This window comes from Blennius ocellaris (genome assembly GCF_963422515.1).
Source record: "Blennius ocellaris genome assembly, chromosome: 23".
NCBI lineage: Eukaryota > Metazoa > Chordata > Actinopteri > Blenniiformes > Blenniidae > Blennius > Blennius ocellaris.
Genome location: NC_137672.1, coordinates 12,034,820 through 12,178,998, shown reverse-complemented (window position 1 = coordinate 12,178,998; position 144,179 = coordinate 12,034,820). Strand labels below are relative to the sequence as shown.

The window sequence follows — 144,179 nt, the reverse complement described above, 5'->3', positions numbered from 1 at the left end:
CCCATGTGGAAGATACTGGTCATATGTTGCGTATGTGTTACAGAGTCATGAGCATCTTGCATTGCAACTGTCACCACTGGTAAGGTCTGCATTAGTAGGTTAATTTGTGATTTCTTGATCATTTTTTTCCTCACGAGAACTTCATCTGGTTTTAAGTCAGCTGTCTTAACAACTGAATGGTAAACCATGAACGTAGGTTGAATATAGGCGAGTTGTTAATGATCAACCTTCTACACATTTAAAGACCTTTCTGATGTAATTACTTTGTGTACATTCTGCTCTCTGCTGATTAGGGCATGCTGACCCTATTGCGTTGCGAAAGTTATTGCCGCTATCAATCGGCATGTTCGCACTCTGTGTTCAGCTCAAAACATCACTGCCTGACGGGGCTGTGACGTGAACCGTGGATTGTGAACTAAACTCATTTCATAGATGTCATGAAACAATCTTCTTTTTCGACATAATTTTCTTCTTAGTGGCAAAAATGCATACATGTAAATTGAACAGAAATAGGTTTACAAATATTGAACAAGAAACAAGTTATGGATGTCAAAATACAGATTTAACTTACCAAGTCAATATTTTCCAGGTATTTCTATCTTTTATCTTATTATTTCTACTTGCAAATCATTAGCCTATTGGCAAATGACTTCTGTAGCAAGGAGAGGAGGACAATCAACTACAGTTCAGGGCCCCTATGAAAGCAGAGATGTGTTCATTTAGGAAATTGCTCATGCACCACTTGAGAATCAGGCTGCCTTTGCCAGCCAAGCCTCCTCACAGCAGATTTGACTGCTCGCTTATTGTGTCTAATTTCTTTCGTTGGCTAAGGAGCTGCACAGAAAATATTGAGACCCTCGAGGACCCAGAAGGAGTTTCCCTTAAGCCACTGATGACGGTTTTGTCAAGTAAGGAGGCCACTCCTCTGCTGTCACTGAGGGGGAGTGTGAATGAGTCACTTAAGCTTCAACCCCCCACCCCCCCCCCCCCCCCTTTTTATTTTTGTTTTGTTTTTTTGTTTTTTGCCTTGGATCATTACTTGAATGGAAGTGAGGTAACACGTCTGACGCAAACACGATCCTTGGAGTCAGATGTCACTGTCAGATCTTGTTTTGTGCTACAATCACTCTGGCAGCCACATATTCATAAATATGCCATCAGTATCTGTTGCAATTTTTAGCAGCTACAGGGAGTGGTGACGAACATCGCCCTAATATACTGCAGTGTAGCACAAAAAAGTTTGCAGAAGTATGCTGTTCTTACTTTTAATAATGTTTAGCTCGTTGTCATACAGGACAAGTCTCACGGTGGCAGAAAAGTACAAGTAAATAGGGATGAGTCAGAAATGTAAAAATAACACTATTTCTCACTAATAACTTCCCTGCTGACTTTCACACATTCTCACTTGGATTTTGTTCTTTTGGGGTCCCAAAACACTTGAACATTACACATGGCGAATTCTGTATGAGGTAACTTAGAAATAAATTAAGTTATGGGAGCTATTTATTATAAGCAAAAGTGTTGATGTTAAGTTTAAGGAGCTATGGTTCATATATTCGCATTATAACATCATTAGTTGGCTGTTGGTATGTAGTTAATTAAATGCTACCGACCTTCCTAAGAGCCACAGCAAATGAATCCATAAAAAGGAGACCATTTATATTATGTTCCAAATTGATTCACCTTTAGGTCATGGGGGTTGGAGCTTATCCCAGCAATGGGTGAAAATGATGCCAGGGCATGGCATCGCACACACAGACATTCATATATGCAAACATGCAAACAATTTCAAACAGAGATGGGCAGATTTTACTATTGTGAAGGCCATAAAATGTTCTTGTTCACAACCAGTATAACCACATTGGACTTATGGATGCTACTTTTAGGAAATGATTCTAATGTTCAAATTCAATACTGTAATAATATCTAAAATGGTGTTCTAATGAAATGAAAATCACTTACATCTCACAACATGTGAAACCAACCATTCTTGTTTGGCATTTGGCTTGGGGGTGGATGTGGCCCGTGGCCATGAGACTCTACATACTGACCACCGTACATTTCTGAGATGTGTTTTGCCATGTATATACCTTCATGTGAACTCTATTTCAACCTCATCCTCAGGAGAGTTCTGCTGTAATTGTAATAGGGATACTGTCCCCTAAGCCCGACACATCACCTCATTCCCCATATACATATGGGTTCTTAAACGGACAAGCAAAAACTGCTTGAGTTGATTTTTGTCACCCACAATCTGTCAGGGTGAGCATTCGTCAGTGGACATATTGATTTAACAATATGTGCGAGATTGGCTAGGAGCTAGGAAGTGGTATATCACTCCACAAACCAAGAGATGAGAATACTCAAGAACATGGATGTGCTGGAAAATGCATGTGGCAGTGGCAGTATTAGTCATTCAAAAAATAATCAAGCCTCCTACTGTGAGTTTTCAAAGCAACATGATACAACAGCAGAGCTCCAATGAGGCCAACTCATCTGTATCCAAACTGAATGTGCACTGGTCAAAAACTGCTAAATTAATTAAAATGTCAGGGCACACAGTGTGGAAAATTATAGTGAGTTGACATTTCTACTAATGTCATGTGAGTGAACATGAATGAAATTGTGGTGCCAAAGTAGATGAGATTCCACAGATTTTTTTTCTCAAGCAAAAATAAAAAATAAATGAAGAAATAATTCATGGGATTTTTCTTATTACGATCAGTAAGATACAAAATATTAGATTTTGATGTGGATTGTATAGTTTCATAATTGCCCACTTATGGCCATAAGACTGTTTGAGATCTCTGAGCAAACTGACTTCAATCACAGCAAATGAAGCAGAATTATACATGTTGTTTTGCCTTTTGTCAGTCAAGCAGTACAATAATAAAATACTGTTTTATAATAAGTCAGAAGCTGCATCTACTTGTATTCATGGGTTCTAAATGGGAATACAATTTTCTGGTTTTAATTGGGTCGTTTTGCCTTTGAACCCGTCGCAGTGCTGTAGGCTGCACCTTCTTTGGATATATTCAAATCAAAGTCAACATCTACAAAGCGCGTGCACTCGCCTACGCAATGAGCAAAACTGACATACAAACACACTCATTGCATATAAAGAATACCCAAATTCCTTGATTTACACACACACACGCACGCACGCACGCACGCATGCACGCACGCACGCATGCACGCACGCATGCACGCACAACTCTCATCTGAAGAGTTTGAGCAGATTGTCAGCCTTTGCAGACAGAGACACGTCAACATCACAGGGCCCCCTCCCACCCTTGACAGGCGTCTCTGTGGCACCCCTTAGATCACTGTGGCGCCACCGCGGCATCTCCTTACATTTCAATCTCCCTTCTCTTCTTCCCCCACAACCCAAGCACCAGGGTCTGGAAATATGTTTCAGAACAGAGCAAAGCTTTGCCCACACTGACACACACACACACACACACACACACACACACACACACACACACACACACACACACACACACACACACACACACCTGCACCTGCGCTGACAAACTTTGAGAAAAAGGGAATGTCACCATCCCTGTCTCCTTGGAATGATAAAATGGGACATATGCAGGATAAAGGTACATGTCAAATCAATGTGAGTATCATATATTACTTCAGACAAGGTCACTCCACCACAGCACATCCTGTTGATAAGCAAAACCTAAATATCTATACTGTCTTTTCCATCCATATACTTTGTATTTTTTTTTTGCAGCAGCAAATGGTGGCAAACAGTTATTCCTTTTTTACTGAAATACAAGGCAGGATTAAATTAGAAAAAATGTCAGTACTTTACAAATTTCTGAATGGTCACATTCCACAGATCAAAAATAAAGATGGTTGTTTCACGGGATGGCTTAAAAAGCTTGCAGGTATGAGTAAGTGTGAGTGATGGGTCCAATTCCAGTGTCCACCTTCTCTATGTTGGACACTTTAAAGCCTGTTTTCGATATCCTCCAAAACAGCCCACGGCTGCCTGAGTGTGGAAATATCAAATGTGTGGAGTCAGTTTAGAGAAGAGCCTTTTAAGCACACCTCAAATAAGTTATAAGAATTTATTGAATGGGTTGTGCTGCTCATTCCAGCATGGAAAATGTCCTGAGAAACATCTGAAGTTGCAAAATGCTGTCTCTTTCTTAAAAATCGAGGACCTTCCAACACTCGTCTGGCACACATTGAGTATTTATTGTCAGAGGGTTTGAGGGATTGGGGCTGCAAAGATTTCAGATTCGTCTATAACAGTTGTTACCCATGCTGGACATTACATGTCTAAAGACAAGCTATATATTGTTTTATAGTGTTTACAATATTCACAGTACAACTATGGCTGGATCCTAACTGTTGGTCTCTGTGTATTAGCGTCCTTACAGGTTGACAACTGGTATTTTGTTCCTTATGTATAACAGCTCTAAAGGTGACTTTCTCAAAGAAACTAATCCTTTACGAGTCCAGTTTTGCAAACCCACACACTCCTGCCCCCATAAACCCGAAACCCAAACCATTACCTGCCATTACCCTCATGTGGCATCCTCCCATACTATAAATATGGGCCTGACAACCCAACACCTGTGGGTACTCGACCCTGTGCAGTATTCTGTACCAGATTATCACGGTCGCTCTCAGAAGCTTTTAAAAAAATTAATTTTGATGTTGTAGGAAAGTTATTCATTAATCACATCAGCTAGAGCAAGAGAACTAGACACTCCAGTCACATAATCTTTTTCCATTACCATAAAAAAATAGAAATGAAGGTGATTCAATCAAGATATCTTCGAGTTTGTTGTCTTTTCTGTGTCACAGCCATGGAGCTCTGCACCAAGCTCTCTAGAGGTATAAAAACATGGTATTGATTTTACAGTGGCTGTTCCACACAGCATGGTCGTGACCGACTTCTGAGAGCACTTGTGACTGAAGGCCATCAACATGGCCTGTTGAGTCGGTAGGAAATGAACCCAAGAAAGTAGCTGCTGAGCACCAGTTTACATTCCCCCTGAGGTACGTAGTTCACATGCTGTGACCCTAAATATGCCACTGCATTCATGCCTGCCTGGGCACATATCATACAATTTGCTTGCAATGTCACTTAGTTTTCAACAGGACACAGATCATAGATTGAAGAAAAATGAAGAATTAAGGACTTTTCAGGATTTTGACTCTCTTCGCTCAGTTTGCCGTGAGTCTTCTTGGGGTTTGCACAGGTTGACTCTTCCCAAAGATCTGTGCAGTCGCACACTGGAGCACGTTTCCAACTTAGAGACAAACAACGATGCAGAAACAGAATCTGTGTACACCTTGCTCACTAAGCTTTATTCATTCCTGCCTAGGGGAGCAGTGATCTCACTTTCAGCGTGTTTGGCTGCTTTCAGTATTAGTTTTATTTATTGGCATTCTCAAGAGCTGTTCAGATGGTGACACTGGTGGGATATGCTGTCTTACCACTCATCCTCTTTATCTCCTCACCAACCTGAAGTTGGATTGTTTGTCTTTCTCTAATGCCTTATGAAAATCCTGCCAACACACATACTGCCTGGTGTGTTATCTTTATCCTAAGATACAACATCAGTTGGCCTCCAAACTTGTGGCATCTTGTCAATGATGTCTCATCTAAAATGTTTACATACTTTCCTTGCGATTGTGTGGGATCTTCATCCTCTTATCCGGGATGTGTATGTCTGAATGTGTTTGCACGGGTTTACCCGGCGTGTAATGCCACTGAACTGTCCCTCAGAGTAATTAAAAGCTTACCCAGTGATCCACTCAGGCAACACAGGGGATTGGCTCCACTCAATACCTCCAGGCCTGCACCACTATACGAGCAAACGAGTGAAAACATTGTGTGTTGTGCAATAAACAATCAATTTCTTCATATTATTGTCCTGTAATCACATGCACAATAGTCTCTTATGAATGGAATTGGTGAGACACAACAGAAGCCAGCGGAACGTGTTGATCTATTCAGCCACTCAGCCATAATGATTTGCACTATGTGAGAGGAAATTGAGTATGAAAATCAAAAAAATAACAATGTGAATAAACGACATAGGCTGCACCGGTCTCAATTCCCCACTCTGAATTCTCTGCCCGCTCGGGTTTTGAATTCTCATCATCTGGTATTGCACTTACATCTTTATTTAGCTAACAAGACTCAAACCACTACCTCGGAGACAGTTTATCACAACCCATTCACATGAAAAGTACTGTACATTTCATGGTGTCTTCAGTGGACGGTGATTGTCAGTCACTTGTTTCAATGAGCACCTGCCATATATCCAGTTGCTGGAACAGAAATCCACTCATTGGTTCTGTCACTGCATTTCACAGACTCCTCTGGTAGCTGACTGGGATCCTCAACGTGCCGTAAGGGTGCACTCCATTAGACAAATGGTTGCCTTGATAGCCATCTTCATTGGAAAACTGGGTGATCAAGATTTGACAACATCTTGATCTTACATATTGCTGTGTGTGCTTTTAATAATTTTTTTTTTTTTTTACAATTTTCAGTCAGTTTGCAGTCATGCTTCTGGATATAATAGATGAGCAGATGGGCTCACACATACCCCTCTATTTTTTAAGATGCTTGAATGACTTTATTATACCTGTAAAATTACTAGTTTTGTCTTCCCTGCACAAATTAATTTGGTGGTGGTTACTATCCCCTCCAAGTTCACAATGATAGTTGCTTTTTATAGTGTCATTACCTTTGCAACTTGAGTTTTAAGGAGGTCAGAAGTCTTTTTTGCAGTATAGTAAAGTGGCTCACAGTAGGATTGGACCACAAAAACATAAGATGTGCTTCTTGTGTTTGTGTTTCTTAAAACAACAAAAACAAAACTCTAATCTTGTTTACCTTCAGAGTCAATGTTGTTTCTCCTGGCTTCTTGTCATTACAAAAAAGATATTTTTCTTGTGCTATTAAAGCAATCAGAAACAATTAGCTCACATTTGTTCTCCTGTTTTGTGACGTTCCAGACTTTTCATGTCCTGATGTCCTGGTAATTGTTATGTCTGTCGATAGCTGTAGCTGTTTCAATTTACCTTCATAAATCTGTTATCAGGTTGAGAGTTTAATGTAATGAGGTGTGAGAGGTGCTTTAAACAATACGTTTATCTGTGGGTGTTTAAATCTGATCTTGAGGTTCACCATAAAGCACATTAGACTTAATATAAACTGTTTTATTTTTTGAATAATTCTTATCGAAAGAGTATCTAGCAAAATGTGTAATATACAAACCACTGGGAGTCTTAAAGGATAGTGGGTTATTATTTGAGAAGGTACATTAAAGAGATTGATGGGTCTTTAACTTTATGCAGCTCTTACTATTGCTATATGAGTACACATCTTCTTAGTAGAAAGAGTAAAGAACTCGAGAGAAACATGCTTTTGGCTACAGATGGATTGGTGTGTGTATCCAGACAACACATACATCCAAACCCCCCCCGAGCTCACACCAATTTGAAACGGGCAAGGTTATTCATAAAGAGATAGATGTTGCTTTTTCTTCCTGCTGTCATTTGACAATCCATCTTAATGCATGATAATACTTGCCTGTTGGGGTTTTTTTTTCTCCACTGTGCCGCCACCAGTGCATCCAGTTTGTCTGTTACAGGAAGCTGATGATAAAGACAAATTACAATTCAGATGGTTTACTGTACTTCCCTGTGGCCAGGGAGGTTATGGCAGGCCATACTATTTTAGACAAAAGGGTTGAAGCCAAACCAAGCTCTTTGTGTATGTGCATGTTATTTTGTTCCAGATTTGTTCCAAGATTCCAGATTTGTGGTTTTTGTTATTTTATTGATTACAGTTAATGTATCTAAATGTTGCCCACTAAAGCCAGAGGATTTATGGGATGCAACATAATTGAACATTTATTGCCAGTTCCATCCTGAGCCAGTGCTTGTCTCCCTCCACTGTTTAGTGAGGGCAATATATGAGACACTAATGGAAAAGGCAAGTGTAGCATGTCAACTATCTTGCGCCTCATCAACAATGAGTGTGACTGGTATATGGTCAGGTGTTACAACACCCCCCACCCCTCGATGTTAAATCCATACTGTGACATGTCCAACCCAACATGGCTTGACCGTAATGTCCTCCTAATTAAATGTGATATAGTATCTGCTGAAATTGCAGTTGTGTACTATGAGCTTTACTTCACCCCTGGAGGTATTGATGGTCTATCTATACCGTGTCACAGTATCCAGAACATCTCTGTGTACTGTGTGACTTCTATTAGGTTTGTTGACAAGGACAAATGGTTTCAAAGGAGAAATCTCTGGCCACCTTTGCTGCACGGACATATAAGCTCAGACAAATGTGTAGAAACCTTTGAAAACCATATTTGATGGCTGACTATATCCCTGTATTCTCCTTGGACATGAAGAGATACAGTATTTGCTTTGTGCCACCAGCTATGCAGTGATCCACCTATGTGGCTATAATATCGCCTATGACACATTTTTTTAACATGATCATCTTGAATTGAGATGTAAAGCAGGCAGTTGTCCAGATGCCAGGTGTGCTTTTCATTTTTTTTTTCAGCAATCTAATAAAAAGTGACACATTATTGCAGGTTTGTAAAACCTGTATTGTCAGATAAGGGAGACATTGTTACTGTCTATGTATCGCCACAAAATCTGCTTGTTGACAGGAGATGGGGGACTTTGCAGTATCATTCTGTTTGAGTGTCATGTTCACCACTCCAGAAATGCAGAATTAAGCATGCTCGGATGGAACTAATTCAATAATGGACTTCTCCCCCATAAGCAACATTTGCAAAATAGTGACGTATGTGGATAATTGTTCGACATGACTAATTGTTAAGCCAATATTACTCAGCGTGAACACTGGAGGCTCTGGATTATGATTTTGCATTGCTCAGCGTGGCTTTAATAGTAAGTTCCAACAATCAAAATTGGATTTAGGCAGTATGAAAACAATATTTCACTTTTAGATTAGTTTTCTTTTTGTGTGTGTCTGTGTATGCGTGTAGATACTGGCAACAATACATAATTATAGTTTTCACTTGTGTTGCCTTTGCTGTTTACCTTTCGGCTCCCCTATTATATGTTTGTCCAAATACCTTGTTGGCTGAGCAGGGCCATCATCCTCCCTCCACCCTGATCTCATTTGTCTTTTAGAATCTGCTCTCACACATGTCAGGTCATCAGCCTGCTTGTCCTCCCCCCTATTGTTCAGCTGGGATCAGTCTAACAGGCTACTGTGGCGTAGGATAAATGCAATTCCAATTGGGATTTAGTACAATTTGTGAATGAGGCAAATGGAGATTGGAGGGAAGTTGTTGATGTACATTCTCCTCCATTTAAGCCAAAATTAATTCAAACTGTCTATGTGTGGTGTACTATATAAGATAAATGTGTTATTCAAGACTTTAGACATATAGACATTTGTTATTTACAAAACTTTTTGCTTCTGACAATCTGAGCTAATATTGGCCGATGTGATTTGAAAGGGATTTTCTTTAAGGATAAAATCAAGTTGTTCTTCAAGGCTTTCAAAATATTAATAAATGAGTGAGGTTTTCTGGATGGCATGGTGGGAAACATCATTTTTGTTTTGTTTTTTCTCATTGCCTCAAAGGTCATGATCAAACTGTCTCACATCCAGTGCAGTTTGAGTGGATGCTGGACTTTCTGTGTTTTACATTCATGATAATTATTCCCTTAATTTTTCACTAACAGACAAAGTTTTGAAATATTTGTATTCCAACTGAGTTGCAATATTTATGTTGTACAACAATACTTATGTGGTTTGCTTTCTAGCAGAAGGGAGTGGAAAAAGTTCCAGACTTCAGGTGTAAAAATATGCTCAGCTACTGTAATTACAATTGTGTCAATAATTTACAAGTTACAAGAGTTATTTTAATTGTCCTTCATAGCAATGTTTTTTGATCGGGTGGGTCAGCTGCGTTTGGTTTCTTTTTCTACTTTATTGCATAACACATCTTCAAAAATCTATTTGACCCAAAAATAAATAAATAAATAAATAAACAAAGGGAAATGTTTTATTTGAACAAAGGACAGTATTTTTTGTTCTTGTAACTTGTGTTTCTTTATTTGCCATTGTCATCAATGGCTTGTTTTAATGCTTAATATTGTTAGAATATATTGTCTTTTTTATCTATACTCTAGAATCTGCGTGTTCCACAGCTGTGGCTGGCTATGGAAACAACAGCTCTGAGATAGTTAGGAAAGATAGATAGCAATTAACACGATTATTTATTAAACAAAGCCCACAAGGGTCAGCTGGTACAGGAATGGACGTGCTCCCTCATCAGCTTAAGGCTGAGAAAGAGAGATTCTAAAGAGACACACTAATTTATCAACTCTGGGGGCTTCTAGTCTTTCTGGGAACCGCCTCCAGTGACCTCGTCCTGGTCACTTTCTGTCCTTGAGGCGGCTCCAGTTTGTCAGACTGCAATGGGTACTTGTTTACATATTAAAAACCTATTGTCTCTGAGTACCAGTGAAACCAACATGGAGGAAAAAAACACATGGAAGGATGCAATACAATTGTCTCTAACAGTGAAGCCAAAATAGCAGACGACATAGAAGAATTCAAGTTGGTATAATCTAACAATATAATACTACACTAAGATGCTCCATAACACCCACAGTATTTCTGAATTGCCTTGAGGGCGAATGATGTAAGAAAATCTACCAGTGAATAATTTGCACCTCTTCCAGTCTGTTACGCACTACATCCTGTTTCACAGCTACCTCCGTGTCCATTGTCAATCATGTCACAAAAACCAGTCAAAACAAACCTTATTCTGACCATTTACTCCATGGCTTTGAGAGAAGGATGGAGAAATTGACCCCCAGGAGTAGTTGCTCAATGTCAAGGTCACAGGCGAGTTGTCAGAGCGACAAAGAAAAATCCATTACTGAGGCGAGGGAAAGGTGTAATATTTGTCATTCTCAAATGAACAGCAGCTATTTCTTCCCCGATAGTTGGGTTTTCAGCCTTTGGGAGTTTGACCTAACCATGACAAACATTATGACCTTCCACTTCAGGAAAAATCATCTTGAAGCCCTTCTTTTGCATGTTAAATATGCCTCGAGGGAACATGGACTGGAAGTTAGTTATATAAATATACACTATAAAAACATTTGGACAGTGTTTCAAATCAAGAAAAGCATCCAAAGATTTGTTGTCACAAACCGTTATTTCATACCAAAACCCAAATATTATTTTTAACTAGATTTTAGCATTGCAGCTTCTCGTGCACCTCTCAAGCAAGTTGGGACAATGGGCAACAAAGTACTGGAGAAATAAAATGAACTAGGTAAATTAAACCCTAATTTTGCAACCCATTATGCTAATGGTTAATGGAGCATTACCGTGTATGAAAAAGACACAAAGCAAAAGTTAAAATGAACTCCAAAACTCAAATTATTCATGAAGTTTGAAATGAGATGCATTTTGTACTATTCAGTACCCTTCCAATAATTCCAATACCACTTTAAGTTTGGATTCTCATACACATATATAAGACTACGGTTGTAGTTATCTTTTGTGAACATGTCTTTCCCCACCAAAGGAAAGCTCCTCAAGTCTGGAATAAAATGGTACATATTCTCACTTTTAGGTGAAAGTAGTAACCGGCATATTACCAAAACTATTCTGGTCATCAGGGGAAGTCCTGCAATACACATCTGGAAATGCACCATACTGAAAATATGTACAGAACTCCTGCTCACATCCAGACGTCTTTTTCCAGTGAAAGCCTTGTATATTTCAACAACATGATGCTCGAGTACAGACTGTATCCATCATCATAGCATCTCGCAGTCCAAACGTTTCACAAAGCGAGAATCTCCTGAAACTATTGAACATAAAAATCAGACACAATTTCAACAGCATTTCCTTATCTCGATCTATCTACTGTCTGTATTTCATGTTGTATTTTCAAAGAAAAAGGATTTCATGAGAATTGTGAATCAATTAGTTCCTGGTTTTATATACATTTATATATTGCCACAATTTCTGGGGTTGCCTAGATGGACAGTATTTTCTACTCTTCCCTAATCAGTGGTTTCCATAATGTTTTTACTATTTTGACATTTGTGTTGTGTTAAGTCAAATGTATGTGTCAACAAGATATATTGCATGCACAAGCATTCTTGAAACTAGTGTTGTCAATGCATTGTAACTGAGAAATGCTCCTTTTAATGTTTTTTCAAAAACTAAATGCTCAAAAGTGAAGGAAATCAACAAACCCACCAAAACAAAAGCATTTCAGGGTTTAGAGAAACAAGTGGATTTCATGAATTATTCCTGTTTAAAACTGCTGTAGGTTAAATTACCTGTTAATATGCTGATTATGTGTGAATGGGGCCAAATACTAATGAAAACTCAACTGACAAATGGAGATAATCTCAAAATAATAATGAAAGGATTTAGTGAATAGTCCATGACCCCTTTTTTTGTTGTTGCGGGTTTATTGTGTAATGAGATGAAATGATTGCACAAGAGAGAAATTTAAAACTGGGTTACACTGACAGTTCCCTCTGAGAACTGCTTTGACAAATATTCAAAATTTAATCTGTTTATATTTAGCTCCTTCATGATTGAATAATGAATCCCTTTTACATGCAAAAACAACTGCAGGGTGTCAGCGATAATGAAAAATGGATACATTCAACATAGTTCCACCACAAAGAAACAAAGTTTTCTCCTCTGTATTTCTCTTTTGCAAATCCATCATTAAGTTCCATCAGCTGTGATTTTAAGCGAAATGATTAGGTTGATAAACATATTATCAATATCACTGTTGTCATCCACAGAAGAGAAGATTTCCATAATGAAGCAAAGTTGCTGTTGCTTGAATGTCAATTCTAAGAAAAATAAACTCCAAAACTAAAGCTAATGGTGATAACTGATAGCAGCTACTACGTTTACACAGAAGAGTAATTCAACTATGACAAAAACGTGACAGAATGGTAGCCTGGTTCATTGCTAATAACTTGGAATCGAGTGGAAGGTGAAAGTGATTCACATGTCCTGCTCCCTCAGCACACCCACACACTGCTGCTGTCAGTCAGAATAAGCATGGACCTAACCAGGGGTGTCTAACGGGAGGCCAGCGGGTCGAAAGCAGCATTCAAGGTTTAATCAAACTTGCAACATGACTTTAGAAAGTGTGAAAATACCAAAAAAGGACAGCCGTCAGATGTCAACCTGTTTGATTCCTGCCGTTTTCCTAACATTTTCTCTCTTTCTATCCTTTAACCCCAACCACAACATCAGAAAGCCTCCACTTCTGAGCTCAGTTCAGGTTTCTTCCTGTTAAAAGGGAACTTTTCCTTTCCTTACAATTCGGAATAGTTGGGTTTTGCTCTGTATGCTGACTAAGTTGTGATTGGTGCCATATAAATAAAATCAGATTGGTTTACATACAATTTCACAGTAAAAGAAATCGCAACTCTGAGGCCCGGTTTTCTTTTGTAGCATTTTGGCCAAGGCTACTGATCACACAACGTTTTGAAAACTACTCCCAAGGTGTAACTTTTTGAAAATGCTCCATCTCTGTGTATGCATCAGAAACGTCTGTCCATGTGCACCACGGTCGTAGTAAATAGTTATGCACATGCGTGGGTAGATGGGCAGTAACAATATTGACGGCCTCCAGAGTGTCATGACTCCCATTTGGTGTCAAAACAACACATTTGTCCTTCTTCATGTTGTTACAATAAATACATAAATACAAGCAGTCCAAATACACTTTCTTTAATACTCCTAAAAATTTTATTTTTAGGCTATATGACAATGTCTGTATAATTGATCAACTTTAGCTCATTCTATCTAATACTCGCTCGAATTAAAAAATAGCAAAACATTGTAAAAATGGTCAAAATTCAATTAAAGTGAGGCTGTATGTATTGAAACCGGCCAATATAAGTCTCTGCTTCTGTAAATACATATAACCTCATTTGAAAAAAGTATTGGACACAGTCAGAAACCCTTTTATACTGTAGTTAAAACCCAAGTTAAAAAAAATTGATATTGAAATAAAACGGCCTGCAGTTGTTTTTACTTTTCCACCAATAGGTTAATTGTTTGTGGATGGTGTCAAAAAATGACTGCAAATCTCCTCAAATCCCCTTTTAAACTCGTCTACAACCGACCAAAACTCTGTTGAAAACCATATAAATGATTAGACTCAAAATGAAGAACTGGTGAAAAACCCAAGAATTCATCTGAAAAGTGCAAAAATAATAAACACAACATTCAGCATATTGAAAATGACTTAAAGAGTACCATTCAGTATTTAATATCATCTGGTTTTAATTTATGATCTCCCCAATCAGAATCAGACTCTGAAAACAATATGTTCAGGAGTAAAATTGTCCAAGAAAGAGAGGCGTCAGACCCATCAGGGAAATAACAACAATAAATCCATAAAACATCAGCCAACCTGAAGAGGAATGATGGGCAAAGCGAATGATTAATTTCTTCGCAGAGAAAATCCCATTGCAAAGATTTATGGAATAGCGATTAGCATAAACACGAAGGAGATCGATAATGACGACATTATCTTTGCTGAACTAATCAGTTTACTCGCACGTCAAAACCGAGCAGTGTGAATCTTTTGTTTGAAGATGTATCACCTCTGCCCTGGATCTGAGTGTCATTTTTTGACAGCGAAGCGCAACTACAGCGAGAACCTGCACAGACTCAGGATGTGCATATCTCTACATGAATCAAGGAAGTGGCTGATATCGATCTGCTATCAAATGTATTTGAGTATGAAGGACGAAGCTTCACATCGTCAGGGCATTCGCCTCATTTAAAATGCATGTTTAGCCACAATCGTTTTGCAGTCTCTGTCTGGCGAGTCCCCTGCACTGATTAGACAGAACCGCACAAAAGAGGATCTATGGTGCAGCTATTTGGCTGTACTTAGGCTCCCTCGAATGGTGAGGAGTCGAACAACGTGCAGCTTCAGGGACAATCTCTGCACCATCTCATGATTGACATGATGTCACCTCCCTGTCAAGCACATGGAGCTCGAGGGGCGGACTCCCTGACGGCTCGCAGCCTGCAGAGAAATGCCAGGGAGCCGGCAGGCAAACCAGGACCCCAAAAGGAAAAATATCTGTCATATCCTCATTCACTATTTGGATGACTTTTAGAGGCTATTAAGAGCAACTTTTCTCTCCCTTAACGTGCTAACATGAAACTATCCGAGGCATCAGTGCACCTGCTTCACAGGAGAGCTGTTTTCAAATTGTCGTTCATTTTCAAGGAATGACTTGCAAATGTAATGCAGGAGCATCTGTCCACATTTACATATCACCGTGTGTGTGTGTGTGTGTGTGTGTGTGTGTGTGTGTGTGTGTGTGTGTGTGTGTGTGTGTGTGTGTGTACAGGTAGGCACACGCAGTGTGCACGAGGGACCAGAAGAACCATGTCTGCGGACTGTTGATTAATGAGCACGCTACGCTAAAGCGTTTTCACCTACTTTTCATATATTTGTTTAAACTACCTGACGAGCGGCGCAGGTGAAACGTATAGCATCTGTGCCTGTCTATGCTTGAGATGAAAGTTGTCACAGAAAGTGGGAGTGGAAGAGAGAAAGTGAGGAAAAAAGATCGAGCGAGTGAGAAAATGAGACCCTTGATCATGAAGTACAGTATGTGTAGGTATAGTATTTCATCTCCAAATGAGAGCCACTCCATCTCTACCTCAGCTCTATAATAGTCTATTTCACCACATAATTTGTGCAATTAAGTCTTGGACATGAATAATGTTTCATTTATCACAGCAGCTGTCAGACTTTGAATTTGTCGAGCAGCTCATGTAAAGAGAGCAATGTGTCTTGGGTGGATTGTGGCTCCTACGTGACTGTTTAAATGTTTTGCTATTCACAGAAATTGAGTGTCTTGTGATATAACCAGGCAGAAAATGTAAGTGTTTTTAGAGAATCACCAGGCTGCATCTTAACCACGGCTTTCTTTTACCTCCATCTTTTACCTCGCTGTAATGACATACATTTTCCCACTTTCAGTGTAATCTGAGCATCTAAGTTCAAGTTACTTTATCTGTACTTAAAGACACATTTAGATAGTAGGCCAAACAGTCAACATGAAAAAAAAAAAAAAACCTAAATCAAAAGAGCCTCAAGCTAAGTGAACCCTTTATCGGGCTGCTGACCATATTTGGTAAATTGTTCAGTTGTTTATGATTTATTGTAAACTCACACAGGTAAATTGAAATATTATGTTGGAAATACTAATATATTGAAAAAATATATTTGTCCTAATTATTGAGATAGGTTTAGATATTATTCGGTCATTCTGATAAAAAGTAGAAACAACGCTGTGTTTGGTTCGATTACTTTAGCAATCTTTCTGAATTACCAATAGGTGCACCTGAAAATATGAAGAAAACACCGTTTATCAAAAGTGTTATTTTTACACAAAAGGCCAGGTTCATAAATAACAGTGTTCCATTTTTACTCTACTTTGGAAGCAATATGATCATATAATGAGATTATATGGATTATTATTACACTGGATTTAAAGTAACAAATATCATAACATTATTGGTTGCAGTGATTACAATTCCAAAGGATCTTTATGCAACATCAATCATTATAACAATACAAAATGTTATAATGAAAATGCGATCAAATATCTTATCACTTTATTGTCAAGTTGTTACATTACATTTATTACATTGAAAAAAGGCCAAAATTGAAGTATTATTGGCAGGGAATACATTATTAGTAGTTTTTACATTATTGGCATAACAGGAGTTCAAGGTATGCTTTGTAATTTATTCAATCACATATCAAACCAAAAATGGTGAAATACTATAAGGAAAAACTACTGGTCAGCAAATCCATATTTGCAGACGACAATGTAATCATGATAATTGTCACTTTATTAAGCGCAGCTTCTATTGCTTTTATCCATTGTGTTTGCTTTGGCACACTCTCTTCTTCTGCTGTTAAAATGACTGCGGGATCATCTTCCACTACTCTCGTCAGGATGAGAACTCATTCAGAATCTGGTGCCCAGTCGAGGTATTACAAATCCATCTGTCCCTACATTTCTTCTCTCAGCAGTAACACACAAGCTTCCGACGCCCATCATCACACACAATACTTCTACACATTAAATCAGCTAATTCACAAGTAAAACTTTTACATGTTGTACCTTTAAGCCACAACTCCCACAAAGATCTATTCACCCCAGACAGTGAAACTATTTAACAAAGAGAAGAAAATAAGCTTAAGAATCTCAAAACTTAATGTCTCAAAAAAATAGATTGTTTCAATCCACAAATAGAAAAAAAAATGTGCAAAATGTTCATTGCCTACTTCATCTGAACAATAACAGCTGGAAAAACAAATGATGTTTGACATTTTGGGAGGACAAACTACCAATTCGGTTAAAGTGATCACTGATGAAACAACTCTTCGTCTTCTGTCACTGCTGCAAGAGTTTCAAGGTTAAGCTCTGGTTCCCCTTCCTGATTGTCTCACAAACCCTTTTTTTTTGGGAGGAATTTAGTTTTGTAATTACCCATTTTATTTCATGGTGGCAGTATAATCTAATTCCCCAAAAGCCTGAGCACAAATGCGGCGATAAAGAAGCGAGTCTGTTTGGGTTGTTGTCAGCATTACACAATGACGCTGCAGGTGTGCTTTAGAGCGTTAGTGTTGTCTTTGATATTGGCAGATTTTGACAGGTCTCCAAATGAAAACATACCTGAGGCTGCGGGTGGCGAGCTGTTCGTTCAGATGACTTGTGGTGGCAGTCAAAATACATCAACATCCAGAAGAGGAGCCTCTGCTGATGAGTGGATGGTAAAAGTTGCCTCAACTACCACTGGGTTGCTGCTGAATGCTGGTCTATTGCGAGTCATTTATCTGGACAAATTTCCAATTTTGGAAGCAACAAGCTTTCATCAGAGTTGACACTGCTGGAAAAAGTTGGAATTCAGCTGCCTGTGGCCACAGATAGAGGAAAATCTATCATGAATTCCAAGAGTGGATGGATGCTTTAAAAGCAGCTGGTTTTTAAATATTTCTGATATTGAAGATGTTATTTTCACATATTGATTTGAATAACCACAAGCAATTTAGTTGAGACAATGCCAAGTAACTTGTTTCCGACGCTACTACAGTGTGATATGTAGCTAAGTGTGGCAAGATGAAAATCTTTTTTCCTTACCGATGTACTGATTATGTTCTTGGGTTAGGAATTTGAATTACATGCAATATTATGTTTCTTAAGTTTCTTTGTTTTCTTGCCTTAAACCCTAAACTAACTAAATTCCTTATTGTACTTTACTTCAGTAAAGACATTGAATTTGTTTTGGTTTTTCTTTTCTTTTACAACTTGTTTTTATCCTGAAACCAAAGGTGACTGACTTTTAAATGCTATGCCAAACATAGCTGCAGGAATGTAAGAAATGTAAAAACTGAAAGGACCTATATTCCTCCTCACCTCTCCAAATCTTATTCTTGAATAAACCCCCTGTCGATTTGCAGCGCTCCCTCTTGCAAGCGTGTGCAAAAAATTATTTCAAGCAAAGCAAAAACTCACTTGGTGATGACTCTTCCTCGATTTGTTGGAGGGGACGACTCACCGTGGAGCTGTGGCGGCTGGCCATGAACTTGGCTGCACTTGCTGACTCAGTAACGGACATTAGCATACAGATGCCATTAGTAGGGGTGCAGCTGCTTGGGATGTCTTCCTTAGATTGCCAAAAGGAAAAGATAATGTGTAAGTCTGACACATGTGGGTGTGATGGACGGTTTCGAAGGCATTCACTCACAATCCACAGCAACTTTTGCATGTGCACTGCTTATAAACCGAGCAAGCTTTAGCATTGTCTTGTTTACCGTTGACGTATGATATAAACACAATGTGAGTACTGTACGGTAAATCAGGATCTTCTTTGTGCACATACTCCAACGTGAGCATACACACATTTTCAGTGCATTTGCTGTGAACAAATAGTTTCTCTTTATCAGTTTCAAATTGATTTCTGCTCATTCCCAATCCAGTCTGAGAGAGCCATCTTTTCATGTCTTGTTGAAGCTGAATCACATTCTGTCAGGGCTGAGGTGATGTTGCAGGCAGATTGCTTATCTGTCAGGATCACGGCAGACACAAACAGGTTGCTGATGCTGCTGCTTAAACCTGTCTCGGTCAGGCCGCGATCATCAAATCTGTCCCTGTCTCCCATGATATATTGACAGCTTGCATTTGTCTCCCCCTCTCCCCCTTCGAGCTGAATTCCTGGCCAATCCCGCGCCTGGTTATCGAACCATCATAAAGAATGTATGACAGGACCTTAGAGCAGTGAGGGATGGCTTCAGTAAAGCCGGTAGGGCCGGTGAAGATGGAATAACGCAGGTATGGCGGCACATGGCAGCTTGACTTACAGCCTTGATTCCTTTCACAGCCACCTTGAAATCACATATCTTGGACACTATTTGAGAATTTTGTCAAACAGACATGAATTGGACGGAAATAGTGTGATCTGGTGTTATTTGAACGAGTTAGATTGTGGGCTAATCGACTTCAGCTTCACCCAAACCAGTCAGGTTAAATATATTAAGCATAGATAAGTGAATGCTTCGTTGAACTCATGAAACCTCCTTCTTCTCGCAAAAGCCTAGAACAGGTTCACAAAATATACTACTTCTCCTAAAAATCAACGTATTAGGGGGATTTGACGTTATTTAATGTTTTTATTGTGTAGTTTGGTTTGGTGCAAGAGGCTGAAACAGGTTACATACTGTACAAGTTATCCATTTACAAGAGGAGAATTCCTAGGAATCGTTGATTGGTCACGGTTGGCCAACCTCGAAGCGCAAGTTCTCCTCACAAATTGTGATCTCTGGAGATAAACCACATACCCAGATCAATGCAATCAGCAGGATAGTGACGTCAAATCTAATTAAGATTGCCTGTGTGGCACAATGGTACCAATCTGTGCTGGGTGGGCCCAGTGTCAGCATGACCGACTGTGAGGTTATTTTTCTTCCATTGTTTGAGGCTTAGAAACTCCTCCAGAGGGATCCCTACAGCCAAGACACTATTATCTGGGTAAGGCTTGGGACAATCACACTGTCCCTCTCTCATTTCGTGTAAAGGTCCCTCTTCAATTAATCTCAGAGCCAAATCTTTTTTATGTTCTCCTGTACAGAACCCATGAAAAGAGACAGTTTGAAAGAGGCTTGTGAACAGGTTGGCTTTCTGTGTCGAAAGTGAACAAAGGAGGATAATGTCATATAGAGTAAACTGGGGAAGAGGGGATGTAGCTGGGTGACTCTGATTATATCCTGATAAAACTCTGTTGTTGTGTCTGATAGAAAATGTTGTGGCTGAAAAAGTGAACATTTACAGACCTGCCTTTACTTTTCTCTTCAGGCAACTTTTTCAATCAATTCAGCCAAAATCAATGATCCATAGGGCTCCGATATGCATATTATATGAAGTGTACTGTCAATATGAGGAAAATGTGGCTGCAAACTTTAAATGATGTGGAGGCAGTGGTGGTCTCGAGGTTAGATTTAGGATCAAGAGCGCTTGTGGTAGCATCTTTCCATCTGAGAAATAAGATGGGTCATTGTGGGAAACAATTATTTTCCCAAGAGGCTTAATAAAGTATGATTAGTTTAGTAAGTTTAGTTTATTCAAATGATTCCAAAAAATACATGATCTCCCACTGGCCTTTGCCAATGCCAAAGCTGTCTTGCTCATGCTTAATATTCTTTATAAAATTGCAAACATATACACTCATCTCCCTATCCTTCCATGACATGAGTATAGAATAGTTCATAAAGAAATAATGTCTAACTTGTAGACTAAAGTAATGGTGATTTCTGTTTCTCTGATATATCAACTGTTTATACTTACATTACATTTCTCTTTTATAAACTTCACTGCAGCAAGTGGGGATTCATTAATACATTTGCTTTATTTCATTTCTTTTTGTATATCTTGTTGATATTGCAACATTTTAAAATGTAAATTATTTATATTTAACATATTTTTATTTGGTTGTTCATAGTTTACATTTGGAAAACACTGGATTTTATCACAAGAAGCATTTTCATTTCCAACCCACTACATTTATCAAGGTTTCATGTATATAAAGGAAAACTTTGACATTGTGCATGCTCACTACTTATTTTTTTCCTAAAATATTGTCCATTTGTGTTTCAATCTTTTCTAAATCTCAACTGTTGCTCAGTTTGCTCTCATGAGTTTGATAACTTCCAACTCTATGGTCTCACTTTTTTTCCTTTGGGGGTTCAGTGATCCATCAAATCACTACATGGCAAACACAGAAAAAAAATACAGTTTTTAGTAGATCATTCTGGTGTAAACAGAACCTAATGCACCCGAAACCCTCATTTGAACACCCCTGTTTGCACATGATGTCAGTTTGTGTTATTCTGAACTGTCACCCACAAATTGCATGCAAACTGAAAGCATGACTTATTTGTTTGAGCATGCAAATATGTTGCTTTTTAAACAATTTTAGTTAGTCAGGTCCTATGTTTTGCACAGCTCCAACATCACTTCCAACAAACCTTTCAAATAAACATAAATAAATATACAGTGGAGGCCGTTATCAAATCACAGAATGCCTCTTCTGGCAAGCTGCAACCAAAATAAATTTGACTGATTAAACTTTATCATCGAGCAGAAAATATACAAATTTCCAAATCAGTCACCTGCTGAGTCAAAACAATGAAATAAATTGAAATTCATTTGGATTCAGTTTATGGGCTGTGTTACCAACTCAAGTTTTCACCTTAAAAAGCCCCAGTTCAGAAAACTAGAACAAAACAAAACCAATAAAACGTGTTGTGTTGATTTCTTGCTAATGACAAATATTCTTTCCTTAACCAACCTTGCTTACATGTAATCAGTTCAATATAACCTTGGAAAATGCAAACAAGGCAATTGTGCAAGGGTGATTAATTCATTTCTGAGTGGCTGTGCCTGAATGCATGCGGAACACAGTAAGATTAATTTAGCAAATTTATATATTTTTGCTAAAGTGTCTTTTGAGTGCAAAGATGAATGTTTATTTGGATAAAACATCCAAGATACAGTGCTACTCTCAGGCCTGAGCAGTGTACGCTGCCACACACATTCCTGGACACGTACTCACAGTCAAAGTTGTTTTAAAGTCAAATGGATTGTAATAGGAACCCAAGCTGCACTCTGTTCCTCACTCCAAGGATTGGGTAATGTGTAGAACAAAAGAGATATGAATAATTTATTGGCCCACTGCATGCATTGCGGTCATACACATACAAGTGTTAGTTTCTGAGTTGGTGTGTGAACATCAAACACACTGTGGAAACATTAGGAAGAGTCTTTTATGGACTCTGCAAGTATATAAAAGACCATTCCATTCGTAGAACTGTATCTGAAAAGATTTAGATTTTAGATGAATTTCCCCCTCCCTATTAATAATTACAGAATACATTTTTAATAGGGTGGTTTTTTTTTTTTTTGCAGCACACTGGAAAAATGCAACTGTCCGCATTCGGTCAGGCTTGCAGAGCCATGAAAAATTTCAGGTGTTTCATGTGATTAATTTTTTCATTTGATCTGACGAAACACTTTTTCTGGGTGGAGAAAAGCTACCTTATGCTTTGACTCCAGATCCTCGGGCCACATTGATGCTGTTTTTTTTTTTTTTTTTTTTTTCTGTACTGTAATGGGGACTTCATCTTTTTTCTTTAGGGGCTATTCTATAAAAAGGTGCCAGTGTCTCAGGTCCCAGTGGTACCTATTACGGCAGCCTAGTAGTCATTAATCACAGACGAGTAAGCATTTCAACGCAGTGTCCGCCCAGAGTTTCCAATAGCCATTCATTAACAGTTTCCAGCGCCATCTCTTTTCTTAGCATCTGCCCCCTCCTTTTCTTCGCTCCCACCTGGACTCCATGGAGTTGGTCTTTTTCTTGCTGACACGCCTGCTTTTTATTTCTTGTGTTGTGTAGAAAGTGTGGATGAGTGTGTGCGTGTGCCTTTTTATACCGTATGAGAAAGCTAACCTTTGCAAAAGTTCTCCTTTTTCTCTGCTTTTACTTTCTCCTGGCATCTTTTTGAGAAGTTGCTTCTTTAAAAAGCTTAAGGATGCAAGAGAAACCTGGGGTGTTTACGTGAAGAGCTTTGTCTACTTGAAACTGACAACCCGCTGTCTTTAATTGCATTCATCTATCTCAGATTGTAACCAGGTCTACTTGCAAGCAGAGACTTAGACTTGGAAATATCTGTTTTTGAATTAAAGACACACGGATGCTTTGAGGCTGTCAATAGCACCACCAAGATAATAACCAAACTTGTCATTCCAATGCAATTCAGCTGTTACTCTGATAAAAAGAAGAGGTATCTCTTCTGCCCATCTGTAATAAAACATCTGTTTTCATACTGTGGCTGCTTTGTTTCATTTGACATGGGAAAATAGTCTGTCAACCATCATGCAATAGAGTGGCCAATGGGGAAATTATGCTCATTATTAATGGTCTCCAAGATCTCTTAAGGGCTTTCCATTAAAATTATTGACTTTTTTTCTTTCTTGCTGTGTTTTTTTTTTAAACACTAAATTAGAGCCAGGTCAGCATCCCGTGAAGTAGCTGCGAAACGGGAAGCAAAGAATAAATAATTGTGTGGTTGGAAGAGGTTTTCTGTGTCACATAAATACCCATCACAAACAAAGAAGTATATTGAGTTTTTTTCTTTAGTTTTTTTCTCTGAAGGTATGTTCTAATCTTCAAAAAAAAGTAGTGAATAAGTGATGAATAAATGATAAATCTTTTCCAGGACCTTCAATATTGCTTCTGTCTTTGCCAGTGTTTGTTTTGATAAACAGTCCAAACAAAGCCATTCAGAGAAATAGGAATGTCTCATTTAAATTTAGAACAGTTTTTTAATTTTTTTTTAAAGTCCAGCATTGGCAGGTGTTTTATATCTATCTCATTGCTAAAGAAGATCAATGTAATCCTCGATTCAAAAACACATTTTCAATGACTAAAATCACAACTATCAGATGAAAACATTACCTGGCTTATTTCATATTTCTGATCAAATAATCTCAGTAATTTGAGTAAGGCCACATTAATCTAAATGCAGGTATCTTGAGCATCAGAGTAATAAATCCCTGAATGTTGGTGAAGTGGCTGTCGGTATTAGTCTTAGTAAGGAGATTCAGCTTCTTTTCAGAGCTCTATATTTGTCTTTTTGGTTTGCATATTCGTCCTGCATGTATTTGGGATTTCTCTGGGCACGTTCTGTCTGAAATTGTCTTGATAGGTTAATTGGTGACTAAATTGCCCATAAGGGTGAATGTGTGGGATTATCTGTATTTCTGTGTTGCATCTAGATTGTACTGTTGTTTTCACCCATAGTCAGCTGTGACCAGTTTGAGCCTCCAGTGATTGCTCAATTGATTTAATATGGGATGGATAGTTGGATGGATGGAGGGATGGATGGACTTTGAAACACTTTACATACTCGGCACCCTGGTATTTTACCATTTTCCTTTCAAATAAATAGGTTATGGGTCATGTTTACAATGGCCAAAAATGTGATTTGGCTTTTAGCACTGAGTGATTCGGTAGTGCGTTCAGTCTGTCTACTGACAGGCAATAGAGAATAGGGTAACTTTCTATCTGTGATTTGGTTATGACTACAGTGAACCTACCACCTCTGCACCACTTCCCTTAATATCAATGACCTGAAAGCGGCAAACCCAAAGTGCTGATCAGCAGTTAAACTGGGAGATCCCTCCTCCTCAGCTTACCTCGTGTCATAGACGCCATTAACCCGGAGAGTTAGATTTCCCCTGGCAGCCGCCTCAACAAAATGATGGCTAATCATTTGTCATGTGCATCCCCGGAAGAGTGTAAGTCTGCGTTGATTAAATAGCAAATGAGAGAGCGGGAGAGAGAGGAGGAACAGCCTTCATCTGTGGACTGATGAGGCTGATGGGGTGGGGGGTGGGGGGTGACAGCAGAAACCTGCTACTGCTATAAGGTCATCTGAGGATGAAGCTACATTACCAACATTCATAGCTTATGTGCTGAACTTGCGAGTTAGGCTTTGAGGGAGGCAAAATTCCATTTATAGCTGAATTTCAAAAGGAAAGACACTTTGGGAGCTCAATCCATAGACATCCAGGCATGCTGTTAAGATACTACTAACATTAGCATTATATCAGAGTCCAGACAAAGTCACCACAGATGTACATTTTTTAACTTTCTGGATGATGAAGAAATCCAAAGTAAATACCCTTTTGGCCACAGGAAGAATGGCAGAGCCATTACTCATATCCTGGAACAAAATGAATAGGCCAAAGTCTACCATACTGTGGGTGCATGAGTAATGTAGGGTCTTGGCTGTGGGTACGTTTTAGAACAGAAGCTAACAGCACTTGCCAATTCTGCAATAAATATCAGATAGTCTGGCAGCACATTTTGGAGAGTGAGCTCCATGATGGAGAGGAAATTGCCATCAGGCTGATGCATTGTTAAAGACAAGCGGGAACAGCTGGTGGCCTTTTCCAAGATAATCCAGCTCTTGATGTTTTTGGACTCCTTGCTTTTGGTAAGAGCCTATCCCCTTATCTGTTCCTCTCCAAAATAACTCCCCTCTCTTTAGTTTCTTCATTCAACATAGACACTTTACAGTCATACTTGGTGCAAGATGCAAAACCTGCAATAATTTCGACAGTCAAAGAATGTGCAGGATTTCTAACCGTTAATCTATTACCTCCCAGTAATGACGTGTGCCGTCGCTCTCTTTGCCTGGAGGTGATGTTGAGATGGCACGCTGTTACATACGATGCCCACTCTAATTCTTGACCCAATAGGAAGCCATTTCCATTTGGAACAGAAAAGCCAAAAATATCCAAGGTGCATGTAAGCTGCAGCCATGTTGTCACAGTTCACAGTTTATGAGTGAGAGAGTGAACTTTTTTTTAATGGAATCACGGAGTGTATTTCACTGCAGCCTCTACGGAGGGCTCACAAAGTACTGTGACGACTGAAGACATGTTTTCTCTATGTGAGGATCAGCCTCGGTGATACGTGGAGAAACTGCTGTTTTCTACCCCCAGCTGTTGTTTATGGGGGAAAAAAGGTGTCAGAGAAATGACTCGAGTCTCCAAAGTGAATTTGATAAAAGTAATGATATGAAAAGTGCATGCTCTTATTTTCGATCACTCCACGCTGGATGAGAATTCAAAATTTGCTTGTGCGATTCTGGAAGTCAACTTTCTCCTTTGAAGTGTGAATGTGTGAAATGTATGCAAGTCTCAACACAAGAAAGCAGATGGATTTCTCGACTGAATATGCCTATTATTAAATTATATCAGAGCACAGAGATGCGAGGTGTACAGCCTAATTACTATTCTTTTGAAAGATACTGCTGTTATTCTAGGCTCATACAAAATGGAGGATGGTGTCAAGAATAAATGTGTTTCCTAAACTCTGACTGCGGTGGTATACATAATGCATGGCAGCAAAACTTTGCAAGATTTGTAGCTCTGTGCTAAGTATATTCCTTCAATTATGACATTGAACTGTTGGCACCGACATAAACGTTTGTAACAAACAGCCCTGCTTAAGAGACAAGGAAGGAAAAGTTCTCTTAAGAGCAAAATTCAAATGATGTTTCCTCTTAAAAAAAAACCTGGCTATTAGCATTTCCATGTCACATTTTCTGTACCATTATCCTATGTAATGAATGTCCCCTGAGAATCTGAACAGTGGTACTAACCTCCTTGTACAAACTCAGACCCTCATCAGATACAGTCTCTGCTGTTTGGCTTTGTCTTTGAGCTCTGTGGACCTCTGCAGCAATTTGTGCGTCCTCTATCTCTTGTGTGAGCGCTCCAAATACAGTTTTCTCTGCAAAGATAAGAGGCGGATAATACGTTTCTCGTGTCAGTTCCTGGAATTACCTGACTCTCCGATTTGTCTCTGACTCCACTTTCTGGATTTTCGGGATGGTGCTCAGTATCTCCCACAATGTAATTAATCACCAGCAGTGGTGGTGTCCCATCAACCTTGCCTGCCCTTATCTGGATGTTTAGCCTAATGTGGACAAAGGAATTACATTTTGGCCTTGTGGTGCCAAGTGGTTAATATGTACCTTTACAATATAGACGAGAACTACTTCATCTTATTTCTTTCAAGGATTTTCCACGCAGATGATTGTTTTTCACAAATAATTAAAGGGTTCTAGCATTGCCACATTAAATCATCTCTGAAAAGTGACACACAGATAAGTTATCACTCCAGCTCCTTATTTCTTTCCATCATGAGTTTTTCACGAAAATGGGGGGGCGAAGTCTTCCCCTGTCTTCGACATTTCCTGCACCTCCGCCCCTCTAAAAACTCTCAGGAGAATGCATTTGCTGACATTGTTGAGATATATTGTTTAATACTTCGCTGGTCCTTTCTTAGTTTTCACTGAATCCATTCACTGTTCCGTCACCTAACTTTACTTGTTTCTTCAGCCAGTAATCCTTACAGACCACACCTCAATGAACACAATCTTGGGATGCATCTGCCATGACAGCATGCCATTTGGATAAGCAACAGTAGAAGATCTAAGAAGTTTACCTGAGAGCTACACATTTGAGAGCAAAAAAAGCATTCAGCACCACTGAGCTATAACCTCTAATTATCAGCATCCTCTCGAAGTGCATTGAATTTGTCAATCCACTGGAAAATGCTGCATCCAATGGTCCGCGTTTGGTCGATCCTCAAACAAGATTCGTCCACATCAAGAGGAAAGCAAACTTCACTGAAGCTTTCCAGTTGTTCCGCCCTCGGGGCCTGTATTTCTTCCTGTGCTTGGGAGTTATTTCAACAAAATGTGCCATGAGCCTCCGGTCCTCCATTCCCACTTTGCAAGCTATTTTTAAGTGTTACTTCACTAAACTTCCCCATTATCTTCAGATATATTATTCACAAATGGATGTGTAATGTAGTGACTGGAGACAGATTAACCCTCCCCCTGACCTAACACCCAAGAAATCAACCTCAAGTGCCATTGTCTGTAGCCTGAGGTAACACTCGTGACACAGTGTTGTAACATTATTAGAACTTCCTGGAGTCGGTCACAGCTGCTTTCTGCTTAACTGTCTCCTTTGCTGCGTTTGATGCGCGACTTGTCAGTCTGAACCAGAAGACATTCGAAGCTCGTGGAGATAGGAAATGGGGAAGCTGCTTCTCAGCCAGCGTATTCAAAACCTTCGAGGGCGCGATCACAAAGATTAGGTAGCTAACTTAGCACTCCATCTGAGGGTTGAGAATAACGTGCCACGAGGCAAGGCAGACGCTGCATCAGGGACCAATTTACATCATGACACCGTCAAGATCGAGCCTCCGAGGTGTTACATCTGGAGGTGATTTGCGCTGAAGTTTCACATATATTTGAATATTATCAAGTTCATTCTGTCGTGAGCTTAGATAGCATGCAAGTCCTGGGAACATGCACATGATTCAGCATCGAGGAAGAGCTACTCTCTTACCTGTTCTGATGATAACTTCTTTGAAACACAGTGGTAGTCTTTTGTTCAAACACTTGGACATCATTGAGCTCAGGGAGCGTAGTTTTAGCATCACACTCCAAGATGTGAGACTATTTTACACCTGACGAACCAGCTCAATCTGCTTTTGAATTAGGAATCAGTTCATGTCATTAAAATGCTGCAAAAATGCTGAGACCGTCATACCCTTTTTTTTTTCCTCAAACATCAAGCCTCCTTTTGAGGTATTCCTGCTCTGTTCTTGATTCAACAGCCGATTTAACATTCGACCCAGTTTCAACGAGGTTCTCTACTGGGACGCAACCCAGAAGTGTCATCCAGAAGAACCAGAATAATAAGGCCCTCTACTCTGGAAAAGAAGCAAACGATATCCTGTTTATGCTCTGCAGATTAATATACGAGCACCAAATAGTTCAGTGTGTGTGATCAGCTTCTTTTTTTTTTTCCTTCTAAAGAGGGTACACGCAATATTCAGCTTCCATGATTGGACTGGATGTGAATGGGAAACGGAGGCACAGAGAAAGAGACAGGATAAATACAGTGTAGCCCAGAAAGTGAACATCTTATTTCGAAAGCTAATCATGCACACCCAGCGCCTTGGATGTTATTTTACTGTGAAAATGACAGGCAACAATTTTATGTGACCCTCAGGAATGTAATTAGTATTATAATATAATGTAATTAGTCTTACCATGCCATGTAATCGCACGCAGCTTGGAATATCAATAGTTAATGCCAGAACTGGATCACAAACAACCTGATTACATTTTCCAACTTACTTTAAAAGAGCAAGCAGCAGCCTGCCAGCAGATCTCACAGGGAATTTTATGTTTTTACAGGCGTTACTGAAGTACATATTGTCTCTAAGGTGGGCTCGGACGAACACAAATACCGTTAGTCTAATTATAGGCATTTTCATATTGGCGATGGAGTCTTCAGTATATCTTTAACCTATAGAAAATTAATTAATCTGAAAATGTACTGCACTGTCCTGCCCAATGGCTCCAGCTGCCTGGAAAGTTGAACCACACCCAATACACCCTGAAGGCATCACCAGTTGTTCAGAGAGCTAACACAGAGTAACACAATCACACTTAAGGGCAATCAAAAGTCATCAAGTACCATCTTTTTTTTTTATTCTGAGAGGAGGATAGATTATCCTGAGCTAATCTATGGTAGCACAGCAAAACCATTCAAACTCACATCGAAACAAGAAAGTAATGTGCATGTTAAGTTTTAGCGTGACATATTTTTACCATACTTTTATTTATATTGTTAATAATACACCAATCCTCTCTTTATGTGTGTCTTGTATTTATGTCTGCTGCTGTCTCATTAAATTTAAAAATGACAAGAAAATCCAGTGTTGTAAAATATATTTATTTAATATAGACAATAAATTTGCACCACAACCTGTGGCATAGTCCCTTAGTCAATATGGATGTCTTATATGGTGCACAATATTTTATCAGCTCATTTTGATTTGCAGATTAATTTAATATGCGTGTAAGTAATTGATCACATCTCTGCTTTTCATGCTCACCGTGTTTTAATCATCAATCGAGAGCTCTCATTTAAAGTATAACATCACACTGTAATGATTACAGTAGCTTAAGTTCGCTTTTTGTGAAAATGTCAATGATGAAGCATAGGAACACCTGACTTGCACTTAAACTTAAGCAGAAAGTGCAAAGTAAATGCTTTACATAACCTTTGTATGTGAATACAAACAGGGCTGGCTGCTATCTGGGGCAGTTCAGTGTAAATGACTGCCTTGGTAGCTGTGCTGCGTATGTTTATGAGAGCTCTCCAATCATATTCCCGCTATCCACACTCCAAAGTGTTACAGCCATAATTAGCCTAGATTAATGAGGAGGCTACTTGAAAATGAAACATATGAATAATAAAGGTGTTGTTATACAAACACCGTTTCATCTCGTATTGTAATCTCAAGCAGCATTCTTGTGGGATGGTTAAAAAAAAAGCATGTTATTGAATGTATTAAGGCCACACTGACAATTTGCAGCCATAAATATTGATGAAGGGGGACCCACACTTTTTTTCTTTCTTGTCTCTTTGAAAAGAAAATAAACTATAAACTGCATTTATACATGACATTTAGGAAGCCTCATGAATCAATCAAGCTGAAATTTCTCTTTTCATTACTTGGACTTGGAGAGAACAGGGAAACTTACATAATCCACACAGCATGAGGCATTGCTTTTTCATCTCTGCATGACTGGCAGTGTGAACAGTATTCACAGTGGTCAGAATGCATTAAGACTGCCCCCTTTCTACTACTCTCAATACCTACACATAATTAAGCCCATGGGGAAAGGTTGTGTTTCTACTGAGAATTCCTGATGTGCTTTTTTTGGGGGGGTGGGGGTGGGGGGGGGGGGGGGGGGGGGGGGGGGGGTATTGGCTCAATGGGATGAAAATTGTGCAAACACTGGTTTCCATTCACTCAGACAGTAAAGCTTAATTGCCACCCGTATAAACTATGTATGCAGTTTCATATGGTATTTATGAGCAATGTTTGGATGTTCTTGCTTGGTTTTGTTCTCTACACTGTTGGAGTGGCTGCCCTCTAACGTAAAGTTTCACAACCCGAATGTATACAAATATAAACTTTATGATGGATTAGCAAAGAAAGAAAAAATGCTCCTCTAATTAGTCTCTTTGGATTTTGTGTTTACATCAACTTTTTACAAACATTCCCGTGCGCATTAATAAATGAAGACGCAGTGTTGTCTTGTGGTTCGTGGAGCTGATTTGCAGCTAATAAGACATCTACACCAAATGGGATGAATGAGTTGCGGTCGCTTAAAGTATTTTTTCCCTCATTTTTCAGATAGTTTCCTTGACAGTCCAATGCTACAGACCTGACTGCACCAGAAAAAGAGAATTCAATATGTCTTGTTTGTAATGTTATGTTCTCCCTGTGAAGATTCCTAAAACGAGAAAACCACCATTCAGCCCCCCTCCAAAGAAAAAAAAAAGCCTTTGCTTTGTACTATGATAAATTTAGCATGACAGGATGAAAGTTAATTTCCACATTAAACAATTGTGCTGATCTCTGATTTTGGAGCAACAAACACAAAGATCTGGGAGACCAGCGGAAAGTGGAGAGAAAGTGGAGCAAACTTTTCCTTAGAATCCAGGCCAACGCTTTCCCCTTTGCCAGGCACTGTTTTTTTATTTTTTGAATTTTAAATGCCAGTGATGCTCTATGATTAGGTCTTTGTTTGAACTGAGTAGAGGCCCACACACAAATAGTTTTCTCTTAATTGGGGTTTTTAAAGGATGAGAGTGGGTAGGAGGAAGACTGAGGGAAGAAAGCTAAATTTGATCTCCAGCAAAAGTGCGGAGTGCATTTTCAAACCAATCGGGGGCATATTTTGCAGGAGATCAAGTTCAGCTTTGCAACTTGCAACTTCATCTGAGTGTGATGCTTTAGTGGCGTGGCATGTCCTAGAAGAATAATTAAAATCCCTGGAGAAGGACTCCACAGTTATCTGGCAGGCATTTGCGGAGACAGCCCATGCGTGTGGTTGCGTGGGTCCTCACGGCCTTGGCAATTCACCACCAGGCCTGTTTGATCTATAGACAACACACTGTGGATGTCAGCTCCGGGAATGGTTATTTCCCTGGGGGAGCAGCCAGTGGGGACGGCAGAATCCAAGAGGCTAAAAATATATTTGTGAGGAGGAGATTACAGGTATAAAGTCTGATGTGTGCAGTGGAAAAGCTTTGAAATGCTAAATGAGTGTCCGCTCCCTCGCCTGTCACAGTGCCACTCTCATAAAGGGTGATTGTCATCCTCTGCGATTTGCTCCATTTGCTTAACACACACACACACACACACACACACACACACACACACACACACACACACACACACACACACACACACACACACACACACACACACACACACACACACACACACGGTGCTCGTTATTTGATGTGTCCATTACTCAGTGGAGGCCTAATTATCTGCCAATGAGTTTGTTAATGAAAGATTCTAGAAGTTTCAGATGCTGGACTGTATGGCCCTAGCATTGTCTGCAGTACGCAAGTAGAATATATCTGCATCCATGTGCCATAGACCTTTTATCTGCATCTCCTATGGCTAAATTGTCTATTGTTTGTAACCCTGCATGTAAAAGAAAAAAAAAGTGTCAAAGAGATACTCTCCTTATCAGCAGGCCCACCAAGTTCTTTCTATGTCCCACCTTCTCTTGATTAAGAGTAGCCTCAGCCACAAAAAGAGCAAACACGGCTATCAGACAGGGATCAGGGAAGAAAAATAACCCTGGTAGTGAAGGCGCCTCTTCTCCCCCTTTCCTTTGACTTCCTCAGCCAGCAGAAGGAGGGGACATGCGGTCGAGGAGAACGTATAAGTGTGGGGATGAGGAACAACTTGTCAAGATGGTGGATGATAAACAGAACACTGCATGTGGGTGGAGGAACTAAGCGATACTGTTTGCCTCCTGGGTGGCTTTGCCCACGTTTGTAACGAATGTGGTTTGTGTCGCTTAGGCATTCATCATTCAAACCTTTTTGGCAAGGCTTCCCCTCACATCAGTCACAGCTTGTGGAGGGTATCGTGCAAGGACACCACTATAAGGTCTTCAAGGAGCCAAAGTGTATTCAATAATTATGTTAACTACCTCACCACGAGCTTTCCCCTATACTTGTTGACTTCAGAGTGCCTCTTTGTGGAGCTGAGCTGCAAGCTGCAAATATCTGGGAGGGGTTTTTATTGAAAACGAAGGAAAAAAAATCCCTGGCAGGAAGACAGAAGCTGCCTGTATTCTTCACAGTCTCTCAGTAAACTTTAAAAAGGGTGAGGTGAAGTGGCATAAATGCAACTGGCAAGATGCGATGTGATTTCACAGATCTAAGAATAAACCAAACTGTTGCCTCACGGCGCTCGCAAGTGGAGTTGTATTGAATTTTCACTAATGAAGTGTCGAGGCCAGAAATCCTGTTGCATATCACCACATGACATCCATTTTTATCTGCTTGTTTGCAGCTCTGCCGTGTCGTTATTGAGGAAATACATTGAAGTTGATACAAGTGATCAGTTTCAGAATGGTGCACTGAGATTGCAAGCATCAGAAATGACTGCGAGACTGATCATGTAACTTAGAATGAATTGTTATTTAAATGTATGAGGGCACAAAGCACTTAGTGTATTAATTATATGTTTTGGACAAAAAAAACTCACATAATTCAAGGCCACATAATAAAGAATTAATGAACTATTTGCCAGGGTGATGCATAATAAGCTATGTTTAACAATCTGTCAGGCAAGCGCTCGACAGCTACTTGGTCGGGGTGATAGATTTCAAAGCTGGATGAGACATCAATCACTGTCCCATGGTGATTGGTTGCTTGTGTGTGCGGCTGTGGCCCTCCATCTCTGCGAGGCGAAGGTTGGCTGATTGCTCTCTCTGCCTCTCTACATTCATTGTAGCTACCTGACACCATGTTATACACCCAATGCTGAGTGTGGAAATGCTTATTTACACTTGGCTGGGCCAAGCCTCCACATATGCAATATCATTTGGGTGTCTTGGAGCTGAATTGGCTGGTTTGCCGGTGTGAGCGGAGCGGGTTTAGTAGTCTGGTTATTGCCTCCCTTGCTGCTTTTGTCCATTTATTCCAAGATAGGTTAGATGGAAGAGTGTTGGTTGTTTGTTTTGCCGGCCTGCCTGTCTTCTGGCCCCTCTGCTACGATAGCTGACTGACAAGTGGTTAAGATGTCTCTTTGTGCTTATCAAAAAGTCGGCACATAAGGGCGAAAAGCTTTGCTCTCGCTGCTTTGAAGCTGCAGCAGAATTCACGTTTTGGAGACACAATAACAGCTAAAAGCTCACAAAGACAAAATCACAGTAGTGTGAAAGACAATTTGTATTAACATTTATTCATTTCAAATTCAACCTCTCGTTTAGTCCCATACCACATTACGTCATTGAATATCCATACAACCTTATGGCTGTGGTCTTCGTCATGCTTTGCTTCACTTTCCCCCCTCTCTTGCTATTATCATTACCGCTTGTGCTGTTAATTGGAGTCTTTTTTTAAACATTTCTCTGCCACCTCTTTGCTTGCTTTCCGAAAATGGAAACAAGCATTTTCCGAATGAGAAGAAAATGTTGTTGTACGACAGCACTCTATGGTTATTTTATTCTCCTTGACAGAAATAGAGCAGCAGACACAGGAGACAAGAGATTGAACAGTCATCTTGAAGAAGCAGACTTTTTTTGATACGTCTAATGCCTTTTTTTGCCATTAGATGTTCAAATTTGACCGTAGCTGGACAAGTCTCATGGAGAGGAGCATGGTTTTATTCTTTGTTTCCAAAAACCCAAGAGATAGCAATCGGCTCATAAGAAAGGTCGACACCAGAGCACAATGCTGAATGACAGCTTCTGACAGCCTGAAAGCACACCCTCACATTGTCCTATTGAGTTTTCAGCCAAAGTTTTCCATTAAAACCAACAGGATTCAATGTTGCGCTGGATGTTCTCCAATTGCAGTATTCTACCTGGCTTTTCATAAAAATATTTACTCTACTCTCATTGCCTCTATTAAAGATTATTCACTAATGATGAAAGTAGGTAAAGTTCATAAATCAGACAAAGTAGTTATGATGAAGCATGTCCTATGACATTGTCTAAAGAAAAAGATTTTGCTCTCACAAGCAATACTAGATTGTTGCAGTACTCAAGATGGATGAATTTCTTCTTATTTTCCCAAAAAAAATATGTCACTGCCATTTCATAGTGATGAATGAATTTGTTATGTCCAGGAGTGACTATTTTTCATATAACCAATCCTGCTCACTCAGGTACACGCCTATGTATTGACAGCTGAGCATCGACGGGATTGACGGGGAGAGAAAAATGCAGTCAGATCAGGAATTCCAAACATACTCATCTCCATGTGATCCCTGCTTCCATATCAATCCTAAGCGTGAAGCTCTGGCCCAGATTTCTGCCATCCACAGTAGGAAGTTCTCTTAAAAATACTTTGCAGTTGATGTATTAGGAATCATCCAGTAAAAAATGTGTAGGGAGTAAATATACTCAAAGTGCATGGGAATAAGCTTAAAAGCATGTCAGTATGCGTCAGTAAGTTGGAACATCATCTCCCTAATGGGCACATGTGCCAGATCTCATTCTTCAGACAAATTTACTTCTTTTCAGAAAAAAATAAATAAATTCATCTCCTTTACTTGCACAATTGTATCACTGTAATAGAGATGCTGTGGACATTATTAAGTTAAATTAGTTGCCGCTCATCTTGCCTGACCTTATAGTCACTTCCCATCTCTGCCGTCACCTCTGATGATGAATGATGAAGAAAAGTAACATCAGCATGAACCAACACTAATGTAATTTGACCTAAAACAGGTTATATTTCATAGTCTAAACATCAAAAAACTTGAAAATTGTGATAATATGCCCAAGGCAAGTTCCTTCTCAATCCTGGAACCAGATAATCTCTGACATTAAATCATATTGGTGTGCTCTGTTGTTATTGGTATGGCCTTAACAGTAATGTCTCCTCCAGATGGCCCTCCTCAATTGAGCTATTTTATATCCAGGAAAAGCTATGTGGACGCATGGACTATTGGCAGTTATGTATATTTTCGCTGTGTTGCTGTGCCCTTCACAGAATTAGTCATAGGGGTCTGAGTGTTATTAGAGTTAAATTAGAATCCCGCTGAGTTTGAAACCACATGAATAACTCTGGGATTTTTAATTATTGTTCACAAACACTGAGGAGAGGTCGAATTAACCTCTTAAGCTTGAAAATGTAAGAAAGACCGCAGGTACTTATAAGAGTGCCCTTTCTCTGCTTTCATTTTGCTATTATGGCCAACCCTTTTTTGTTGTTGTTGCCATTTTTACTTGAAATTATTGTTTATGTTATGTCAGCGAGCCACAACCGAAACATGGGGATGTAATCTTGAGTGAAGTATTTGAAAGGTGTTTTTTGGAAACCAGTACACCAACAAGACTTTCCCTCAGTACGTTGACATATATGACATCTGAAGGACAATTTTAAGGTGTTTTGGAGTACAGATATGCCATTCCTCCATAAACAGAGGGTTCCATAAGTGAAAATAAAGGACTGCCACTTCCTGGGTGGTGAGGCATCTCACTGTGCACAGCATGACATGACCAATAGATTCATTTCAGTTTTCCTATTGTTTGCAGTATTAACGATCCACTACAATTAAATCTCAGCAGGGTGCCTGCCTGATGACAATGTCCTCACATTCTTGCAGAGGTCAATGATTACGTCAAGATTAGCTGATTGCAGTCTGGGTCAAGCTTTTAGTATCACACAGTAGCACTCAAACTGAAGCAGTCCTCTGATTATGTTTTAAATGAGTCTCCTTTATGTTGTCCGCCCTGACTATAGAGCCCTTAAGTGTATGACTCACTGTAATGCTATAAGAATTTATCAGAAGTACAATGGTTGGGGGAGTTTTGAACTAATGAATTTTTTACATTATTATTGGAACCAAAACATTTTTAGAGTTCGAAGAGAAAAAAAAAGATTGTCTCAACATCATCACATTAATAATTGGCATAGTAATTACCTTGAACAAGAATATAAAGGAGAGAAAATACGATAATAAAATTAATATTTGTGTAATAATAATAATAGCTATTTGTTTCATTATTCTTATTCTTATTCTTATTATTCTTATAACTTTATCAGCTTGTCAGAGCATATATTTTATTTATTTATTTATTTATTTATTTATTTATTTATTTATTTATTTATTTATTTATTTATTTATTTATTTATTTATTTATTTATTTATTTATTACTCACTTATTAGTTTTTGTTTTTATTTTCAAACAATCAAAATGTTGAAGTGTGTAAAAAGTGCCTACAAAGGAGTTTTCAAAATGGAATGTCATGATTGCGGAATCCAGCAAATTGTCTCATCAGACATTTTTTGAAGATGCCATGTAACATCCATAAAGCTCCTTTAATGTATGATTTATTCAGTCTAGGGATATTCCTAATCTGATGGCACACATAGATATTACTTAATGTAATGAATATGAGCAGAGATCAAGTGCATATTATACAATTAATCATAATTGTGATCATTATCACAGCGGAAACATGTGATGGCTACATTTCAGGATAGTACACATCTCTTTAACTTGCCCAAAGCAGCCAGTGCTTTCATCTACTGAACTATCACCTTTCAGGTTGCCTCATTATACGCCTTGATCTTTTATGCAGTCGAGTAAAAACAGAAGCCTTGCAACACTTTGATCTCCCACATAAAAGCTCCCCAAGACCTGACAGGGATTCAAGATGGAAACGGCCTTAGATAGTCCACATTAGAGTAAAATGCTGTTTGATATTTTGATGCATTATTGACCATGAAACAAAAAGAAAATATTGACCTCATCAAATATTGAAAGGGATATAGGAAAAGTGTTGTAGAGCAATACGGGCGCCCAAAGCGTCATTTTGTACATGAAGCCATGGCATCCGAGTCAGGCACCATGCAGACACTTGTATGTTCCACTGCCACATTTCAACACATTTGACTATCTTCAAAAACTATATTCCTTTTTTATTTTTGGGGAAACATGAAATAATTTGATCAAAGCCACAAATAGCTGTAGGAGGATTGCTTTTTATGTGTGCTTTGCTGATATTTGCTCCCTCTTCATCCTCGTGTTCCGACTGCTGTTTGAACAGTTAAACATCAACTCAAACTGTCTTCAATTTGGGAATTACAAACCTCCTAAGTGACTTCAAAAGCCCTGCCTTCATTTGTACCAACCACGAAGAGAAAGTGATGACTCATTCACTCCTCTTTTTACCACTCTTTCTTTTTTCCCCCTTAGGACACCATTCCCACCTGTTCCTCATCACTGTGTTTGCCTGTCACATATCCAATGAGGCACCTTTAAATATGGACAGAAACAACACAACTTTTTATTGTCTCTTAAACAGTGTCAAAGATTCTAGTCAGACATCCATCTTTTATAACATTACCTTCCAATGTTGTTTTTTTTTTTTTTTTCCTGTGGTCCATCAGAGTTCATCAAATAAAGGCAAGTGACCCCATGTTAATATCTGATTTGGCACAGCACTGCAGTGAAGCCAAATACAAGCGAACAGCCTTACTCTTGTCAACAGAAACAAACAGGAGGTTTGAAAAGTAGTTTCACAGGTCTTCTGTAGATTTAGGAACATGTCTCTTTAGGGTTTTCTTTGACTTGTGCAAATTGAATCTTGGGTGGAATTTGCATTTTTCCCCTGTGATTTTATGGGGATTTTTTTGCGGCTTGTTGTTTTTTATTATTATTCCAAGTACTCATAGGATAACAGAATGTAAGAGTGTGCTGCCTTTGCTCATCATAGTCAACTGGAATCGGCTCCAGCTCCCTGCGACCCTAAATGGGATTAAGCGGTATAGAAGATGGATGAGGAGATGTCATCTTTTGAGGTCAATTTTGAAGCAAGTTTGTCTTGAAAGGGTCTAGTAGTTATGATAACTGATCATTTTCTCCACAGAATATAATTTAAAATACTTTGTTCAAGTCATTTGAAAGTCTTTTTTGAGACCCTTGCTGTGCTCGGTGACTTCTTAAAACAATCTTGTCAAAGATGTGGGGGGGCTCTTAAGAACTTGGCAGCCAATACTTCAATAGCAGAGGGAAGATGGGGACATTAATGTCAGGAGTTTTCTTTTGTTCACAGATTATGATCATTTGCATGAATCCTGGAACACCCTGTGGTTTTTCATGCCTGATCATTACTTTATTCCATCTGAAACATGATTTACTGTATTTGTCATTTTTCGAGAGGATCAAACCCCAATTTTTACGATGTCCTCCCTTGAAAAACAACATTCTATAACAATAACTTGATTTACGTATTGATAGAAACCTCTTCTGACTTTTTAAAAGAAAACATTTGTCAATATCAGCTCCTTAATAATTGATTTGTCCTTTTGTTCCCACTTGTGACAGATTTGTATTTCTCATAGCGAACAGGTCACACGGCTGGTATTAAATGTGTGATGCCTAATTGTGTTGACTATTTTATTAGCTCTTACAAATAATAATCAACAATGTCAGAAAAAAGACATAGAAAAAAAGACGAAGAAAAAATCCATAGTAGCCCCAAATCGAAGATGTAAATTTCACAAATGTGAAATGTTGTATGGGTATAAACTCCCTCAGAGGATTTTTATTATTTCAATTTTTTTGTGCTGCAGATTATTTCATTTCAGTTTGCCCAGCAGATCGCACTGCGGTGATGACATTATTGAATTAATTCTCACTCTAAGGCAACAAATTAAATCTTGCATTGAACTGTGAGCAACACCAAACTTTCTCCACACCGAACGCGACCTCCCAGACAGTGACGCTAATGACCTGCAGCCAGGAGCAGCAGTTTGTCATGACATAATCAGCTTAGCTCTGGTTTAATTTCCGAGAAGAAGAATATGGAAAACACTACGAAAGTAATACATGTGGAAGTACTCGCGCTGGCTCCACTAGACAATGAAAACTTCATTAGTTCTGATATAATTGTGAATCCATATCATTTCGACATTGCTTGTATTCTGAAAAGGTGTAGGACAAGGCCTTGTGGGTCCGGTTATATGCTCATCTCTATGTTTGCATGCAAGTGTAGTGCTCATATAGAATGTTATTGCTTTTAATCCCTGTCCATCAAAAGTGTTTTGCTCCAGATTCAGGAGTACACACAGTGTCTCTTTAATTGTTTACCCTCTTTCTTCTCTATGCTATTTGAATATGCATGCAAAGGAAAATGAGCTCTTGCAATCCCAGGGATATATACAGTAAGAGAGTTTGGCTCAAAACAGAACTGGGTGAAGTGGGATGACGCTCAAAGAGGAGGTAACCTCGTTTTCTGCCTTGATCTGATTCAAAGTTTTGGAAAGGAGGTAAAGATTGTAAAATGATTCCATGCAATAAATCGACTTTAATGATGTGATTGAATCCCACCTGTGGGATCATTAGTTTCTTTTTTTGCCACCTTTCAGTGATTGTGTAGGTTCTTTTTCATCCCACCAAAAACAACTGTCACACATTCAGGCATGGAGGATTTGATTTGTGGAATCAAACACCAATATGTTCGTTGCAGAGTGTTTACATCATAAAAGTTCGTGAGGGACAGTCTTAGATCGAGCGTGAGTTTGCCTGTGCATTCTGCAGGTACTCAATGACATCACCATCTGAACAATTTTCAGTCAGTCAGTTGGGTCGGTCTATCGATCGTGTGGCACATTTCATGCAGTTCAGTCCAATTATAGATATTGTCTACAGTAGACAATTGACAACACCATAAGTGTAACAGCAAATACAAGACAAACATTAAAAAGAAGCATTTAATGCATTCTGGGTGTGAAAAAATATTTTGGAAGACTAATCAAGAAATACATTTTGAAAATGACGAAGATAAGGAACTACTGATCTTGAAGGTCATATACATTTGAATTCAAAACTAAATATACAATGAAAGATAAAATGAAAATGACGTAAAATATATTTGAAGAAATTAAGATTAAGAGTTACTGAAAGCATTGACTAAATATTCAGCACATCAAATCTGGAAGTGATGTCAGTAAGTTTCTGCCACGTCACTCAAAACCATTTCTGTCCCATTTTTATGGCATAACATGGTCCATTTTAAGTAAATGGAGTAAGTACTCTGCAATTATATAAGTTTAAAGCTACTTGTTTAACAGTTTAAATGAGATGAAGACTCAGAAGTGAACACATCATACATGAAACGGCATCAGCATGAAATCATCAGTATGAAGACGAATTGGTGAGAACACATACGTTTTATGCTGGACAATGTCTCTGACCTTCAGAGAAACTGTCTGGTCAGATTAAACTTTTTTTTACACTTTTCAGTAACTTGCCACGCACACATGACTTCTACCATAGTGGCCCTTGTCAAACACACTCAGGTGCAGATACTTGTGTGACTCCATGTATTGATTACCTCCTTTATTTAAGTAAGGCTGTAGAAGTTCTGAAATTCATACAAGTACCAAAGAAAACCACAAAAAGGATTCCTTCAGACCATTGAAAGCAATAATCAACAGGAAGTTTATTCATAGTAAAGTGTATATTTGTGAAAAAAATATATTAAATAATAATTCAATAGCAAGAATATAATAAGGTTTTTGCAGTTTGTCACTACTGTCATGCTTGCTCAGTTCTTCCACCTCGTCTACATCACTTTGTCTGTCCCATCCATTCAAATATTTCATTTTGGGGAATTAATAAGTGCTCTTTACTCGTGAGTTCCTGGAGAGCAGCTGGAAGGAATTCACTGGACTGAAGGATGATGCAGAGATTTCAATGCAGATTAAGTTAAGCTATATCTTAGAGAATTCACAGAGACAACTATGACAACTTCCTATTCTAAATTTGACAAATCGACTTATTCACGAAGAGATCTGAGGCCTATGAAATAGGTAGAAATGAAATAAGGACAAGTATAACTGTGTGGGGATGCTTTGTCTCAGTTACTATATGATGACCCATCTCTAGGGAAAGAGTTGACGGCCTTCAGACTGCATGATTCCTCTCATTGTTACTTTCCTTTGATGGACTAGACGTAAGAGCTGATAGAGGTCAGACCAAGTCACTGTGGTCATTTTTTCTTTATCAATAAGTGAGTGTTTGCTTTATGTGTGTATACACAAAAGAGTCATCCCTTCCTTGCATTTTGTTTTCTACCCATCCTCCTTGGCAGAACTTTATTTCTCATGCAGCGTGAGTCAACTACATGTGTTCCTGCGGCCAGAAATTTGAAGGTTAATGCAGAAAAACCGGCAGTCGTTCTTCTTTTCCATCTCTTCCCAGGAGTTCTCATGAATCGTCCTGACCAGAAGTAACTTTGTTCTTGTTCTCGACACCTTGACGGAACAAACAAACGTCTCTGTTCTGCAAAAGTGTGTTTCCACCTTCCTATGTATGAAACATTTCAGGAGATCATAAGGAGTGGCGCTGATTGATGTTGGTTTTGTGTGCAGCATCATGGAATAACTCTCTGCCCATATGAAATTAAAAGGAAATGAGCTAAAAAAAAAAATGCCTCTGTTGTAATGGAAATGCTGTGCAACATTGGTCGTGCATTAAACACAAAGATGAGTTTTGGCACAGCACTGGGGAATGTTGAAGTATACGAGGAACTCAAGCTGCGTATGCTTTTAGTGTCTCTTTCTTCGAAATACGATGTGACTGACATGATCTGCCTTTGTGGCTCTTCAAGCCCTTCTCTCTTTAATTTGCTCTGCAGTTTAAAAGCAATGTTTTAATAGCATAGTTATATAATGTGGTGACTCAAAGCAAAAATCCACCACATGAAATAATTTGCATTTCTCCATTCGGTTTGAACTTTAACACAAATACAATTTTCTCTTTTTCTGGAAGGAACAACAGGCACAGCTGAGGCACATTTTGCAGGTGTTAGGGTTAGTAGAAGAAGAAGAAGAAGAAGGGGAAAAAAACCACCCCTGTGAAGACAAAAACACTGGCAAGGCTGATTCCTACAGAAAAAAGAAGCATTTTATGTGGAAGTGTTTTTGTGATAATAGTGTGTTCGATCTAGAGAGATTTATTTCCTAGTAATGTTGAATCAGTGCACAGTCAAAAGCACCATGAATTCTTTTCTTAGGGTGGATTTTCTCCAAGTCACTAAATCCATTGAAGTGCTTCCTGGCAGGAGTCCAATTTATTTTAAAAATAAACCAACAGCAGGCCTAAAATCAGATAATTGTTGCTTCCACTTGGCATGTCTGCCGCCCAAGGTATAAGATGACATTTAGTTCAGTGAAACACTGCCGAACCAAGACAGGCACGATGAGGAAAAAGTGAAGAAAAGCTTGAACTTAATTTAGAACAAATTCTCAAAGAAATATATGATACCCCTCCTTTCTCCACACATTACCAAATCCATCCTCTGATGACTCTTAAGACAGAGGGAAAATAATGGATTAAACTCTGCTCATTCAGGTATTTCAGGACCTCTGAACGGAGGAAATCGATGCTCGGCACTCCTATCTTCAATATGTAGCGTAAAAATGCTATTGAACAAGGTATTCAGTGCCCAGCTGTTCTGGTGGAACTGCACAGTGCCTGAATCAAGCACCTCCTGAGCGCAAACGTAGGTAACTGTGAGACCTTGTCATGCTTAACTTTCATTCTTTCCAGTCATCTTTGATTGAAAGACTGCTTTGAAATAAATTTCAAAAAGAACACTGTGCACATGACTTGGATATGGTGGTTTAAGTGGCTGTATGAGAAAATGTAAAAATCAACACTATGACAATATATTGGCGAATGTGCCCTCAATATTATTTAACAACAAACTGCTTGCTCTCTTCACTTTGAGCAAAGTCAATTAAAATGAGGAATTCTCCTACAAAAGATGGTAAATACGAACAAATTTGCAGACTCTCACATGATAATTCTTAGAGACCATACATTACGTTGAATGCGATTTAACAAATCTATTTTATATTTATATATACACATTGTATGTATTGTATGCATCTTATTTAAAAAAAAAAAATACTGATTATCATGTTGTTCCAATGATTTTTGTGGATAGAATTGTTTCCACTAATGACCTTGAATCAAATTCATTTGATCAGGCATGTTGTACAGTAGTGAAACTGTTGCCTTCAGTATCAAGTTAGAGTGTATTCAAAGAGACAGGCTGCTAACTGAATGTTTTTTTTTGAAGGCTCTTCATCCTGTCTCCACATTACCTTAATATTAATGTTCCTCTCGCTCACCCCCAACACTTCCATTTTCTTTTTATTCCCGTCTGGCTTTTTGAAGATAACTGCACCTTAAAGGGACTGAGCGTGTCTATCAATTCACATCAAAGACGGATGTCCGAGACATCCGGAAATTTCCTCTGTCAATAACTAGTAGAAACTCTGAATTTTCTGATTATCATTATCTGCTGGGTCTTTGTTCTGTGGGCAAATGTGCCTGGAATGCTTCAAAGGCATGTTAATCAAGCCGTGTGTGAAGATGCCAGGAGACCAATTACACTTGTGAGCCGCACTTCAGCTTTCTCATTTCCCTGAATCCTGCTGCTCAAACATGGTTATAGCCCAGATTTTCATTCCATTCCGATGAAATAGTTGACCTTGACAAATAGCAGAATGCAGAGTGGAATTGGTAACATGGACACAGCATGGGAGTACTTCAACTTCTCTGCAGCTCCTGTGTTAAGCAGCAGTATCCGCTGCTCGGATTTTTTTTTTCTCAACAGAAGATAGAGCCGCATTGTTACTCAAAGATTGTGTGAATGCAGTGGCAGATTGAAATTCCAGAACATTTTAAAGTGACTGCAAGCTCTGCGTTATATTTTCACAGATTGAACCGGGACTTGATAAAACTTAATAGATGTCGTCCAAGCTTTATATAGTAGGTTTTGCCTCCAGCTTTAAACAGTGGGGCTCATCTTAACTGTCATGGCTGTCTGAGGTCACTTTAATTTCCAAGCACCATAAATCTGTTTTCCAGGATGTTCAGTCAAAAAGCCACTCTTCCTTCAGAGGCACAGTTTGGAGAGAACAGATGCAGGTTACACAATGAGCTCTCCGTCCCTCCAGCTGTTTCTCATTTTGCTGGAGGGTGGACTGATGAGAACAAGAATCTGTCACCAGTGGTAGCTGCATCCAAGTTGGCCCCAAAAAGCCACAGACTCGTCTCAATCATCGCACATCCATCCATCTGCCACATGATTGATGCCCCCCCCCCCCCCAATATGTCGTGAAAGCCCCGCCATGCCCCTCGCGCCCGCCAGCCAGCATGGACCTGTCGCTCCTCGACTGGCATCACGTTCCACTCACACCAGGACAAACTTGATTTGACCAGAGGGAGGCTCAGCTGATTGATGATTCCACCACATCTCTCCAACCTCTGCAATCTGGTTTAAACGCTGTGTTGTTTATTGGTGAATGTGCAGATATTCCTGTGTGCACAACTGTGACCATGAATATAAAAAAAAAAAAAAAAAAAAAAAAAAAACAATGTATTTGTATGTGAGCATACTCAGGACAAACGGTTTGAATTGGACATCTTGGGAGTCACATGAGCAGGTCCTTAGCTGTTTGCTTGTCTGCACCATTTCCCAAGCATGTGACAAGAAGCCACAAGCTCACATCGTCGAGGGTTTGTTAAAGGAAGTCACAATGTCAACGGGCTCCCTCCTCGCACTTACAGGTTTCCTCAGCTGTAGCAGTAATCAGCGCGGTGAAAGGCCTTCAATGCCTCGCCGCCCAAGCCAGAAGCTTTCCACACTGCTTCTTCTCTTGCTCCTCCCCCCTCTAAATGTCACCTCTCATCGTGTTCATCTCCCATGGTGTTCCTCGGGCTAACAAACATCACGGCACCAGTGTTCTGTCAGTGTTACATTGAAGATTGAATCAACCCTTCCCCTTACAGTAAGGTGTAGGGTTACAAATTGATAATTGATGGGTGCATATGCCGAGCTCATACATGCAACCACCAAATTACGTCAATGAAAAAGGCTTGAGCTCTGCACCAACCTGTAATTGAATACAGAGGGAGAAAAGGTGGATAATATTAGGAGGAATGTCAATTACCTGCTCAGTCAGCCTACACAGGTAGGAGTGACCTGCATATTAATTCAGCTGTGAACCTTCAAAGCAGTGTCAGTCCCAATTATCTGTGCTCGGAGAGGAAATAAGTATAATTATGTAATCGCTCAAAGAAAGCAGTCAGGAAAAAAATCATGCCAACATGTGCCTGAAACAAGGCAAAGATGAGCAAGCTAAACAAAAGTGATCCTCTGGAAATATACAGGCCATAGGTCTGGAATATAAACACAATTAATTATCATGCAACGCATGATGATTCATTTTCTAGTCTCATGTTGAATTATTATTATTTTTGCTGTTTTTGACTGTAAATTTCCCTCTCATTGCATCCTCATGTGCTGCGACCACTTTGCATCTTCCCCACTCAGAGAATAAAAATGGAGCGCTCTTACACTCAGAGCCACACAAACACATGCCAACCTTAATGACATAAATGGCATGTAATGATGATGATATGGAGCTGGAGGGAAAAATAAATCACTGATGTAATGTTTCCGGTGAGAGGCTCTCTTCTTCATGCACATGAAGCTAATGTGAGGGGCTCCATCTACTGTTTGGTTGTGTTCACTTCAGCCTGCACTATGTGACAGGACTCCGGCTGACTCACTGCACCCCCACCTCTACCCTGCCTGGAAATGAAGAGGATCAGCCATACTCAGCAGTGGGGCGGTGTAATTTATGCCTGTGAATTATGGATATACCAACCCGGTGAAGGCCAGTATATGCTTTATCCCACGCCTCCCTCCATTTATTTTGGCTGGGGTTATGACTTAATCGCTTGCAGTTCTATTGATGATGGACTTGGATGATTTATCTACTCAAGCCAGGCAAGACAATCAGTTATAAGACGCTTTGTTGGGACAGACGTGCCGAATGTACTGTCAGCCGAGGTTTATGACTGACTGAGCGCGGCTCTTGTAAGTTGGCGTCCTGCAGAACGGGGTGTTCTCCATCCATTCAGCTCCACTGTGATTACTCTGAGCACAGGAGGCAGTAAAACAATGGGCATCATCCAGGTGCCTCCGTTTATCTAGAAGTATCTCCACCTCCATTAAAAAAAATAGAGATCTTTTTCATCTGATAATCAGAATTACAATGACTGTAAACTGGCAGACAGCCCTATATATAGCATTGGTTTATAACCTCATTTTATAACCTCGTAGAAGTCGGGAACATATAATTTCTCAGAGATAGACTGAGATGTATATACTATCCATTCCCCTGGATGCCATCGGCAGCAATTTCTTTCCTCTTTCATCATTCTAAATGCGCCTAAATGGTTTGGGTGGGTTGGAGGGGGTTGTGTTAGGTTGGGTTGAGCAGCAATAACTGCAACTTTGTGTCAGGAGGGGGATTTGGAATCTTTGATGCTCTCCCTGGCATGAAATGTATTTACAAATACCTTTGTGGGAGCCAATAAAAGGTTTAATATTTAATTAGGCCTAAGGGCATCTCACAATAACGGGCACAGCTCTGATCAATGGAGTGATGGAGGAGTCCTTCCTCACTGTCAGTCTGTGTGAAGGGGAAGCCTGGCTTCCTCCTGTAAAACGTTACTACTGTTACTTACATGTACGCTACACTTTGGAGGGAACAGTTAATCATTGAGCATTTACGATGCATCTCCTCGAGGCCTGGGCTGGAGGGCTGTCAGATTCATGTCTGTGTATCTGTAGCGTTTGTGAATTTTAAAGCATCTGGCTTCACGTGACTACCATGAATGATGGATTCACAAATGATGATAAAAAATGTATCCAGTCGCTCTTTGTGCCAGTGCTGATGAAACTTTGATGATCCCCCATGGGAGGAACCAGGCATGTCACAGTGTACTGTGAGACTGAATCGTATAATAGAGGGTCTCAACCTGCCCTAACCTGGAGGTGGTTTTCAAAGATCCCCTTTTGTTCACTGTTTCTCTAGAGTCTGATAACAAATTCCCCCATGGTCAGATTAGCAAACATGTTGTTGACTCCTGAAATCACTTTTATGTTTCATATGTTGTTTAGGCGGCTTGATCTACTGTCTTTTTGTCTGAATTAGAGTTCTTTTTTTAATTTTTAATTCTAGTGCTTTTATCACAAAGGAACTGGAAACAGTTAATTAAGTCCATGTAGGTTGCGTGTGGAAATATATATGTAGGTATGTATACATGTAAAAAAAATCAAGACATTACCGAGATGTTTTGGGGGGAAATTAACAGTTATGTAACACAACAGCTAACTATTAATGGAGTATGTAAACGCCATGCTGTGGGGATGAGTTCTGAAAATATGTATGCATGCAAGCTATGTGCAATACCACTGACCTTCTTTCTGATGCTAATTAAAGACACAGCTGGAATCTCTGAAACAAGTACAATGCCAAAAGCATATGTGTGAAAGTAACCTTAACCTTATGTGGTAAGACATTAAATGTAATTTTTTTCCAAATATAGACTGTTCCCGCATGACGTCAGGGGTTCAGTGTTTGGAAATTGTCTCCCATACCAAAATGATAATAAACTGTCACTATCAACCCATTTAATATATCTACATCACTGATGAAGCAAGTGATAATTACTCACACACTCTCTCTGACCTCTGTTTGTCTTCCAATATGGTAGCGTTTTTGTTTTTGTTTTTACTTCTAGTAGTGATGAAATGCACAAAAGTAAACAGAATTAATTCTTTTTTTTTTCTATCACAGCTCTGTCTCAGCCTATGGCATTATCGTCCTACACTCCAGCATGTTTGGGACATTTATGGATCTGTATTAACATTACTAGTCATACAGTGGAAGTTGAATAATAATAATAAGTTACGTAATTCAGTAGGGGGGGAAAAGGACCTGAATAACACAATAACTTTTAGCTTCAATTGAAAAACATCAGTTCATCTGATGTTCATCTCACACTAACAGCATGGAATCAGAAAAACCAATGTCAGTTTCAATCTGAACATTACCAACACATGATGTAGGCTGCCAGTAATATGTAGCTAAAAAAGCAATAGGGCTTTTCCAAGATTAGTTTTAAAGACAACAATGTGGCTTTGAATGGATGATGGATGATGGATTTCATATATCCATCTTGGGTTTTTCTTTAAAAAAAAAAAGAAAACGTACTCAGACTATTTTGCACTGAAAATAAAGGAAAAAAACTAATAATTGTCTTTATTTGTAGGTTAATACAATTTTACTGGTCTGGTCCAACTGAGATTAAATTGGGTTGTACGTAACCAAAGCAGTAAAATGAGTTTGTCACCTGCCCTCGGTAGTTACTGTATTTTTCCAATCTTCTCATGGAGGGAACTGCAGTGTCACTGAGCTGGATTACATTATTTCACTCTTCTTAAAAGACTGTTTATACCATCTGGCTTCTTCACGATGGTCTCTCTTCGTTTCTCCTTCTAATAAAACGGAAAAGTGATTACTGGCTGTATATCACTCCACTCCACTGCTTACTTGTAATGAGAACGTTAATCAAGAGATTTAGTGTCATGACAATGGCTCTGCAAATGACCTTACATTTTGCTAATGTGTTTGCAAAGTCTCCTCTTCACTTTCCGGGGCAACATTTTGAGAAGCGTCGACTAATACGGCGGTGACGTGATGTCAAAGCGCAGCAGCTCGCATCAGAAGAACATTACAGGGTGAATTTCACTGTTGTGTAAATTAGCACACCTGCTCTGTGGCGCCAAAGCCTTGGATGTAGCGCTATCGAAATACACAGGGCTTAACAACAGCTGAGAAAGCTCGGTGACAGCTGTCACAGAGTCAACACACTTCACACATACACGTCTAAAAAGAATTTATTTTTTTCTTTTTGGTGGTGTTTTTGTGAAACTTTCCACGAGTTTAAATAGACAAAATAAAAAACAACAACAACAAAAACCCAAAAGCAAGGCATGTCACATTTTTATTCCCCGTGACAGGATGAAACTTCATCTGCTTTAGTTTTAATCAGAAAGATCTGGTCTGTAACTTTTTAGCTATGGAGCAATGAGGCAAAATGTGAGCGCTGCTTTAGAGACTTTGGCTCTGAACTCACGTCAGCGAGCGTCAATACCTCAGAGACGAGGCACAAAACATATAAATGCCCAATTATAGTTGCGTCAAAGAGAGTTGTATTTAAAAATTAATATTCGGAGGGAGCATTACATAATTTATGACAGTTAGTTATGTAAGCGGCCCAAATATGAAGAACAGACAGGGTATTGTTTCTTTTGCAAATGGCAGTGGGTGTGTCTCTGTGTCTTTTTTTTAATTCCTTTGAACCCACTTGCATAATTTGGTGCACTTGCTTGCCTCTGTGTGCATTTAACTATTCATATGTACACACTTAAGCGTGATTATTTCTCCTGAAAGGTGCATGTGGAATGAGGACGAGACTTTGTTAAAGGGAGCGAGAAGTCAGTTTTAAAAAATTCAGAGTTTTTCCTATGTCAAGGTGCCTTCAGTCCCCTGCCCTCCCTGAAGAGGTCGACATGTCCTGTTCAGTCTGTTTTGCCTCCATTCAGCATCAAGGCTCCGTCTGACGTATGAACAGCAACTTTACCGTAGTTCCAAGAGAAGAAATGCAAATAAGCAGAAGATCCCAAGGCTCTATAAGTCTCTGTGGGCTACATTTATGTTGATATCAGCCTTCACTAAAGTGTGCTTGTTCGTCTACTTCTAGTTAAACAAACAACATTTGTTTCACTGAAAAATCACACTCACCCCCCAAAAAATCTGTATCCTGCTTTGTCTACAGGCTTTCAGATGTAGGATTTTGATGCGGTAAAATTGCAGACAGCAGTTACTGTGAGACGAGTAACAGTCTGCAACTGAGATAAATTGCTCTCAGTACCAAAACAGAAACACACTAAAGTCCAATTGCTGCGTATCCTTGGGCAGTATTTTCCAAGTGGACTTGAAGTGCATTATGGGTCATGTTTGGGGTTCAGTTTCATACTCCCGCAAATAATTGAATTAATCACGAGCCAAGGCTCTTCACAAATCACACTCGATGAATTTTTGAAACAATTTGTATTAGGACAAGGACAGATGGGGGTTAGTTGGCTTTGGGGATCTGAAGTGGGTTCATGTACTTGGAAGCTATTCAGAACCTGTCGTGCTAAGGCACTTCAGCTTTGTAACTATAGTCGGACCCAAAGGACAGGTTCTGGGCAGCTTGTTCCTAACAAAAGCAATGAGTCCTGACAATAACCTAAATCCCAGTCCTACTACTGGCAAAGATTTTGGCCTTGAAAAATGACCTAAATATTTCCCTTAATTGAGGGAAAAGACTCATTAATGTATAATACAGTTCATAATAAATGCTTTGTTGGAGATTAAATTAGGGTGAAGAGGATCTGCACAAAATCTTTAATTGATTCCATGCGATTTCAAGGTTGTTTTTTTTTTTTTTATTGATCAACTTTTAAAAATCTCATTCTGATCTTTGATATCTTTGTGCAGCTATTGGTGTTTTGTCCGATTGTTTTTTTTTTTGTTTGTTTTTTGTAACTTCTTTCCATTTTATTACGATTCGGACCAGTTATTTTTGAGGTCTGTGCATGTTTCAGCCTGCCTGCACAGCTGCTTGAAGTTCAGTAATTTTCTAAAGAGTCCTTAATTCCCCCAGAAACCTGCATTTAACTCATGAGCCCTCTCACTCTGTATAGTCTGCTGCGGGTTTCTTTCTTCTTTATTACTTGGTCAGACAGCTCAGGTCTAACCTAAATCCATCCAGTGACAGTACTTAAGCTCCTGTCTACCTAGAAAGGTAAGAAAGCAGCTTGATCTTTTGACTAAGGATTACAGAATGGATGAAAGAAGGGGTAAAAAAAACACACAGAATGGTTTGTGCTCCTCTTATTTGGGTAAATTCTCTGTGGATTGCGGGAATGTTCTTGGTAGTTTGCTGCAAATCTGTGAAGTTGAGAAAACCCAGCACACAACTTACAATATGCTTTTGAAAGCTATATTACAGCATGTATCACATTTTCCTAATATTAGGATTGTTCCTGTTTGCAACTAAACCTTCAAATCAAAACAGTCAGCGCAAGTATCATACTTTTTTTGTCCATATAGTGTAATTTCTTTAACATATTAAATAAAGTACATAATATATTTAAACAGCATTGAACATGCAAGACATAACTGCATTTTTCTAAAACCAAAACATTGTTGAACACACGATCCTCCAAAGTGTATTTTTGTGGCTTGAACACTCCCTGTATTTATTCCTCTTTCAAAATGTTGTAGTATGCCTCTACTTGTTTATTCTGTAGAGATGACTGAGTGGTGAAAGAAGCCCTTATCTATGCTCAGGACACGTGATAACAGTCATTTAATGGCTGATAACACCAGAAACAGGAGAACCAAACTTAAAAATGTGGAAACTTGCAGAGCCATTCAAAATTAAACTGAACTCATCAGACTACAGAGAGAGAGGCAACAATACTCGGCACATCATGGTAATATATGCTTGTTTCATACTTTGCAACACATAGCGAAGTCATAAACCACTCCAGCATGGTGGTGTACTGAAACGTTGGTTGAATTTCCTGCAGGTCTCACTGTGCATGTCTGTCTGTTTGTCCTGTGATGGAGTGGCGACTTGGCCAGGGTGTATTCTGCCTTCGCCCACAGTCGGCTGGGATTGGCTCCAGCCCTGGCGACCTTAAGGTGGATGAAGCAATGTTGAGGGGAGCTGGATCAATGAATCACTCTCTCTATCACTCTGTCCTTGGTCCAACAGACGAGGTGGAAGCAGCACATACCAGCACTGGTAAATTGAACTATACACACAGCATTAGTTACAAACAAATGACAAGCCAGTCTCGAGTCAGTCACACAATAGTAGCATCACCTTAATCAGAAACTATTTTCTATCAGTGGACCACACAGTTAATGAGCTGTTCTGTGAACACTTCACATAGATCATTGTTTTCACACTTCTGTTACTGTAAGAATAAAGTTGGTGTTGCGTTCATTACAGAATCCTGACGTTCACCTGCTTAGTTTTTTTGTTGTGTTTTTTCTTTTTTTCCAAACATATAAACCTGACAGAAGAATAAAAGTGACGAACTGAGGCCCCCATGGTGGAACACCGTTTTGTTTTGTATTGCTGCCGTTTGAAATGATTCACCGCTGTAACTGTAGAGGAGCACCCAGCAGAATGAAAAGAAGTGCACCTGTCCTGAATCTCAAAGTCTGATCGCTTGTTACGGTTTGGTTTTTATTCATGCTGTGCCAGCATATTAAATAATATAGATTCTGTGCGCGTTTCATGCTGTTAAGTATGCATAAGACGTCACGACAGCTAAACACTTGACTGTCACTGTCTTGGATCCTTGTGCAGCTGATCTTTGTCTTGAAATACGAGCTTTGCTCCAGTGTTGGAGAAGGAGAGGACTCGTCTTTTGTCGTCCTTCAGTCCGCTATACAATTGCAAGTCATTTATGTCATCCAGCTTGGAGAAATGAGATATCCTAGTTCTCATATTCCAAGGTTTCAGACTGCTCTTTTTTCTTTTTTCTTTTTAAGACACAATCTGCGTCTCCTTAGTGCTCACCTCAGCAAATCCCTCACTGTTCCCTGAAACATCCCAGAAACCTCTCCCTCCTCTGGAGACTGACTGAGATTCCAATTATGAAGAAATATGTACAGGAGATGGGCGACTGTCACAGGTCCCATGGAAATTTCATTTTAATTAATCTTGGGCAGAAATTGGCAGCTCTGGCATCCCGACACTCATCACGGCTCCCTGAAGTAGATCCAATTTTCTGTCTCAATAGGCATTAAATTAGCAAGAACATTTCAACCTTCGTCACCCCTGCACGCATAACAAATGAAATACATTTGCCTACGTGACATAATGGAGTGCTAATAAATGACTCACCACCCAAGCGTGGTACTGGAAGAGGATGGCAGGTGAATCGCACCTCATCACATCTGTGGAGTGTTAAAGAGAGGTGGAATGTGCAAGGAGGCACTTTTGGGATGTGGGAGGTTGCAGACATTTCTGCTTTCTCCATGAAATTTTCAGATCACCAGAAAGTAAAGGCTTTCATAAAGATCAGTATAAAATGTCATGGCTTGCTCGTTTCACAGGTTAAAAAAAATGCCAGGCTTGACCGACCATATGATTCCTGTAAAAACCTGCGGTTTATGATCATGAGGATTATAGATCCTGATGTCTATTTGCGTTCTGTCTCATTAAAAAGTAGCGTTGTTGAATTTATCTGCACCACCTTTGAGACTCGCCTCTGAAATTTAACAAGGGTTGGTTTCATGAGAAATGGCCGATGCCGTGGTGGTATCATTACCGCAGAGGAGCTCTGCTTCGTTTGTGTTTGGAGTTTGGATTGTTATCAGAGTTTCCATCAAACCGCCAACATGCTGCAGAAACAGATCAATGAGGGTCTATATTGAGAAGTTCCGCTGAATTAATTTTCCTGAGGAAAACTCTGGTGCGCACTCGTAAGAGAAAGTTTATTCAGTGCGAGTACGGATTAACATGTTGCCAATGCATTCTGAGCGAGTTTGTGAGGAGTTGGCATCAGTCGCAGAACTTTTCACTCCCCACATGTGACAAGCACAAAGAGAATGTGACATTTTTATCAAGACGTACAGACCTCAGTGACAACTGTAATCAGTCAGAAAAGAGGAGCGAGAAGCTCATTTCACATTTATTATATCATTCATGCAGTCACTACACTTACAAAGTGCTCTTTCTCTTACCACATCTGTGTCTGACTCCTATTAACCCACAGGCTGAGGTGATTGTACTCCAAAAAAAGACATCTCCATATTATAATAAACATCACCAAACTCGAAACTGGAAAAACTCCAAAGTGGACTTTAAAAGCACATTTTCCATATATTGTGCACATCGTGACGGTCACGGTGCATTCAAAAAAAGGGTCACAGCAGAAGCAAGATCTGGGAATTTACAAATCCTTATCCTCTGCCTTAGATCTTCTGTCTCTTTCTTCAAATCCCCTGATTCACAGTGGCTGTGAGCTTTATCTGGCTGCTTTGGGAAGTGACATGTGAGGGGATACCCGATGAGGGCTTCAGCAAGGCCAGCATTCAAAGGGAAAAGTGGAACAACGCGACAACGGTTTGTTGTACAACTCGGTATGGGATCCGAGAAAAGTATAACAAAAGGCAGCCACCTGCAGGAATGATGAGAGGTTTGCTCAAAGTAAGGGTGGTTATTATTTTATCGATCCCAACTGGTAAATCAGTGATTTCAGTGGAAGAAATCTGCGGATTAATTTCAGTAGAGTGGCTCACACCAGTGACTTCGCCAGAATTTGATTACAAATTATTTAATAAAGTGGAATAGACTGGATAGAGATGGGGGGGGGGGGGGGGGGGGGGCAGATATGATCCATGCCTTGAAATTTATGTTGCACATTTCAATATGTATAATATTCTCTTTTTTGACATTCACAGCTTTGTTTCTTTAAAAAAAAAGTAGTCTTTCTTTATTAACGACGAGCAGGCTCTCAACCTTCCTCCTTGTCATCATCCGCTATAGTGCAACCCTTTTTAATTGGCCATGGCTGGCGCTCCCCTCCACCCCAGCTGTTTCCTCGCCACATCCCGGAGCAAGACTAGTGTTCTTTCACTAATTACCGCTGCTGTCTTCGATGATCTGTGACACAGCCAGCTCCCACTGAGTTATCCTCACCTCTCCAATTTACACAACCTGTCAATAACCGTCCTCATTTTCCTACATCTGTGAGATTTCTGCGAAGGAGAGCGACAGATTGACCAAAAAATGATGCCCTTTCAAGAGGCTCCCGCAAGACAAATGACTGTTAAAAAGCAATCAAGTGCTAGCAGCAGTCTGGGTGGTAGATCTCTGTATTTTATTGCTAACGCCCGGTCACAGCACCTCTGCTGTTTAAATTATTGCTATGTAAATCACCTGAAGTGCTTTGGTATTGGAAAGCAGCAGATTTAAGATGCTGGTGCATGTGCTAAGTAGACAAGTATCCCGATATTCGCAGAGGCCTCCATTTGAGGGACTAACTCCTGCTATTCATCAGCGTGTCAGTCTACTTCGAGTTGGCACTACATTCTAAGAATTTCGCTGGCGGAACAAATGAAGTTCCCTCTGACTCACTCATTAAATGCTTATTCTGTATTTCTGCAAAACTGATGTGAAGTTCAGCACCTTGGAGTTGTGAAGTGGCTCATATGATTGCAGCACTTTCACCCTCCCTGTGAATCATCTCTCTGTCACATATTTGTCTTCAACCTAAACTCTTTGCATACTTTTAAGGCACTTTCTATAGGTTTTTGCAACATGACAACTTTAAAAGCACTATTGCAATATATGTAAAAAAAAAAAAAAATAGAATTATGTTTAGAATTGTTTAGCAATCATTAAGGTCAAGAAATGGTCTTGGGACAGAAAGTTGTCAAAAGCCTTACAGCCAAGGCTATTCTTGGCAAAAATCAATGACTAGTAAAATGTATTTTGTGTGCATGACATAAAGCATGTCTGTAAGGGATGGAGCCCCACCCTGAATAACTAAACACAGATCGGATCACTAACATGGTGCAGCTCTTTCCATGAGATATCACTGTCCTCTGCTGGTTTCTGAACTGTATTACACCGACAGCATGGGGATCCACGTCGGATAGGTTTCTCTATCAATTGTCAGGCAGCTTCCGTCCACGAAGTGTGATTAAAGCGTCTCCTTGACTTCACCATGCCCTACCCACTTCAGCTATACCCCGGCCTCTGAGCACGATTCCTTTCTGCCAGAATCTGAGCTTGTGACTGTTAATGTGCTTATCACTGCAAACTCTATTGTGAGGATTAATTGTTTAATTGTTGATAAGTCTCTGTTGCCTTTTCCGCGCACAGAGGCTTTTTGCAATAGGAAAGCATTATTCCCTTATTCCCCAGCTTATTTGTATTCTGGCACCAGACATGGTGTGAAGCTTAATGGCGAGTGCCCCCCCCCCCCCCCCCCCCCCTCACGCTCTGAATTCAAGGACCCAGATTGATTTCTCCTCTCCAGAAACATATATTGTTTATGACCACCTCAGATCTAAGAAAAGAAGAAATCTTCAGTACAATGTAATAGAGTAATGACTGTGTCAAGCAGTATCGGCCTTTGCATCAAGTTTAAAGTTTCTTTATGGTACAAGGCAGCAAAAAGGCATGTTCTTCCTTCAGGGTAGTTTTACAGTTACTGCTGCTCATGTGTTGCACATGCACTTCAAGATGTGAATCAAGCGGGTGATAAGAACCCTCCCACCACCTTCTGAGCATTCCTCTTCCTGCACCCCCCAGGACTAGTCATGAGTTTGTCTCTTTCTTTACACAGATAGTGGCACAATGCAGAACTCTTTCCTTTTCTCCCTGAATCAATAGGTCCAACACACTGGTCATAATAGATGAATAACTATCGATTATTTGGTCAGAAACAGTAAACCGACATGCCCCAAAGACTCCTTTTCAATGATAAAATAATCATAACTGCGAAATATTTTACTTCGGCATTAGTTTTCTTTCGCCTACTTTTAACATTGATTCAGACGGCATGTTTGTTAACTTATTGGATTGATTGCCATGAAGCTGTGAAATAATAAAGAAATAATACTTGGCCTCTGATTTGGTTCAGCTCAGCTTCTCCAGAACTGCCACGTCAGTTTTATACAGACACCCGTGCTCCTCTGAGGCGTGTCCACTTTGGGAGTATACAGATTGTGTTTCTGAGTGAAATGTCTCAACAAGACTTGTCATAATTACTCCGTAATTGCCTGATCACAGTGATTTCAGCTGACTGCTATTATTCTGCACCATCGCTGCAACTGAACCCATTCATCTGTAGGAAAACAGCTTGCAGGATCTAACAGAGATGTCATGTTTCAGCATTGATTTCCACAGTTCGAGATTTGACTGGGGATCGCTTCATTCTGTTGAAGCCTATGCCTCAGCTCTGATCTCATGACAAGAGCCAAGAATTAACCCTTCTAACTGTTAATCTGGTGTGATAAACACAGAGCACAGTTTTGGTGAATGGATATCATAAAGAAGAGTTCATATGTTTAAGGCTCCATCAGTATTATAAATAGCAATTCAGGTGTATTTGCTCTTTGTAGGCCTGCAACTCTATAGAACCAGTTACAATACAGTTTTGCATTTACCCATTGTAATACATGTTCCTTCCATAAAGGGCTTGACATGTATGTTTTCATTCTCAAACTTTGCCGAATGTGGAAACGATATCTGCAAATACGTTTTTCTGCAGATTGTTCTCATGCAAATTGACCTGAAGCAAACAATTTGGCATGTTTTCTACAGGATCATAAATCTAAGCAACATTTTGGTTTTGGGGTTACTGTAAGCATGACGAGTTTTATATTGATTCCTTAAACTGGGAGTTCTCCTTTTGAGGCAGAGTACAATTATTTTATTTTCCCCTTAATTACTGAGAATGAATTGAAAATGAAGCACAACGGCTAAGATGAACCAAAGAGCATGAAGGCAGCCTGTGATGTTAAAAAGAAGGGGGGAAAGAGAATGATGAGCTGTAGCAGGCATGGCCCGATCGGGGAAGAACAGGGGGAGGAGGAAGACAGTCAGACAGTCATATGAACAACGAGTATAGAGCTGCCTCCTAATGACTCCCACTGTGCCATTTTTACCAAAGGCAGGGATTACCATTAAGCCTGAGTCACATCTTCTCACATGATCCTCCATACTGCCCAAGGTCTGATCGCACACAGGCACAGATGAATGGGAGCTGGGGAGGGCGGAGGGTGGATGAAAGGGAGGTCAGCTGAGTAGCGGTCACGGGACTCACAGACGAGATATTCACACATGTAGCGCCCGCAGTGCATCAATGGAGTACATTTCATGAGAAATTCAATCTGTAATCTCAGTTGTCGCAACAGTTTACATATGATTCTGCTTTTATACTTACATCCTAAAGAGATCATATGACTCTACATTTCAATTACACTGCGGGGTAGTTGTATCTATTGTGCAAATACAGAAAGGGTAATTGATTGTTATACAGTGTAAATTTGCTGACAAATTGGCTAAGAAGTTTTAAGTGTTGCTCCATGTTTTATGGCTCAAAGTAAACTACCTCGAAGTTTGGGAGGAGGATGATAAAGATAAAAGCTTCTTCTAGACTTAATCAAAAGACAGTCAGCAAATCAGGGGCTCTGAAATGTGACCTTAAGACACTGCAGTGCAATTTCAGGTCAATAGCACTTTGAATTATTTAATACCAGGATGTCTGTTATGATAATAAATCATCGAAAATTCATTTAGAGCCCCGGTACGACTTTAAGGTCAAAATAATTTATAATCATAGCTATTACCGTATTCATCTTAATATAAAAAAAGAAGACATAAAAGATGAGGACTCCTGAAAAATAAGTTCTAAATGGCTCTAACAACCTTGCCGCGCTAACAGGCCTCTCTGTGGTTCTCCAGGGGGAACATGGGAACTACGCACGCACACATTAGGAATGTGGACATATTTTAAAATTTCCTACATGAGAATGAGCTTAGTGGTAGCTTTGTGTAATCCGCCCCCTGTCCCGCCCCAATTATAAAACGATACATCCCGGCTGGCATTTAAGAAGCCAATGTGAAACGCATGTGACTGGGTTAAGAATCTTTGCCTCTCGTTGTGTGGAGTCCCACTGCAGAGAGGTTTCTCCGCTCAGAAAACGGCTGCATTGTTATGACATTGTTCCCCATGCCCGAGGACTGCATTTAAATGATTAATTACTCCACAGGAAAATTATTTACGCCAGCGGCATGTCTTACCAAGCATAAAGTAATGGTGGAAACTTTGTGCCACATGAACGCACATTACTTTTATATCAAACCCAATGAATCACGTTGTATGTTGGTTGTATATTGGTTGTATATTTGTTGAATCTGTGGATGAATAGCTTTTTTTTCACTTAATTAACAACATGAAGCTTTACAGGTATTGGTCCTGCAGTCATCTACAACGTTACTCCCAACAGTATCCAAAATAAGCTTCTTTAAGCCTTCTTTCAGGAAATTTAAAAGTTATATGTTGATGACTTTTCAAAAAAATATGTTCAATAAAACACACAGTTTTTCAGTGATGTATGTGTCACAAAATATCAATTTAACTCATGTAATGAAGACATCAAAATTGTAATGAAGTTTTAGATCCAAAAAGCAAATGATGTTTCAGTTGCAGTCAATACACCTGCAGACACTACAGCTGTTAAAATCGAAAATCTTTAGCAAACATCAAACAAATGTCACTTGCTGCCTGTGGATATGAAACATCCATTAACTGGTTCAAGCACTTAAGAAATCCACCATGTGTTTCCAGAAGGAGTGTTAGAGTTTTACACCCAATGCCCTTTGGAGCTCTGTTTTCTAAGAATTTTAAATGAATTGATCTGATGAGTTTTTGGTGTGAAAAAGCACTGATTACTATGATGTGGGGATAAACGACTAAACCTGTTTTAGCATTAGAAATCAACTCGCATCCAGTGTCAAACTGGATGTGACACTGGACTTCATTGGGTTTTTTTTTTTTTTACAAACAATGAAGAGATTGAGGTGTTGAAGAAAAAAGTATGTTAATGATGCCTCTTGGTTTGATATGGAGTGAAATGTCCCCCTGAAATGTATTTGGCTCTTTTAATCTGCTGAAAGATCTTTAATCCCCACAGTGTTTCCCTTCACCCCAATGTTGGCAAAAGCCTGTCACTTCTCATGGCACAAGATTTGTGTAGCCTTCATCATGCATGTTTGAGGCTCGTGGGGTTTTGCCAGCAAGGTTTTTACCGTTGCAACACCAATCTTTCTCAGGTTTCAGGAATCAGAACAAAACCCTTGGGCAGGCTGGCTTCGGCCCACAAGTCATATGTTTGCCACACCGTTTGAAAATTGTATGGCCTTTCAAATGGGCCTGAAAATCAACTATTTGAACTGGAAATAATTTTAAGAGTAGTGAAGACCAACTTGAGCTGTGTGATTTACTTATACCTTCATCACTTTTCTCATCTTTTATGTTTTGGTGAAATGTGTGCTACTCTTACCCCTGGGCTTCAGAAGGTTTTACAAATCAAAACTCTCTTAGAAGTTAAGTAGAGAGAAAAAAAAATCTATCTCTGGTGGAAATGTGAACAACTGCAGACATCTGATACATGACAAGTGGTGTCTCTGAAGTAAATGTGTGAAGTAGCATAAAGTGGATGAGCTTAAATGAAATACAAATAGCTCAAGGTTTTACGTCAGTGCTGCACCACTGCTCCACATCACCACTGCCATCTCATGTGGCAGTTTAACTGCATTATTGACAGCTTCTTCTTATTTATTCATTCATTTTTTTCAGAATTACAGCTTATTAACTGCCTATTTTTCTTGAAGTAAAAACAAACATAGCTAATTAGGCTAAAATTGTCAAAAGTTGAATATGAGAAATAATGAATTGTCACTTAATTAAAGGAGGTTGAAGCCCAGGAGGAATGTTGTTCTATATGTTGTTGCTTCTTAATAAAATCCAGTTTCCTCTATCAAATCCATGATGCAGGATGCAGTGCATCATGGGAAGAGACTTGTGATCTTATTGAAAAAGTCTGCCTGATGCTGCCCTAGATTCTTCTTCCTGAGGGTTATCACTGTAGGTTTTGTCAACAAAAATAAAAACGATCCTTTCACTTTTTGCCTCGAGGTTAGCAGCACCCCAAACCCATCAGGATTGTGAAACTTATGTCATGGGCTTATTTAGAGTAATCAAAGGTTTTTGTTCTTGCCCGGCCTCCTTCACCTGCAGAACAGTAAACACACGGTGCACACGCAGGAAGGGGAGAATTCAAAGGCATAAAGGGCTTCACAGGCGAGGCAAATGGGGAAAATGTCACTTTTGAAGTGAAGTGGCTCTGCATATTTCTCAATAATCAGTCGCATTCATGGCACATCATAATTATCGTAATTCCTCTATCTCCAGGAAAACCAACCCACCGGCAGCACGCACACACACGCTGCCTCAGAAATGTGCCGCCTGCTTGATCTCTCAGGCGTCACAGAGCCATCACACACACACACACACGCACACACACACACACGCCTCGCACTAATTATGGCAAATGACACTGATCACCCCCTCGGTCCACACTCCAACCACCTGGTCAGAGATAAAAGGGCTTTAAAGTGGAAAAGGGCCCACTTTCATTCTGCTTTAGTTTCCTTGCCTGTGTGGAACTATTAAAACAAATCCCTGTGGGGTTTTACGTATTATCAAGTTTACTCTGCAAAGGAAAATAAACAATAATGAATCCTGCACTCCACTCAAAATTGTTGCATAAAGGCATTTAAGCCAGTGAGAAATGTGTTTACTATGGCTACATTTTATTAGTATACATGTATTCTGTTGATATTGGTTTTTACAATTCAGGGTGCAAGCATGCCATTGCCCCATAAGTGGGATAAGGATGGATGGATGGATGGATGGATGGATGGATGGATGGATGGATGGATGGATAGATGATGGATTTTTTTTTCCACCTCTGGGTACTTCAGTTTCCTCTTGAGATCACAAAAATGTGCCTCTCTCTCTCGCTCTCTCTCTCTCTGCCCTGTGATGGACTGCTGACCTGTCCATAAAAGATGGATTGATGCCAAGAGTAGTTAATATTATCCTACAATATAAAAAAACATTGAGATGTCTGGCTTTCAACCAAAAATATACTACTTATCATGAAACAAAGCGGAACTACAGTGAGAATTGTAGTCAAAACTTTGTCAAGTGGGGCTTGTTCCACCACCCAGTACAAACCTGTTATTTTGCACATAAAATGCATGAAATTAAACCTTTTCCCTGTTCAGTCAGTTCGATTTGAATGGTAGAGTACAAACACAAAGACCTCCTCTGGATTAGGGATTTTTTCTTTCTTTTTGTGGAATAAATTCCAGTCATGCTTCTCTGTCTCACATGCTTCTGACATCCAAAGCAAGCTTTGGATTGGGGGAAGGAGGAGAAGGAGAGAGGCCTTCCTCAAAAGTCAAATGACTGGAAATATGATCACTTTAATAAAGACATGAACCTTTAAGGCATTTTCAGATTGTATCCAGTAAGGGGAGGGGCTCTGTTTTATTTGGCCAAGAAATATTTTAGGTTATTATGTGTTGATTATTTTTGATTCAACAAACATCTGCATCTTTGCCAAAGGCTGGATAAGCAGATTGAAATTTACAAAAACACTTCACAGCATATTAATTTTCATAAACTGCTTGTAATAGCGAGCTGAAACGTTGCAGGGCGTGGGTGGCTGTACTCATTCATCATCATTTCTTTTTTGCCTCTCAGATTGGTGATTAATTAGACTTTCACATATTCTGTATTACAGCCATTCAAGCAACTGCAGACAACCAATGGTTGTTTTTTTTCTCCCGAAGAATAGCACTGTGCATGACCGGATCACACAACCTTCTCCCTCCATCCCAGGAGGACCTATGATGTTATGTGATGGGATCACGCGGGAGTCTGAAAAGCCGGGTAGTCATGCGCTAATCCTCTATTTAAGGTCGCCGCTTCAGTGGTTTGGGGGGGAAATAGAAAGTGGGGCCTGCCTGGGCGCATGGAAGGGAACGTTCCACGCTGATTTGGCAGCAGTTGTGATTTCTGACGTGTTGAAGTGATGCACATTTATTCTCGGATCAAGGTTTAGTTGAAAGTGAACATTTGCAGGTGAATATCCAGTGACTCGATATCAACCCCCGCCGTGCGTAAAATATCTATTTTGGGACAATGCTGCAGCTCTGCTTTTTGGTGCTTGTGGGCGCGGTGGCCGTGAGTGCCCAGTTCCCGAGAGAGTGTGCCACACCGGAGGTGCTCAGGACCGGACAGTGCTGTCCGTCGCCCCCTGGACTGAATAACGACCCCTGTGGCTCCAGCACCGGGCGCGGACAGTGCGTGTCCCTCGCGGTGGACGCGCGCCCGCACGGGCCTCAGTACCCGCACGATGGACGGGATGACCGAGAGCGATGGCCCGCTCGTTACTTCAGTCGCGCATGCCAATGCAACGGGAACTTCAGCGGTTATAACTGCGGTCGCTGCAGACACGGATGGACAGGAGCCAACTGTGACCAGCGCGTTTCTGTTGGTAAGTGAGTTCCTGGGGATATTGGGGTGGGTTTGATGATAAAATCCACTATGAAATAGATGTATTGTTGAATTTTATAGGGATTCGTGAAGTATTTGATAAATCTGATACGGATTGCTCAGCGTTGGCATTGCGTTTGGCTCCACGAGAGCTCCCCCAAGGATCAGACAAGTGGGAGTGTTCCAACTAAATCAATCCAAATTAGAACCAATAAATATTATAAAAGAGCGCAGATACTTATAGAAAGTATTTTAATTACAGAATAAAACGACGACAACTGTCAAAAAATGTGCCTGTTACGCATATTCTTTGTTTTTTTCCACTTTTCTCTCGCTCATTAAAACTGATCCCCAATTAACGCATGACTGATTGCGCTAATCCAATTATTTCCCTCTGCTGTATAATCCTCCTCCAGTAAGGAGAAACGTGATGCAGCTCAGCGCGGACGAGAAGCGTGCGTTCGTGAACGCGCTGGATCAGGCCAAGCGCACCATGCACCCCGACCTGGTGATCGCCACGCGTCACTTCTCCGATATTTTCGGTCCCGACGGGAACAGCACGCAGTTCGAAAACATCACCATCTACAACCTGTTCGTGTGGACCCACTATTACTCCGTCAGTAAGACGTTCCTCGGGGCCGGGCAGCCCAGTTTCGGAGGAGTAGACTTCTCCCATGAGGGCCCCGGGTTCGTGACCTGGCACAGGTACCACTTGCTGCAGCTGGAGATGGACATGCAGGTAAGAGTCAGGCGCCCACACACTCAAAGAGCAGTTTTGTCCAATCTGATTATGTTTCTAGTCGCGTTGGAATAATTTTCTTATCGACGATTTAAATTTTCCAATACATCACCGCCTAATCGCCCCCATTCTCCGTTTCCTTTGCTTGTTTGTTTTGCGTAAAGAGGCTGTATTGGTGTGGAAATCATAATTGACGAAGCAATGTCACGCCTTAATAAGCGAGCAGAAGCTCAGAAGGCGACTTTAAGCATTTTATCGGCTGAGATTAGATTTGATCAGCACACAAGCACGATTTTAGGCACAAAACAAAACAGCAGCAGGTTTGAAAGGAGTCTTGGTGAGACTTGGCGCAGATCACTAAAGTGATGTGTAGAGAATTGTAACAATCCCAGTCCAGTGCAGCGGGTTGAGTATAATGGATCACAATTAGGGGGTGAAAACGAGGCCGAGTCCCTGTCAAATTGCTGAACTCCTGCAGAGACTCCATGCTCATGACGTTTGTTATATTTTCTCCTTTTCCAAGCCTGATATTGGTATAATATAAGATATTGCCACTTAGTCTGACCTCGAGCTTAAAAATATATGTTGCCAATATAATAAATACAAAGATGAATGGAAAATGTGTCCGTTTATTTCCCTTTTAGACATAAGTCACATCTAGCAGAAGTAGAAGCACTTTATTACTACTCTACTCTACTTCTACATCTCATGAGTTCAGACCAGTATTTCAAACGTCCAAAGGATGATTAAAATATGACTTTTTGAAGTGTTTGCTAACATTCAGGGTGAGATTGTATAACTTTGGTCTCTTTGCTCAAAGAAAACTCTCAAAAACGGATAACAATAAAGGAATAGTGCTAATCACAGGGGTGCACTTTGCTTGGTTTCATGAATATTTTTACCTTTTAAATCCTGTTTTGATACATTTTCTTCATCTTCGGGCCTTTTGTCATATTGTATGGCAATTACTTGAAAAGAAAAAGACAGAACATTTCACTTTTCATTTTGCTTCCGAAAGTGTCACTACTTTTGTCTACATATCAACATTTAACACACCACATTTGAAGTCATTACAAACCATAAAATCGTATCTGCAAAGGCTGTTATAAAAGCAATTTTCATGTGTTACACATTCATTTCATTCACTGTGAACTGATCTTGTTGAGACTGCAGCCATTGAGAGAATAATCTAATTTATTCTGTGCATTTTTACATGAAGCGAGACTTCTTGGATTATTAGGTATTACTTAGGAGGCTAAAATTAAATCGGGAGCAAATAAAGCTCTGTTTCTGTGCTTCTGCGTTTTTTGTTTTTTTGCCTCAGTTTTCACACTCATAACCTCTAATCCATCCATGCATGATTGTTTCATTCCACCTCCAGGACATGCTGCAGGACCCCTCCTTCGCCCTACCCTACTGGAACTTTGCCATCGGTGGAAACACATGTGACATCTGCACAGATGACCTGATGGGAGCCAGGAGCAGTTTTGACATGAATTCACTGAGTTCCAACTCCATCTTTGCCCAGTGGAGGGTCATCTGTGAAAGCGTGGAGGACTACGACACACTGGGAACCATCTGTAACAGTAAGACTATTATTTATCAGACAGGCAATGTTACAGGGATTCTCTTTATTCTTCAAGTGCAAAAGAATCTTCATCTTGGTTTTTAGCCTGCTTTCTTGTCTGTCTCATAAAGGCACAGAGAGTTCTCCCATCAGAAGAAACCCAGCAGGAAATGTTAACAGGCCAATGGTCCAGCGTCTCCCAGAGCCCACAGATGTAGCGGACTGTCTGCAGGTTAACACATTTGACACTCCGCCTTACTATTCCACCTCTTCTGAAAGCTTCAGGAACACCATCGAAGGTGAGCAACAACAAACATAAATCTCCGTCTTACAGTTTTGTTCCAGTTCTTATGAGTTTGCATCTTGTTTTATCAGGCTACAGCGCCCCCCAGGGGACCTATGACCCTGTGGTGAGGAGCCTGCACAACCTGGCTCATTTGTTCTTGAATGGAACAGGAGGACAGACTCACCTCTCTCCCAATGACCCCATCTTCGTCCTGCTGCACACATTCACCGATGCCATATTTGATGAATGGCTGAGGAGGCACAGTCCAGGTGTTTTAGGAACTAAGTCTCATTGCAAATCCACTTCTTTTTCTGAATTTTCATTCAAAATCTGCCTTTTTTCTACTGCAATGTAACTTTTCTGGGGTCTTTTTACAGATTCAGTTGTGTATCCTGAGGAGAATGCACCTATTGGTCACAACAGAGGCTACAACATGGTGCCCTTCTGGCCTCCAGTGACTAACTCAGAGATGTTTGTGACTGCCCCTGAAAACCTTGGTTACACTTATGAAGTTGAATGGCCAGGTACCCATTTTCGATCACCTCCAGTTCATCCTCGCACACATGGAAGACCATTGAAAATACTAATCGCCTACCTCTGTTTCTCCAGGTCAGCCTTTCACTCTCACGGAAATCATCACTATGGCAATCGTTGCCGCCCTTGTGCTCGTCGCTGTTATTTTCGCCGTCACCACATGTGCAGTGCGCTCCCGGTCATACAAGATGGAGGGCCACCAGCCTCTGCTCGGGGATCAGTACCAGCGGTACGACGATGACAAGAGCCAGTCTGTGGTCTGAGCCTCATCTGTGTGCCTCCTCTTGTCACGTTCACAGTGACAGATCAGTGAAGGTTGAATCTTTGTGCTGCATTCTTGTACTTTTATCGCCCCAAAAATGTATAATGTCTTTCGGAATAGGGCAGATGTCAACAGCGACTTTTAAGTTTCCCGCTCACTGGAGAGTTTTTGTAATGAGAGGCTTTGGATAGGTTTGACAACTGTGTTAATAAAAAAAAAATTAGTGATCAAATGGGTGGTTCAGGCCGTTTGGATAATCATTGTAGGATAATTGTTATCAGGTGTCAATAGGAGGAAGAGATCCTGTAACATTTCAAACACACTGAATGGCCAGAAGCAGTTGCCACATCAATCAGTGTTTGTATGTCTTTTTACTCGTTTTCAGTTGCATAGTGCCTCAGTAGCATAACACAGTGCCTGGCAATAAGCAGAAATGACCACAAGGGGGTGCAGCTGCTCAATTTCTGAATCTCCTCTAAATGCGCCGTTAATATGAGAGAAAGATGCTGTTTTCATTTTTTTGTTTTCCTTTTATTCCTGATATGTCGCCAATAAAAGAGATGGTGATGATTCTAAAGAAATGTAGCAAAAAAAGAAAAAAAATGTGTCTTCAGGTTTTATTTCCCTGTGTTTTATAAATATAAATTAAACAAAGATATTGACATGGTCATTAATGCTACTATACGTTTGCATTCACACACAAGAAGCTGCAGGATCATGTCAAGGAATAAAGACTTGCTTTAAAAACGGGTTTGTTTCACCTGCTTGCAGAAGACTCGCAGTGGAGGCGCATTAAGCTCGCCACTTTAAAAGCAGTATGACACGGTGATTGACAGCAGACATCTGTGCTGATAGACTCCCACTACTTTACAATAGTTACTCCTTTGAAAAAAAAAGAAAATGTCATCTGTTTTGTTCAGGAAGTGGTTGTTTCCCCACATACCGGTGACGCCTCCTCACCTGTCGGGTGTCTGGTTTCATTCAGCGCTCCTCTGATGGGAGGGTCCTCTTTGCGCACGCTGCCATCAAACTGCCCCGGTTGGTTGGTTGGACTGAAGGGTCAAATGGGAGGTCTGTGCATGCACTGACAGTGAGGTATCTCCGGCTTCACCTCAGTTCAAAAGCTGCTTGGTAAAGTTGTAATGCGCGCCGGTGTCGCGTTCCTCTTTGGATGCATCACTCCGTGCGCCTTCGAGGAGTTTACCGTCACCTCCGTGTTCCACCCTCTTTAACCCGGTTGCGCACTGACGACAGCCCGCTATGGACGAGGACAGCAACGTTTTGCCCGAACTGAAGGATTTGGAGGCGAAGTTGGGTCGAAAAGTTCCCGATAGTCTCTTTCGCTCGCTGGCTGGAGGAAAAGCCGGAGACAAGCACGACAAGCCCGCTGCAGCGCGCCTGGTAAACGGAAAGTGTTGGACAAATTCTGCAGACTTGAAGAGGCTGGAGAGCAAAATGCAATTCTTGAAAGAGGAAATGGTGAGCAAACTTTCACTTCAACTATTTTATAAGTGAGCAAACCCTTTTAGATTGTTTCACCTATGGAATGGGCAAATACAGTATGTCACAGCTTTACGCAGATCATAAATAGCCATCTGTAGTTACTTTGTAATTTAATTCAACAGTTGAGCAGTATTGTCTTGATACACAAGTGAAACAAGGTTCATTATGAATGTGCACATCTTTTCATACGTTCGTGCAAGATCAGATGGATTGCATGCTTGTGTTTCACATGACATTCATTCCGAACCTGCACAGAGTGACAGGACGCGTCTGTGCTCCGTGCAGAACAACTCCACATATCAACATGTGGTGAACAAATGCCAGAGAAAACAATTGGACCGTTTTCACAATTAATATGAATTGATTGTGGAAAACAGATGGGAGCCAGTCATGGTTCGGCCCACATTGAGACCTTTGGAAAAACGATTAACTATAAAAACTAGGTACATCTGAAACAGTAACTGTTCTGTTTGAAAAGGAACTGACTGCCATGGAAACGGAAGTAGATTCAACTGTAGCTTCAGTTTGCACAACCTTATTTCATGTTCAGACATCTCAGGAAACCAGTGCAAGTTTCTTTGTTTGTGTTGTCATGTAAGGTTGTTACAACTTTGGGTTTAGACTGCGCAGTGTGGACTGCTTACTTGAACTTAAAGTTCATCCACATATTTTGTTGTGGAATCTTATTATTTTAAGTTGAACATGTGAAAAAAAAAATCTTTGTTTCCAGCCAGTCAACTTAATTTTCTGGAATTGCCATGGATTAAGGCATAAATCCAAGAAGCCCAGTGTGTCAGATTAATCCAACATTTATGTTTACTTGGTTTATCTGCTATCACTGTGCAAATCTTTTGTCATGAGGTTTATACTGACGTCTTGCTGGACCCAGACTCACAACAAACCCTCACTTTAAATACCTAAGGTCAGCAAAGGTATTAGGATTGTTGAGCAGATGGCCCGATTGGCCGAGTTTTGTGGGCTGAAAGAGGCTGTGTCATACCAAGCCGACTGACCCACCGCCTGAGACTTTGTGTTGATAGGATTAGATTTATTATTGTGACGTGAATTACTGTTTTTAGACTTGTAAGCAACACTTTTTGACTTCTTCAATTAGGAAGTACTTGGATTCTCTGAAGGAGCTCCTTCAATGTGATTTGACAGATGGGAAAGAACAAGTGTCCAATTAGTAGAAAAAAATTTTTTCATTGTAATTCTCTGTCATGTCTGATATTCAGAGTGCTTATTGTCAATTTGCACCATCAATGCTTCCTTGTTTTTCTGGCGGTCTTCACAGCTTAAGCACTAATCCAATCAGACTGCTCAGTTTTAGTGTGTAAAGGTTTCTTCGACACACTCAAGCTTGTGGCAACAACTGTTTTTAGCCTTTCTATTGAGTTATTAGAGAGGTTCAAGCAGTCTACAGCTTATCAAAGGACCAAATTACCTCAGCAATAAGGTCGTCCTGGATCTTTGTTTAGCAAATTAAGCACTTTGTGCCGGGTTATCGTTCTGTACAGGCAAAATTATGCAGCACTAATTGTGAAACCACAATTCATTCTGTGAAACGGAGCCACTGGTGACATCACATTACTGTGAGACTGCTGAAATTCCAGTTTCAGTCCATCTGCGAGGTTTGTCTCTGTGTGTGAAGCAGGTGGTAATATTCGCAAAACAAACACACCGACAGCAATGGGAGCCGAAGACGGGCTGGTTGCAAATCCACAGCAAAGAGAGGCTGTTGTGTCGAGCCAGCTGTCTGGGACACTGTACCAGCCACGTCTGCCTTCATCTGCCTTAATGTGCAGGATGTCACAGCTGCCCAGCTACCATTTTTCATTCTGTTTGTCACCCAGTTGACACAGGGGAATTCTTCTGCATGGTTCTATAGACTGTCCACTTCCTGCTACTGTCAATGGATTGGCTTGTCACTGGGGACAGTTCAGTCAATGGTCACACTGTGTGATGTAGGATTATCTATCATTCATTACCCAGGATGAAAATTTGTCTCCATAACTCAGCTGTTTTCAACTTTCAGCCTTTTTCCGGTGCCAGGATAAATGACATGAGACAATAAGGACCAATATTCTCGACAAAGTAGTATACTGTGTTCTCACAATGAGATGTCAGAGGTCGGTAAAACAAGAAAAAAGAAACTTACCAGAGCAGAGAAGCTGCTATTGCCAAAGTCACACATAAGCCTCAAGCATTTGTTTGTCCTTACACTGGGATTAGTTACTTTTATATTCTTACATCTGTCTCCTTCCTTTAAATTTTATGTTTTAAGCACATTTTGTCTTGAGAAAGAGCATGCGGATGATAGAAATGTACTCAACAGTTTAGCAGGTATAAATTCAGAAATATAATGAAGTGCCATTCAAACCAGAATAGTTGTCATCACCGACAGTGGTGATTTGGACCTCGTGCTGCTTTAAACGGAGCTGTTTTTGTCAGCTTCACTGGCTTTCTTGAAGGCTTGAGCCACAACACCAAGTGTATTTTTAGGCATTACATCTTATTTTCCTCCATTCTTACACCCATAACTACTGTTATTGTGTGCTGGGCTAAAGTGTGAATGGCCAACACTGCTTATTGTACATGAATGCCGCTTTAGGCACTCATGACACTAACTCTTCTTCAAAATAAAAAAAGTTATATTCTCATTGTTTCAATCAGCAAGTACAAGACAATGTAAAGATGGAGCTATTTGCACATGTAGCATGCAGTATCTAATGAATGGATATAAGAATGAGACCAATTCTAAAAGATTTCTCTTTAAATAATAACTTGTTCATCACTTCATCTTCTCTCTTTTCCTTCACTCAGGCTAACCTACGAGCTATTGACGTGAAACTAATGCAACAGCTCATGTCAATCAACGAGGGCATCGAGTCTATCCGCTGGATGATTGAGGACAAAGGAGGCGTGGCCAGCCAGGACGGCAGCCTGACGGGCAGCCTGTACAGCCTATCAGACAGCCAGGACGGCGCCTCGCTGCGAGGCAGCTTCAACAGTTTAAATGATGCCAACAGTGACGGGCTGGACAGTCTGTCGGTGGGGAGTTACCTGGACACTCTCGCTGAAAGCCTCCCTGACGACCCCTCGCCCACGGGCCTTGATTGTTTTGTGGAGAAAACTGTAATGGACGGCGAGGCCTTCAGCAAATCCCCCCTAAAACTGAGGGTGGAATCGGATGAATACTACTGCTTTGGATAATGTTGATAAGCTAAGCACGGTGGTTACAAAGACTACTGAGACATGAGTTTGTGCAGGCAGGTTTTTCAAAGGCTACATTTTAAACAGTCATTTATTTTTCCCCACATGCTTAATTTTTCTCTGTTTGAAGCAGTGACTCACCGTGACACTGTTGTTTTGTACTTTGTGTTGGTTTGACCCAGCTTAAACCGTCACTACTTAATGACACACCAAAATGCAGGTGAAAGCAACTTAACAAAAGTGTCTTAATGTAACTAGAATGTGTCAACATTTTATCTATTCATTTTGAGTTTGTTGAAGTTGGAAAACCCAAAGTAGTACAATTAGCTGAAAAGCTAATTTTCCATTTAATCTATAATGAACATCCTGTAGGACTTTATGTTCCGTCAACCACAATCAGCTGATCTAAATTGCGAGTCGATTAGGATTTGGCAGCCATTTGGAAAATTGTCCCTTTTCTGTGCCGTGGCTCGAGAGGTTGAACCGTTTCAAGTGGCAGTGTGTTTAGTTTAAGTGCTGCAACAAGTGCAATTTACTCCAATGCCAAAGCGGCACCTCCCACCCCAAACATGGAAATCTTGTCACTATTTTCACTGGCGGGAACTTAACAACCAGAGTTACAGTGCGTCGCCTGATACCCACCAGATTAGTTGCACATTGGAAGCACAATTACTTGACTGATAACCAAAGTGATTCGATTGTCTTAAAGATAATTTAGGCCTGAGGCAAAACCGCCTTAACACCAGATGGGAGATTTATTGGTGGGGGACGTATGTGAAACACGTTTGCTCTGTGGGCACATTTTAATTCTCTGCTGTTAAAACGTTTAACGAGACCTGTGCGTTGCTGTACATAAATGTTGTATTAGCTTTAAATTCCCTGTGTCCATCTTGTGTTTGTATTTTATTAAGCTGTTTTGTTTGATTACAAATCACTGTGTTGGAATTGAAATAATATATTGTGATTTTTTTTTTTTGCTCAATGTGTTTAGTGTTTCTTCTTTTATATATTCCACACTTATTGGTGAATCCTCTTTTGTTAAATCAAGCCTTCTTAATGAGATGGAAAGTGGACATAAGCATCTCTTGGTTTTTAGTGAACTTTGGCTAAAAATATTATTGGCAATCAACTAAGAATGTGTGTGTTGCTCTGCTTAATGTCGCAGAGAACATTAGCTTTGTTAAAGTGCAAAACTAAAAGGATGCTTCTAAGTTTGGAACACCACTGCTTATCTGTGCTCTTTACCATTTCCAAGCTATTAACAGATGGATGGTATTTGTGCTGAAAATAAGGACAGCATAACTAGCATTATTACAGATGAGTCCAGTTACCAGAAGTTTCCGCCTCATGTTGGAAAATAATCTACACGAACCCCCAAAACAGAACCAATTTGGAAGTGAAATGCAAACAATCCAGGGCATCCGAACGTCCGTGATGTTATTCTCATTTGTAATGTATCTCAGCAGCTTCTTATCTTTCATGCGATAATTGAAGTTCCAGGCGGAGTATGCAGGCAAAGTCATTACAGGGAAGATGAGAACCTTGGTCTCTTTGGCTTGCAAATGAATGAGTTTCCATGGGCCACTGTACTTCAGTGGTTTTGAGTTGTGGATCTGATGGCAGCTTTTTGAAATGCTGCCTTGTTGGATTAATCAATTATTCACTTTGTCGAAAGAGCTGCCCGATGTGTAAATTGTTTGGAATGAGCACCCTTTTTTTTTTAACTTTATATCTTTATATCTATATCTTATGTTGTGTGAAATTAGCACACCAGCTATATTGGCCACAAAAAGACAGTTTTAATGTTACATTAACTCCAGACAGATATAATCACTTTATCCAAGCACATTAAGCATACTTGTAACTTTGTCTCACTCCAAGTGCAAAGCAGCTTTATTTGGTTTTATGCTGCCTTTCCTTATCTCCACCTCCCGAAGGCTTTGGCAGACTTAAGCCCCTCTGTCAAGCTGAACCATGCAGAGTCCACTAAACACGACAGCCCTGTGAATGGCAGTGTGACGTCCTCGTCAGCAATTCAATTAAAAACACAGAAAAGCTCTCTCAGACATCCCTAAATTTCATGTCCTTACAAATGTAACCGTGTAATGACTGATTGCTAATATCGCCACGGGCAAAATGTTAAGACGAGAGCAAGTGGCCTCGAAATAATTGGATGCACAGAACAGGTTCGGTGAGTTTAAGTTGTAATGGGTCTGACTCAAAATTCCTGAGTGCTGCATGGTACACTACACATGAACAGCAGTTGCCTTTTAGGCCTTTCCCTGCCCTTATAAGTCTACGTTTCCGACATGAAAGGCCGAACCCAACAATTGCTGTCCTACATTAAAGCTTGCAGTCATATTTGAGAAGTAAATAGATGTTTTTAACTCTGCGTTTTCCAAATCCCAATCAGATATGAAGTGAATGCTGCCATATAATTGCTCCTTTTCAGTAAGTCAAGGCTATCAGTTTACAAAACAGCAAAGTAAAGTTCGTCCGAGACTGTTAAATCCTCCCATCAGCAATTATATTCACTATGCGCTGAGGGTGAATGACATCCAGACTTTGTGGAATGCAAACAAAAGAAGAAAAAAAAAAACTCATCTGCTGCCCTCTGCGTCAGGAAGCAGAGTACAAAACAATGATTTATTCATTCCCTCAGTCCTTATTTCGCTCGAGCTGTTGTAATTACACCGTCGTACAGTCGAGACGGCAGCTTCCAGCCGGGATCCATTAGCAAATTAGACACTGGGGTTGGACTTGTGCCACGAGATGAAGGGAAACCAATACCGTCTGGTATCTGGGAAACTGTCACCATGCTAGCAAATGAGGATATGGGATATAGCTTTTCGGAGTGGGGTTGAGGGGGACATCAAAAGAGCCATAGACGAAGTGGACCCCGAAGACAGGAAACCACAGATGCAGAGTAAACACAAGTTACTATATTCTGCTTTAATTAGCTTTACTCGAGTTTGTTTCCAACATCTTTGAATAGACCAAAGAACCCAACAAACATCACTTGTATAATGTAATACTGTATATATCCAAAAATATCCCAGTTTGAATGCTTCGGGTGACCTCATTTGATACAGTGATGATCGTGATTGACATAGCAGGATAGGTCCTCCATGCATAACTTTATTACACTCCCAGGACACATGTTGGAAGGTTATGAATCTGTGGAAAACTTAATAAGGCTTGTTCCATCCTAAGAATATCTTGTTTCGTCTAGGAAAAGTACTGACTGAATGTCAAGGTTAGCCACAACCCCGATATTGTTCTTCTCACGGGATTTTCTGCTCCGATGACGCGATAATAGCGTTGAACTTCAGATCGCGCAGGGACCAGATTCTCGTTTGAAATGTGAAAGTCACTCTTGACTCACATGTATGTTGGGAAAACATCCACTTTGGAAAGATTAAGCCTTGAAGGACCTCCGATGGCCTTCCGCCAAGCCTCATGAAACGCCGCTGCTCCTGGGAACCGGCTGCATTCAGCCGCAGCCGAAGACGACACTCGAGACCGTCTCTGTCAGTGCAAATATTAGACGTTAACAATGGTGGTCTTCCCTCTCTTAAATTACTCAGCTGAGTTTATACAGAAACACCATTTAGAAGCTTCTGTAAACATGACACAGAAAACATCTGAGAAACCCAAACAGAGAGAGTGCAGACAGCTGAGAACTTATTGCCCTGCAGGCTGGCCAGGCTGCATTCCATTCATAATTCACAGGGCTATTTCAATCACTATAAACATAAAGAGTGCCTGATTATTTATCAGATGGAGTTGCAGCCATTAAGGCTACGAATCGGCTCATGAAACCTATTCGGTTCCATTTGTTTTTCCCACTGGTGCTGAGGAATCTTTCAGGAATTTCCAAGTCACGACAGTCATGAGACTTTTAGAGACTCGGCGCCGTACGCTTTAGCTGCAAAAATTCCAGTTCTGGTTTCACACACTGTGTCAGGGTTAGAATGCTGAACATTTTCAGAATCATAAAAGTAACATGCTTTTCATTCAATGCACAATCTGTTGAAAAGATAAATTGAAATATTGCATTGCATTACCTGCACATATCAATGTGTTTCATAGACATTTTGAGTAAAATGTAGGTTTGGACACTACCAGAGTATACAAAAGGTTAGCAGAAAAATCTCTTACATTGTTTGCTACTTTCCACACTTAACAATAGTTCTTTGTTTGTAATGCAGTTTACTTCCTGTCTTCACTTTGCAAATTGTTTCGGTTGGATGGTGACCAACATTTCATAGCTCAATCAACATGACAGCTTTTATCTGCTATGTTGTTAAAGTTCAAATCGAACAATAGGACTTTGTAATTTACCAATTTACTTCTTGCTTATATACAGTATGTTAGAAGATAGAGCCACAGGCTGCTATAAAAGACTTGGATTTCATTCTAAGCCTTGCATGGGATCATAAAAATGGCAGCAGCTTCATTCTGGTATCGTGTTTGTGAGAATGAGAGCTGCTGTGCAAACAAGGCTGGCAGAATTAAATACATTACAGCACAAAGCACTACTTATTTTAAATGCAAATGAAGTCAGGGTCTGATGGAGAAATATCTATTTCTAAAAGCTCAAACTGGTGGAACCAGTCAGACACTGTCACCACCACAAAACTCAACATGTTACATCCATTATAATGTATAATTGTGGATGAAGCAGTTTGTGGAGGGGACGAGGATCAGCTGATTAGTCATCATTCATAAGAAAGCTATATGGGTTGGTTATTTTTCCTAGAATGATGATTAAATGATGATTTGACCTGCTTTTTATTCACAACTGGGGAAGATAAAAAACATGACCCACTTAATATTTGGACAACTGGTTAATTGACCAGATTTAGTCTCTTTATTCTCTCAACCTGTTCTTGCATCTATTGCTCTTTCTTAAGTTGGCTATCATCCGGTCTACATTCAGTACTTGTCTGGATTGGGTACCTTTTCCCGACCACACCACCGTGGTCTGAGCCATTGAGCTGTCCGAGATTAAACAGCAGGTCACTTAAGCTGCGAGCCTTCAGCCGATAGAGAGAATGGAACAAAACAAACCTCTATTCCATTTGATCCCCCCCCCCTTCCTTTTCACTCCTTTCTACCCGGGCCAGGAAGCCTTTCTGTGACTATATTAGGAATCAAAGAGACTTCTACACAAGGTGCTGACCCTGTCAGAGCTTTTGAACTTCTGCTTTGCTCTTCGACAGCCAAGTTACGAGTCATGGAGAAGACCAAAATATCATTGCTGCTTTGAAGTTTACAGAAGTTGCAGCATGCACCAGTATGCGATGAATTCAGCTATACTTCAAATTTCTCTTAGAATTGTGTCTGGCAGTGCATCTGATATGTTGTGGGGAAAAACAGGAACGTTATGAGCAAACGTAGAACAGATTATCAAGATACTCTCACGTTATTTATTTCCGGGGTGAATGAGAAGTCCTCCAATACATCAAGCCAAAAGGTCAAAGCTCTTTTCAAGTGTTTCCCGGCAACGAGATGACCCTGTGCTGTTAAAAGGAGCAGGGCTGAAGTGAACCCAAGCACCACTTTCCCTGTGGATGACAGCTTTGTGATTCCCCCGTGTCCACCCTACCCCCTAGAATTAAAAAAGGGCACTTTTAGGTCAACTGGAAAAGCATCGCCATTGATTGAACCTCACTAGTCACACCTCCATCTGATAACAGCGTTTTCAACTGAATTGTCATGACCCACCTCATAGGGACGGGGTATATTACCAATCTGTCCAAGATGAGCTTTTATTCTAGTTTTTACTCTCAGATGCATTTTGAGTTGCTTCGCTTAAATGGTGCACCTGCTTACCTGCAAAGATGCATAAGTACATTCTGATCATTTCAATACATTGTCATAAAACCTTCAAAAGTTGGACTTTACAAAGCAAAATATGATGCATCATAAAACGTTAACGTGAATGATCCAAGGGACAACAAATTTCCTAACAGTTGTGGACACAACACTGAGACTGTCCCAGAAGGTTTCATTAAAATTGCCTTTATGTTGAGATTGTTGTGATCTTTGGTCAGAATTGTATGGTTTTGTGAAAATATAGACACTTTCATCGCATCTGCACCACAACAAAGTAAAACATTGAAGTTTATTATGGCACTGTTTTGCCTGTCCATCCCACTCAAGATAAAATTGTGTTGTGCATGTCAACTTAAATGACTGTGACACCCCTCAGTTAAATGCCTTAACAATTTCCCACAGTGGGTCCAACAAAGTATCCATAATCCAAAGAAAATGTCCTTATTTTGACTTCCAAATCTACCAAAATATCTGAAATCTCCTCTGCTCCAGCGGCTCTTCAGGCTCTTCAGGCTCACATTAAGGAAAGCTTGCAGCTTCTCAATGCAAACACCTTCAGAATACATATTTTTCATAAATTCCCCTTCAAAATATGCTAATGATACTTCACTAGTGATACAAGAGCTATCGTTTATGTCTATTTCTTTTACTGAAACAGTGAAACTCCCACTGAATGACTCAAAAACCCTGAGTGAATAAAATTCATGTTTTTGTTGTATTTTGTTTTTACTCTTTTCAAGGTCATACTTGAGGCTGAAAAGGAGCCATTTTGGCCACTGGTCTATATATTTTAGTTGAAAAGTCCATATGATACATTTATAGTTCTTTTGTCAGTAGCAGAAAAAAGTTTTTATATTATTTTATACCTTTTTCTCATGAAGCAGTAAACTGAATAATACCATCACTCTGTCAAGATAATTCCTTCAGCCATTTATTTTCTGCCTGTTATAGGTCATTTGTTGAGTTTGTTTTGAAAGTTCTCTTCTGTCATCATCTGAGCATACGTTATCTCAGGCTATCTCGGCTTTCTCCTCACTCTGGGATCCGATTTTCCCGGCCGTTCTGTCGGCGCTGCCCGCAAAACTGTCATCCTTCATGCAAAAGAGATTTGATCCTCTTGAGAAAGAACAAATATTCACCCCCAGCCCCATCTTTGCCCCATTCAGAGACACAAATCATTGCTCTGCAGCAAGCTCAGCTATTATCTGGTGTCTTGTTCTGCAAATAAACTCAAACATGTAATGAATTTGGAGCTTATCAACTCACTTTCTGATTTGTAATCTGCCTTATTGTTGATTTCATCCTTGTTTCATCTTCTCTCAGCTATCACTCATTCCTATACGTGTAAGAAATCCACAAGAAAACAAAGCTGTTTTTGTCCATCCGCTCACATTCATGCCCCAAGCAAAAGGCCATCCAAGTTCAAACCTCAAATCTCCCCACAAAAGCCTCCTCTGCACCTCAAACCTGATGTAACAGGACCTTGAAGATTTTGCTCAAGTGCTTTGGTTTCAGAGGAAAACAACCCCTAATATCCGGGGGGGGATTAGGATGCAAAACTGGCGGGCTTTTCCTGGCACCCTCTTAAAGCCTCCTCATTCAAATCCAGAGCTTGAATGAAAACACAAGATCATTTCTACTTGAGCAGGATTTGGACGCTCTCCACTGCTGCAGTGTAATTCTGGACAAGTCGGAATTACCTGGAAGTCTGCATACAAAGGGGGAGCAGATTTAGTGCTGGAGTGTGAATTTGGAGGAACAAATTGATGGAGTTCCCTTCACACGGATTTATGAAGCACATATTTGTCTTTGATTTCCAGCCAAACTTATAACCTTCGAGAGTTTCTTAATCCACCTTGACTGTTGCAAAGTTATCAGAAGTGATAACGATTAAATGCTCAGACAGGGTTCACAACAAAACAAGACAAAATGACTATCTATTTTCATCACTCATTATTTTACATATGTATCTCTATCAGTCAACAATCCAGCTGGGACTGTTGTAGATGACCCAATAAATTCCCCCCATTGTGTTTCTCTGAGCTTGGAACTACGCAGTCACTTTGTAGGACTGCAATATAATCTAATCCATGAGGACTGAATGTATTATAAGCATTTTAATTGTGATTCCCCTCTTGCTAAGAATTAAACATGGCCTTGTGGTGCAGACTACCAGCATCAAATAAGAAAAGAAGACAACAGAGCTGCCTTGCACATCATGCCATATATAAACACGTCTCAACAACGTCACGGTTAATTTATACACAGATATGTCAAAGTTACTGATGTGTCGGCAATGGAAAAATGTGTTTTTCCACCGTATAATTTTAAAAGGTCATTACAGGGCCTTAGTAAAAATGCCAGGTGCTCAAAGTCAAATTACAAGTTGGAATCTTAGTGACCCCTAAATGTGGCTTGGTTTGTATTTTTAGCCTAAAAGTAATCTTTTATGGTTGGTCATACTATCCAGGCTTTAGCAAATATGTGTATCTATGGGGGGATGACACTAATTGGTAGAACGAAGATTTTACTTTCCATCTGTTGGCATGTTTAGGGAGCTAAAGTGATGTTATATCATTTTCCTCTGCATGTCTTTATGTACACATGTGCATACTTCTAAAATTAACCTTTCAGCCAACAGGTATAATAATCGACCTGAAGTAGCAAATCAGTGGACATTTGAAATGTGTTCAAGCTGCGGGAATCAACCCTTTGAGAGGTTTATTATTCACATTTACAGACTTTACTTTTGCTGCTGCCCTTTTCACCACAGGTTCAACAGTTAGAAACTCACACCGCTAAACTAACACCAAGCTTTTGTCCTAACTTGTCTGTGATTACTCCAGCATTCAGCCTCCCAGCCCCCACATACATACCCTGTGGGGATAGCCACCTGTCTCGGCTGACTCCTGCAATGCCTCTCTGGCCTAACAGACAGCTCTTTGTGCTGGGGGTGGGTGGGAGAATAAAGCCTCTTAAGAGGCTGTTAGTGATAGGACTCGGGAGATTTCTACTGTCGGCAAGGGGTTACAGTGTCACCGTTACACAAGAGTTTTATTGCGACACACTTCTTGCACTGTCCTTTTGTGGTGTAGATATTTGCTATAACAGTTTTAATATAGTGGGAGTGCAGTATTGGGGTTTAACCCACCTGGTCAGCAGTTTTGGGTGACATCAGCTTTAAAACTTACAGTAGAGCAGTCGGTACTGATCGCTGACCTAACAGTGATCAGGCTGCCGGCAGTCTGTGTTAATGATTGCCTCTGCACAGGATCATCACCGGAGTCAGTGGTGCGCCGCTCGCTGACAGCTTGTCTTCTTATGTAGATAGATGGCTACATGTTCTGCCCCCTCGTTCTTTCAGTACAGCAGCCACAGAGGTGAGGATGTTAGACTTTTGTGAAGCGGCTAATGAAGACAAATGATTGCTGATATGGTAAAAGTGCTGGAAGAGCAAAGCAGATTTCTTGGCCCAGAAACTACCAAGTCATTTAGTTGTAAATTACTCTGCTAATGGCTTTCAGGAGGGTCCTCCTCTAGAAATAGCTTCTACTCCTCTGCGTTACTTTGACAGCAACATTTATATATAATATTAAGAAAGAAAATATGTGGGGAATTGACCAACCCATAGACCTAACAGTTATCTATGAAATAATCCTCAATTTAAGTGGTAGCAATGGCAGTTATTTGGCTCATGATCATACTGAGGGTTGAGAACTAGATGCAACATCTATCATGGACCTTTTTTTTAAACCGAGATGTCAAATATGACCTTCGAGAGAAAACTTGGCATTACAGTAGGACAACCACAAAGAAAACTCATAGTTACATTATGTGTAAGTGCTCCATACAGTTTAAACTGCATTTCCTGAGGCGTTCAGCATCTTCCAAATGAAGACCAGTGTACAGTGTCTGTGCTCTTCCTGTTTCTGTTTTCATACTGGGGAGAAATATGGAGGATTCTTGGGATGTTGGCGAGCATTGTCACATAGCATGAATTCTTTTACAGCCCACTTCTGAAAACATGACAGACATGTGACTTTGCAAGAATCTTTCTCCTGTGTTGTACAGACGCTGGCTTGTAGTCCACCTTTGGATCAAAATAACCTATAGCACTGTAAATGTTAGGTAGAATCCATTCAGATATAATGATAGGGTTAATGATTCAATGAACACAAAGGATCTGAGATTGTTTTGTTAAAAATCAATGCAAATATTTCATATATTTGACAGACACTAATTTCACATGTATAGTTTACACTTTACATGATTGACAAGAGAAAAGAACACTCTTTGTTTGCTGGTTGATGAGAGATAAACATTTTAAGATGCAATTATAGGACAAACAGGTGCTTAACAGAGCCTGTACACACATGAGTGACATGAATCCGAAAGCATCAATTTAAACCTACAATTAGATTTAAAGTCCTAATCTAAGATTCTTTTTTTTTCTGTGGATGTAAAACACCAACTATTTTGCATAAATTGGAGCAGCGATGATGGCAAAATAACTAAATATTCTGTAACGTTTCAAGGCACAAGGGCAAATCTTATAAAAAAAAAAAGGAGAAAAAAAATGCATGCTCATGCTATTGCAGAACTGAAATGAAGTCTGTCAAGTTGCGTCAAAACACCCTTTAATGATGTCTGGTGTTTGTGTAGCCTCTTGGCCATGTCTGTCAGCAGCTTCTTAACTATCAACAAACACAAACATGCTGACTTTATTACTTTCGTAACAACAGCGCCAACTGGGCCGCTGTCTCTTGAATTAGTCCCATTAGTAAACAAATAAACTCTTAAAGCCATGTCGCATTTTAATTCAAATAAATCCAGCCTTATTGTTCGACATCATGGTAATGCATCTGCGGTTTCGACTTGCCTGTGGGAGAGTAGACCAAGATATCGGAGGAGCATAAATCAGCTGAACTGAATCCAAATAACAGGTTCACGCAAGTCTGATGGATTTTTTCGCCTTAGGTAGCCTCCAGCTTCTGCGAGACAGAGTCTTTTTAAGTTCCTGATACTTTGTATCTGACATTTTCGGAGACGTGTGCCGAACGATGGGGGCTCAGATAAACTGTCCGCACACAGCTCTGTCGCACTTCATGACTTTGCAGCTTTTCAGTACAGTTTCTCAGAGGATCTCTGAAGGAGTCCCAAAGAAACCTGAGAATTCCTACATCGTGGTGCGTTCATGTTTAACTTTCAGCCGTAGCTCTTCCATTTCTGGTCGTGTGGGAAAAGATTGTTGCTGTAGATGCCTTCAGGAGTAGTTCGAAAATATTTACCCTCACCCAGGTGCATTTGTACAATGAACCCGACTAAAGCATGTGTTATCATCTTTAGAATACAAGCAACATTGTCATCCTGCAGCAGTTCAGAGTTTATTGGCAGTGTGACAGTCAGAAAAAGTCACGTCAGATAATCATCAATGCAATCCATTCATGGGGGCTATCGTCACATTTGCATCGACTCCACGGCGTCCCGTGCAGCGGAAGCATGTGGCCAAGTTTACTATTTTCCTTGACAAATGACGAGAAGACAGGGTTACAAGCTATAAAAGCTTGGAATAAACTCCAAGAAGAACAGCAGATCTATCTGGCATCTTACATCCTGAAGGGTTGTACATTGGTGGGAAGAAAAGGTACAGTGGCAGTAAATGTTTTAACAGCAACAGGGATGTGCTCACCTGGCTAGGGACATGTAATCATGTTTGACGGCACTGCTGAGGCCTGCGTTCAGCCTGATGTGGTGTCTCCCAGAGCCTAGTGGAAGTCTTCACTGCCTGATCCCGTGGGGCATCCTCATAAATCAAGCCGGAGAGCAGCATCTAAAGCACCGTCACTGCAGTGTCATGTTTTGCAGAACCCACAGGAAGAAGGAAAAGATGTTGTCACCTTTGGAATTTCAGATGTTTGTTTTTGGTTGTTTGTTTTTTAATGTTCACCAGAAACTAGTTCTTGGTTGTTTTGTACAGATAATGAGATAAAGCAACCAATCTTTGCCTCAATTCAGTTGCTCAGCCTGGCTCGCATAGAGGTTTATAGCGTCTCTAGGGCTTCCTCAACTGCTGGCACGTAGTTCACCTCAAGGTCCAGACTCTTTTGTATCTTTTATGATCCTGTCTGAGAATGTCTTTAAAATCTCAACGTTACACCTCGCCAGCAGTGGTACACATCTCTAGTGTAAGTGCTGCAAATAAACCTCTCAGGCCTCTAAGCGGTGAACTGCTGGGTAACTCCACAAAGGCCGAATTTTATGACTTTATCAAGGCTTTGTTCCAGGATTACAATTGTAGGTTGAGGTAAGATAATAGTTGTATGATGCAAGTAATGACTCGCAAAAAATGCTAGATTGGGGACGACAGAAATCTCTCTTTGAAAACAGGTTTTATGGTGTGTTCTCTGTTTTTTTTTTTTTTTTTTCCAGAGCAGCTGAGAGCTCCAGATGACTTGCATCTCATCGGCCCATCACACTTTAAAATTCAAAACGGTTGTAACCCAAAATTAAATTGAGGTGAGAGCCTCACGTTATAAGTCTTGGATTGATGATGGGCTTTAAAGGTGTCATCCTGCTGATAATAAAAGGAGATCAACATGAATCAAAAGTTGGAAGCTTGCGCAAGTGCCACTCTCATGAAAAAAGGTTATTTATAGTCATTTCGCTCAACACTCATTTCATTGTATGAAATGGTGCTGTCAGGTTTGCTGAACAAAGATGGAAAATGAGCTCAAACAGCAGTGAGAGCCGGAGGCATTAATGGGCTTTCATCACTGACTCATTTTTCCGTGATGCCTTAAAATCAATAAGGATGCCTTTATTTTTAAACCAGCGGTGCAGAGAGAAGGCAGTCAATAACGTGACCCCTGAGCAAAAGTAGAACAGGAACATTCCAGCTTGTTTGCGAGACTTTTGATATGTTACAGCCTGTTGGTCCACAGTGATTTAGGTTTGTGCTACTATTATGTAATGCAACAGTATCTATGTATTGTAATTGTTTTTTAATGATTTTCACCATCAGTTCTCGGGTAAAACATCTCAACATTGTTCATTGGTCAAGAGGGTTTTAACTGATACTTATCATCTGATTTCTGAAATAACTTGTTGTAACATTTCCCTTTGCACCACTATGAGGTTCATCTTGGTGGCTTTGAGAATTAATGTTGCAATGATGAGCATGTATTTTTGCTAACAGCTTGCTAACAAACAGGGTGTAACTATTGCATCAGCTCGCTGAGATACATTGAAGCTTCATTTGTTGTTCACAAACTTTAATTTGATTGACGGGCATTTTTCTTTCAACTCACGATGGAGACAAACCCAGTGTAAACAGGACTCAGGAAACATGTTGATGCCAGACAGTAAGAAGAATTTGAAACTCTTCTGCTGTTTTCACTAACTTCGTTTTCAGTACTTGTAAATTGCTTATTAGTTGAATTACAGGGACATGTTATTAAGGCTGTGTTTACACAACATTTTCAAGTGGAAACAGTTAACTTTCATTGTGCTTTGGCTGCTTATTTACACAACAGTGGGAGTCACTGAAAACTGCACTTTATTGAAAAGTGCTTCCAGAGTGTAGTGTTTTCTAAATTCATCATTCTCCTTGTAAATATTGAAAAGGCAACTTTTCTGAAACACATTTCAGTACATGCACATTATAGTGGTCAGTGATTTTACTACATATGCGAGTGGATCACCAACAACAATAATGGAGGTTTCCAGAGTATTTGTGCTTCTCTCTCTTTAGAACTTAACACTTCTCCAACGAAGTACACATTTACTTCACCAAATGATACAGGTTCCAGTTGATTGGCCTTGCCCTGGCTATGAGATAATCACGCTAATGAGGGAAGGTGCGGCTGCAGTTCGACTCCGTGTAGTCACATGTCCTTCCACAAGGTCAGACATGAGCACCTCAAATGGACAAACATACTTCCACCCTCCACTCTGCAAACATTTCCCGGTGGCTCTGTCACTGCATTACTTTACCCAAAGCTCATAAAGCAATGATTACACACTCTGCTTTATCAGACCTCAGCTGCGATGATGTAACTTGAAGCTGTACCAGAAATGCAAACATGGCCACAGAAAACACGCAAGGTGAGATTCAGACGAGGTGAAGGATCCTCCCGCAGGTCAGCATGCGTGATGGGACATTAAACACAAGCCTCGTCCGCCGTGCGTTCAGATACTGTTTGTACTGCTAACACGTGATGAGTACAGTTGAGGGTTCAACAGCAAACACTTAACACGGGTGTTTGTGTTCCTTCGTCCAGCCCGCGCTCTGTCGTCTGTGTAAACACAATCATCGTCCCTCATGCAAACACGCACACACACACACACATTCAAAAAGAAGAATAGGTGAAAAGGAAATGTGATCCGGTGTGATGTCAGCAGGTAACGTGAGAGTCGAGCTGCTGCAATGGGGAAACGACGGCTGTGAATCATGATAACATCCGATGGCTTCCTGCTGCCTAAACTATGTCTTTGGTGTAATTTTGGGTTTGAGGACGGAAGCTATATGTGTTTGTTTACTCAGAGGAGAATAGCTATAACCATACAAACATAAAGCAGATAGTTATCTCTTGTTTGTTCTGGCATCGAGATGCTGAACCCCCACAAATTAAAGAAAATTGGAAAAGGCAGAAACGCCACATAGACAGGGTTTGTTGGATTCCCTGTTCATTCAAAAGACATGTATCCAACATAAAACCTGCAGACCCAACCAGCCCCCCATGTTCTATAGAGTTGCATACGATTGTCCTATAATAAACATCTATGCTTGACTCCAAGCTGCATCTCGTGAAAGGCATGTCAATTAAAGAGAATAACTGCAGAGACACTGATTGTCTCCTGTTCTCGGAGCGGGAGTCACTCTGGGTCTGAGCTGTAGGAGGTATTTACTTTTCTTGGGCATGATTTGGCCTAATCGCTTGGTAATCACCAAAATTTAATCCAGCGGTTCAAACAATAAACAGACATCGCGAGCTGCTTCCTCACATTCCAGTCTTTATAAGTCATCTTCCCATCCTGCTTTGCAACACGTCAGCTTTAAGACGTCGGTCCGGATTAATGTTGCATCATATTTGTCTTGGAGGACGGACTCGGCTGTCGCTGACAGCCGCCACCCCGCTCATCTACAGTTACACCCTTGTGTTGAAAGGAAAGACTGTTAAACAGCTACTAATGTACTCTGACTCAGACAATGCGGAAGATTGTGATGGGGGCTAATCTTCCTGACAGCCAAGTAAAGAGTGGAGGCAACTGTGCAGAATGGTTAAACAATCACCTCAGGAACCTTTTTGAGCAGTGCTGTTCTTTAAAGGCAGTGAAGGGAAGGTATTGTCCCTAGGTAGAGTGGCTCAGAGGAAACTTAACACCACAGCCACAGTGGAATTGAATTGTGTTTGCAAGATTGTGTACGCAAGAGTGTGCAAGCTCTGGTACATGATCTGTTTGGATTATGGCTGCATGATATTGCAAATTCATCATGATCACCATTATGATATCGAGGTACAATACCATAATAGTGCTCTTTCTCTTTGCTATTAATAGGCCATGTTTAATTTAGTTTTTTCCTTGTTTTTTCTATCACATGTGCTAGCAGTATTTTCCCTGTGGCCACCAGGTATAAAATATACAATTGTGTTGAATTTTTTGCTACTTTTGCACTTTTATAATATAAAACTCTGTCATTTTGAAACATAATTTATTGCAGTTCCAGTCTCTTGCAATATGCATGTTGATCGGATGAACTTGTGAGTGTGAATCTAAACACACTATGAATTCATGCTTGGCATGCTAACACACAACAGGTCAGAATTCAGAAGCAAAAAAATGAACAAACTTCTGACTTCAGACCTGATACAACTGAACGTTTCTCAACCACGACTGAACCCTTACCGCATTATAACGCCTCTTTAGGCCTGTTTCGCTGACTCATCTTGGAACGCTCATTACCTCCAGGTTTGTGTTTGTTCAAGCATGAGTCATGACGATGGTGAGCTCAGAGATGTTTGAACAAGTACAACTTATCTCACATGACACATCCGGAGCTCCAGGAGTTAAACTAATTAGTAATTAAGCATATCTCCTCTCACTGGCATACTCTATTGTTGTGACTGTGGGTAATCATGACATCAGGGATGACATTTTCCATGGGAAAATCCCACGAGCAGGCACGAGTTTTCTTTTGAGCGACTTGGCTTTTTTGTCATTGTTGAGGGTGAACGTGACCCAGCAGCAACATCTGATCTCACTTCTGAAAGGGCCTGTGCAGACAAGGGCTGTGTAAACCAAACAGCAGCGTCTCCTGAACCTGTGGGAAGGCCAGGCAGGCTCTCAAACCCACAGGGGCAACTAAAACAACAGGTGCTTGTGTGTGTATGTGGGGTGGAGGGGGGTGGTTCAGCTGTTGTGCTCAGTTTATGGTTAGGTTGAGGTTGCAGCAGCTGCAGGTAGCATCATTGAGGCTGGATCGGGGGGGGGGAGGGATCGGCCAACAGGAAAGCATGTGCACCTCGACAATAAAAATCCCACAGTGGTCTTCATCTGTAACAGGCCCGGTGGATGTAAACGAGACCTCATTAGATGGAGGACCTGCGGCTGTGCAGCAGTTGTGCTTGTCAGTGTGCAAACAGATGGGATGCCATATTTTAATGGGAGATCGCCGACTCTATCCGGGCTTCATTGAGTCACCGGTGACAACAGTCTATTCAAGCAAGACCACGTGCTGCTCCGCATTTATCCCCCCTCGATAAATCTCACTTCATGTACATTTCACCTATAGCAGCCGTAGCTCCTGACTTGGATGTGGTCGCCTTTGAATTCAATGTGACCTGCGGAAACAGTAAAATGCTTTTATCTGTCAGATGGGAAATTGATTGCAGTGAACCAAATCTTCACTGACAGCCAGTTGCAGCTGCTAGTTACTTCAAAAAGTTAATTTTCACATTGTTCAGCTGTTATATAATCTCAAAGGTTCAAAGTAATGCAACACATTTAGCATCGGTGGGGATAGTCGATTGTGTTCATGATTCGACTTTCTCAGTTAATACAATAAAGAGTAATACTAAAATCCAATCTTAAATAATCATGGCTTACTAATTTGTGTTTCTTGGAAATTGTGACCACGAGGACAGTCATTTGGGCTAAAATTGACAGTTGGATTGTGGCTTGTTTCCTTGTCCTTTTTAATAAATCAGTATTTTTTGAGGGCGAACAACATCTGGATAATAGATCAGCTTCCTCCGACTAACTTATGACACTATTGATGACACAAATGAGTCAGCATACTGACTGACCCACACAGTGCTGACACTGTAATACCACAATAATATGACTATGTGCACATTATGAAGATTTTATTCTGATTTACAACATGCATTTATCTAATAGATTATTAAAATCATTGAAGTTATTCTTCCATATAACTAGTTACTTTTTGTCTGCAGTAACTACTTTTTGAATAATAGAGGCAATAACACACACAAGACAAAACTGATTGCATCCAAAGGTCACTTTTATTTCATTAGGTGTGAATAAATTCAGTACTGTCACTTGGGACAGTATAGTAACACATTTAAGGTGATAAAACAAAAAGAGTTTTCTTTTTTATGTCCAGATACAACACATGCAGGATGATTTCACCAAACTACATACTGGTGAGTCAAACAATGAGGTCAAAATGAGCATTTTTATAATTTGCAAGTGTGAAGCGTCTGTCCACACAAAACCTAAGTAACACTTCATTTACCTTTTTCTGTCCACACGCAAAAGAGAGTGACACTTAACACTTAGAAAAAGCAAAATACTGTGAAATAATACATTTATATATAAGCTTTAGCAGCGCTATTTTTCAGTGAGTTGGTCTCACACACACGCAGACAATTTCACATCTTATCCTCAACAATGTGTGTTTATAGTGTCTCTTCTCTCTTGATCAGGTCTGCTAGAACAGAGACTTCATGATAAGTTGATAACAACAGTTACAGCAGCATCAGTCTTTAAAAATAAAAATAAAAAAGATAATGATTTGTCAACAGCAAAGCAACACAAAGACAAAGAGCATTGTTCCGAGCTCTAACTTGCTAACCTATAATGGCCTCAGGGGAGTTTTAATGACTGCAACGGGAGGTCAAAATACTTCAGAATGTTTAAAATAAAATTTTAAAAATAGCTAAAAAATGTGCTTCTCTTTTGTAGAAATACTCTTCGGGCTCGTGCTGTGAAAAATAGTGACAGTTTTTCATTTTAACACCAGAAAAGAACATAGTGTCCAGTGAATACTTGAATCCAGATTCTGGGAATGTTTCAGATACTATTCACACAATAACTGACAGACTGTGGATAAGGTTTTATTGTATGTGATTTGTGCCGTAGCACTACTTCTCCAGAACAACTGAAGTTCTAGCCTTTGTAGAGAAGTGGTGATTATTTTATGTGTGTGTCTCTATGAAAGCACAGTGAGCGTAACACTTCCTTTGGTCCTTTTCAAAATGCCAACAGCTTCTTCGTGAGTGACGCTCTCCAGATTCTGCCCATTAACGGCAATGATCTGGTCTCCTCTCTTCAGACGGCCATCCTCTGCTGCTGCACCCTGAGCACACACACCAACATGGCAGCAGGATTGGATTAATAACACATTAGCTGCAGAATCTTACTGTAGATACACAGTCGCTGTGTGCGTCGTCTCACCTTTCCAAAAACGGTTTTGACGTAAATTGGCAAATCCCCATGAGGGCTGCCGTACCCTCCGACGATGCTGAAACCCAGGCCATCTGGTCCTCTGTCCAGAGTGATGCTCTTATACTGAGGGGGGCTGAAAGGAGGGCGGGGGTGGGGAGAGAATGTGATTAAGTTCAAGACATATATTCTGTGCAACAACTTCTATAACAATGCAGAATACGGAGCGTGTTGCAATGCATGTTGAGATTTTCTCCAAGACAACAACGTTACATCCTGTATTTCATTTGTTTCGTGTTGTGATTGCCAACCTGGTCAAAATGGATGCATCACGTAATAACGAAACATCCCTAAAATTACGAGATGCAAGTTTATATGTACAGTGCATTCATTTGGAAACATGATGAGTCAATTGGCTCTGACTGCTCTCTGAGGAATATTCACCATCCATGCTAAATTTACTCTCTGCCATCTGTTGACTGACCTTCATTTATGAGAATATATTGACACACAAATGAATAACGTACTTGTATTATATGTATTCGACAGAGGAGGTAAATTAACTCTCTTTGCAATATACACCATCCATACAATATTTACTCTTTTGTATAAAAACATTGCTCAACCATCAGAATAAATAACTGTTAATGAGCATATTTATTAAGTCAAGGTGATTACCTATCCGTCACCCGCAAGTATCATTGCATAAAAGGAACATAGACTTTGAACAAATGGAGTCAGTTGAAAAGCAGAGAGCAACCTGTTTTTAAAGGCACTCGTTGAACTAGTTTGAGGTTTGACGCTTCGCTGGTTTGAAAAGTCACTTCACAAATACAGTAGGCTGCTGTAACACAGTAATTTATACCAAGGACCGTTTGAACGGTAGTGATTTTGACAAGTGTGAACACACCCTGAAAAAACTTCTATTCAGGCTCACTTTAATAAAAAAAAAAGGTGAGATGGGGTAAAGTTTTGAGTTCATACCCTAAATCATCCTGGAAGATGCTGCTGCTCGTCAGACCCCCGGTGGCCTGCTCCTGAGAGGGTCCTGTGACAGTCGTGTCGCCACCTGCAACAACCTGCATTCACAAGAACACAGAAAATATAACTGTTATCATCCGGTAGAGCTGATTAACTGCCAAGATAAAGCCTGATAGCTTGATGGCGCTCGATGGAGGAGACAGGTTTTATTGTGTTATAAAGTGGGCCGCTACGACCCCTCAACTCGCCTTTCCAGGTCATAACTTTGTACACAGATAACTTAAAAGAAAAGAGAACAAGTTGAACTGCAGGTTATCTGTCTGCTGGTTTATCTGACAGACCTGCAGCTGAATGGTTCCCGTAGCGTTCTTCAGTAGAGCCACGGCCTGCGAGTGAGTCATTCCCTCAGCAGAGGTTCCACAAATGCTGACAATTCGGTCGCCGATCTGGAAAATGAAGCAAGCCTTTAGTACAGTTTGAAAAAAAATAAAAAAGTATGCATTAGAAATTCAGTAGGGAAGCTGTCTGCTCACATTTTCCAAGAAAAGGACAATTTATATGCAGCTCGCAGCTCAGATTGCTTCGCTCAGCTACATTTCCCTCCGTGCTTTTAACAACTTCGAAGTCTTTTTTTTTTGTTGTTTTGTTTTTATAGTCCGGTTTTGTGGTTACAGAGTGACTCAACAAAGTAGAAAAACTCTGACTAATACTGTTTGCAAACTTCAGTCACAACGCCATACCAGAAGAAAAATACACTTCTCTTGAGTTGTGCGATTTCATCCTGCAGTGTTCCCATTTATCACTCTGGCTTGAAATACAAAGCAGCGGGAATATAATTTGAAATGCTTCTGCTATTCATTTCAATGAGCCATTCTTTATGCTTAATGGTGGTAATGCAGGAGTGGGAGATTTATTATCCATGTTAGCAGCAGCCATTGTCCTCCTCCAGCCTCCATCAAACAGAGTTACGATTGTGAGCTTCTCTGTGAAGGTCACTGTTAAAGGCTGCAGGGTCTTGACCTTTTGGAGGACTTTCAAATTTGCCAAATTGAGTAAAGTGAGTAGGAGTCGAAGAGCTGTGAATAAATGAGAGGCACACAAGAATGCAAACGCTGAGTTTTTGAGAGGGAGCTGGAGCCGGTCTCGTACCTTCAGCTTCTGGGTCTGTGCCGCCAGGCCGACGGGGTTCATCATGGCGATGAATATCGGTATGTCACCCAGAGGACTTCCCACCCCGCCGGCTATACTGATGCCCAGAGTGTCACTGGGGCCTTTGGTGAACTCCACAGTCCTGATGTCCTGATGCTCCGGAGCTGTTAAACACAGACACATGATTGAAGCTTGCTGTGCCTCTCAGATTATTATCTGCTTGTTATGTTATGGCACCACTAACAGTACTTACAGTCCTCACTTCTGCCCGGTTTGTCAGGGTCACCGGGCTGGTTTTCAGTGTCTGAGCATGATGGATAAGACACCTTAGGGCTCCCTGTTTCGCTCATCTGAAACAAAGACATCCACAGCTTCAAACCCAATTCCTGACCTGCTTTAAGTGTATCCCTGATAGATGGTAAATGAGCCGTAAATCACCTGACTGCTCTGTGAAAGCCGTCTTTCTGAGTGGAAGGGGCCCGCCTTAAACCTCCCCACTTCCATCTTGATGGGCCCCACGCAGCACTACGAACAGGGCAGAGGGATTACAACCAGTGCAGGGTAAAGCACATGTGTAAGGAGACGGGAAGGACAAACCTTCAGGAGCGCAGCCACGGCCTCCTGAGTGGCCGACCTGACGTCTTCACTGTTGACTGACAGTATCTGGTCGCCCTGCATCAGTCGAGCATCAGTGTCCACCAAACCCCCTTTGACGATATCAGAAACAAACACTCCTGTGTCATTCCTGGAAGACGAGGAAGAGAAAGACATAATAGCATGAACATCTGTTACGCTATGCAGCAGCGAAATACAGCCTGGGAGCTTTGGCTCTCCAGCCAAACACTTTACACCATCTGAACCTGGTGCTTCTGTCGTATTGAGCACGACTGCTTTTGCACCAACACCTCATTAGGGTGAAAGCTTCTGCAAACTTTTTTTCTTTTTTTGAGTATCCAGATTTACTGAAAGATAGAAACATTTCTCTGCCATGGTCCTTTTCTGCAGACTAACATGGGATGGTCTGTGAAGTGGCACAATTTCTATAGCATTTGGCATGGCTATGACTTTGATGCTGATGTTACTTTGCCAGCAATAAGAATAAGGATTCCAGTTTTCACTGCTGCATCACTGATGTCTCTGCTCGGGTCTTGGTGTTGTGCCGTGTCCACTTCTCTTACAAGCCCAATCCGCAGTGAATAAATTGAAGACAGCAGATGCATTTATTGAAATGAAAAGTAATGTTTTCCACGATGGGAAATGGGCATCCAGAGGACCAGAATGGAGCCACTATCGGTGCCAACTTTGGGTTGTGGGCCACACGTTTCACACCTTGGGTCCAATAAACAACGCTGGATGGATTGCTGCCTCACAATGATGAGACAAAAATGTCACAGGGATGGTGAAAAAACCCTGCTTTCACCCACTGTACTGATTTTGAAAATGAAGATCAAGCACGCTTTTCCCCATCTATGTTGTTCTCTTGGTGATTGTCAGGAGCTTTGGTTTTAAGCATTTCACTATTGATCCTGTCGTGATTTCCCATTGAAATACTGCAAAACTATAGCTTTTCCTCAGGAAACTACTTGCAAACAGCACAGCAGTGAAATATTTAATGGCTGAGTTTGCCCCACGCATGCTTTTAACAGTCTGGTTTTCGAGGCTGTGTTTTATTGTCAGTTTCGTCAAATTGTGCACTTTATGTGAGCAGAGGTCTTTAAAAATGAAACCATGACTTATCAAGGATCCTGCCCCCACTTTTCTTTTTCCATTGCTGGCAAATTTGTGTCTCCGCTGTGGACTTAGCATATCTGAGGTGCCAATTTCAACGTGGATAAAGACAAACACAAGCAGGAGCTGTGAAGCAAAGCAACTCAATCCCACTCAATCCCCAGTGCCAGAGACACTTGGCTGTCACAACTCCTCGCCACTAACCACTAGCTTGCAGTTTCCTTTTGAGCTGAGGGTTTCAGGTCGTCTGTGTTGCCATCTTTTCCATCGAGTTTGAGCATTTTTTCCCTTGTGTAGCAAAACCACTGACAGAAGTAGAAATGCACATCCATGTTTAAAACTCAACTATCTGCTGCTGTCCAAACTGATTGACCTTTGACTTTGCCTTGGGTGTTTAACTTGAAGACGTCTCAGGCGTTGTTAGACTTTGTGTAATTTCCGACCGACCTCAGTTGTTCAGATATAACGTCAGTGTGAATAAAAAAAAGTTTAGACACTTATCTCCACAGAGATAAAACAGACACAAACACTGTGCACAATCGGCGGTACATGTACATATTTGGTCTTCACATGCCATTCCTGTTGTCCCGGGGGTGAAATCACTCCTCTCACTTCACTGCAGAGTATGGAACTGCAGCTTCGGCCTCACATGTGCCTTCATGCATAAATGCTTGACAAGAATAGAAGCCTGAGTTTATTTTGTGGGCGAGGAACGCTACAATTTTCCAGCTCACATCACAGTGAGACTCCTGTAAATCTTCCCCTGCTGATATAGTGTGAGCAACAAAAGGCACTTTCCCTCATACAATCAACGAGTGGTTACAACTGTGTCTCCGTGCTGCACAGATGAAACACTAACCCTGTTATGGTGAGACGCTGACTCACTTGCCTGGGACATTTAATATGTTAACAACACAGATTTTCCAGCTTGGGGCTATTTTATCGCTACGATGGCAGCAGTCAGCCTTTGTGAGAAGAAAAGTCTTGATGAAATCGGTCCCAAATAATTCAATGTCGTTGATTTTAATTAGAAAATTTTCATTAATAACTTGTGCTGACAGCACTGATTTATGCTTGCCCACACTTTTCCATCCATCTATCCATTGTTTTTACCACAATATCGACTCAGAGTGCTAGAGGGGATACACCCGGAATCTTCTCCCAGTCAATCACTGGACAACCACACACACTCACATACACACCAGTTTACCTAAAATGCATGCTCTGGGACTGTGGGAGAAAAACGAAGGCACCCACTCTAAAACACACAGAAAAGCTTAGCTTAAATTCGAACCTGGGACCCTCTTATTGTGAGGTGAAACTATCCCCCTGAGAGGACTGACTTTCTTTTTTGACCCCAACACTGGCGATATAATCTGAACATCGTGTACAATACTTTTATTTATTAACTAGTCCTACTTATGTTTATTTACTATAGTAACAATTTTAGGGGGGTGGGGGGGGCATCTAAAAACCTACTGTTTAAATACTGATTTCTGTTCATGTCTGATTCCAATAGAAATGTGAATAATTGGTTACCTTTGGTCCCGCGACCTGTATCAGAAAATAAAAGGAATAAGAATTACAAACTGTAGTGATCTACTCTGACAATAGAATGCAAGTTTTTGCTCGATTGAAACTAATTAAATATAATGTCCACTTTTGCTATGAGCAATAAAAAAAATTTTGATTTCTAAAAATGCAGCCTGCTGAGCACACTGAGCAGCTTTTTAAGCTATTTTATAGAGATTACTTTGATGTGTAAGATAAGAACACTCTACGCAGAAAGCAGTAGTGTATATCACCTCCTCCCCACGATGCTCAGTCCCAGGCCCTGGCCCGGCTTCTTGTGCAGCTCCACGGTGAAGGAGTCCCACAGGTCCTCCTCCTTGTACTGGGCTTCGTCTCTGTAGACCGACAACCGGACCCTGTGTGGGGTTTGTCGCAGCACGTTGATGGCTTCATCGTGACTGGCTGCTCTGAGGTCGATGCCATTTACCTGAAAAAGAGACACCGGTATGTATTAGGGAACTGAAACATAAAGAAGTTAATGGCCTAATGAATTAAAAATGTAACTAAATAAAATTGTCTTAGAAAATCATCTGTTTTTTGGGTGCTATACTTTAAAATTGCAATATTATTATTATCTATTTTTTCGTTATCTCACCCTAACTGTGCAATAGCAGAACTCTTCTGTCACCATTAATTAATATTGAACTACAAAAAAATGCAGAATCATTAAAACTACATCATTATATTTCAGTAACAGCAATGGTAGAATGCTTAAATTTTACAATGAGGGAGCCCGGCCACAAAACTCAGTGTGACGCTTCAGTGGTCAGTTTGAGGATTGATGTTCAGCTTCTTTTTCCCTCTTAAAGGAGGGAAATACCACATTAGCTTTCACCATGGACATGCAAAAGATTTTTTCCCCCACAGCAACTAATAGCACCAGTGAATGTCCCTCTTTTCACTTTTCCTCTCTGACCTTATTTTCTGAACACAAGCGCCTGGCTCGAGGACAGAAATGAATGGTCGAGGGCAATTAAGTCATTGGGGTGATTGTGCATATGTGTGAATGCCTGCACATTGAGTTTGTGTGTGTGTGTGTGTGCATGCTTTTCAATTCAAGTCTACTGATTGAGCTACAATTACTGGAGTGCTGAGCTCCCCCCCTGCCCACCCTCTGTGACAAAGCGCGAGGTCGAACAGAGGGCAAATCCAAGTTGAGCCTGGTTACTTAACTTGTCAATGCACATAATACATACAGGATTTGTTCCACATTATGTCTATAATCACTTCATGCTTGAGTATATTATTTCGTTGACAGCTAAATACAGTGCGCTTTTAAGTGCTGTGGTAACATTTTTCCTTTCCTGAAGCACAATAACTTATATTCGAGATGTGTATCATTCGCCTTTGCTATGGTGGATCCTTCTGTTTTAAATTTAAAGGCTTCACTTTAAAACTACCCAGCCACACATGACAGTCATAGCGCTGCAGCTGCACCTCCAGGATTTGGTCTCCTGCCCACAGTCTCCCGTCTTTGGAGGCTGCCCCTTCTTCATAAACTTCATGGATAATGATGGCCCCCTGAAGAGGGAAAAAAAACAGGGAGCAAATAAGTACAGGGTAAGAGAGGAACTGCCTGAAATGAAATGTAAACATCAAGTGTTTATTTGGAGCAAAATGGCTAGATACTGGGCAGTGAATGGGATGAGAAAAGTAAAGTTAGGAAACTTTGTTGCTGGAAAGACCAACTGTTAAAATGTGTGTGTGTGTGTCTGCATGTGTTTCAGTGTCATTCGGGGTCCAGAGGTTACATTCCAGGGCGGGATATTGTCTGCTGCGTCCGAGGCCGGACAAAGAGCTGCTCCCCCAAGCCTGACTGAGCAGACAGAATAGATGGGCTGAGAGGACGACGGCTGGGGTAGGACGAGGACGAGGTTGAGGACGAGGAGAGGGAAGGCTGTGACAACATCATTTCCTACATTCCTGAGTCCCCATGGCTATTTCAAACCTGACTTATACTGCCACCAAAGAATCTAGGTGGGTGGCAATGTGTGTGGGAACCGACCACGCGTGGTCACGTCTCTTATAACACTTGTATCATCATATATTGTTATATACTCAGATTACCACTTGTTTTTTTCCAGTTGATTTCAGCACTTGTTTTGAAAAGCCATAGTCTAAAGGCTTAAGTACCAATAAATAGTTTTGAGAGTAAGTCTACCACATTGATTGTTTCCTACCAGCAGGGTGTCGCAGCCTCCCACAATGCTGAGGCCCAGGCCTGTGCGACCCTTTGAGATGTCAATGGTGGTTTCACAGCCTGGGATGATGGGACAAGTGGTTGGGTCGCAGGCCAGAGTGGACGGAGTGGACGAGCGACTGAGACCTGAAGCAAAAAGAGAATAGAAGTGAGATGATTTTCAGTGGTGGATGAGAGAAAAATAAAGGCAATCTGACGTCAGCCATTGTGAATCAAAATCTAGCGGAGCATATCCTGTCACTTTATCAGACTCACTGGGGACCGCCTCTGCCTCAGGTTGATTCAGAGTAGTTGGGCTGCTGCTAGGCATGCTGGGTAGGCTGGCGAGGACGCCGTCTGTGCAACCTGCGTCCTGCAAGGTTGACTGGGGAGAGGAGAAGGAGGAGGGAGTCTCATTTGTAGAGAAGGTTAGCTTCATTGGACCTTTGGCTTTTCTCAGAAGAGAATTGACCTAAAAGACATTGGGACAACCACACGTGATCTGTTACATTGTAATGGCTCCTCACTGCTACAGCTACTGCTAACAGTACTATGTTTCAAAACGTACTTGTTCAACTCTGTATCCAAGCACTGATTCACCGTTCACAGCGAGGAGTTTGTCCCCTGGTTTCATGCAGCCTTCCTGCACAAACACACACACACGTACACACACAGACACGGAGCTTTGATTAGCAAAGCTGAATAAATGGCATGGAGGACAAGTACGATTTTTGCATGCAGTCATCATTACGTACTTTTTCACTGTGTCCCTTCACTTCATATATACTTTCAACCTTGACTCCGGCTTCAGTGTCGCCCTCAACAAAAGTGACGCCAAGTCCTCCATCCTCCTGTAGGAGAACAACACTGTCAGTACATCAGTGTGAACTATATTAACCATATAAGTGCTTCATAAGTCAATGTGATCAACTATGCAGAGAAAAAAAATCTAAAAACTGACTCAGGTAGTTTCCTGACCACCAAAAATACATGAAAGATTTTATACATTTGATATTTAAGTAACAGTTTAACATTATTACTCAGGGTTCAGACTGTGTCCTTGTATTTATTTATTGACTTGCACAATATATTTGAGGTATGATGTCATGTACATGATGGTGTCAAATTACAAACATCCGTTAAAGCATGCCAGGAGGCATGGAAGAATGAAACGATAGTTTGCCTTTATGGTGAACTTTAGCAGAGCATAAAGGGTCACTATGAGACGAATGAGTGTTTTAAAACTCTAAATTAGGGAAGACCTCTGTAGAAGGAGTGAAAAAACCCAGATTCTCTTTAGAGGGGAACTTTACTTGATGTTCTTTATAAAACATGTTTCCAGCTTGACCTTTGTGCTAACTTTGTGTATAAAGTTTGTTTTATTTGGTGAGACTCCTGCTTCCTCTCCACCACTGTACAGCTGCATGGAATTTCAATGGTGGTGTTCAAAGGATCAAACAATAACTCTTGGGGAAAAAAAGTTTGTGGCGTCTACTTTCTGCATGGCTGCAAAGAAGACACCACATGGGGTGAAAATTGGGTCCTTTCTTTTTTATATATTATTTGGTTGAACTGAGCCTTTATGTCTCTTTGGAACTTTTCCCTCTTCCATTCAGCCATTGTTTTGTTTACTTCACTCCTTCATTTCACAATTTTCGGTCTCTTTTCTCTGTCTTGCCAGCTTGTCAAACTTGACTGCTCCTGTTTGCTCCTTGACTGTCTTCCCTTACCATCGCCCGCTGTGGCAAAGTCCAAAACCTTCTTCCTGTGAATATATCTCAATGCACTCCAAAAACAGGGACACTTTTTGAGTGTGTGTGTGTGTGTGTGTGTGTGTGTGTGTGTGTGTGTGTGTGTGTGTGTGTGTGTGTGTGTGTGTGTGTGTGTGTGTGTGTGTGTGTGTGTGTGTGTGTGTGTGTGTGTTATCTTGTGCGTCTTACCTTCAGCTTGATGATTTGATGAACACACTTTGAACTCTCAGCGTCCCCATTAGCAGCAGTTGTTTCTGGCTGTGAGAGAATGAGTAATAGACGGTACAGTGAAGTTGAATAAATAAACTGTGGGTCTGTCGGCTGGTGGGGCTGCCCTGCTGTGTGCATCAACACTACTGTTTGTGGTTGTGGGTGTCTTGGGCTGAGGCACAAGCTGTTGAAGACTCCAAGACCACACAAAGCCAGTTTCAAACATAAATTTTTTTTTTTTTTTAAATCCAGCAGAAAGAGACAAAGTAAAATCTAAATTAAGAACCAGACATAGAATTATTGGTTTTAGTTTAAGAGCTTGTTATGTAGCTACAACGTCACTCCCTAATAGCGGCCTCTTGAGTGCTTTAGCATTTGTGCGTTTTTACGTGTGTGGTCATGAGCAGGGTTGTACCTCGGCGTGGGGCTCTGCGGCGCCTCCCTCCTGCTCTCTCACGGGTCCCACAGCCATCTGGCTCAGCGCCTCGGTGTTTCTGTTTCAGAAAGTCGTAACTCACATCAAGGGGTTGCACTTCAGCATTGCGACAGCACAGTGCTGATTTACATGTGCCGATCACAGTGTTTTGTTCAAGGGGTCAGGGAAGGGATGTGAGTTAAGTGTCAGGTTAAGTAGTGCGATCCTGACAGAGATTGAAGGCAAGTCAAAGGTCAAAGGAATAGACGCTGAGGAAATATTTCAGCTCATACGCACCTATTTTATACAACACACAACAGGAGTAAAGTGGTGTACAAATGCTTGTGTGTAAAAAAGACATTGTGAGAGTAGGAGTACAGATCCAATGAAATATAAAGGCTCTGAAACCGTGTTTATTTTATGAAGCAATTTGATTCTGTTTGTCTCCTTTGCCAAAATATGAAACAAAAATCTTCAAAGAAATCTGTTCTGCAGTGAGTATTAAATAGTTCACCTCGCTACTAGTTCTCGCTGTCACAGACGTCTCATTCAAAACTTCTTCCAGTCTGTATTTGTTCCATTCTCCTTCTTTCTGGGCAGAGAGACTGTCTTCATTGCGTACTGTTGTCCTGTTTGTTAAGCTTCAGTCAAGTTTGAACTACAAGAACACTCAGAACAATAGTGCCTGCTGATTGAAAGCTGAAATTCAAATTGAAGAAGTATATATATGAAAAAATATTCAAGTAAATGTTGTCAAAACATACTACCTACAAAGTAAAAAAAATTTGTGTCGATATGGACATTTTATGAGACATGGCTGAATTTAGTCCTGTGCTGACCTGTCCAGGGTGTGTCCTTACTTAATATTGTCCTTTTTCAACTTGGTTTGACAAAACTACTCTTGACAAACCAGATAAAGAAGCTCAGTTGATGAATGTGAAGACTGTCTCATTCACTGTTCAGCGCATCTTTCTGCTGAATTACACTTGCCCCCTCTACTGGATTTTCTATAGCATTACAGTAGGTTCTTGGTGAGTTTTGAATCCAGCAGCTCGAACATGCATTTTAATGGAAAGATTAAAGAAGCATGTCGTCATACCTGACAAAGATGATTTTGACTTCAGACGGCGAGCTCTTGATTATGGACGATGCGTTCTGATGACTGTGGCCGTAAAGGACTTGTCCATTGATCTGATAGAATATACAAATCATTATAAGAACAGTGCTGTCTTTAGAAAATGTTAAATGAGTCGATACACTGAGAGATTTAATCCACAGTTGTCTTACCTCGAGGAGCTCATCACCAACCACCATACGTCCATCTCTGCCGGCCGCCCCGTTGGGGTCGATTCCTACCACAAACACACTCATGCGAGAGCGGTCCTTGTTGCCTGCCAGACTGAGACCCAGGCCCGTCTTGCCTTTCTCCAGCTCAATCATGTGGAGGACACCTGGGAGGCTGCCGTAGCGCTGGATTACATTCTCTGAAAGAGAGAGAGAGCAGTGGTAAGCTGGCAATACTGCTAAATAGTGCCAAGAGTCCTATCAATTCATGTAATGTCACTCAAACCAGAAGCCATAGGTCCATTGAGCCCTGAGAAGATTTAAACCCGCAGAATATTCTGTTTTAGTTTCACCTAATCTTTTCTTTGTCTCACTCTCACCTATATGTTCTTCACCTCGCTTTTTTTGCTCTCCTGTCTGGCATGTTAGATAGTCACTCTTCAGACCAATGGGCTCGAGCCGTTAACGGTTCCATGCTGCTGTTGAACCATCAGTCCTGTACTAATCTCCACCGCTCACCTCCCAGCAACTAACCTCATCAATCTTGTTCCTGCCGGACAGGCTCTCTGACAAACACAGACACATACATCCACACGTGCATATATCCTCTTACAGTCTATGATCATAAGGGCATAATTGAATTCCAAAATGAAGCAAAGATAAACTACCAAAGCATGTTTTGGGACTGGAATGATCAACATATACCTTTTTCTGAGGATTTTGAAAATGAAGTTTCGCACAGGCCACAAATTAATACATTGAATTGAGGACCTCTTGTGGCGCTTTGACATCATTGCACACTACAGTTTAAGTCAAGTTTTTTCTGGTGAGCATTTCACAAGCATGCAATTCCAACAAAATAAACCACAGGTATTCATATAAATTTGTATAACAAAGTCAGAGTTTATGGAACAGACAAGTGAACTCACTCCAGCTGTATCCAAACTCATCCTCCACCTCTTCCTCCTCCTCCTTCTCCTCCTCCTCCTCTTTGTTCTCCTCAGCTGCCTCAGTGGGTCTGCCAGGAATCTCTGTCAGCGTGTCTGTATCAGTCTCTCCCACATGGGGCACCACAGGCAGGGGGATGACGGAGCTGGTGGGAGACGCCCTCGCTGCTTCACGCTTGGCCAGCTGTCACGCCACAGATGGAGCAGGAAATTCGTGGATCAGGTAAAAGGCAGAGAGACGGGAAATACGAATCAAATTGTCGTCCACTTGACTAAAGCAGTCTGAAGGAACATGAGAGCCGTTACTGTAATCAGAGATACTAATATTTGGTTGTTATTAACAGCAGGACTCAAGAGTGAAGCACTTGATTTTGTGGAAAAACACAATTAAAGCAGAACTGAATTTTTTTTTTTTACACAAGTCATTCATACATCTACTTACCTGAAAACCTACAACCACAAATCACACTTCTGATTTCTGTGTAACATCAAGCCAAAAATCTATTAAACCATTAAAAAGATTTTGATTCTCTTATTTCCTGAATAAGAGATGGCAAAAAAAAAATCAACAAACAAAGAACAAAGCTTGACAGTGAAAGACAAAAGATGTTTGGATTTTACACAACGCACAAAGAAACGCAGACAGACGGGAGATGTTAGGTTGTGCGAGTGTGTGCCTGTACAGCATGTTAATATACTGCGATACATGAGCCGTGTCGTGCTGTGTCAACACAACTGTACAAGCACACACAGACAAAGGAAAAGAAGAAAGCACAACACAGACCCACAAACCTTAAACGGGGTAGGAGTGAAAGGGTTAGTTGGGGAGAGGCGGAGGACAAGTCTACAGTGACTGTCAGCCTCCTACAAAGAAGAAAAAAAGGGCAACAACTTTAGACGACAACACATTTGTGACACGTATCTACAGCTATTCACAGACAAATGGAGTTGCAGGTGACAACGAACGAGTTGGATTTTGACAGAAACATACCATAGAACATAAACATAATTTAACAAGCATATCATCTCTACAGTTATCTACTTAACTTCTTAAGAACAATCCCTCAAAATAGGTTTAATGGTAAAAAAAAAACCCCAATATTCCAACATTTATTATTATATTGTAATTACTGCAGGGAGTGCTTTAGGTCAAATGCAGTGTCTGAACTGTTGAGATGTAGTTCTTAAGTTAATTCTGCACAATACCTCCCTGTGGACATAAATTATATCACAAAGAAAGACACTCCTTTAGTAGAACTACTGCATGCCAAGATTTTATTACCCTCGATATTAGCAGATATTTTTGGAATACCAGGCTTTTGGATCAACCCCAGTTTGTAAAGTAAATATAATGAATACAGGAGATATAAACGCATGTTCAACTTAACATTACATATCAATTGAAATGCCTTTTTCCAAATTAAATACATTTAACCCTATGTCTTCACATATTAGGCTTTTGTACAAAATATTGGTTATTCCAAGTAACGGTACCATGTTTCACATGTATTGCTCAAGGACCCACAGTTGTCACCTGTTGACAGTGGGAATCAAACCTGCACAATTCTAGTGAAAGAACTGCTCATCTTCCCAATATGACACCACATAACAAATAGTTACTCACACTGCATTTGTCTAAAAGGTTAAAGTAAGACTGAAAAGTGTGAAACTTCCACTGACAAATGTTGGATGATTGGAAATACCAACCTTGTCCTTGATGTCCTTGGTTAGAGTTGCAGCTCGCTCCTCACTGGAGTCTGTTGTCGATGACTGTTGTGTTTAAGACAGATATAAAGGTAAATCACTTCACGTTGTAACAATAAAAGCACCGTCAAATTAAGTTAGGTCACATCTGAAGAGCAAATTCCAGATATCTACTTCAATGTCACCGGATAGTGAAAGACACTGGATCATACTGCGATCCGACGCAGACAGCAATCCCATTAATATGAATAAGTTTACACAAAGTCATGAGTGTTCAGAATGACTAAAACCAAGCATGCAGTGTGCTTTGTTATCATAAACCATCTGTTTTTAAATGTAAGAAAATTGTAGTTTCCTCAAAAAGAAAAACTTTTTTTTCCCTCTTACTAACTTGAACCTTGGTATAACAAACAAACAAACTATAAAACAAACTAAAGTGCTCAAACTCAAATATGCCAAATCATTGAAGTGTTGAGAAATAATTCTGCGAGAAGCACACATCCATCCAAGTTTGACCATTGCTTCTCAATTATCAAGCTCAAAAGGTTTTGGCATCTTCAAATAAATAAATGAATTAATTAATAGTTCAAAGTTTTTCACATGCTGATATTTCTGTTGACTGTGTAAAGACAGCTGTCTTTCTTACAGTTGGCAATGAGACATTTGGGACCATGCTTCAGGGATAATTGGAAAAAAAAATCTCTCAAAGCTGGAGACTGAAAGGAAAGGAAAAAAAGCCCCAACTGTGATTTTACTCTTTGCCTGATGTAAAAAAGAGATGAAGCAAAATTCAGTGGAAGCATGGATTCAAAAGAGGAACACGCATGCATGCAGGCACACACCTACCTGAAAAAAGTACGAATGTGAAGATCATGTAAAAGTATTCGTTCATTGAATCCTTTTTTGTTTTAATTCTGATTATTATAAAATACAGCTCATGAAAGTTAATTTACAATTTACATTTGTCCTGAATCTGACCCATAATTACATAAAACTGGCAATCCTCAAACTTGTTGCTAATATTGTGTACTTTTTTCTTTTAATTAAAATTTTACTTTTCCATAATATTCAGTTTTAAATGAAAAAAATATAAAAAAATCAGCAGTGGTTCAATGTGACTGATGGCTGCCTTAACACAGACTGAAAAGCCCTGAACGTGCATGCAGAATTAATGTTTGACCGTTCAGTTGGCGCGCGCGCACGCACACACACGCATGCACACACACGCGCACACACACACACACACACACACACACACACACACACACACACACACACACACACACACACACACACACACACACACACACACACACACACGTGCAAGCTCTCTTTCATCGTCTTTTTCACTCCCATCATGCAGGTTGTTAACTCAATTTTCACAAGTCAAAGCAGTGCAGGTCAAGTGAAAGACACACCCGGGCGGACACAGGCAGGCAGACACGGACACGGGGGCAGCTTTCTAACCTGAGGCAGGGCAGGCGCTAAGCAGGTTTGATTAGTGTAGCAAAGGCTTGACCCGCGATGGCTATTTAGCTGCAGAAAGGGCAGGGGCGGCTTCTAAAAGCAACACAAGACCAACAAGCTGACAACATGACAGAGATTTAATATGATGGCTGAGCCTTTCTGAAAGACTTGAATCTGAGGTCATGTCCGGTGGAAAAAAAATACAGTGGAGGATAAAAACACTGCAGGTTTTATTCAAATGAGCAGCTATTAAAGCAAGCAACGTCCTTCAGGACAGCCATTTAAAAAAAGAAAGAAAAAAAAAATCAAAGCAACCCTCTTTCAGTGAAATAGTTTAAGGAAATGTTTCTGATTTCTGCAGGCTACCTTGAGATTATTCATTGCTTATAAGAGAACTGTTTGAAGCTTGAAGGGAAACAGCTTGTCTTAATCGTCTGTAGGTGGCCCCCAGTGGCTGACTTTGAAAACTGCATTAGTGGCTTACCTGCTTGAGACCCAACACCCTGTCAGCTACTTTGGTAACGATTCAGTCCCTTGGAATTCATTTCTATTTTTTTTTCGCAACTAAAAAATGATTCAGACACTTTGGAGGAAATTGCCTACATTTCTTATATACTTCAGGAGGCACACACTTAATAATTATTTGGTCTCATATTGCCAGGGTTGCCAGCTCCAACCACCACACACGGACCTGCTACAGAATCACAGTTTTGCAAGTTTTGCCTTATTGACTTTATTCTACAATTAGAGTTTGAAATCGGCACGTCTGAGTAAGTTTGAGTCTGGATGCAGTCGTACAAATGAGGCACTGTCTGGTCACATGTAAGTGATAAAAAGCTCAGCTGCCTCATGCATGTTCAGCATTTCAATTAAGAATTTGTAACAGTTGTTGGAGTTAATTTATTAGCTACTGCTTTTTAACATCTGAATTAATTCCCTGATGGTGTTTTTGTATTGTCTTTTTTCAGTTTGCTGAGGAATGTGAGTCTCTGTAATGTTGACAGATTGACTCATTTGTTATGTCACACATAAAGGCAGATACAATTAGAACTTAAACACCAAGTGAGAGAATGGGTTGCATTTGTCCACAACATCCTGCATCTTACTAGTTTTTCAAATTAATGTATGCATGTAAAAGTAATAAGTGAGAAGCTCAGTAAATGATAATTAGCATTTTTTATAAACTAATGTTACTTAACTTGTTATCACTACAAGTAGCACAATTACAATAATCTGCTGGAGTTATGTTTATAAGCTGCACTTGTTGATTGCATCAGAATCCTCAAGAGGAGACCAGAGTTCCATTAGTGTTTGTTTATGATTATGGGCATTTTAGAATAAAACAAAATGAAAGTATCAGTGGTATTGGCCATCTCTGTATGTGCTCCAATTTGAAGCAGGGTTTTTTTGTGATGATCAGAGTGAAAACTAAATACTGTGATGGAGGCAGATAAATGCTGCATGAACACGATTGTATGTGCTGTAATAATAAAATTTGCCCCTGATGCACGAAAAAAAAACCCTTCCCTGACTCTGTAATAGTTATTTTAAGTTATTTTAACAGACTGTTTCTAAGCTTATGACGATTCAAGTGCAAGTGCAACGGAATCCATGTGTGAATCAGAGAATAATATGCAAAAGTTACAATCTATAGTTTTCCTAGCAATTTTTCTCATGATTAAAGAGCCTATATTGTCTGTTGAAATGTGCCTCTAAATCTCTCAGATACCCTCCACAACACATTGGCAACCCTAATATAGTGGAGGTGATGATGAGTATCTATGCAAGACCAATAAATGTTTAATAAGCCCTGGAGTGAAAGTGCATAAAGAATCTGGTCTGGATAAGTAATGAATGTCAGCATTACACATCTTCAGCGCAGAGGTTTCCTGTTCAATTTTCAAATGAACAAGTGGATTTTACCACCTGCTGACCATATAATTCAAACCATAATTGTGGGTCAGGTCTCTGTTACTGTTCACCTACTCTATGATAGAAAACAGGAGCAGATGTCTGTCAGGACAAAATAAACCTTTTCCTCCCCGAAGGAATCTCCAAATCTTCTTTGTCTTTATTTCCATAAAAGCACACATTATGTGTACATCAAAGTCAAAGTCGCAGTTAAAAAGAAAGACTCAGCTCACCGTCTGAGAGACAAAAAGAAAGAGGAGGCGGGGAGTGATAACACAGCCGAGATTAAGCGTGATGGATAGCCGACGCACAAGAAATAAGAGCGGCAGAACGAGAAAGACGGATTACCTGACTCGTGCGATGTGGCATGCATGTGAAAGTGGAAGTGTGTTTCTTTATGGCAGGCGATGGGCTATACGTGGACTCGGGCTGAGGCAGCAGCGTGGGGGAACAGAGAGGCAGGTTTGAGGCGACTCATAACCTCAAGTAACTTTCGCTACATCAAAAGGAAAAGAAAGGACTACTTGATTGGATCCAAGTTCACACTGTTGTTTTAGAAATTAAATCAGGAAACTAATCCAGCTTCTGGAGTGATTTTATCTCTGTCTTTACAGGACAAAAGCTCATGTCACACCACCACACCCCTCTGACACACTTATGCTCCAACAACACAGTGATAGCAGATTACGTTGTGTACGTTGCGTTCGTGCTACTGTAATAGTTATGGCTTTTTCAGCAAAACCTTCTGCTCCTCCTCTTTTACTGTGAATCCCATAGATCCTATGTTTTGAGTTTCTTGTGCGCACTGTTTTTATGTTGCGTTACAGCACCACTGCAGGCCTGGTATAATACTGCAGAGGTTTTAATGTTGGACCAGGTCTTTGGCGAGGTAATTGTTTTGCATAGCTCAATTTCCAGTCTAGATTGAGATGTATGTAGAAGTGCACAGTGTGTACAGTGGGTTTTCAATCATGTTTTACTCTTAACAATGAAATAAATGAATTACTACAGTGCAGATGTGAGCGAGAGAACAAAGAAAAAAAAATACAATATAATAATCATGACATAAAAAAACATCACAGGCAAAGCATTATTATGACTCCTGCCCTTTATGAGCCCTTCCCCTGAACGCGCTACAGTAGATTATGAGTTGCCACATTCCCAATGAGAAACCAGAAGCCAGTTAAGGGAGGCATGCAGGAATATCTCACAGATAACAGAGCATGAAATGTGACTGGCAGGGAGAGATCTGACGCTGGAGACCAGACAGCAGCGGCCCCAGCAGGAAACTACCTACTTGTGCTTTTAAGGCCTGGGGGCACTTTCAAACAACAAATGATGCAGTTGATGATAGTGATTTTCAATGAGCATTGTTTGTAAAGGTTAAAACCAGATAGGATATTTATAATACACAGTTTGTTGTCACTTTGATGAAAAATGTCAAAAGTGCTTTGAAGAGCCGCACAATGCAGATAAGACAGGGGGTGTACAATGTGCATGTTGTATCATTGGAAAGTGCCCACTGTTGCCTGTATAGATAAACATTGATCTGATGTGAAGGACACTGAGTCCTTAACGTGACCTTGTTTTAAGACTGTTCTCAGACTTACCCTGGGCCGATGGACAATACTCTGGACCAGGAAGGAAACAGGGTTACCCGCCCTTCGTATGGCCTCCACTGCCTCCTCATGGCTGGCATCTCTCAGGTCCGCTCCATCCACCTGATAAGGATTTCAAGGAAAAGATTCAGTCTGGTACTGGAATTGTCAATACAAGACAGCTTATTGAGGATTTTGAATTACTTTAATAGCACAAAAAGATGTCCTCTGACATCAAGATGACATCAAATAAAAACATCAGTTTTATTAGTCCTGCGACCTGAGGCCTTAATTTACCTCTACAATCCTGTCTCCAGTCTTCAGGGTCCCGTTCTGTCCAGCAGGGCTGTCCTCCAGGATGTGCTTGATAAAAATGCCCCTCATAACTTCTCCATTGCTCAACCGGCTGCCCATTCCCCGGCCTCCCACGATACTTATCCCTAGGGACTTGCCCGCCTCTCGGAAAAGCTCCACTCTGCAGAAGGTACCAATATCAGCTCTCTAGGTTTTTCCAATTTTAACTTCAAAGCTGTGACATTTGTGCTGATTCACCAAATGAAATTAGAGACTTTGATACTGTGTGTGTGTGTGCGTGTGCGTGTGTGTGTGTGTGTGTGTGTGTGTGTGTGTGTGTGTGTGTGTGTGTGTGTGTGTGTGTGTGTGTGTGTGTGTGTGTGAGTGTGCGTGTGCATGTGCATGCTCGCTCACTTTCTTGGTTGGTTCCAGTTGCTGTAAGAGGCACTCTCCTCTCCCTCGCCGTCTTCACGCTCAGGGAGGTTAGGAATAACTCTAATAATAAAAATGTGCAAGAACAAAATTAAATACCAATGGGGGGGGGGGGGGGGGGCAATTCACGGTGCACTGTTAGTTTTTGTCTACTAATAGCACTGTCGCTGCCAAAACTCAGGAAGAAAAACAGGGTTCAGGGTAATTTATCACATTGCAGCCTTTGAGCCTGAGTTTCTTCACACACAAACATGAGGAGATCAGAGTAAAAGCACTTGAACTCTGACTCAGATAACACACAGAATAACCCAGAAAATACAAGTACTCTGTTTAATCAGTTGTTTTCTTTTACAGACGTCACCACAGCAAATCACTGCAACTCTAATCCGAGTCTTGGCTGGTTTTTATGTTCCCTTCCTGCTACCGGGATCGATTTGAACCTGCTCTCAAGGTAAAGACCTGATTCGCTAAGAGTAGGACTGCAAGACACTAAATGCAATAAAACTTGTCTAAAGTAAAAAGTGTATAAATTGACAATGCACCTGCTTGACAACAAATGCACTATTTTTAATGCTGCTGTTTACTTAGTAGTTATTGATGTCTTTGAAAAAAAGAACACCAAAGTAGTAATTTTCCCAAAAATCTAACTTATGATTTTGAAGAAAAATTTGACTTACAGTGATCAAGCAAGATATTTACACCATGATCAGACACATTCTCTAACTTTCAAATCTTTAGACAAATTTAAAAAAAAAGAAAGGAATAAATAATTGGTCTTGGTCTCCTCATCTGTATATATTGTTATTTTGGGAAATCTGTACTGCTCAGCTAGTCACCAGAAGCCCTTTGTATTACTGGTTAGATCTCAATTTCAGTGAGAAATAAAACTGAATATACAAAATAAGTTAAATAAATATCTGGCTGTGGGTAATCGGTGTGTTGAACTCAGTCAACCTAGAATCTGTTGACTATATGAATTCAGGGATGTCTGTCCTCATTCAATTTTTATTTCATCCATCAAAGATTGTATATTAAAATAATACTGACATAAGTAAAAAATATCAATAAACTTAGAAATGGACCACTGCACCAAAGCGGTGCAGTGGTTTCTCTCACCTCACAATGATAATGAGCCTTTCTGTGAAAGGTTTGCATTGGTTTGCTGTGGGTACACTGGTTTCCTCCAGATATCCAAAAACATGCATTTGAGGTTATTTATGTGATTCAAATTTGCCCCTCAAGTTACTGTGAGTGTGTGAGGATGGATGGATGGACAGATGTATATGAAAGTACCTATAAATGCATAACAATAGTAACAGGTTGTGGATTCAGACATACTTTAGACCTGGAGCTGGTTCATCGAAGACTTCGTCCGTGGCTTGTTGACTGGCCTTGTATTCCTCCAGATACTCAGCCGGGACATATGTAATGCTGAACAGACACACACACACACACACATAAAAAAGAAAAAAAAGTTTACTGAAACCATCCATATTCAGAAACTTTCTTACCTTCTTTAGTGGCAGTGATGCCTCTTTAACTACATACTTGCAAAAACATTCACCAAAAATTACAAAGCGACTGTGAAAGTCTGATAACCCGTTCTATTTTTATGAGACAAAATACCTTCTTTAAAGTTGGCAAGTTTGTTTTTCCTTCCATCATATTTTACTTGAGGGACAAGGCTACAGAAACTCTGCAGGCAAACAACCTCTGCCTTTCACCAGGGTGAGATGTCAGTGAATTATATATAAATCCTTGACGTACCAGCGTTCAAACAGGTGTTTACCTTCATAAATGTCTGAGCAAATCAAGTCTTCTCTCTCTTATTGAGTGATGTACATGAAATAAAACAAATACATAAGTAGCTACAAGAAAGTATTAAGAGAAGGAAAGCAAGAGAAGATGCAACATGCACTTCCAAATCCACTGCAAAACAATTCAGAGTGAAGTTGATTTGGAGGAACACATTAACACATGAGTGACGCCGACAGATCTTCAACATGATGGCATGCAAAAGACGAGTCTGAATTCCGGTGAAATATTAAAAAGGCTGAGTTACCCTGTAAAAAAAAAAGTGATGGAGGAGCTGAAATAGTTTTCATTGGTAGATTAAAAAAAAAAGAACGACGGGTGATGTTAATGAGGTTAGTCACAGTAATGAAAGAAAATATGTTAAGCAGCAAATTAATGACAGTAAGTGACAGTCAATAAAGATTTATCCAGATAAGAGTGTTACGATGTATTCTTTAAGGTTTTGTTGTGACAAGAATGTTTTATTAAGCACAATGGTTAATATTAAAGTGTGAGGTAACGGCATTGTCAGGATGTTAATGATTGTATGTGACTGATATGAAATACAACATATTCAAACCATAAAGTATTTTCTTGTTTTGAAAAGATGTAACCCTCTTCATTTTAGTCTGGATAAAACTTTTTTTACATATATAGACTGCAGTGAACCCAAGCAGGAAGCGGACAGAACGGAGGGAAAGAAACCAAGAAGGCAGCTTGTGGCTGAAACCGCACCAGCGTGAAAGTTAGTCATACTCACACATAAAATGGGCACAAATCGTCCTCAGGTGCACAAGCAGATCTAGAATGTGAAGAGTTGGCTTTTATGCACCGAAGCTAACAAAACTGCCAAGTTTAGTTCAGCAAGCAGACCTTGTAAAATAACACATCCATTTATTTTTTTTTAACTCAAAATGTCAGTCTTTTAAAAGGCCAGGATGACTGGTAACACTTATAAGATAACCATAAGCATAAAGGACTTCTGTTGACAAACTGATTTTCCCTATGTTGCTTTTAGAATCACAGAATGACACTTGTAAGTGTGTCTCCAGCCTGTATCCACATTTAAAGACTTTCCGAGGCTTCAAGGTGCATCTCTAATAGACCTCTGAGCTTTACTCAGTTTACAGAGAAATACGAAATATAAACGTGTGTCGATGCTCTATAATGAATACAGCACTGTATCAAAGCAGACCAAGTTATACAAACACACACAGATTCAGCAGTTTTAAAATTTGAATAATCACTTTGTTATTTAATTTTCTTTGTCAACAACAACAACAAAAATGATATCGCCTTAAGCATTACATCAAACCTTAATGAAGTTGAAAGCTAATCAAAAAAACCTAATTGAATGTAATATCATGGCACGAGTACAGATCAATTTGAAATCACACAATCGTTCTGCCAAGTTTCAATGATGTGTGAAAACATGGATATTGGCTGCTGCTCTTTAACTGTCTTATCTTACCCCAGCTCAGGTCCAATAAGAGAGTGTCTCCGGAGCATGGCACGGGCCTGAGCGTTGGTAAGGTTGGCAGTGGGCTCCCCATTAATTCCCAGGATGAGATCCCCCACACCCAGACGTCCGTCACGGCTGATAGACCCTCCATGGATTATACTCCGGATGAGCATCCCCAAACCATCTTTCATAGCGCTCACTGTCATACCTTCAAGGTGATCATCAAAAAACAACAAGAGATTATCTTTAGACATTAATTCATTCTTAGTCTCAGTGTTGTGTTGCGTCCGCGACTCTTGAGGAATTTGTTGAAGATAAATGTTTTCTTTGAAATTTGTAACATTTGCTTGTTGGTTTGGAAGACCACATTGAAGCCTCTTGCGGGTTGATTCTGTCCAATGGGCCTTATGTTTGACACTTCTGATCTATAGAGACACTTAATAGGATTTCAGCTTAGTCCCTATGTGTATTCTAAAAAAATCTTGGAGGTCTTTGGAAATTCCCTTCTCATATTGTTCTTGGTGGAAAAACAAGACACTTCTTACTTTTACACAGCAAACAGAGGCTTGAGACACAGGACACAATTAATTTGCATTTGTTTATATTTCTCTGGAAGACAGTCATGTACACAATTTTGAACTCCTTTCAGTAACCATTTCTGTCTAAGGTCCCATTTGTATAGATATGAAACACTACATGAGTGTGGCCTATGTAAGAAAGGATCTTACATTCTATTAAGTAAAAAGCTACATAAGATCCAGACAACATATTATGCAGAGTATTCCAACTGACTGCCTTCAAAGAGCAAAATGAGCAACTGAGGATTTGAAATAGTGCCGTCATAACACCTATTTGTTTTAGAAGTTCAAGCTTAGTATTCTTGGAGCCATTGGCAGCCCCTTGGGTGGGTTTTGAAATGCAAATACTCTGTACAGCAATGGAATTATGCTTTGTGAGTTGGAAAACAGCCAGAACTATTTCTATCGTTTTGGCCTTAAAACTGGGATTTATAAAAACACCAAACAAAGAAAAATGGTCAAATATGCCTTTCAATCTTGCAACCACATCAACACAGAAAAAAAGGAAAGCAATAGAGAGTAAAAAGAGCAAACAAGAGAAATGTGAAGAAATTAACACAAACCCAGGCTGGAGTTGCCCTTGACAACTGTGATAGTCCTTTCAAAATTGCTCCCGGAGGTCAGTGCTTCTTTGTCACCGTCTTCTGCCGAATCTTTCACACCATCCTCCTTGTCCTTGAAGGCGATAATTCAAGACACTTATTCATGATAGCAAATGAAAATATTAGGCCAGATTCCAAAACAAAGCGTGGCCTCTGGAGGAAAGTGAGGAGCGGCAAATTGGCTGTGAAAATGAATTTCAAACAAATCATCTTGGAACGTTTGTTTGTCTTGTATTTGAAAGGAAGGAGCTCTGACTGGAGAGAGGTTGGATGTTAGCTTAAGGAATTCCTTCAGAGAGGGTGATTGTTTCCTCGCAGTAAGAGTGTGCCGTGATATATCCGAGATGTGTGGCATATCAATGATTAACTCATATTCATGAATTTCACAGAAAACACATTCCTCCCATTTTTTTTGCTTCATGCTGATATCAAAAGTGTGGCTTTTAATCAGACTAAATAGTTTACCTGTATCAAAGCTGATATATCTCCAAAAGAGACGGCGTTCTCCTGCTGATACGAAAGACACTCCAGTGGTTCCCCTTGGACATTAGATCTGCTCCCTATTTCTGCAAAAAGGCTGTATGACTCTGAGCACTCCGCCGGTTCTTCTTTCCCGGTGCTCTGTGACAGGTACTGATCAGAACTGCTCAGCGCAGCGTTAAAAGCCGGAGTGTGACCCATCAAACTTGGGGGAGCATAAGAGGTCGACTTCTCGGGATGAAAAGCTTTGGTGTCGTCCTCTAAGCAGGAATGGTCATCCAGCAAGCTCAGACGAGCTGACAGCTAGAGGAAAATAAAGCAGAGCAGCCGAATGAACACTCCAGCCTGCTTGTTCAACAACTGCCCAATAGGGAGAATTCATCCTGCTCAGCCACCATCCTGCCCTCCTTGTAATGGGCCCATAAGTGGCCAATAGAAACCAGCATAGATTACAGCCGATCTTGAGAGCCAAATACACAATATGTTGTTTTTATCGTAACTGCGTTTAAGATTTTATTGGAACCAGACAGGCTGGTAATGAATCTGAGCAAAGAACTTCCCTTTGGGATTCCTAACAGAAGTAAAGAAAAAAAGGTGAAATATGTTAATATATATTACAAGAGTGGCTCAAAAGGAAAATATGCTAAATAATAAAAGGAATAGCAAGTTTGATGTTAATAAGGTACCACTAGGCTGACAACTAGGGAATAGCTGCAGAAACTAAAAGCACTCCGGTATTCACACAAATGTGGGGACCATAGTGTTTTTAAAAACGATTTAAAGGCTCAGTTTCAGTTCGGTTTGAGGCAGCAAGCACCGGGGTTTAAATTCCACATGCCCCAAAACCCACCGAGGGCTCTGTCAGGACGAGCGTCCAGTGCTAAAGGTGTGCCAAGTCAAACATCACAGCCTACTATGACAGCCATGGAAAAAAAAATTTATCCATGAATGAATGTTTTGGTTATTGTGAAACGTTAATCAGATAAACATCATAAGAGTTGAGCCAATTGCCAAACATTCAAACATTGTATAAGTGACCATAAGTTTATAAGTTCTGTGTGATTAGAAGCTCTTTAGTATCATGTGCAATGCAAAAATGTAATTTTGGTGGAAGCAGTGAAGGACAAATACACTTTCCTTTTCATCAATATGGAGGCTCGCTGGCACTGTGGTGACCTTTGTTTTTATTGTTCAGTAAACAGATAGCGGGACCGGAATACAAGAAAAAGGCAATATTCGTCACACCGGCGTAGATATCTGCCAGCTCGTCTGAAAAATTGATCCACTGTTTGTCACTAATGGAGATCTGAAATTTATCAGCAGACTTGTGACCTTTCTCCAGAGTTTATCATCCAAACAAATACCGAGCTGTTCAACCTCATAACAAACATTTGAAATCTGTTTTATGAAATTCCTATGAACTATAAAATGTTACAAGTTATCCCGGCCCATGTCCACCTCTCGACTGGTTGATCACAATATAAATTACTCGGGAAGGCTCCACAAATAAGGTCTGCTGTGACCTTTGGAAAAACTGGAAGACCACCAATACCCTTAAGGAAATAGTTCGTCTGAGCCTTGCTCTTCTTTGTTTATTTTTCTTTTAATTTAATATCCATTTGGGGAGTTGTTATTCTTGGGGCACCCAAGGCAACAAAGTCAGCCACAGCGACTGCTCTCATACAACAGCAATGTCAGTAATGTAGTTACCGCCCTATCAGAGGGCAAAAGCATGTCTCATGACATTTTGGCTGTCGGTTGCAATAACCAAAGAATAATGACTGCACACCGCACACCTCATTATGACAAAGGGCATAAGCTGGGGTGGCAACATTTAATGAAACGAAGACATCACTGCTGCCTTCAGTTTTAGTTTGAGATGGTAACAAAAACAATGTTGGCTTGCCTTAGGTGTGGACGAGTGCAGGTAATCCAGGTCTGAGCTACAGCCGCTGCCATGGAGAGCCATCATGGAAGCCTGGAAAGTGTCATCCTCCAGCCCAGAGTAAGTAAGATCTAGGACCTTTTCATCAGACAGGTCCGCTTCACTGGTGTCAATCTGTCACAACCAATGAAAGTGTAACTGAGTGGCATTAAAACTGAATGCACAAGTCAATTATTCAAACACAAAAGGCTTTAAAAAAAAAATGATGCTAATATTTTTGCACAATTAAATCAAAGATTGCATTCTTTATGATTACTAGACTGATGCAAATACATAATTATAATTTGTTTGCCCTTTAGATCACTTCTGATATGTCAGTTTTCCCAAAAGCTAACTGACCAATGCAGGCTCAGCTCGGTAAAGGATTCCCTCAGTCAGTCCTTCTTCCTCTCCTTCTTCAACCAAAATATTGTTGAAGTCAAATGAATGGATGGTGGATGATGAAGTTACTTCTTGCTCACCATATGGGTGTAGAGAGTGGGAATATCCACATATTCCCTAGGAAAGTGGAGAGATTTTTTCAGTGTCTCCAACTTTAATTTTACTTTTATTTACATCTTTGATGAGTAAAGTAGTATAGAATGGAGATGGAAAGAGATGTTAGGAATAGTTGAGACTAACTATAGTGTTAATAAAATTGGTCTATGTGGAAAAACTGCCTAGAATTACACATTCTGAATTTATTTGAATCAATTGTTAACAGAGAAGCTTGTAAACATTTCATATAGATTATTTTCTCAGTCCACTTGATATTGATTTTTTGTAACATGCAGCCGAGACAGATGAAAGGTAAGAAGGCATACTGGAGGATTACGCTCGTCAGACTCAATTTTGAGAGGCAATACAACAAAATAACCCTCGGAAGTGCATTCCCCGTCCTGCAGGGGACCTCGATAACTTCACAGAGGCTTCCTGCAGCTCTGTAATCCAGCTAACCCTAGCAGCCCACAGGTCTCACTGAGTAATCCGATGGCAGATTCAATACAAGAGAGATGCAGCTCCATTGCTGAAAGAATGCAAGCTGTTTTTTTGCAGAGGGAAACATCCCACACAATGCGCACAGCTGCCCGGAGCAGTGAGCATGCTGTGGGACAGACCTAATATTTTGACAGGTGCTCTGATGTGTTTAAAAGTACAGGAGAGGTGTGCTTCTGGAAAAGTCAATAACTTAATAATACGAAACAAGAGGACACATAGCATCGAGGGCCAACCACCTCCTCTGAAAGAACAGTGTGTAGAATGTTAAACCCCGCAGCCTCCCTGCACACTTTTTCCTGCATGAAAAATTCAAGTCCTTGAAAGCTGAGCCCTCGTACCTGGCTACTAAGTTGTGTAAAGAGTGCCTAACTCAGAACTTTGCATTACTGCAGTGACAAATTCCATAAGAAGTATGGCAGGGGGGACACAAACATAGCTATCAAGCTCTTAGCATACTGAAAGCAACACTTGTGCACAAAATGCAAGACACAATTACCTTCAATTTTCAGGAATAAACAATAGGACACGAATAAACAATACTAATCCTTACAGGCAGCGGTTTGGCAACCCCAATCTGGACCTTCCCAAGATTTGCTCCCTTAAGGGCCTGGACAGCATCCTCCAGGCTGGCATCCTCCAGGTTTGTTGCGTTAACATACATGAGCCGGTCTCCTGGCAACAGTCTGCCATCTCTCTCCGCAACACCACCGGGAACCAGTGAGCGAATCACAATCACCGTCTTCGCCGGGTCCAGCGGGTCCTGTGGAGAAGCAAGGCCAGTAAAGTCAGCAGGTAAACAATTGCATCTCATCACTGAATCTGATTTATAAAGAAATATTCTAGTGTTTAACTACATGAATTTAAGCATTAAAATATGTATGTGTAATTAACAAAGGAAACAAAAATTGCACTTCAGGACGATAATATATGTTTAGGCATGTCTATAAGCCTGAAAAAGTCCCAAGAACCTGTCCCACCTGATAATCCAAAATGCTGAATCCCAATCCCCCCTCTCCCTTTTCGAGCTCGATATTCTGGATCTCGTGCTCCCACATTGCCAAAGGACATCCTATCGTCTCCTCGGTTACATTATCCTGTGTCGCTGCTCCGGTGTTCACCTCTGAATCTTCTGCAACCAGCACACCGCTGCGCTCTATTTGATTCTGCAAAGCAAGCAAAAGCCCCAAATCACTATATTACACCATGCCTTACTCACTTTTACTTGGAACCCATAGGCTGCAACCCTCTAGTTGTGTTTCTGGCTCAGGTTTCTGGCAGTTGATAAAAGGAAAATATCTCTGGGATGGTCGGCCTTAGTACATTATCACTGATAAAGCTGGGGAGATGAAAACCCCATTCCCCCAAAGGGAAGCTGCTTTTGATCTCTCATATCTCGAGCAAATGTTGGATGCTGCCGAGGTATTGCGAGAAATGGTCCTAATAATACTTTAACCACCCGCCGCTTATCATTAAGACTTAATCCAGCGTGGCTGGCAATGTGGAAAGCCAATGGAGTGATTGACAGCAAGAATAAGCTAATAATGGCTGATGGGTTACAACAGAGAAAGGGGATGGAAGAGTATTACTCCCCTGCCATACTGCCTTACTTGATATGCACAGGCAGGGAAACATGTATCACGACACATGATTGCATGTCAGAGCTACATTCTTCATACAATACAGTTATCTAAGCAATGTAGTCCGTATGTCTCTAGTGTTGATAGCAAAAATGTTCAATCACTTGCACTTTTACGTCCCTGTAAACATATACAATATGACAAATTCTGGATGCATGTTAACAACATGGAAGTGATACCTTTATTTTAGTTACTGTAGACAAAGTGTCTGATTGTGGTTGGACAGCCTTCAGGTCGGTCTGAAGCTCAGGCGCAGGTCTACAGCACGTCATGTATACAGAAAGTGGGAGCTCCTTCAAGATTTTCACCACCTCTTTGTGAGTCTCACCAATCAGAGAAATATCGTTCACCTTAAAAGAGAAAGATCAAAAGCTGATTCAGCCAATTCAAGGTTAAAGCATGTCAAACACAAGTGGTTATTGTGGATTATACAAACGTAATCTCTAGTTTCTCTACCCAAGAAGCAATGATTTAATAAACTTTTGCACTGGCTTCTACTGTAACTGAAAATAGAAGGGGTTGAAAGTGAGTGCCACTGATACAAAACAATCCCAATGCAGAACTGCCAGTTAATTCTACACCACTGCAAGCAAGGCCTTCCACAATGCATATAGATAACCAGTGCACAGCTTTTACAGAGATCAGTGTGTGGCAGCTAATCATGCTAATATGGTCAGCCAGAGTTTCCCTTTGTAATACAATATAAAAGAGCAGCTCATTTTTGCAGCTTATTGCATTGCAATCAGTATATAAGTGAAGTATCCGTATATATTCAAACCTCTGGGAATATTACACAAGCATATGAAATTTTAAGTGACGACTGACCTCAACCAGCTCATCTCCACTGAACAGCTTGCCACAGCGCCCAACAGGTCCCTCAGGAAGGACTGAGCGGATGTAATGATGTCCACTGTTAGCCTCCAGACTGATGCCCAGGCCACTGGCCTCAGTAAATTTCTCCACCTGAGCCACCTGTCAAACAAGCAAGTAATATCTCTGTTAACAAGTGAACCTTCGTTAAAAGGGCTGATTTTAAAACAATAACCCCTGTTAAAAACAGGTCAAGATGTTAATGACACAATAATTTTTTCTTCATGACTCATGTAGTTCTCCTTAGAACTATTTGGTGTTTTGAATCAACGGCCAAGGAACTCACAGGATTATTGCCATCATGATTAAAAGAACAAAAAGAAAAGCAATAAAAAGAACTTACTATTACTTCGTTGCTTGGGCCTAGAATCTTCTGCCACTTCTTCATTAGTTCATCCTCTTCAAAAGCTGTTAGCTTCAGCCCTTAGAAAACATAACAAAATATGAGCATTATTAAACAAAATACTGAATTATACATTTGTTTCTCTACGAAAAATACTGACAAATACTCTGTGTGGGAGAAGACCGATAAACAACTTCTACCTGCACCTTTTAAATGTTTAAAGCACCTGCACTGTAAGAAATCTACACCAGCTTTCCGTCTGCATATTGTGTGCTGCTGCTCGCCACTGTGGTCCTGTCAACAATGGCCCTTATCTGTCAGATGCGTGCCCAGTATCTTTGCTGGAGCACTCGGAAAAAAATCCCAGCCTCCTACCATGTTTGTCTTTTGTTAGCTGATCCGTGGCTGCGCTGACATCAGATCCTTCAGTCTTTGTCTGCAGCTGCTTTTCATCTGTGGTGACTGCAAACACACAATGAGGAGTGAGACAGACGGAAGCAGGCACCGGCACAGATAGCAAAGGGACAGCCGGTGAAAACAGGCATCTAATCTCCACCGGCAGCACACACAAGCTGAAAATAAACAGAAATATACATTTATATTCAATTCATTTTTGAAGATTATCCACCTTCTTACTCAATACTGCACAATGCTTTCACTTTACCTCTGCTGCTGTTGGTTGATGTTATCTAGACGCATACTGGAGCTTTAAATAAATGCTTAATGATCCTGGTACTTTTTTTTAACAACTTCATACCACAGTTTGTCTTTGAGGTACTCCAGTACACAGAAATGGCAATCCATGAAATTATTACTTGCATACCTACATATATTTTATGTCAGATGCTTTAAAGTGCCAACATAATATTAAGACTTGTTAATTTGGTATCCACCACCCTGAAACGGACTTGGAAACTGAGTTTAAGTACGGTATCTTTCCAGTCATTTAATCACCATCTGAAGATTTGCATACCACCTCCTGTAAAATAATTAAAACACAGCCATGTTAAGTCACCAAAACTATTGTTTGTACATCCAAGGAGCTCCAGACATAACTGTGAAGCAGTAATGTAGTAAAGTGATGTAACACCCTCCTTTATTTTTATGAAATTCACAAGTTTCAACTTCTGCAGTTGTGATTTTCAGCGATGCCTCACTGCAGCCAGGAAAATACTGGCCATCTAAGTCTCTCTCTGTCAACTGCTGGCTGCCAGTTTTTCCTCAGGTTTTTGGCCTGCAACATCCTGGTGCCAAATCTAATCACTTTCAGTCTCCATCTATCACTGTTGACACTAAACAACTTATGCAAGTTGCTTCCCTTGCGTCGGTAATAGCCTGGAGGTCCTGTCAGTGCAGCTGCAGACAAGAAGCGTTCTGTTTACTTTCTATCTATCTTGTTTAATGTCAAGATTAAAGAAAAAAAAATGCAAGAGGTTATTAAAAAAAACACAATATACATATAAGCAGACTTGTCCTGTAAATCTGTCAGCTTCTTTGTTGAAAGGATGCCAGATGTTCTGTTTCACATGCTGATTTATTTCTGAATAAAGTGAGGAGAAGTTTTAGTTTCGAGTGTAAACACCGGGAGGGTATGCTCCAGGTTCTTTACCTCGAAAGATGCAGTGAATTGTAAAAGAGTAAAACGCACATAACTTTATTTCCATGCTTCAGAGAATAGTTTTGTCCTCTTGGCCTTTGACAGTGACCATAATTAATACAATTCAACTTCGTATTTGGGATTATGTCGAGTAAGTCGGGAGTCTATTGCTGTTTTTAGCTTTAGCTCACAAAGATTTAGTATTTTTCATTTTTCAACTCTGTATTATTAAAATGGGTAATAAGGGCCAGAAGTTTCTTAAACATCCCCCCAATCTGTTTACTTTTTTTGGGCATGGTGATAAAATATAGTATCATCAGACAGGATGAGGTCCTTTTCCAAAAATAAAAGTGGGTAAAACACATCAGTGTTTATGTCAATACTAAATCAGATGATTGAAATAGAAGTGCCACACTTTATTTTTACAGAAATTGTAGCATTTCTATGTAGGCCTTTATAAATCTATCACAACTATGTACAATTTCTGTAATGGTCATTCACTTCACTGTTAGATTGGAAAAACTCTGGATGAAATTAGGATATATTCAGGTACGATCTTTTGAGTCATAACGGTTTGACATCAGCGTGAAATGCTTAGCGAATAAAGATTCCCTGTTCTGTATTACAATGAAGGCAACAGAAAAGTACTCCACGGCATGGACAATAATCTAAGTTGTACATACTCTCTAACAGCCTTTCAAAAATGTTACTCTGGAATTCATCCTGAAATTTCATGTCTGAGTTACATTTACACATCAAATGAAACCTTTGACAGAGTGGTTTCCATGTTTGTGTGGGTGTTTCCTTTCTCTCATTAAATCTTTCTTTATCCCTGCTTCCTACCTTGGGAAGCCTCGTCAGTCTTCTTCCTCTCCTGCTCCAACTCCTTCATGACGGTGGCAGTGGTGGAGATGGTGGTGGAAGGGGGCAGGACAGTGACGCTGGGGGCCACAGCAGGGGGGATCTCTTCAGGCCTGAAGCCCCGCCGGATCAGTTTAAGGTGGACTGTCTGACCGGTGTGTCTGAGCACTTCCACTGCTTGCTGATTGGTGGATCCCTGGATGTTCACACCATCCACCTGCAGAGGGAGATTTTATGTGAGTCCATGGATTAAGCAGGGGGCTCTGTGTGTTCAGCAACCCTCTATGCTCTTGTTTGAAACAAATGCAACTGCAACTCACATTGATTGAGGTAATTATGAACATTAACAGTGCTGTACTTGAGTATTCCCATCTACCTTAGCAAGTGGTTGTAATCATTTAGACCAGTTAAGGTAGGTAAAAATAGCTCCGTCTTGAATAATTCAATCCTAATTAAGTGAGTTATTAAGTCCTCAAGTTGAGTCTCATAGCATGGAATGATTTGCACTTAAGAACTAAACTCAATCAACCACATACTCGCACATAGACGCCAGAAAAGAAAAAGGAAAAATTGTTTCTTCAAACTTCAGAGTGATACAACGCACCACTGACTCAGTTTCAGACTGAAAATTACAGTTTAACTTCATTTTTAATGTCCTGCAGCAACTAAATTATCAACTTAATTGCTAACTGTGCTAATTCGAAGCTCTTCTGTATTCACTCTTACAAGACGCCACCAAATCATCAGTTAATTGTGAATTATTCAAAATTATGCATCTCGTAATTACGCTCCATTGACTAAATGAGCAAATGTGATCACTGTAGTAGATAATATGAAACTTCCGCTGCATATTTTACCTCATGCCACTAAAGGCGGGAAAGTAGTCACAGCTACAAAGAGCTTAATTAGGGTACTTACAGCTATTATCTGGTCTCCAACATGAATGCGACCATCTTGATCAACAGCGCTGTCTTTTGTTACACTCTTCACGAAGATACCAGAGGGCTCTGAGGAGTCAGAACAAGTTAAAATAATGAAAGTGGGGAGAAGCACAACAGTGAATCATGACATTAAATAAGACCAGAGTACAGAAACAAACAGCTATTTGATATTCGCAGTGAAAACCTGGCAGACGACAGCCACGATGTTTTCCTCATCTTGAAAAATCAAGACAAACCATTTTTTTGATGATCCTTCTGCTCACATCTCTGAATTTTTCAACACGGTGCATGTAGTTATATTACACAGGCAGTGATTTTCATTTTAAAGGACAAAACAAGAAAAAAATAAGTAAAAAACAAACATTTCCAGGTTAATTTGATGGCATAATTTTATTAGCCTCCTATAGATAGCCAAAAGGGTGAAGCACAACATTTGCATAGCAGCAGTCACCAGGTACAGACAAAGCGCATTACTTTTAGATGTTTTATCATTCAAGCATTACCAGGTGTACTGTGATTATCGTATTTGTACGATGATTTAACCCTCAGTTTGAGGTAAAACCTTCCAATGTAAGATAATTTGACCATCTTGTGAAGTTGTGGTTGTAACCAGCCTGCAGCACAGTGCTGTACAGTTATTTTTGGACAACCCTTTGTTCAATGTATTATATTCCAGCTATGACTGTTGATGTGGTGCTAAGAATCCATTACATACCGAAGCTTCAAAGCATTGAGTGCCTGTAAAACACATATTTGGTTGTGAAGTTGTGCACACTAATTTTCACCCAGATTTGATACTACAAACACTGAAGAGTCTAACACATCTCAATTGTTTTCAACTCAATCGGCTCTAAAAAGGTGTATCTACATATGACATCTAAATGCTTACACACACGTTTTGTAATTTAAAAACATGTTTAGTGGCATCATCAAATATCTCCTTCCCATTAAAGCTTTTATTTTGAAGTCACATTTGTGGTCCTGCAAACCAAAACAATGAGCTAAAAGATGCTGCAACAGTCCGCAGAGTTGGATTCAACATATTTCATAATAAAAGCATCTTGAAAAGTACACTGAACAAGAATCTAAACACTTGTATTCTAAACACATTTTAGAGTGGCTTTTTATTGTGGCCAGTTTAAGGCAGCAAATGAGAAGTGTTCACTAACATAGATTTAAACACATTTGTGAACAATATTTAAGAGAAACAGGCCTTCTGTGTACGTAGAAAAAGTCTTTGATCTTTGACTTCAACTCGTGAAAAAATGGGAGCAAAAACAAGTGTTTATACTTTTGTTCAGTGTATATTTAGTGACACCAATTCTATAGGTGGTTTATCTCACCTGAATTCTTATCTCCAACATATCCAGCAATAGTGATTCCCAGTCCTTGTGCATTCTTAGTCAGACTCACGTCAAATGATTCAGCATCCTCTTCTTCATAACCCTGTGATAAGATTAATGGGAATGACACGTCAACATCTACTGATATCCAGACTAAAAGTAAAAAGATGATTCATTTGGAAAGCGAAATCGTGGCACATCATGCAACGACATCACACAGCTGCGAAAATACGGCATTTAACTTTGATTAACGAGCACTCTGAACCTGTCAGTAATAAAAGACACGGCTAATGTGTGCGATCAAAGGGAAGTTTGTCATCCATATTGTGACTCACTGAAATTCATTCAGTTTTAAAAAGAACCGACCATTGATAATGGCAGCAAAATAGCAGGAGCAGCTTCTTTTTCATCAGAACGAAAAGCAAAATTTGTACCCCGGAGTGTGAGTCACACACGGATGATGTCACCTGCAATTGTCTTTTGTACAATCTATCAACAAGTGACAACTTTACATCTGAGATTTTAATAAGACTGCAGATAAAGTTTAAATATTTCTTATGGCACTGAATAGGCACGTTAATGTTGTGTTCTAGCAAAACCACGTAATCAATTTGAGTACAACAAATACAGTTTTTTTCCCTCCACTTACCTGCTGTTCATTGACAGTGGGGAGCACTACGGGCATGACAGCAGACGGATTCTCCTCTGAAGGGCCTCTTGTAACAACCAACTTCACCCTGTTGCCACACTGCCTGAGGACCTGCGCCACCTGTTCACTGCCCATGCCGAGCAGGTCAGTGTCTCCAATCCTGAGGATGTGATCCCCACTGCGCAGGCGACCATCCTGAGGTAAGGAGACGTAGGTTTTTTCAATTTTGGAAATTGAGTTCTTATTGCATCGTCAGCACCAAGTGATTCCATTTCATGAAATCTAATGCATTCGAGTCAACTCTAAGGAAATTTCAAATGTCAAACAATGCAAAAAAATACACTTCAGGTATAAAGTAGAGCATGATCACCTGATCAGCTATGCCTCCAGGCAGTATAGTTTTAACTATAACCCCGGTGGTTTTTCCTCCGACAATTCCGAAGCCGAGACCCGTGCCGTCGTTGACCAACTCGATCGTCTCAACATGCTGCCACTGTGGGTCGCAGAAAATAACAACAAATAAGCAAAATAAGAGTTAAATTGTTACTAATCTTGTTCCAAGGATGATACCAAAAGTAACAAAACATTGTAAAGCAGATATAGATAACATATAATCCATAAAAATCTGAGGCAAGAGTTTAAATTATATCATTTTAGTTTGTGTGCTTTGTCCTTCATTTTTGAACTATAATTTCACTTCCTATAACGAGTATGTCTGCAGGTGAAAATACATTTGTTAGACAACAGATTTTGCAAGGATAATTCATGCAACTCGGAAATGAGAGAGGAAATTGTACTCATTCAGTCCAAGTCTTCCTGAGTTACTGTATTTGTCTAAACAGGAGACCAACATTATTTGTATCAGCATCATCTGTACTGTATTTGAGGTCTAATATTCAGCACCTGGTGTGATGTTGAGTTCTGCTCAGGATGTAATCAGGTGGCATGGGTAAGGTGTGCGCAGTGATCATACCGAGGGTACGACAAGTCATCTGTAGATGCTGGACTTTATTGTCAACAAGCCTTTCAAAGGTTTTAACATGCAGCATCTCAATTCCTTTTGATAGCAGTGAGGATGACGGACTATGGGGGGAACTGGAACATGCGAGCTACGGTAGTAGCTGGAGCAAAACCAACAAGGCAGGAGATCTGTGCGAGGAGTAGTGTGAAAAGACTGGACACTGTATAATTCTATGAAACCAGGAGACAACTGGGAGGTTCAGCAGATTTGCACTGTTAAGAGGGCGTGCATGGCTGTTTATGTATGTCGACAAGACCTGTTTTAGTTCATCTTTCTTTGAGAAAATATAAATAGTGCCATCATGAAAAATAAGATTTGGTCTGAAGTGTTGTCTTTTGATCAGTGATGTGTTATATTCAGCCTGCAGTCAAAATAAATTGTGCCTTTATCCTATTGTGCAATTTACGGTAACATGTTAAAGCAAATGTTTTTGTGTGTGTGTGTGTGTGTGTGTGTGTGTGTGTGTGTGTGTGTGTGTGTGTGTGTGTGTGTGCGTGTGCGCGTGTGTGCGTGCGTGGGTTTATGCAGATTTGTTTCAAAGAGATCGTGTTAGGTAACTCTTGAGAGATTTGTTTGCACACTGGTGTGAGAGAATTCATACCGCGCTGGAGTTGGCCGACAATGTACTGGCAGCAGAGGGCGTGCGGGACACCACAGGGCTCACCAGCTGAGGTATTGGCCCTCGAGCCACTGTGAGCTGCACCTTGTCTGAAGCACTCTGGAGGATGCTAATAGCCTGCTGGTGGGTCACCGTCTGATCCAGGGGCTGGCCATTGATGGTTAAGATCTGGTCGGCTTCTTTGAGTTTTCCATCGCTGCGTGTGCAAGAAATGGAATCAGAACCTAACAAATAAATATCATCAACTAGTTCACTAAATGCTACCAAATGAACAATTGACAACTTAAAGAGAAAGTTTTGTTTTCTCTATTTTTAGGCTGGGAAGTTTGAGGCAAATTGTGAAATGTTCACTCTGCCATTTCCTGTAAAATGGCCAATTTGGAAGATTTCCTGAATATCCACAACACCCTCCAGGGGATCTGGAAGAACCCTCTGATGGACTGTCTGAAATAGAGTTTTTGTAAGTCCTTAATCCTTACTTCATCCAATGTGGGAAAAGAAAACTCTCTGGGATGTTGCCACTGTTTGAATCAGTCTTGGCAATCTTATCAGTGTTCCCCTGCCTTTCTGAATAATGCCATGTTGTTTCATACACACCAGTCGGCAACACTTCCCGGTTGAATCTCCTGGATGAAAATGCCAAGCTCTCCGCGGTTCTCGCTCTTTAGGCCCACCACGCTAAAGCCGAGACCTCCTGACACTGCCTTGTGAAGCTCCACGGATGCCACGTAGCGCCCCTGCGTGACGCACACAGAGATATACACTTTGGCTCTTTTTTGATTCACAAAAGCATCAAAGCGACAGACAGCCTTTGGGAGTCTATTTGAAGTACAGGAGCGATAAGCCATTATCTGTTGCCTGCCTCTTATATCGGATTGTCTGAATGTCTGCCTTCAGTTGCAGAACTTTAGAGGTGAAGTACTCGTTGGAATCATTTAAAAAAACACCACATACTACTAATATCTATTACAGTCACAGGTGTTTTCAGGTGGTTATACCTGTGCCATTGAGTGGACAATATGTTCAAATTCCTCTGATGAGGTCTTGCCGTTGATGTGTGTCGCCACTGAGATGTCTGAGTAGGGAACATGGCTGCCGTTGGGCTTGATTGTAGCATCGTGATTGCCGAGGTCACTTCCTTGTTCTGATGACGGGACAGTACCCTTGGAAGGCAAAAAAAATAAATGGAGTGAGAGATGCTGAGACCTGCAATTATCATGTCTTCACGGAATCAAAGTAAAGGATGACCAGAGGTTCAGTCAGCAGAGCTTTAGCGATCCAGTCAACACCACCCCACACACTGCATGTAATTACCGATTGAGTCACCCACAAATTGCCGTTTCATTGCTGTGTCATGAGTCTAAATGTGTGCCTAAGTTGAAGAATAAGACCTTGCCGCTGTGACACACTGTACAAACAGCTTCAAGTACAAAACTAAACTTCAACTGTCAAAATGTTTATTTCACTTAATTGTGTCAGCCACTTTAGTTTGTTATATAAACAGCAGAGTAAAAAAAAATATATCATTAAGGAGTACAACATTTTTAGAAATAGAACATGTGTTTTGAATTTGGAGAGCTCCGTGTGAGGCTTTATGGTGACATTTCGATGTCATGCACAATTCGTCTGCTGTGAAACCTGAACATTTAGAAAAGTTTCATATGAAGCGACAAAAACAGCCTGAATGTCTGAAACCACGAAGATGACAGAGATTTTGTTATCCCACCATGATTTGCTGGATCTGTGGTGGTCTAATCCTTTAGGAGATAATAGCTCTTAGCTGATGTTCCAACAATGACTCGGCTCCAAATACAATATTTCTATCATGGTGGGGGAGAGGCGTCGCTGGCCATCTGGAGGCCTTAATATGCTTAGCTTTTAATTACCCCAATGACTTTACTTGTGTGATAGATGAATTACATGAATGCGACAACTACATGAAATAGTGTTTTTTCAAATTCATTAGCCAAAGGGCATAATGTTTATGACTGCCTGCATTGGATTCAAAAGGATGGACATGATGCAGAGTAATCATTTCATAAACACTTCATTTGGCAAATGGCATTGCCAAGCTGAAGCTGTCCTAGTGAACTTGTGAATTTGTATTAGGGAAATTGCCTGTGCAACTTTTATAAATGTGTACTGGAAATTATCCCGCTACTAAATATGCGGCCGCAGATTAGTCCTCTGAAACAAAACGCCATTGGACGGGACACATTAGTGCTCCACGCTGTAGACAAAACCCTATGGGCCAGGCTAAGTTAGCATGCTGCTAAGTTGCTGTCCTCATGCATGAGCTTTGTTAGCTGGGCCCCGGCTAAGAGGATTAAAGTTCCAGTTTGGTTCTTGCACATTTAAGAAATTGTTTCTGCTCCACTTCACACAGCAGTGACGGCGGCCTCTTTCTCATTGGCGAGTGGGGCCTTGTCGCCATAGCGACACGGGCTGAGCAAGGCCTAACTAGCAGAACCAGAAGACGGACAGCGTGTGTGTGTGTGTGTGTGTGTGTGTGTGTGTGTGTGTGTGTGTGTGTGTGTGTGTGTGTGTGTGTGTGTGTGTGTGTGTCTGTGTGTGTGTGTGTGTGTGTGTGTGTGTGTGTGTGTGTGTGTGTGTGTGTGTGTGTGTGTGTGTGTGTGTGTGTGTGTGTGCGTGTGCGTGTGTGTGTGTTTATGTATTTGGCTCTTGTCTGTGAACAAAACACCGAATGCAGCATCTCTCCAAATTGGCTCTGCTTAAGGGGACCGAACTAGTGCACTGAGTTTGCAGGCTCTTTAAAAGAAATATATAAAACAGACACTCTTATATTTGTGTAGTAACTTGCCTATTTTATTTCTGACAGTTACAACACAGAGTGGTTCCACTTTAGGAGCTGAAGGGACTTAAAGATGAATGACTTTTTGATAATTTGTGCTTAGTAAAACAAACACATGCGTCAGCATGCACACACACACACGCACAAAGGAATCTGCCTCCTATGAAATAACTGAATTGCCAGCACACAAAAATGCCATGATGGCTTTTAAAGTCTAAATTCCACATGGGGTGAAAAGCTTGAGCATCCCTTCCTCCCACTGCATAGCTCGCATATTTTCGTCTCTATTTCTCAAACGCTTACCCCTGGCCCCTTTCCACTGCAAGTTAAGAGCACTTTCCCTCCACTCAAATGCTCAATTCTCAATGGGCAGAATCGGCTTGAAAAAGAAGTTCCTGACTTAGACCAACTATCTCTCTGCTCATGTACCCATATTATATCCGGCTGGTGTGAACCCTGACAGCAATTTGGCTCGTGCGGCTCGCACTATTGAGGATGGGGATTGAAAGGGGAAGGGGAGGGTGTCTCCACACCAGACAGAAGAGGTGTCAGGAGGTCACCAAGGAAAAAGAGAAGATAAAGGCCAAAGCAATCCTGCAAAGTAAGGATTTGGAAATATTCTAACCTCACTGTGGTAAAGCTAATGGATATGTCTCAGGCTTTACCGTTGAGCTTCTGGGCAATGGTATGGCCATCATGTAACTAGCAAGGCTGCTGAATAGTACTTGTGTATTCCGTCACGCCCCAGTCAGCACTTCAGAAATGAAAAACGACAAATTATCCTCACAGCTACTATGATAGTCTGACCGTCCTGCCAGAGATGTGAAAATAACAATAATGCTAAAGGGCATTCATTGGAGTCTTTACAAACAACCTGAGGTAACAACACTACAGTTCGTTTCACACGGTACTTAATGTTAAGATGAAGCAATGAAAATATCACAAAGCTATCCGAGCTTTGGACAAGAACTGCAAATGTCACAATGCATTGCCACTTCTCTTACTGAAACCCCCGAACCAAAAGTACTGTAAGTATTTTACTCTGGTATTTATGAGTGTGACTACTTTTACTAATAATTTTATGGATAATGCTCGATGCTGATACAGAATCTGTAACTGAACAAAACAAAGTATCCGAAGTTAGAAGTTGGATTTTGTGATATCTTTCTGTGTTTGCGCACTGCAACCAATTGAATAGCTCTCACCACTTTTGTTAAGTAACAGTATTTGGTTTGTTCATTCGGAGTGCCTGTAGGGCAAACGATTGTGAAAGAATTTACTGTAAAATTAACTGAGAAACCCAAATGAAGCCCACATATATGTCATTTTAAAGAAAGTAGGTTAAAAAGAAACAAAGACATGTGTAAATGACATCTCGTACGGACCATCAGTGCTTGAGGAATGAATCTGGAATGACTTTTTTTTTTTTCACTCCTGATTTGTGTCTATATTTGTTTGACCAAGTGTCATTTTTGAAGTTTCACACAAGAGTTGATCTTACCTGATCTTTCACATGCTGGACAGATTTCTGCAGGGCCAGGATCTGGTGGAAGAGAGGGCTCTGGAGGACGGATTTGAGCAGGCTAAGTTTCTCCTCGGTGGGCACCTCCCCTCTCTCCTTCAGTTTGGCCTGGAGGCGCTCCACCGCCTGCAAGGCACGCTGTGTATCTGCAAGCCGTCACATATTTTAGTGATGGCACCAGCACAGAAAAAAAAACCGGGTGAAAGCATGAAAGCATGGAGAAGGAGGCAAAGCAGAGATAAAGGTGGAGAGAAGTGATGAGGACAACTTTTATCAGTACACAATGATAGTGAAACTCGAAGGGAAGTTTTGGTTAATTCTGTTCTCTTATCACATGACGCATTTGACAATACCCTTACTTTTTTCATATATGCCTTTATATGATTTATTTGATTCAACAATTAGTTGCAAATTAACTCAGAGGCATAATGGATAAAAGACAAATCTCAAACCACAGGCTTAGCAAAGGCTCACTGGTGCTCAACAGACCTTAGTAAATCCAAAACATGTTGCCGTATGTATTGCAAAGAAAGAGAAACTTAATTTGCCATGGACAGTTCGCTTTCAGAATAGCAAAGTTTCCTTTTTCTTGCCTCTGAGCTCTGTGCTGGTTTGTACAGGCACATGAAACGGTTATCGGGAGGAAAGATAAAAGAGCCAGGCCCTCCACGGCTTGCTTGCTGGACCCTGCATAAGCCCTACGATGGAGTAACTCCAGAGTGGCTTGTTAGCGAGGATGGACCAGCCCGACGTCATCTGGGCAAAAATGAAGCAATTTCTAAAACTCACCAACTGTGACTAACACCTAATAGGGCGTGCGCAGGCTCCAAAGCACTTCTTGCACTGAGAAGCTTTGTTGTTTGAACAATGGTTGTAAACAAACCAATAACACTTGAGCCGCCGCAGGTTCTTTTTGGTGTTTGTCGCCGGTCGGATGAACTTTATCATTCTCATCACTTATGATTGAGTATATGTAATGAGGTGTCCTACAGTCTGCGCTAAGAATAACAGTGTTTATCTTTGACAAAGAGTGGGATGCAAAATGTGAATAGAGACTGAATCAACCTCTCATGATGCAGAGGCTGGCGTATAATGACCCAGCTTACACATCACAGCTGGTCAGACACATTCATCAAGCCAGTCTTGAGAATGACCACAGATTGTCGCTTTGTGGAGAAGAAGCAAACGGCGCCAAATTGGCTTGACTCTCGACAGTTGGACAAATAAATCTCTATGGAGACAAACAAACAATCAAATTGATGGCAACATTATCAGATATGGCAACGCGGGCCCGCCAGAGGCCTTGAACTGAATCCAGGGCCTCTCAACCCTGGTTGAGGAAACTCTCAGCAGGAGCCAAACCTGTGATGTGCAGCCAGAAGAGACACCAGCTAACCACTTCAGCGCTGATGCAAAACCTACTCATTTAAAACTAAATGAAGCTATTTTTGTTTTGTTATTTTTGTGTAGGGGCATTATATCTTAATTATCGCTGAACGAAATCTCATTAACGTTGACTATTTTCAATGGATTAGAAACGTCAACATGAAAACACTTGACACTGAGGTTGTTGTAATACTGTGATCAATCAGAAAAAGAAAGACAAATAGTTTCTTCTATGTCTATCACTGTAACAAGCTTGAGGTAAAATCCTATTTCAGATCAAGAAATAATTCCGAGGAGATGTAATCAGGGAATTATCAATTTGTTAACCCTTTATGATCAATCCCACTGACTCTAATCGAAAGTATGTATAAGGCGGCCATAAAACAACAGTAAACAATTACTTACCCATTGTTTCTATCATTTTCAGTATTCTGTGTGAATGTGATGTCGTCCGACCCTTCAAGACCTGAAACAGGAGTGACACAGGATGTGAGGTCTTCGTCAAACAATCAGACAGCTGAATGCCAAGACTCTGCCTCCTTAAAAACAGAGAGCCAGAGTTTCAAAGAAACTTCAAAAGGTCAGCATGAAAGCGAAAATTGATTTATTTTTGTTCCATCAGGCCCATGTTCTGTTATCACGAATGCCTCACCATAATCATTACAGAGTAGCCATTGTGCTGAGGGACTGTCATTGCCCAGTGAGTCTCTTTACCAGCATGAGAGCACACATCCGCTGTAGCCCAGGAATTCACTTATATTTCAATAACACTCTTATTGATTAATTTAAACCTGGAAATGTGCATTGACTGGACATTGTTTAGGAACTTTGGCTGTGCAGTTATGAAACGTTTTTAGAAATCATTGTACAATAATTTTACAGTTGGTGTAGTAAGGTGTGAACAGCATTTTTGTTATTTTTGCATTTTTTTTAATATATACATATCATTGTAGGTTGACATCATGTCGTTTGTGGGCGCCAGCTCCAAATCATAACGTCACACTTGGCCAAAGGAGTGGCTTTGTCACGAGAAAGACATGAGTCAGGGAGACACCACACGATTAAAGGAGATTGGTCAGATAATTAAAAGCCCTGTATAGACTCTCAGAATAGCCTCAGTATGTGACAGCAGGATCGCCACGGCGTCAGTTTGTTTATGTTCTTCACACCTGCTTCTCAAAATTCTAAATTTTGCATTTACCAACCCGTTGATGGCTAATATACAGAAGGTGATTCAATCACAATTCTGGTCTGATTTCTTTAAAAAGAGAAGGTTCAAACTGCTCTGGATTAAACACCAGATGATATTCAAAAAAATGTACTGTAAACTATACTTATTGTAGTAATATATAATATTGTATAATACATTGTAGAAACAACTTATTATTCTGAAGTAATAACGTGTTCAAAAAGGAAATTTTTTCACAGAACAAAGTGACAAAATTATTATTAAAAAAAAGAGTTTTTAATTGCAGGATTACATGACTTTGTGGGTTGCACCGACGAGAAATACCCAAACGTTTACACTACTGTTGACTTTCGTGTTGAGCTTCTACATTTTCTGTAGCCCGCAGAGCAGTGTTGACTTCAATACTATTGATCATTAAAATGATCAGTTTGTATTCTGGTACCACCACTACCGCTCCGACTGATTGGACAACACTGGAAGCAGAAAGGCATCCATCCCACAGCAGTGAGTGAGCAGGCTGCTCAGAAATGTGAGGAAGTGCCACATTCTTGTACCCGAGTATTCTTCCTCAACTGTTCAAGTGCCAATATGTCTTCTTCAGACTTCAATCATTCACCAGACCAAAGCTAGCAACAAGGAAAATCTGTTTGTCACTGGCAGAGGATTAAACTTTTTTCTTTTTTTTTTTTCCCATTTTCATGGAAGCAACCCACATACTCGGCTCTGATGCTCATCCCGCAAATGCATTTTAAAAGCACGATAACAAATCTTTCCACCAGCATCAGATTTACTGCCAAGAATATTTCTGGACACCAAATAAGCCACCTGCCACACATGTTTTTGTTTTGTTTTTTCTCTCCCCTGTTTGTGCTTGTTTTAATAACATTGATGGATCAGTTGTGCGGATGATGGTATCGTCACACTTAGACCAGACCTGATTCAGTCCTGGAGGCTTGGAATGATTCACAGAAGAAACTCTGGACTTCAGCCCGAAGCATATTCGCTGGACGGTCGGATTTGTCTTTGAGAATATCCGTTATATGAAAGCTGGTGTCGCTCATAATAACGGAAATGGAACAAGTAATGTCGCAGGGCTACGTCCTCCCCTCTCACCTACAACTCGCTAAAAGCGACGACTAAGCTCCGCATATTGTTGGTAAATCCACTTGTTTGTAAGTATTTTGAATATAGTCTTCCAAAGCAGCCGGGGCAATCCGCTTTTCTCAGCTCCTCCTCCTTCCACATCTCCGCCATGGAAGCAACAGGCTTCCGAGAAAAGAGTAACATTGTATCACGGCTCGGAGGCGAAATACACCCACAGGAGCTCTTTACTATTTACGGCACACAGGAAACACTTTATAGTAGAACAGAGACACGTTCAAACTCTTCATGCCCCGTTATTTCCCCCTCGTTTTAGTCAGCTGCCGCGATATTTGTTTTCCTCTCATTCGCGTCAACGTAGCAAAGAACAAAGGCGTAAAAACGAGGAAGGAAAAATAAAACAAAAAAACAATTGAGGTATTTTGTTGTTGAATGTTTTAAACGAGGTTTTCTTCAAACGAAGCGGCCGGGTGTGTGTTTACTCACATGAGTGCGGAGGCTTTGCTCTCCCCGGCGGACAGTTATAGGAGCCTGATCCCGTGTTGTCCCGCGGCTAACGGAGCTCTGACTGGGGCTTAAAGATGGGGCGTCGAGTAACTCGATCCTCTCTGGACATTTTCAGCCCGGAGATTTGAGCTCGGGACTGAAGCGCCGCTTACTGGCTGCCCTGACACCTCGACCTCCCCGAGACTGCTGCACAGCCACGGTGGAGGGAGGGATGGATGGATTACAAACTGTTGAAGAGAACAATGTGACAGGGGTGTCCATCCATTCACCCATCATCATCATAGTGTGACATCAAATACAATGATTTACCTAACATATACTACATGCTATCTATATATATAAAAGCAGAGGTTGATGAAAATGCAACATAAAATAATTCGTTTAAGTATATGTCTGCCATATACTGTATTTGTAAATATTTGCAGATTTTTTTTGTGTTCTTCAAAATTTATGAAGTTTTATTGGTTTGTTTGTTTGTTTTTTTCAAAGTAGAAGAGCTGGGAAGGACCATATAAAAGGAAGTAACATATGATCCTTTCCAGCGCTCCTATTTTAAATATAGGGTAACCATAAAGGATTAATAAAAGGGATTAATAGCACAACAACGAGGCAATCTCTTTTTAAAGAGTAAATAGTTAAGTAAATGTGACTAGGTACATTAAAATAGAAAGTAGTTGCAGGACGGGTTTGGATTTCGAGGACTTCACATTATAATGTGTTTGTATGAGCTTTACTCATCAGTTTGGGGATGTGTTGTCTCATACCACCACTGGGGCTATACCATTGATCTATACATAAATGCTTAGTGGAGTAGAAAAGGAGTTTGAATGAGACTGTCAGAAACCCAATACTTCAGCAGAGACAGTGGAAAACAATTTCGAAATTACTTTTAAATCTGTCAGCAGAAAATTACAGGTAAATGACAGCTAAGTGGCTCACAAGGCTATAATCGCAAAATGTAGGCCTCACAAACAAAACATCCAGTCACACTGTTTTGTCTGAGAAAGTTAAAATGGGTCCTTTAAATTGTTACATTCAAGGACACCTTGCCTCAGTGACCCAGCAGATTCACAGCTGGCTTTTCTGAACTGTTTAAGTGCCCTTGAGCAAACACTGAGCCGCACCTAGAATACGTCAAGAAAGAATGATATTCCCGTGGTTCTCTTTTAACATATTGGAGTTAATGTGAGACAAATAACAGATACTAGATCTATTTCAAACAATGCTGCAGGGGATCCATTTTTGGCAAAATTGTCGCATGCTTCCGTAATTCACATTTCATGACTGTTCATGTCAGCTTGGTTTTGCCATTGCTACAATAATGAGTAATTCTTCATCTGGAATAGTTTGGGGACAGGATCTATCACCAAAACAAAATATGAGTGAGAGACGTTTAAGTCAAGAACACTAAAAAATTATCAAATCTTGACTAGATTGCATTGATCATTCTGTGTTGCTACACAAATCCTGCAATATTCTGCTGAAGGCTGTTCCATAAAAAAGTGACATTACAGTACTAAACACTGCACCAACCTTAAAGAGATATTAACAATTTGTACCAGCTGCACAACAGTGTGAAAAAGAAACACACTATTTCCTAAACCAATGATATTAATGACAATTCCTACATGTTCAGGCTCTGTGATGTATTTTGTCCTGTGTTCTAATTTGTTTTCAGCATGTTTTCTTTTTGTCTGATTCCTTCAGGGGTCATGGTGTCCCAGAGTTTCATGTCTTATCATGTTCTTGTTTCTTTGTATCACGTTATTAGAAGTGATATACTTCCCTGTTTTTGTGTTTGTGTTTATAGATCTGGTTTTTCACCTTTGTTCTTGTCGTCTACATCACTTCAAGCTTTTTCTCCTGGTTTAAGATATCTCTGTGGCTGTGTATTTTAGTCTGTTTAGCTGATTACATAGAATACAATTACAACTTCCCAAGACAGACACAATCCATCTATTAATTAGGTGTGATCACACACAGACACAGTCTGAAGAAAGAATACAAAGGGAGTGACAAAATCTAGTGCTTTTCAAACTCCTCCAGTTCAGTCTTTCAGTAACTTGTCTGCAGGAAGTTCTACATTAATCTATCTTCTATTCTCCTCTATCTAAATTAATCCCAACAGACAATGGGCGAAACCCAGGTAGACCCTGGACAGGCTGTTTGTTCATCGCAGTGGAAAGAAAAGAAAGAAACAAATACACTCACATTCACACCAGCGGGCACTTTTAGAGACATCAGTTTTAACCTCAAAAAAACATGCTTTTTAAACTTTGGGGGGAAACCAGAGTACCGATAAATCTGACCAATGTCCAAAGAGAACATGTAAACTCCACACAGAAATGCCCCCAAGCTTGGACTTGGACAGAAATATTCTCCCTTTGAAGAGCAAACTACAACACCACCATCCTGAAGTTCTGCTCGTTTAGGCCAGAAAAGGACATGGCGAGCTGATAAAACTCAAATTCCGTGTGTGTGTGTGTCCTGTTTATAGGATTATGCACTCCATTTCCGGCAGCAAAGCACTATGCCTATCAAATTTGATATGAGCTGTTGCTCAAAATGAAATACATCAAATATCCTCTAGGATAGAATCTGTTAACTATGAGTCAGATCATGCTGCACCAAAATAGCAACACTCGGATTATATTTGCATTGTTTTTCTGACTGTTGTGAGGGGGAGAGGGAAGGCATGTATATAAGGCAAAATCTGAGCAGGTACAAAGATGCTACTAATCTGTTGATTTGCCCTTTTGTGCCCTTTTCTTTCCATTTTTTTTTATATTGTTTTGACACATCAGAGGAGCGCAGGAAGGAAAACGGTCATTTTGATAGAAGTCATTTCAACAAAGGGTAGAGGGAGACAAGCTGCTTTTAGAGAGCTGATACTGACTAAATCCCTTCACTATTTATATCTTTCTTCTACCTCCCTCTTATCCACCCTATAACTCCCCTCCTACTCTGACAATAAGCCACTTTTATGTGGGAGGTCTGACTCAGCCAAATACTGAAAAAGACAAGAGATTGAAACAAGAAAGGGAGGGGAAAAAAGCATCTTAGCTCAGTGCGAGGCAGCTTCAGAGTTTAGTATTTTTATACCTGCTTGTCACAGACCTTCAGCTATAGTTATTGTTTGAGACAGCTTAGTGACATGAGACACCAAAATCTCTGATAACTGGATTCAAATAACTCCTTTCTGCACACCCCCCCCCCCTTTTTTTTTTTTTTACTTTGGTCCCACTCAAAAGTATGTGTTTTATTTTATTTGTTTCTTTCAACTATTTAGAAAAAGAAAGAAAAAAAACTGTTTCCCACATGCACGGTGAATGCTGAAAAGGTTAATTAGTGTATTCTGCACCAAACTCCCACACAAGTAACAACAACAACAAAAAAGACCGAGCGCCCTAATTGATTTCCTTCTGAAGGTTTTAAGAACAAAGAAAGTGTTTAATGACCTGGCAGTATCTCTTGTAAAAGCAAACTTAATTGTAGATGTGGTTAATTAATTCACGCGTTAATGTCCTGTCATATTCAGTCACAGTCATTTTAATGGTCTGACTCATTTTGAAAACCTGGATATCTGTGGATTAAACATTATGTTACACCAAGTTCGAAACACGTGTCTGTTTCAGAACTTAAGCCCAGCTTTGAGAACAAGGGTATAAGATCGAAGGTTGGAACTTCCATTGCTGGAAATCTGTGTTATTATTTTAAGGTCAGCACTTTGCTTGTTTGTGATTTGAAAGTTTTCTGTGTCTCTTTGAAAGAAAACAAAATTACTTTGTCCAGGACAGGAGAACAGTTTGGAAAATCTTGAGAACCAATGATGAAAGGCTTTTATCCAAGGCAATTGCGGATTGTTTTCTTTTGGATAGTTGACGGCAGAAAGTTGTTGCATTTCTTTGATACATAATTAGGAATAAAGAGAAAGAATGTTGCCTTTTGGACATTCTCTTTTTTAATATTTAATTTGAGGAAAAATCGAGACTGGACATTTCTTTGGATTTGAGAGAGGAGCTGTAGGACAGTTTCCTCTATAAAAAAAAAAAAAAAAAAAGCTCCCCATTGTTTATATGTCATTGTTAATGCACAACTCTCCCCAAACACCTTAAGTGCTTTTGGTTCAAATGAAGCTCAATATTATACCTCTCAGACTCTAATGGTGATCCCTTGTTGTTCTGACATATAATTTTGAGGAGATCAGATGTGGAACTGAGGTGTCTTTTAAAAAAGAGATGTTCTCTCCTGGTGTCTCTCTTAAAGTTGTTTAGACATGTCCATTCATTCATATTCATATCCAAATTAGAGTAACTGAGAACCAGAGAATATGAGAAGTCACTCGTACACTAGTCAGCAAACATACATGTATGTCTTTGGCTTATATGTATGTCTATGTATGTATGCATGTAAGTCTTTGGCTTGGTTAATAGAAGCCAAAGTGCCTGTCAATGTTGCAAGTTTGTGAATACCACTGCTCAACTCTGCAGCCCTCTGCATATTGTATTTACAGGGGAATATTTGAGACACGTACAGCCACCTTTGATCTCAATACGACCAGATCAAAGATTCATATCATAGTACTTTTGAATTGGAGAATCTCAAAAATGTGCAAGAAGTGCAAAGTTGTTATTCATTGCAGTATTTCCAAAACCCACGATGAACAATGTAAACCTGGTATTTCTTTTTCCTTTCTTTTCTTTAAACAAACATTTCTAAGGTTATATAGTGATAGCAATAAGGTAGGTGGTGTTTTGTTTAAATCTTAATGTAGTGTTTTACAGGCTTCTCCTGTATGATAGACAAGGGCACCTGATGTGTGAGGACGTTGAATGTTAAGCACCAGTCTGTGCCAGTCTCCATGGGTTACATTAATGAAGGCACTGACGCACTTAAATATCATGTTGACATGATTAATGCTATCAGCAACACCTGTGTTTAAAGGGTCAACATGTCTGCTGTGTGAATGCAGCACGGACTGCTAATACACAACCTTTTGCAACATCACATCCACTGCTTGATTGCAGTTTAATGTGAAGGTGATTTGAGCATCATTATAAAAGACACAGAGGGTTAGCAATTAAATATGACGACCATTTTTCTCCACTGGAAATAACACACATGCATGAAACTACTTTAAAGGACTCACATTCTGTAACCGTTTTTTTTATTGGATACCTTCATTTCAGTGGGATGGGGAAAAAAAGCCCTGAAGGAATCACAAATTCAGTGACTGAGTCACACTGGCAGAGCGAAAGCTGGTTTTGTCTGACTGTCTTGATTTATATCCAATAAATCCATCTGCATTCAAATAGCCTTTGGAACTGTAACATCCCCAAATGATGCAAAACTCGAGCAGAAATAATTTAACATTGTGGCCTCTTTTTTTTTTTTTTTTTGAAACATAAGAGCTAGCTTGAGAATAATCGAATAATGATTTCTTGCTTAGTTTTATTGGAAATTTGCATTTCTCATTACATCTCGCAGCAATTCATACTTTTTGTACTTTTAAAGTGCAGATGTGGGACTGCAACTCGGTTCGGTGGTAGTTAGCGACAGCAAGATGAAGGCAAACTAAAGTTTTGGAAGATTTACGAATTTGGAAGTCAAAGGGTGGTCATTATGTTGATCCTGGGTGTTCTGTGCTCTTTATCAGTCGGGTCAGAAGAGGAAACATTTTAAGTTTGGCCTGATAATCGTTTCGGAGCAAAGTTCAAGGCTAATCAATATTTCTGGCCCTGTGGGTAATGTGAATGTGCAAATGCAATTTAATGCCAGTGTAGAAGTTACTTTTAGAGATGTTGGGCAGTTTGAAAGGCTATCCTGTAATTTGTAGGCCTGTCTCAAAGAAGAAGTTGGGATGTCACCAAAATCAATCACCTTCTCTCTTCAATGTGCACCTATAGTGTCAATCCAATTTAGGCACAGAAATAAAATGAATTGTACACTTTTTTTTGATAACTGAACTGCAGCGCTTTGTTTTCTCTGGTATTAAGCCCCAAGACATGATAGACATGTAATACATATTAAAATCGTGATAGCAGGACAAAAGTAGTGCATGCCAAGGGCAGGATTAATATTTATTGGATGAGGTTTTTATGTATAAAAACCTCTCCTCTCTCCTTAAGATCAAAACTAGCCCTGTCCTCTCCCTGACATGTGTTGGTTAAATGAAATGAACATTTATCAAGGAAAACAATAGGAAAATTAATGAATTTCTCTGATTAGTTCATTTTCATTTCAGCTTTGCACCGTGTAATAAACAAGAGCTGTGATGTGAGGGAGAAGTGATTAGAGGCAATTGCCTTCGATGTGTGAGAGTTGGCAGCTGTGCCATTGCCTGCTATAGGTCATTGATTGCTAACCTGGCACTGTGGCTTATTACCGACAATTTATTGCCTCCATCTTCTTTTCAAGTTTCTGTAACATTACGCTCAGAGGAAATTACAGCCGGCCTCACTTGAAAGAGCTCTGAGAGCAGTTAACCGACCCATGACTCTGCGATATCTGACCTCAGTATATCTGACAGTCAAAATTAGGACCCCAAAGCTAATATTCCACTGTGCCAACTGCTCATGGTTTTATTATATTATATCTCAGTCAACGGCTTTTGAATACAACCATGAGTCACAGCTGGAGAGTTGAGCATTTCGGAGGTTTTGAAGTCAGACAATTTAATACATCCTATGATTTAATAGTGAGAGGTTGGTGCATTTTTGGGAAGGAAATCTCTGCTTAAGGATCTACCTTTGACCAAAGGCTTGCATATTTGAGTTTCCACTCATGATTGCATTTAGGTCACACAGCTGCTGCACTTTCTTTTTTCAAAGATTGCAAACCAGACTTTGAAAATGACTGCAGGTGGTTTAGTTACACTGGCTGCTGCTGAGATGATGCTGCCTGGCCACAGAATTGCTCAAGCAGGTAAAGATGGTTTGATTAAACTTGAAAGTATTCATTTTATGCTCATTTATCCATAGCAACCATACCCTAGGAATGCGAACTAATCACTAATTGTTGCATTTATTCAACAGGATATAACATTATTAACTGCACACACCATGTATGTGTTGCTGTTATATATTTTTTTAACTGGAAGAATATACACCATATGGGCAATACAAGCTTCATACTTGCTGTCTTTTTAGGTCAAGTGACTTCTTCTTTCTTTTTTTTTTATTTCCCAAAGTTATGACAATAACTTTGCGGATGCAAGCATCTGAAATGAGCTCTCTCTGTAGGAGGGGTGGGCAATTTTGGTCCTCGGGGGCCACAGCCCTGCAT

The 144,179-nt window shown here is 40.4% G+C and overlaps 3 protein-coding genes across 11 annotated transcripts; 2 read left to right on the top strand and 1 right to left on the bottom strand.

Annotated features, from left to right (window-relative positions):
- Nucleotides 1-63,905: 63,905 nt before the first annotated feature.
- Nucleotides 63,906-68,462, top strand: LOC308146795 (5,6-dihydroxyindole-2-carboxylic acid oxidase-like). The gene is made up of 7 exons (XM_080518720.1): nt 63,906-64,405; nt 64,821-65,143; nt 66,525-66,729; nt 66,842-67,009; nt 67,086-67,265; nt 67,374-67,520; nt 67,606-68,462. The coding sequence occupies exons 1-7, from the start codon at nt 64,051-64,053 to the stop codon at nt 67,791-67,793; spliced, it is 1,566 nt and encodes a 521-aa protein (XP_080374846.1). The 5' UTR covers nt 63,906-64,050; the 3' UTR covers nt 67,794-68,462.
- A 371-nt stretch (nt 68,463-68,833) lies between these two features.
- lurap1l (leucine rich adaptor protein 1 like) lies at nt 68,834-73,485 on the top strand. The gene is made up of 2 exons (XM_080519453.1): nt 68,834-69,271; nt 72,119-73,485. Exons 1-2 carry the CDS (start codon nt 69,053-69,055, stop codon nt 72,506-72,508), a joined length of 609 nt encoding a protein of 202 aa, XP_080375579.1. The 5' UTR covers nt 68,834-69,052; the 3' UTR covers nt 72,509-73,485.
- Nucleotides 73,486-89,865: 16,380 nt separating this feature from the next.
- On the bottom strand, nt 89,866-136,946 carry mpdz (multiple PDZ domain crumbs cell polarity complex component). Of its 9 annotated transcripts, none has more exons than XM_080518779.1 (49): nt 136,875-136,946; nt 134,504-134,564; nt 132,692-132,858; nt 129,377-129,541; nt 128,976-129,115; nt 128,361-128,574; nt 127,109-127,231; nt 126,739-126,933; nt 126,090-126,192; nt 124,724-124,812; nt 123,788-124,022; nt 121,723-121,809; nt 121,348-121,427; nt 120,960-121,106; nt 120,314-120,484; nt 119,475-119,660; nt 119,048-119,257; nt 117,859-118,017; nt 117,481-117,633; nt 115,560-115,877; nt 115,056-115,167; nt 113,924-114,122; nt 113,213-113,254; nt 111,997-112,089; nt 110,641-110,721; nt 110,230-110,407; nt 109,945-110,055; nt 104,960-105,022; nt 104,045-104,116; nt 103,235-103,436; nt 102,309-102,505; nt 102,121-102,212; nt 101,022-101,100; nt 100,586-100,654; nt 99,401-99,496; nt 99,214-99,288; nt 98,922-99,117; nt 98,647-98,792; nt 97,904-97,987; nt 96,700-96,893; nt 96,434-96,448; nt 93,764-93,911; nt 93,605-93,691; nt 93,420-93,516; nt 93,167-93,330; nt 92,359-92,463; nt 92,021-92,115; nt 91,049-91,172; nt 89,866-90,950 (listed from the first exon to the last, which is right to left on the bottom strand). In XM_080518779.1, exons 2-49 carry the CDS (start codon nt 134,517-134,519, stop codon nt 90,804-90,806), a joined length of 6,321 nt encoding a protein of 2,106 aa, XP_080374905.1. In that variant the 5' UTR covers nt 134,520-134,564; nt 136,875-136,946; the 3' UTR covers nt 89,866-90,803. The 9 variants fall into 9 exon arrangements, with proteins under 9 accessions (XP_080374905.1, XP_080374909.1, XP_080374906.1 ...); XM_080518783.1 differs by having other exon boundaries at nt 98,922-99,030; XM_080518780.1 differs by lacking the exon at nt 96,434-96,448.
- Between the last annotated feature and the right edge of the window lie 7,233 nt (nt 136,947-144,179).

What these genes read in the sequence shown, in the direction of transcription:
- LOC308146795 (XM_080518720.1), top strand. Translation starts at nt 64,051, where the DNA reads ATGCTGCAGCTCTGCTTTTTGGTGCTTGTGGGCGCGGTGGCCGTGAGT. An exon ending in AGCTGGAGATGGACATGCAG is followed by an intron (nt 65,144 to 66,524) that starts GTAAGAGTCAGG and finishes TTCCACCTCCAG; the next exon opens with GACATGCTGCAGGACCCCTC. An exon ending in CTTCAGGAACACCATCGAAG is followed by an intron (nt 67,010 to 67,085) that starts GTGAGCAACAAC and finishes TTGTTTTATCAG; the next exon opens with GCTACAGCGCCCCCCAGGGG.
- lurap1l (XM_080519453.1), top strand. Translation starts at nt 69,053, where the DNA reads ATGGACGAGGACAGCAACGTTTTGCCCGAACTGAAGGATTTGGAGGCG. An exon ending in AATTCTTGAAAGAGGAAATG is followed by an intron (nt 69,272 to 72,118) that starts GTGAGCAAACTT and finishes TCCTTCACTCAG; the next exon opens with GCTAACCTACGAGCTATTGA.
- mpdz (XM_080518779.1), bottom strand. An exon ending in TCAGCATTTTGGATTATCAG is followed by an intron (nt 119,258 to 119,474) that starts GTGGGACAGGTT and finishes GCTTCTCCACAG; the next exon opens with GACCCGCTGGACCCGGCGAA. An exon ending in TGCACTCGTCCACACCTAAG is followed by an intron (nt 115,878 to 117,480) that starts GCAAGCCAACAT and finishes ATTTTCCTCTAG; the next exon opens with CTGTCAGCTCGTCTGAGCTT.